We start from the raw sequence: 144,179 nt of genomic DNA, 5'->3' as shown, positions 1-144,179 counted from the left end.
AATGCTGGCACGTAAGGAGGGATAATAAAAATATCAAAAATTTAAGTACATTTATTTTAACCAAAAAAATCGAATTTAATAGTGTGCCTAATCCCATGTGATCTTCATGTTATAAAAAAGAGCAAATTACTCTAAGGCCTCCCATATATGTTATAATTCATAGTTTAACATTTTTTATTTGAAAATCAAACGATTTGATACCTTAGTCTAAATTTTACAAACACTTACAATTTTTTTTAAATATAAATACCAGATTATTAACAAAATTAAATGTGTGATACTAAATCGTTTGAAAATGAGGTATCAAATTGTTAATATAATTAAAAATGAGGTACCAAATTATTAATATAATTGAAAGTGAGGTACCGAATCGTTTGAAAGTGAATATCAAATTATTAATGAAAGTCATAAAAGTCTCTAATTTTTTAGGGAATTAAAATGGAGGTACTAGTGATAAGTGTATAATTTACGTCATTTAGAGGTCATTTATTTACTAGTTTTTAGTATTTTATGATGTAAAATATACGCTTATTTAGTTAATTTCACTTATTTGTTAAATTATTTATAGAATGTAAATATTTAATGTTTCTTGAGTTTTAGGAATAAAACAGAGTTAAAATGCAAAAATAATCAGAGCCAGAAGGATTCGAGTCAAGTTCAAGAAAGCCAACCAAGTTTCGGTCGAACCGAGTCAAAACCGAACCGAACCAGAAATGAGCTAGAAGCAGCAGCTCAGCCGGCCTTCAGCCGGCCCACGATTGGCCGGCTGACTTCTGATCTCGGAGTTCAACTCCGATTCTTAGGAATCGCGTGGGGATTCTTGGCCGATACACTCACACACCTTCCATAAGCAACATATATTGGGTTCACACTCAAAGAGATCTTCCTTGCCTTGCACTCAAAGTATGTATCAAGATGAGATTTAATCAAAATATCTTTGGAAACGAGATAAGTGAACCCTGATTCACTCAAGACGGTTATGGAAGAACTTGCTCCCTACTCCGCTCTACATGGAAAGAAGAGATGCAAAGCTTGATCATCACTCAAATTCCATGAAGAGAATAGAGATTCTTGGCTTGAGCTCCACTCCTAGCAACTCTATAAATAGCTTGTATTTGTGTAGAGAAAAATCATCTTTCTTTTAGAGATCAATAAATCTTTCGGGATCTTAAACATCTTTGAGATCACCTTTGTAGTTTTCATCTTAGATCATAGACAAGACATTAGAGCTAGTCTATTTTAGTATCATTTCTACTCTATAGTTTGGGATTATTACGCAAAACATATTGGAATTCCGGAGTTAAGGTACAACATTATTGAGAGATCAATTACCGTTGTGTTCTTGTTAATCATGAATTCCATATATGTTATTGTTGAATTTCCTTTAAATATGAATAGCTAAACCCATTTTCGGGGATTATTAATTGGACTTATGTATACTTAATCATAGTGGGATATTGGATTGTTATTAAAATAATGTGTTAATTAATGCTCATAATGCTTGAATGTTATTCACTGCCCTATGTTTTAATTATGACTTGAGAGAGCTTAACTGAAATAGATCAGTTAATTAACAACGTATGAATTAATAACACGAGAGTGAGTTAATGAATACGTGTTCTTGAGGTTTGCTTAATAAATATCATTTAATCACTTGATTTGGTATTTTATAACACGAGAGTGAGTAATTTGCCTATTAATTGGTTATTTGTATATTTTTATCTATAGCGGCTCGAGAGAGAGTTATAAATGCATTAGACTAGCCTGAACCATAAAATTGATAACATAATCCAAATATCACATGAGATTAATGACATAAAGAAAATTAATAATCCCTGATCTTCCTTAATATTGTTTAAACCCATTTTTATTCAAAGCTTAATTTTATTCTAAATTAAATCTGCGTAATTCTATTTTATTAATTTTAAATCACTTCAACCAAATTATCTTTTTGGCTATCCAAATTGAGTATCTTAATTGGGTGTATTTAGTTGCTTTCCTTGTGGGTACGATATCTGGACTTCACAGTCTATATTACGAGTTGACACTGTGCACTTGCAGCAATTTTCTCAACACCTAGATCGTTTGATTTAAAAAAAAAACTAGCAAAATGTAAATTATGATAAAAGTTAGAAGTTTTAGAGTAATTTGCTAAAAACAAAATATGCCACCGTCACAAGGCTTAATGGATAAGAAAGAACCAACCTTTTATAATTGTATAAAGGGTCAATTCATCTCCTAAACTTGGCATAAAATATCAAAAAAGTCATTTTATCGGTTTTGGAGTCAAATAGACCTGCAACTATGTCAAAGTGATTGGGGTCCCAAACCGTTTAGGTCGGTTGATGCGTGGTGGGATCATGAAGATTTTGAGAACTTTATTTCAGCATCATAGAGTAAATGTTCTTCATTGAATGTTGTTCATAATTTGAAAGAATTGCGCAGACTTTTAAAGGAATGGAATCGGGATATTTTTGGGGATCAGAACAAGCGTATTAGTGAGATTAGCGCATAGATACATGGAAAAGAAATGGATGCCGATGTTGGGTTATTGTCAGATGGAGAAATTGATGATCTTGTTAACCTCAAGTCTGAACTCTGGAAAGCGGAAAAAAGACTTGAATCTCTTTGGAGACAAAAGTCAAGGCTGAAATGGAATTTAGTGGGTGACAGAAATACTAAATTTTTCCATAGTATTGCTTCTATGCATTATAGAAACAATACAATCTCTTCAGTTCAGGATGGGGAGGCTGTATATTCAGAGCCTAAAGACATCCGCTTTCACGTTCGTTCTTTTTATAATTCTCTTTATTGCAAGTTGTCGTCGACTACCTTTACTCTCGCAGGTCTTCGTTTTTTGCGATTGTCTATAGCTCAGGGATTGCTTCTCACTCGACCTTTTGAGGAAGAATAAATCTTTCAAGCTCTCTGTTCTTGTAATGAAAAGAAAGCTCCGGGACCAGATGGGTTTAATTTCTATTTTTATAGGAGAGCTTGGCCTTTCATGAAACTGTCTATTCTAGGTCTTTTTACATCTTTTTATAATGATGTTACTTTTCCTCCAGGAATTAACTCTTCTTTTATGGTTTTGATGCCTAAAGTTCCAGGATCATCGAACATCAAGGATTATCGACCTATCAGTTTGGTCAATGGGCTCTACAAACTGCTTTCTAAAGTGCTCTCTTTACGATTGGCACCTTTGCTGTCCACTGTTATCTATGATAATCAGCATGCCTTTTTAAAAGGTAGGAGCATTTTGGAGTGTTCGATGATTGCTAATGAGCTGGTTCATAATGCTGTCAGAAGGAAAAATAAGTTACTTGTCTTAAAACTTGATTTTCATAAAGCATTTGACAGTATTGATTGGGGTTATCTTTTATCTGTTATGGATTGTATGGGTTTTCTGCAACAATGGATTGACTGGATGTCTTATTGTCTATCTTCGGCAAGCACGTCGGTTTTGGTGAATGGCAGTCCAGTAGATCCAATCAAGCTGTTATTGCAGTCCAGAGAGGTGTTCGTCAGGGTGATCCAATTTCTCCTTACTTGTTTGTTATTGCAGTTGAAGGACTGAAGTGTATTTTAGATAAGGCGAGTGGCATGGGTTTATTCTCGGGTTATTGTTTTGATGAAAGTTGTGATCCTCTTTCTCTGCTCCAGTTTGCGGATGACACGCTGATTTATTTACCTTTTGATATGGGATACCTGCAAAACTTGACAAGAATTCTTCGGTGAGCTTATTTCAGGGTTGAAAATTAATTTTCACAAAAATTCAATTTTGGGAATTAATGTGAATGGAGCGGATTTGGAGTTAGCTTCGCAGTTGGTTGGGTGTAAAATTGGTTCTTTTCCAATTACATATCTAGGGCTGCCATTAGCTCAAAGGTGTTTGTCTCAGGGTAATTGGGTGCATGTTATGGAGAGATTTAAATCAAAACTGGCTTTGTGGAAGGGTTCGATTTTATCTCCGGCAGACAGGTTAGTCCTCTTGAAATCTGTGCTCTTTAGTGTTCCGGTTTATTACATGTCAGTTTTCAGTATGCCAGTCTCAGTCCAAAAGAACTTGGAAAGTTATATGAAACGTTTTCTTTGGAAAGGAGATGTGTCTTCTAGGGCATTATGTAAAATTTCATGGAAGATTATTTGCAAGGATTTTGAGTTGGGTGGTTTAAATGTTGTCAATTTAAAAACTCGTTATCAAAGTTTGTTGTTCAAGTGGATTTGGAAGTTGAAATTTACAAACTTGAACTCACTTTGGTTTAGAGTAATTTCGAAGTGTTCCTCCATCTCGAATTGGAATGATTTTTCGTTTGATAATGGAAATTGTCTCTCATTCATTTGGAAAGGCATAAGAAAATTGTGCTATAGAGATACTTTTGTGTGGAATGTATTTATCTCAAATGTGAGTTATAAGGTGGGTGATGGTTCTTTAATCGACTTATGGAATGATAATTGGATGGGTTGCAGAACCGCTTTAATTGTCTTTCCGAATCTTTATAAGCTTTCGAATCAAAAGCATGTCATGCTTAGGCAAATTGTGATTGATGGATGGCGTTGGAGGCGAAGATTACGTAGTGCTGAATTGTTGATTTTCAATGATTTAGTAGCTAAATTTAATGAGCTGAATTTTGTGGAAGGAAATAGGGATGGCGTGTTGTGGAATTCGGTAACAAAAATATACTCGTCGGCTTCGTTTTGTCATATGCTCTCGGTGATAAAAGAGGCAATCAGTGTTAATGCCGTGGGTGTTCAGCAGCAGTCCGGTGATATGGCTTCTACGTCTCTGGTTTAGGTTCAGTTCGCTGCTTCTGGTCAAATTCTGCAGCAGTCCGGTGAAGTTATAGCGTCTTCGGTTCAGGTACAGCCTGCTTCTGATCTACAGCAGTTCGGTGAAATTGCTTCTGCATCTCCGAATCAGGTACAGCCCGCCACTGCTTTTAGGCGAAATCTCCAGGTCAGGAACGGCGTCTTCTGGGTTCGGCAGCAGAAGTTTAGAGAAGTAATAGGGACAAGCCAGCTTCAGCAGGTTCGTAATGCTTCTGATCTTGTTTTGATGGTAACTTTGCCTTCTCCGAGAGGTATGTTTGCCGAACTATGGAAGTCATTTGCTCCTCCTCGTATTAAATTTTTCATGTGGACGGCTTTGCATGGTCGAGTACCTTCTAGAGAATTTTTAGCTATTCGGGGAATTATTGCTTTGGATAATGCAGGATGTTGTTTTTGTTCTAGCATAGAAACTCAGGATCATTTATTTATGCATTGTGATTTTGCTCGCTTGGTTTGGGATGGAGTGCTTACTAAGGTCGGGTTCATGTGGGTGATGCCAAATTCATTTGAAGATTTCTACAGGCAATGGCTGAATCTTATTTCAAGAGGTAGCTACAAGAAGCTTTGGGAGTTATTGTGGATTATTCTGATATGGGAAATTTGAAACTGCAGAAATAAGAAGATTTCCCAGAATAAGTTTACTTTAGTGGAAGAAGTTATTTATGGTAGCTTTATTAAGTCGGTTTTCTATTTTACTAGTTGTTTTACTTCTTTTCCATACTCGGGTATTGACTTTTTTAGAAGTCCGGATTGTATTTTGTTAGGATGATCTTGTATTGCTAATCACACTTAATCGTAGCCTTTAGTGTGCAACTAGATTGCCACTTCTTGTGCGAAAGTTTTGTGTGATTTAGCTTTTGCGACTTCTTGTGGCTTTTTTATAATACCATCATTCATCAAAAAAAACTATGTCAAAGTATATCAAAATGTCTCTCCCCACTCTCACCCTAGCAAGTGAGTTACACTTTACATACAAAAATAGAAATGTTTTTTCTTTTTTTTTAAAAAAAACGGTTAATATTTTATTTATCTCTTAAATTAATTATATTTTTTAAATTTTAATTAAGCCAATAAAATTTTAAAAATTTAATAATTAATTTATTTTTTAATAAAAAATAAGAAACCTTTATTCTTTTTACCTTCTTCTTTTTTTCTTTCTCCTTTCTTTTCTTCTTTTTTTTTTCAACCATCGTCCGCCGTCAGCCACCACCCTCCACCTCTATCCACCGCCACCTCCTTGGATTCTCGCCCGAGGAGCATCAGAACTGGTCCTTTGAACATAACTGCTCCTTAGAGCAGATTTGCTACTTTCAGTTTTAGAAGAGGAGAAGAGCTCCTCGTTAGAGGAGCAGCATCTCCTCATTTAAGGAGCGGTTTCTAACGGAATTTATGGCGGCGACAACGATTTCTGGCTGCGGTTTCCGGTTGATTAGTTTGGGTGTTTAATAGAATAATTAGACTTTTAATTATTTTAATTAGTACTAATTATAATTAATTAGTATTAAAATTTGTAATTAGTTAATCCCACTTTCTTTTTTGTGTCAGAGGGGCCTTTTTGATACGAAGATGTAAGTTGCGGATTTTTCTGATACGAAAATGCAAGTTGTGGGTTAGTTTAATCCAAAAGCCTCTAATATGACTCATTTGGTATTTTCTGCCAAATTGAGGGGGCAGATCGATCTTTTGTTTTTTTATAATTCTACCTAAAACTTTAAAATAATTAGAATTTATTCCAATTCTTTTTTGATAATACAATTTATTCCAATTTAAAGTGTAAGGATTAATTATAGACTTAAGTAGCAATTTACCCCTTCAACTTGTAAGCAATGGGCAATTAACATACAAATTAACTTTGTTGGCAAATCAGTACACGAATTTGTTGATTATGGGCAATTAGCCCATTTTGGTAAATTAACTTACAAGTTAAGGGGGCAAATTGCCAATTTAAGAGACAATTAACTTATAAATTGAGGGGGTAAATTGCCAAAATGTGGCGAATTGCCCATAATCATCAAGTTCGTGTACTAATTTACCCATAAAGTTAATATATGTGTTAATTGCCCATTACTTGCAAGTTCAGGGGGTATATTGCCACTTATAAAAGTCACCTGGGATTGGATAAAAATCAATCAATGACGGGAACTGAAGTTAAAACATGTCCAACAAATTAAACTCCACTAAAATGTGAAAATTACTTGTAACCTATAATTAAAAAGGTTAAAATGAGTAATGACTTGAGCCTGCGACATTTGTAAACATATTCTTCTAAAATAGAATGATAAAAATTACAATCACATATATTTCCAAAAATGCGGGTTTTACATTTTTTTATTTGAGGTCAAATGGGTGGTGGATTAAACATCTAGAAATAAATGAAAGTAAAATTGTATAAATATCATTAATGCATGTAACTTCAAAGAACAAAAACCTCATTTCCTCAAAAAAAAAAAAAAGAACTCATCAATAATTGTATATATGTTATTGTGAAGAGTTTATAATGGCCCAAGAAAATCACCATATCAACTCTCAAGAAATTGATCAAGAGGTTCAGCAACTTCTTAATTCTCTCCCTAAAGCAAAGGGATGGGTGACTGCTGGTTTAAGTCTATATCACAATTTTTGGTGCCCATCAGCAATTCTTGGTAACGTAATATCCTTCGAAAGGTATTTTCAGGCTCAAGATCAGGACACTATACTTGCTTCCATGCCGAAAACCGGAACAACTTGGCTCAAATCTTTGATCTTTTCCGTTGTTAATCGTTCGCGATATTCTTTTTCAAATACTCCCTTACTCACTTCAAGTCCCCATGAGCTTGTTCCCTATTTCGAGTTCAATGTATTTGCTAATAAAGATCGTCTTCCTTCCGATCTTTCGACAGTTCCGCCTCCTAGACTTTTTGCTACACATATACCATATCCAGCTTTACCTGAAACAATAAAAAACACAAGTAATTGTCGCGTTGTTTACGTTTGTCGTAACCCTTTTGATACTGTAGTTTCTTCTTGGCATTTTTTCTCTCAATTAATGATTGAAGAAGGTAAGGCTAATACCTCATTGTCCATTGATGAATTATTTGACCTATTTTTCAAGGGTTTATGTGCATTTGGACCCTTTTGGGATCATGTGCTTGCATACTGGAAGGAGAGTTTGGAGAACCCTGAAAAAGTGTTGTTTTTGAAGTACGAAGATTTGAAAGAGGACGCGGTCTCTCATTTGAAGAGGTTGGCTGAGTTTTTAGGGCATCCGTTTTCGCCGGAGGAAGAGAGACAAGGAGTGATTGAGGAGATAGTTAGGGTTTGCAGTTTAAAGAATTTGAAGGATTTAGAGGTGAACAAAAATGGTAAATTTATGCCAAGTTTCCCCAATAAGTGCTTCTTCAGGAAAGGGGAGGTCGGTGAATGGGTAAATTATCTCACAATTGACAAGAAAAAACTTCTTGAAAATGTTATGCTTGAAAAGTTCAGAGGTTCAGGTCTTTCTTTCAAATGTATTTAATTTTTTTTTTCTTTCTCTAATTTAGGTTTCTCAATTAAGATACACAAAAAATAAAAGAACTTCTTTAGCTAATTTTTATAATAAAATTTTCCCGCAATCTAAGTTGTAGGAAATTCATACAATAATATACATTAGATGTTTCTGTATTATAATTAATCTCACTCTCTAAATTGTTCTGAAATTTTAAAACGTATTCTAATCATTATTACACTTTAATTTAAGTACTTGGTTGTCAATTATCAAAAAAAGAAAATACTTGGTTGTCTCAGTCTTCAATTTTTCTTCTTATGAATTTAGTCAATATGACATTGTCTATGAATAATTTAATTTAAATTTTTCTAGCGTGCCAATTATTAAATTGACATGCCATTCATATCTTCTAACCTAAAAAATCCATTCTAACCTAAAAAATCCATTTTAAATTACCACAAGTTTAACCTTAATAATTTCCTCTAATCCATACCTTTGCTTTCCGGTATCCAATTAGTTACCTTGGTCTCCCTCTATCTCTAAAACCGGTTAGAGCTGGTCTTTGGCAGCCGGTTAGAGCTGGTCTTCAACTCTTATTTTTCATTTTGAAAAAGTGTTGGAACTGTTGAAATAAACAACAAATAAACTATTAATTTATTCGAACTGTTTATGAATAATCAGAAATTTAGAATGAATTATCAATAAAAGATCTACTCACGAACTATGTGGCTCTTTTTAAAACATTTCACGGCTTTGTCCAGAAGTGTAAGACAATCTATCAATCACGCCGTCCACAGGATAAAACAGTCATTTTCAATACAACTAACACTAAACTGTGATCAGTTGTTCAAATAACATCCCTAACGTATTGCTCAATAAATCTCAAAAATAATCAGCATAAGTTGTTCCGAAAAGAGCAAAAATGACTTGCAGCAGTTTGTATAATTTTTTATTTTCTATAACCTGGAATGAAAAAGACAATGTAGTCTAATATATAAAATAGATAATCTCAACGGTATAAAATTAGAAATCGGTAATATAATATGCAGTCTTTTGGCAATTTGAATTTTAAATCGGAGAATGTCTATTTAAGCTTTGGAAGTTATATCTGATTTTAGAGATTTGTTGAAAAGTTATTGAATTTAAAAATTAAAAAGGAAAAAGTGCCTTATAACTTGAAATGAGAAGATAGAGAGTTTTGTGGTTTTCCCATATTGCTTAGGAAAACTCAATACATTGGGTTTATAAACTTGGTCTTTCTCATATGGCTTTGGGCCCCAAGGGGTACCCAGTTTTATGAACGGGCTAGGAGTTACATCCTACCCGATTTACCACACGCGCGCCGGCCTGGTCTGGGTTCGGTGGCTGGTTGGTTCGGTTCGGCTAGCACTTTATTTTTTGCATACAAAAGTATTAATAATTTTTTATTTAATTCTTTTGTAACTGTTTTGACTCTCTGAATTTACCTCTCCACGTTTTTGACTGTTGCTGTTTTCCCTCATCAATCAGAAAACGTTTTCTGTATTAATTATTTACACAACAACTACATTTTCTTAGCCTATATATACTGGCTTCACTTTTCATTTGAATATACACAGAAACACAGAGCAATACAAAGAAAGTGTTTTAGAGCTGATTTCACAGTCAGTGCAGTGTAATCAGTATTTCCGGCTGTTTTATCCTAGGGACGCCGCGGTTGATAGTCAGCTTTGCACCACCGAGCTGTGCCGCGAAACGTCTAAAAGAGAGCGACCTAGTCCGCGACTCAGCCTCATCATATTCAGTTTTACAGCAATTGTTCCAACAATTTTTAGACGGGTCCCTTTACAATTGCTGCCATGAATACCGATGAGGTTGCTGCCTACGATTCTACTGTTGATGCCAACAAACCATTCCGGTTTGAAGGCTTGCATTTCAAAAGGTGGAAACAGAAGACTGAATTTTTCCTAACCATCAAGAAGGTGGTTTCTGTTTTGACAATGGCAATACCTGTCGTTGATGAAACTGCCGAGGAAGAAGAAAAGGAAAAACAGAACGGTGAACTTCAACAGTGGATGACTAATGATTACTTGTGCAAGAATTTTATTCTCAATGCACTAAGTGATGATCTCTATGATTACTACAATGATGGAAAGACTACAAAGGAAACTTGGGAGGCGCTGCAAAAGAAATATGATACCGAGGAGGCGGGGACTAAAAAGTATGCAGTCAGCCGCTACCTCAAATATCAAATGAGTGATGAAAAATCTGTCGAGGCGCAATCCCATGAATTGCAGAAAATAGCTCATGAGATCATCTCCGAAGGTATGGTTCTTGATGAACAATTTCAAGTTGCTGTTTTAATTGACAAATTACCTCCTTCGTGGAGGGACTTTAAGAATTCTCTCAGGCACAAAACAAAAGAGTTCTCGCTGGAAAGCTTGATCACTCGTCTTCGGATTGAGGAAGAGGCGAGAAAACAAGATCTAAAAGATGAAGTGCTGGTTGTTTCTAACAACACAAGAAAGTTTAGTTCGATGAGTCTGAAGCCTAATGGCAAGAATTTTAAGAATCAGAATCGCAATTCGAACCAAAACCAAAATGTGAATCGCAACAAAGCGAACCAGAATGGTAATCCTTCAAGGAACCATATTGTGAAACAGGCACCACCTGTTAAGAATGACCTGCCACCATTTCTATGCTTTAACTGTGGAAAACCGGGTCATATGGCACGCAAGTGTCGGAACAAGCCAAGTACTGCTCCACAGGCTAACTTGACTGAAGAGCCTTTTACGGCTATGATAACAGAAATGATAGCTGAGATCAACCTTGTTGGTGGATCAAGTGGTTGGTGGGTAGACACGGGCGCTAATCGCCATGTTTGCCACGATCGTGCTATGTTCAAAACATACACTGCCGTGGACGATAAAAAAGTATTACTGGGTGATACTCACACCACTACTGTCGCTGGAATTGGAAGTGTTGAACTGAAATTTACTTCAGGAAAAACACTAATCTTGAAGGATGTGATGCACACTCCTATGATGAGGAAGAACTTGGTATCTGGCTATCTTCTCAACAAGGCTGGATTCTTTCAGACTATTGGTGGAGATATGTACACCATTACTAGAAATGGTATTTTTGTGGGAAAGGGTTATGCTTGTGAGGGTATGTTTAAGTTGAATGTTGAAATTATTAATAAAGATGTTGCTTCTGTTTACATGGTTTGTGATTTTAATACTTGGCATGCAAGACTCTGTCATGTAAATAAAAGAATAATTAACAACATGAGCACCATAGGATTAATTCCTAAAATGAACCAAACTGAGTTTGAAAAATATGAATTCTGTAGTCAAGCTAAGATAACTAAAAACTCACATAAATCAGTAATTAGAGAATCTGAACCTTTAGATTTAATACATTCTGAAATATGTGAACTTGACGGTACCTTGACCAGAAATGGTAAAAGATATTTTATCACTTTTATTGATAATTGTTCTGATTTTACACATGTGTATTTAATGAAAAATAAAAGTAATGCACTTGACATGTTCAAGTTATTTGTAACAGAAATTGAAAATCAATTCAATAAGAAAATCAAGAGATTTCGCAGTGATAGAGGTACTGAATATGAATCTAGCTTGTTTATAGAATTCTATAACTCACATGGTATTGTGCATGAAAGAACATCACCTTATTCTCCTGAAATGAACGGTAAAGCCGAAAGAAAAAATAGAACACTTACAGAAGCAGTAGTGTCTATTTTATTGAATTCTGGAGCTGCTTCTTATTGGTGGGGTGAAATTCTGTTGACTGTTTGTTATGTACTCAACAGAGTCCCGAAATCAAACAGGAAGATTTCACCTTATGAGATCCTAAAGAAAAGACAACCAAATTTGTCTTATTTGAGAACTTGGGGCTGTTTAGCCTATGTTCGGATTCCTGATCCGAAACGAATAAAATTAGCAAGCAGAGCCTATGAATGTGTTTTCATTGGGTATGCAGTCAATAGCAAGGCTTATAGATTTTATGACTTGACTGCACAAGTTATTATTGAATCAGTAGATGCTGATTTTTATGAACAGAAATTTCCTTTTAAATTAGGAAATAGTCGGGGCGAATCATCTAGTAATGTTCCTGTGGTCAGGAATAATGAGATTACTAATGATAAAGAACCAGAAATCAGAAGAAGTAAAAGAGCTAGAATTTCGAAAGACTTTGGAACTGATTTCCATGTCTATTCTTTAGAGGAGGATCCTACGAACCTCCACGAAGCTTTAACTTCATTAGATTCTGATTTGTGGCAAGAAGCCATAAATGATGAGATGGATTCATTAGAGTCCAATCATACATGGCATTTGACTGATCTGCCTCCCGGTTGCAAAACCATAGGTTGTAAATGGATCTTAAAAAAGAAATTGAAACCTGATGGTACTGTAGACAAATACAAAGCTCGACTTGTAGCCAAGGGTTACAGACAACGTGAAAACGTTGATTTCTTTGATACCTATTCACCTGTTACTAGAATAACATCCATTAGAGTGCTGATTTCGATCGCTGCGCTATATGATTTGGTCGTACACCAAATGGATGTTAAAACTGCTTTTTTAAATGGTGAACTGGAGGAAGAAATTTACATGGATCAACCTGAAGGTTTTGTAATACATGGTCAGGAACAGAAGGTGTGCAAGTTAGACAAATCTTTGTATGGTATAAAACAAGCACCTAAGCAATGGCATGAGAAATTTGATAATCTTGTCATCTCAAATGGCTTTAAAGTGAATGAAAGTGACAAATGCATTTACTACAAATCTGAAAAGGAACTTTGCACTTTCATATGTCTTTATGTAGATGACTTGCTGATTTTTGGATCAAATATTCATGTTGTGAATGCTGTGAAATCAATGTTGAGTGCCAACTTTGATATGAAAGATCTAGGTGAAGCGGATGTCATTCTTGGCATAAAGATAACTAGATCTGAAAAAGGAATTTCTTTAGATCAATCTCACTATGTTGAGAAAATTCTAAAGAAATATAACTACTTCGACTGTAAACCTGCATGTACACCTTATGATCCAAGTGTAAAACTTTTTAAGAACACTGGTGATAGTGTACGACAGTCTGAATATGCGAGCATCATTGGCAGCCTTCGGTATGCCACTGATTGTACTAGACCCGACATTGCATATGTCGTTGGATTACTGTGCAGGTTTACTAGTAGACCTAGTATTGAGCATTGGCATGCTATTGAAAGGGTTATGAGATACCTTAAAAGAACAATGAATCTTGGATTACATTATCTGAAGCATCCTGCTGTACTTGAAGGGTATAGTGATGCAGATTGGAATACATTGTCAGATGATTCCAAAGCCACGAGCGGCTATATTTTCAGTATAGCTGGTGGAGCTGTTTCTTGGAAATCAAAGAAACAGACGATTCTGGCTCAATCTACGATGGAGTCAGAAATGATAGCACTAGCTGCTGCTAGTGAAGAAGCAGGATGGCTAAGAAGCCTGCTAGCTGAGATTCCTTTATGGGAAAGACCGATACCAGTTGTGTTGATCCATTGCGATAGTACCGCGGCTATTGCAAAAATTGAGAACCATTATTATAATGGTAAGAAACGACAGATACGTCGTAAGCACAGCACTGTTAGAGAATTTATCTCAACAGGGGCTGTTGGAGTGGATCATGTACGCACTGATGATAACTTAGCAGATCCTTTGACGAAAGGATTAGCTAGAGAGAAAGTCCATAAAACCTCAAAAGGAATGGGACTATTGCCTATTGAATGAATCATCCATAATGGTAACCCGACCTAGCTGACTGGAGATCCCAAGAAATAGGTTCAATGGGTAATAACAAGTTATGAATGATATGAGCCAGAACATGCAAAATTAATGCATGATTCCTAAAGCGAGAAGAGGATGAGTTAATAGAATCTCTTAATGAAGTCTATACTCCATATGGAGTGGAGTACCTAGCTATAGGAGTACTCTTGATAGCTTCACCTTTGTGAATGTGGAAGTGGGGCCGCTTCCTATGAAATTTGAGGCAAAATTTCTAGAGCGTTCACTAAACTGGGATAGACGTGCAGGGCCATAAATGAACGGGCTTTAGAAAAACACTTATGAAAAGAACGTGCGTGGTTTGATGTCCGAGATAGAGTTCAAGACTACGAGTCACTCTTGTTGAATCAGAATCTTACTCACTACGCAAAGGTTCAAATCGAAAGATACCTTTATTTATGCACAATCTTAACAGAAATTGCTCGAGAAACTATTTTTAAAAATTCAAAGTGGGGGATTGTTGGAAAGTTATTGAATTTAAAAATTAAAAAGGAAAAACTGCCTTGTAACTTGAAATGAGAAGATAGAGAGTTTTGTGGTTTTCCCACATTGCTTAGGAAAACTCAATACATTGGGTTTATAAACTTGGTCTTTCTCATATGGGTTTGGGCCCCAAGGGGTACCCAGTTTTGTGAACGGGCTAGGAGTTACATCCTACCCGATTTACCACACACGCGGGCGCGCCGTCCGTCCGGTCGGCCGGCCTGGTCTGGGTTGGGTGGGTGGTTCGGTTCGGCTAACACTTTATTTTTTGCATACAAAAGTATTAATAATTTTTTATTTAATTCTTTTGTAACTGTTTTGACTCTCTGAATTTACCTCTCCACGTTTTTGACTATTGTTGTTTTCCCTCATCAATCAGAAAACGTTTTCTGTTTTAATTATTTACACAACAGCTACATTTTCTTAGCCTATATATACTGGCTTCACTTTTCATTTGAATATACACAGAAACACAGAGCAATACAAAGAAAGTGTTTTAGAGCTGATTTCACAGTCAGTGCAGTGTAATCAGTATTTCCGGCTGTTTTATCCTAGGGACGCCGCGGTTGATAGTCAGCTTTGCACCACCGAGCTGTGCCGCGAAACGTCTAAAAGAGAGCGACCTAGTCCGCGACTCAGCCTCATCATATTCAGTTTTACAGAAATTGTTCCAACAAGATTTGTCTTCGCAAGAAAGTGAAGAGCTTATTTTTATGCATTCGGAGTACTTTTCATTCTCGAAGAAACTCATGCCTTTATGGCATCAAAAATCAAGTATTAATTGGAATGTTTTTGGTGATAAAAATTCTAAGTTCTTCCATACGGTTGCTACTGTTCATCCTAGATACAACTTGATTTCGGACATTATTGTGGATAAATATTTCATATTCGAAGGCCGAGGAGGTGAAACTCATGTTCACTTGTTTTATAAGCAGTTATACCAGAGGCAATCAGAGGTTATTTTTTGTATTGATACCCTTCCTATTCGGTCTCTAACCGATTTTTAGGCAGGCAGTCCGATTCGTCCTTTCTCAGCAAAGGAGATTTTTTTTTGACTTTATCAGATTGTGTGGATAATAAAGCTCCAGGTCCTGATGGTTTTATTTTTTTTCTTTTACAAGAAAGCTTGACAATTTCTCAAGCAAGACTTTATAGACCTGTTTTCCTCCTTTCACCGTATGAGTGTTTTTCCTGCATGCTGGCTTGAATACGGTTTTCTTGGTGCTTATTCTAAAATAAAAAGGGGCTAGAGATATCAACGATTTTTCTCCGATTAGCCTTATCAATGGGGTCTTTAACCTTTTATCTAAAATTTTGGCTAACAGACTTTCTCCAATTCTTCCTCTACTTATCTCTGAAAATCAGTTAGGTTTTATTAAAGGTAGGAGCATTCACGATTGTCTTATGATTGCTTCTGACTTGATTTATCTAGCTCACGGGCGCAAAAATCTGGTTCTTCTTATCAAACTTGATTTTAAAAAGGCATTTGATTCTATCTCTTGGAATTTTATTATATATTAAAATGCTTGTTATGATGAATTTTGATATGTTTTGGATTGGTTGAATTTCATCTTTTTTCTCCGCTACTCAACTTTTGGTCTTCGTGAATGGTAGTCCTATTTAGGAATTTAACATGGGCAGAAGGGTTAGACATGGAGACCCGCTCTCTCTGATATTGTTTGTTTTAGCTGTGAGGTTTAAAGCAATTTTTGAGAATGCACTGAATTTGAGCTTAATAGATGGTATACACATTAATGGATATGCTAATCAAATTTTAATACTGCAATTTGCGGACGACACTTTGCTTTTCTTGCCAAATGATTTGGAGATGGTTAGAAATTTACTTCAGATTATTTGATGTTTTGAGTTGGTTGCAGGACTCCAGATAAATTACCACAAATCTTCTATAATTGGTATTAATGTGGATGATCAATCCTTATCTGATGCTGCAAGTATCGTTGGCTGAAAAATAGAAGAGTTACTTGTCACTTATCTAGGTCTTTCGTTATCTCTAAAGCCTGTCAAGGCGCATTCTTGGGACCTACTTATTTCTAACTTTTCGCAGCGACTAGCAGGTGGAAAGGTAATCTCTTATCTTCAGTTGGAAGGTTAGTCTTGATTAAGTTAGTTTTTAGCAGTTTTCCTGTCTATCTCTAGTGTTCCTTTTATATTCCTCAGTCTGTGATTTTTTTCTCTTGAGCGCCTAATGCGCTGCTTTCTTTGGAATGATTTTGTGTTAAAGGCGGGTTTTAGCAAAGTTGCTTGGTCGGATGTTTGCCTCCCCCTCACTTTTGGTATTCTGAAAATTGTGCCTCTTAGATTAAAAAATGGAAGTCTTCTTATTAAGTGGATTTGAAAATCAAAAACCTCAAATAAAGATTCTCTTTGGTTTAAGGTTGTCTCTTATAATTCGCGTTTAAATTTTTGGTATAATATTGACTTAGTTAACTTCAAACATCTCTCGCATTTATGAAAATGTTTTTATACGGGCTGTGTTAAAAATGACGTTGCTTAGATTACTTTCAAGTCGCGTCTTCAATTGAGCTTAAGGATGAATCTCAGTCGAGGTTTGGGCATGATAATTGGCATAATTCTGCTCCTCTTCTTTACTGTTTTTCGGGGCTGTTTGTTCCTTCCTTGAATCAAAACTCCACGGTGGTTGATGTCTACGATTTCCAGTAGCTCATTTTCTGTTTTTTATGGCGTCGCCGTCTGAGAATAGGGGAGCAGCAACTTCTTTTTGAGATGATGAACACCATGGAAGCTTGTCCTCCTCAGCTTGGCAAAATTGATGGTGCGACCTGGTCAAGCAGCAGCTGCTACACTCCGACAACCTTCATTTTGCAAAGACAGTCAACAAGTTATTCTTCTATGGTTCAGAATTGTAATCGTTTCTAGAAATTTAAAGCTCCTCCGCATATCTTGTTCTTCTTGTGGTTAGTAGAGAGGGACATGATATCTTCAAACATATCTATTTTTCAGCATGGTGTTATTTCCTTAAACCAGATATTTTGTTCGTTTTGCTTAGAGGAAGAGAACACCATTCATATCATTATTCACTATCGGGTTTCTTGGAAAATATGGAGTTATATTTTGAATTTATGCAACATCATTGGGTGGCTCCTTCTTCCATTCATGATTTATTTGATTTTTGTAGCGCGCTTTCTCGGAGAGATATCATCCTTTATGGCAGAGTATTTGGTTCTTCAGCATTTGGAAAATTTGGAAAGCTATAATAAAAATGGTTTCAAACAAGTTGGTGGCGAAAGATACTTTAATTTATTTGGTTATTTGTAGAGCAGTAATCTTTAACAAAGATTTCCATTCTGGATTTCTTATTCTGGAAATGATGTTTTCAAAAATTTAGACTTTTTTGTAACGCTTTTTTAGCTCCTTATACCTTTTTGCCTTCCACTGCTTTGTGGTAGAGCTTATATACCCATAATTTATCCAAAAACAAAATATCACAAAAAATTTAACATTTTAAAAATGATCAGTAACCAACCAAACAAGACCAGCCTGCCAACTGATGGACAGACGGCGAGCGCGCGTGTGTGGTATACCAGAAAGGATTTAAATCCTAACTCGATCACAAAACTAGGTACGTCTTGGAGCCCAAACCTAAAGAATTGAGTTCACTCTTATAAAACCAATAAAGAGTCTATTCAGTACCAATGTTGATGCAGCGGAAGTCACAACTAAAAACTATATAATTTAAATGTTGTTGATTACAAGTAATACCAGCAAATAACTTCTAAAACATATTGATTCAATAATAATAATTCTAGGATATATACATCAAACATTCGCTGATTCAATAGAATACCGAAATTTAGAAAATAAACAAGCATGTAATATCCCGTATTTTTGGAAAAGTATTTAATTGGATTAAATATATTATTTTAGCCAAAGGGAGCTAAAATGAGGGAATTTCCGTAAATGAGACGGAAAATAGCGTTTTGACGAGGGATTAATTTTATTAAAGTTGGACTATATATTAGATTAAATTAATTGGAATTAAATTTTATCTCGTGTTTGGATATCGAGATAAGCATATTGTGATTTAATGGGAAAATTGGAGAAATTCTCATTAAATAAAATAAATAATTTTAAAATGGATATTTAAATATTATCCGCAAATTTTATTATTTGGATTATTATAAGAGAATCCATAAATAATTGGAATATTATTTAAAAATGGGTTTAAGCGCGACATATAAATTATATGGCTAAATAGTACAAATTTAAGAAAAAGGCAATAATAAATATTTTGGACTTAGAAAAGGGTACCGTATAATTTATAGTCATTTAAAGTTTGGATTAAAACCCGACATGTTAATGACGTGGTTAATTGATAAGATTAATTATTATGAATATTAAATTATAAATAAGTAGAAATAAGAGATTTAGTGATTTGGGTTAAGTTTGAGGATTGGATTAGAAGAGCCCAAGTAAATTATCAAGCCCAAACCCATTCCTTTAACCTCAGATTTGAAATCATTCTAGAGAATTCTTTTTTTTTTTCATACTTCATCTTCTACCTTCTACTTTCAAAGGAAAACAAAATGGAGGAAAGCTTGAGTGTTCAAGTTTGAGTTCCAATTTCATCAATCTCCTTAACTAAAGGCTAGGTGTATCATCTATTATTCAACTTTCAGCTGGAATTCAAGGTTAGAATCTTAATCTTTAATTGGATTCATGGATTAATAGATTAGGGTTTATGGATATTCAATTGGGTTTTTAGTTGCATGTGTTAAAAGTTAACATTAGATGATTAATTACTAAGTTTGAGGTCAATTAAATTGTGAATTGAGGGCTGAAAATTATGAGTTTAAGTGATGATCTTATGGTTAAACAATTATTGGTAGGGATTAAAGAGTTGGGTTAGATTAAGCTAATAAAGATTGAATTGGGATGAGTTTTAATCAATTAGTGTTAGAGAGCTTATGATTTTCAAAAGCTGGAAATTTTTCTAATTGTTACAAAATTATGATTTTGGAAAAACAGAAATGGAGTCGGGTTTTGGCGGAGGAGCGGAGACCAGTCTGCTCAGGTTGAGCAGACTACGGTCTGCTCAGCCATGAGCAGACCAGCTGGTCTGCTCAATGGGCAGACCAGCCGGTCGCTCCGAACCCGCGCTCCCCGGACAATTTTTCGTTAATTTGGGTGTTTTCAGAATTTTAAATGAGTTAGTTTAAGCGTTAATGTAGAACTAAAAATGGATTTAGAAAGTTTAATAAAATGAGTTTTGAAATAGAAGTAAAAAATAAGTTATGGCATAGATTAAATTTAAGTTTAAATGCTCGAATATAAAGTTTAAATTGGGTTTAAGCGGATTTAAAATGATTAAAAAGTCGAGTAACGGGGTTAGTGCGATAATGTATATTTAGAAATAAAAATTATTACAAGTGGGACTAATAATATAAATTAGTTAAAGTGATGATTTAGAAGCTAAGTTAAGCAATTAAAATTTTGGATTATTAGTGTAAGTTATGAGGTAGTAAATCAAAGTGATCTTAAGAGGGCAATAATGAATAAAAGGACCTAGTACTATTCAAGTTCGAATGCTTGAAATTTTATTTAAAAAGGGTATAAGCAATTAGTTTTAAATAGAGTGTTAATTTAGTATTTGCTCATATTATAGATTCTACGCGTAATCGGATTGGAGAAATAGAGGAATTGGAGTTAATCAACGGGCTATTTTATATTTTGCTTTTGGAAAATTTGGATTAAGCGATCGAGGTGAGTTCGCGGTTTACTTTCGTGTATTTATTATTTTTGTATATAAAAATATATATATGTTTGATAGGATATTTTAATATAAACTAATATATCTACTTGTGGAACTATTATTAATAGTGTTAGAACTTTATTAAAATATTTCAAATAGCAAATTTATATTTTCGGTTACTAAGTCATTTTATGTATAAAAGATTTAAGTATGTTATATTTTATTAAAGGTCGCATAAAAATGAATTTGAGATATATCGGAAATATTTAATATTATATTTTGGTTTTACTATGGATAATGTGATTTATAGTTGACGATGGTTAGATCGTAAGACCGCCATTAAAATAGTATCGAATTTTAGAAGAGCGTATGTTAGTTAGTTTGATGCTCTTTACTTATTTATGCCTTAAAGTTTGTATATTGGCATAAAGAATTTAAAAAGTTAGTTAAAGTAATTATTATTTTCTAGCTTCACTACGTATACATTTACTATATGAATTTTATAAATCATTTGTTTTCCGGAATTATTATTTAGACCCAATAAGTGATCCGTGGGAAATGAGCTACCTATTGGGCGTCAATAGGCTGTGTGATCACCAGTACTGATTCGAGTCTAGGCGTCTATGGTCAATGATTTGAAATGATAAATTATGATTATCGATCGATTAATGGATTAAGGAGGATAAAAAGGAATGTGATAGACACAAAGTAACTTGGTCGAACTATCTCGGTACCTGTGTCTAGTGGGTAACTCGGTCGAACTATCTCGGGACCCACACTTGGGATTAAGTAGTGGCATAAGTAACTCGGTTGAATTATCTCAGGACTATGCCACGTGGTAGCGGGTAACTCGGTCAAACTATTGTTGAGTAAAAACCCAACTCGTAATACTCGGTAAATACGAGATCGAACCCACAAGGAGTGTGCTAGGAGCAATTGATGAGAATGAAATTTGGTTATGATTCAATTCGTCTAGCGAAAACACAAATGGTTAAAGTTTCACGTAAAATAACTTGCAAACAACTATTAATTAAACACGCTACTTAACTAAAACAATTAACCAACAATCAACTAATTAACACGCGATTTAAACAATTAGGGTAAAGCGTTTAGAGGTTGCTAGTCATGCTAAAGTCATATCTAAGTAGTTTGGGTTAAGGTGATGGGAACTAAGGTCGGGTCAAGCTATTCTACGAAACCAATTCCGCTCTCTCGAGCCGGAAGTGAAAGAGTCGAAACTTGATTAACAATTCCGAAATCTAATCCACTCTCGTGCTCATAGATTTCGAGAGAGTTAATAAAGCCAACTAATCAAGGAAACTCCACAACCAAGATAGTCCTAGATCATGCTAATGCATCTAGGTCTAAAGCATGTACTCCCCTAGGTATAATCTAATTAATTAACTCTCGTCCTCCTAATTAAACCACATAGCAAAGAATAAGAGGCCAACATATTCTAAGCATTAAGCTCAAGAAACACAACAACCAACATCACCCATAAACCCTCACCCTAATCACCTATCTAATCAATCATGGCAATCATAACAACCCCCAAACAAGGGGTTTAGCTACTAATCATCATCATGACATAACTAATTAAGCAATAGTAAAGACTAGGCATAGAGTAAAGAATAAATACTTTGATTAAATAAGTAGAACAAACAACCATAAAGATAATGAAGATTCACAATAAGTAGCTTGTAATAAAATTGAAGATCTTGTTTTCATAAAGCAAATAAAACTTTCATCAAGCTCCAACAATGGAGGAATCTCCAAGAAGAAGATGATAGCTAATCTAAAAAAGGTAAGAGCTAGAGAATAATTAAAATGTCTACCAACTGTCTTCTAACCTAAAAAAGATAAGGTGCTATTTATATGGGTTACCAATGAGGTAAACAAAGGACACCCTTCTAAGGAGTGTTGGGCCTAAAAAGGAAATTGAGCCCTTGAGTTTTGTCTTGTCTCGAAATTGAAATTCTGAGCTTCTTTTTAAGGGGCTCGATCGAGCCATCCACTTAAGAGTGAGGGCTCGATCGAGCCTTGTGCCTTCAAGAACTTCTGGATGCATTTGTTCATAGGGCTCGATCGAGCCTCCCTTCATAAGTGAAGGGCTCGATCGAGCCCTTCCTTAAAAAGCCCAAATCTCGCTCGTTTCTTTGCTCTTGCAACTCGCTCCTATTCCGACACTTGATGTCTTCCTACTTTAAGCCCAAAACACTTCACATTGCTCCAATTTACCTGAAACGCCAATACACAAACTAAGTACACCAATACGTGGGAAAACGCTTCAAAGTATACTAAAAGCAAGCGAAATCAACTCCTAAACATAGGTGTAAAATGCACCTATCAAACCTCCTCACACTTACCCTTTGCTTGTCCTCAAGCAAGAATTGAATCTTACTATCAAAACATCATTAACAACCTTGGTGAGTAGGAACACATGTCAACAATCGAGCTCCCAATCAATGAAGACACAAATATAATCATCTAGCATTATCAACCACAAGCGATGCAAACAAATGACGAATGCAATTATAATGACATAATCCAATGATATAGAGGATACTAATGTTATGGCGTTATGTCAAGCAATTTCGAAGTTACAATCATCTACGGGACATGCACACATTGGTCCAAAAAGAGATGGCAATTCATGGCATATAGTTCATAGACATTAAGCAAAAGCGATTTAATTCTCTCAAGATGTCACTCCAACACACAAGTGTTTCGGGTAAACAAATAATCTCACTATATGCAAAAATTCACCATAAGCTTGCTCTTAGTCCCGAACTCCGTTTCTTAGTTCGGTAATCAACAACTATCATATGGACTTGAGTAAGGGTTGTAACTTGGCTAAGGGTTAGGGGTAGGTAAATTTGGGTAATTGGCTAAAACTTGACTTGAACAGCTAACTTATAATGTACTTTCGACCTAGCTTGGAATTTTCCACACTTGTGAACTTTTCATCATCATTTTTTTTTATATTGCCTTTATTCACATTTTTTTTTCTTTTTCTTTTTCTTCTCTCTTTTTTTTTTATTCTTTCTTTTGATTTTCTTTTTCTTTAGGCAAATTCTCTTTTAGAGCACTTTCACATTTTCTTCCTAATTATCAAGCTAGTGTCACAATTTTCTCAATATTAAGTTATTCAAGTCAAATTTTTGGGTGTTTTAAGAGGTAAATTGTTGAAGGTTAATGGTGTAAACTTGGTGTGTATCAAGGAAAGGTTTAGGCTCAAGTGGTGTAATCTAGGGGTGAGGGGAGGCTTTTAAAGTTGTCTAATTCAAAATTTGTGTAGTCCTAATGCCATACTCATTTAGCTATTGACACTCAACCATGTAGTCTTGAACGGACACCGAGCTAGTTCTAGGAATTTAGCATGCAAACGACACTCACCAAAAACAATTAGGCTCAACAAACGCTCAAATAAAAGTGGTGTCATGCAAAATACTTAACTCCTATGAACACATGCCAATCATGCCCAAAATTTCTGAAAATGGCACAATTTTTAAAACTTAAAGCACATATCATGCATCCGCATTAAGTAACTACGAAAATATCAAAATCACAACAACCAACTAATTGAATTCACCCTAATCTCATTGATGCATGTCATACAAATTGCATTTCATTAGGCAAGCATCAACATTTGATTGATTAAACTAGAAAACTCACTTGATGATTTCATTGATCGGGAGATACATTAGTTGACAAATTTTAAAAGTACACCAAGGCCACTAATCATGCTTACAACAAACTCAAGCCAAAGATTACGTGCCTAAGGTGACTCAAACAACCCAAAATAACTAGCACAAACACTAAAACAAACTTAAACTAAAACAAAGCATAACATAAGAAAAACATAAAAGCAAGATACAATTTCACAACCAACCCTCCTCACACTATTTCTAGCTTAGTCCCGAAGCATGAAATAGTGAAAAATAAAGCGTGAAATTGAATAAGAAAGAGTTGGAGAAATCAAATCTTGCTAATCGAATGCCGGGGGTTCCGGAGATGGTGTAGGCGATGGGTAGCGCGGCCCTCCTTGGGCGTTGAGATAATCCCTCAATTTCTCCTCTTGCCTTCTTTGCCTAGCCCGAAGGTATTTCATCATATACCTTTGTTCCTTCATGAATTGGCGTTGTTCCGCCTCAAAGTCACTCGGGGCTTGTTGGTGACTAGTTTGGGCCCCTTGGAACTCGGTTTCGGGCCAACTTTCCCATTCGGCACATTGCTCTTCTCCTTGAGCGCTTGTCTCCGCTACACCCTTTCCTCTCCTCCGCACTTGTTCTATTTGAGGCCTTTGCCTCGGCGCCTCAACTTCTTGCTCTTGCTCGACCTCCTCTTCATCATCACTTGGAGTTGGTGGTCTCGCACCATGTCGGCTCACATATGCGGCTCTCTTATAATAAGGCACAATTGCCCCTTTCTTGACGTATGAAGATGCCCGCAAGTGTTCCATATTGAGCATCTTTGGCTTCTCCATCTTGAAGTTATCCATCTCTAATTGCCCCCTCTTGGCAAGCATAGTGACAAACCACCCAAAATCGATTTTCTTGGTACTTAGCTCGGGAATTTCACCGATATTGCGCATGAGCCGATAAGCCGAATTGACTCGGTACGCTTCCACCTCCGGGTGGAGCATTGCGTTGAAAGCCAAAAGATCCTCCTTTGCCAATTTACTATACTCGTTTCGACCATAAAAGGTGTGACCGAACCATTTGAGAACTACCACATGCGCGGTATCCATCACTTCATTGGTTTTGGAGGTATTCGAATTGTAATGATCCAACCCGGAGAGCTCTTTCCATATTGCGTGCTCATCAAAACCGACCTCCGGAATGCATTTCAATCCTTCATTGCTCATTGAGAAATCCCATGTCAACTCATCCAAATCATAATCGGCTTCCTCACCATTCAATCTAAACTCAAAGTTGGTGAGTGATTCCCCGCTAATTTTCAAAGTGGTGAAGAACTCATAAGTTAGCGCTTCACAATAATCATGGGGGAGTTCCGCCAATTCGAGCAAATCCAAATGCCCGAGAAGTTTATTCACCGATGCTTCAATTCCTAATCGCTTCATGGTGTCCCAATCGATTTGAAATGGCTTGGTGATACCTCTTGCCTTTAGCTTCTCATAGCGCAATCCTTCCTCTTCGGAACGGGTTTGAAAAGGCGCCTTGAAACGTCCTGTGAGAGAAGCCGGCGTGTTAACTCCTACTTCTTTTGCTCTGGAGGCGGTAGTTTTCCGACGAGAGCGGATGGTGGTGGTGCGTGGAGCTTGTTCTTGTGGTGGTTGTTCTTGAGCGGCCTTTGATGATTTTCCGGATTTCCCCATTAGAAGAGTAAGGAAAAGGGTGCTCGAAAGTGTGGTTAAATTTAAGTTTCGCCGGAGGATGGTGGGGGTAAGGTGGTGGCCGAATTTTTGGCTAAGAGAAGGAAAGCTATGGAGTTTTCTAAATGGGGTAAAAATAATGAGGAAAAAGATGAATGAATGTGGACATATATGGCAAAAATGAGGGGGAAATACCTTTGAGTTTGAATTTTGAATTTGAAAGCTTGAGATGAAGCCACCTCACCTATTCATGTGAATTGTGCTTTCTTTTAATGGCTAGAGATTATGCCATATCATCAATCCAAGCCTCCACCTTTGAACCAATCAAAATAAAACAATCCAAATACCCCTTGAATGGCTTGGCTCGATCGAGTCGTTGAATTTTAGTGGAGGGCTCGATCGAGCCCTATGTGGGGAAAAATTCCTGCTTCTATTTACAAAGGGGGCTCGATCGAGCCCTTCACTTACGAAGGAGGGCTCGATCGAGCCCTACGTGTAAAAGGGGGCAGAAAATTTTTCCTTTGCGCTTGATTCCTACACATCAAAAACGAAACATACCCGGCATCAAATCAAACATAAATAACAACAAATAACAAAACAAAAACACAAAATCGAAAGCTAAGAACATAAGATAAAAGGTAGAAAATCTAACCTCTCGGGAATGCCTCCCGAGTGCGCTTGTTTAAAGTCGAAAGCTCGACTATCTCGCGGTGAACTCAAGTAGGAGTGGTGAAAGAGACTTCATCTTCCACCCGATAGGTCAATGGCCCAAGATATGGAATGCATCTTTGTCCATTGACCTTAAAGGTCTCACCTTAGAATTCTCCAATTCCACCGCACCGTGATTTGCCACGTTCCGGATTTTAAACGGGCCACTCCAACGGGACTTAAGCTTTCCCGGAAACAACCTCAAACGAGAGTTATAGAGAAGGACGAATGAACCAACCTCTAGTATTTTGGGGGCAATATGGGCGTCATGCCATTGCTTCGTTTTCTCTTTGTAAAGCTTGGCGTTTTCATATGCCATGAATCGGAATTCATCCAACTCATTCAATTAAAGCAATCTCTTTTCCCCTGCCTTCTTGAAGTCAAAGTTCAACTTCTTAATAGCCCAATACGCTCTATGCTCAAGCTCTAGAGGAAGATGACACGCCTTCCCATAAACGATACGGAACGGTGACATGCCGAGTGGAGTCTTGTAGGCCGTCCGATATGCCCACAATGCGTCATCCAACTTCAAGGACCAATCTTTCCGGGATCCATTTACCGTTTTCTCAAGAATTCTTTTCAATTCACGGTTCGAAACCTCAACTTGGCCACTCGTTTGGGGGTGATAAGGTGTGGCGACCCGGTGATGCACATTGTACTTCCTCATAAGAGCTTGAAATTTCCGATTGCAAAAATGCGAACCGCCATCACTAATTACCACTCTAGGGGTCCCAAACCGATTCACTAGCCGTTTAAGAAAACTCAACACCACTTTAGCATCGTTAGTGGGCAAAGCCTCCGATTCCACCCATTTCGAAACATAATCCACACATACCAAAATGTATTGGTTTTTGAATGATACCGGAAAAGGCCCCATGAAATCTATACCCCATACATCAAATATCTCCACTTCTTGAACCGAAGTCAAAGGCATCTCGTCTCTTTTTGAGATATTTCCTACACGTTGACACCGATCACAATGGTCAACAAACTCTTTTGCATCACGGAATAAGGTTGGCCAAAAGAACCCGCTTTCAAGAACTCTAGCGGCGGTTCTTGCCGAACCATAATGTCCGGTCTCATGACATGAACTCAAAATGGGCATCATTTCCCCCAAGGCCACACAACGTCTCAACATTCCATCCCCACATATTTTAAACAAGAAAGGTTCATCCCACAAGTACCTTTTAACATCGGATAAGAACTTCTTCCTTTTGTGGGATGTTAAGTCCGGGGGCATGACTCCCGATGAGAGGTAATTTGCAAAATCGGCATACCATGGTGTTTCCACTTCCCGAATCATCATAAGCGTTTCATCCGGAAACCGCTCATTGATCTCCACACCAATAGGGATTGGTTCCGGAATTTCAAATCTCGAAAGGTGGTCCGCTACCACATTCTCCGTACCTTTCTTGTCTCGGATTTCTATATCGAATTCTTGCATTAGAAGAATCCACCGAATGAGCCTTGGCTTCGCATCTTGCTTTGTGAATAAATACCGTAAAGCGGCATGGTCGGTGTATATGATGCATTTCGACCCAAGCAAATATTGTCTAAACTTGTCGAGGGCAAAGACAACCGCCAACATCTCCTTTTCGGTAGTGGTGTAGTTGAGTTGCGCGCCCGCCATAGTCCGACTAGCATAATAGATCACATGCACCCGCTTATCTTTTCTTTGCCCCAACACGCAACCCAATGCTTGGTCGCTAGCGTCACACATTAGCTCAAAGGGTAAACTCCAATCCGGGGACGAGATAATAGGAGCGGTTACAAGCGCCTCCTTTAGCTTCTCAAAAGCACTTTGGCATTCCCTTGTGAATTCAAACGGTGCATCCTTCACTAGCAAACTCGTCAAGGGTCTTGCAATAGATGAAAAATCCTTAATGAACCGCCGGTAAAAACCCGCATGGCCCAAAAATGCGCGAACTCCTTTGACCGTAGCCGGAGCGACTAATTTCTCAATAACCGACGTCTTTGCCCTATCCACTTCAATTCCCGCTTCCGATATCCGATGCCCGAGTACAATGCCCTCATCCACCATAAAATGGCATTTCTCCCAATTGAGTACTAAATTAGTCTTGACACATCGTGCTAACACCCGCCTTAAATTTGCTAAACAACCATCGAACGAATCGCCAAACACGGAGAAATCATCCTTGAACACCTCCATTATATCCTCAATCATGTCGTTGAAAATTGAGGTCATACATCTTTGAAATGTGGCGGGTGCGTTGCATAGTCCGAAGGGCATTCGCCGGTATGCAAAGGTACCGTAGGGGCATGTGAAGGTCGTCTTCTCTTGATCTTCCGGGAGGATTAATATTTGATTGTAACCCGAGTACCCATCAAGAAAACAATAAAACTTGTGTCCCGCTACCCTTTCTAACATTTGATCGATAAATGGTAGCGGAAAGTGATCTTTTCGGGTTACCTCGTTGAGCTTCCGATAATCGATGCATACTCTCCAACCGGTTACCGTTCTTGTGGAGATTTGCTCTCTTTTTTCATTCTCCACCATTGTCATACCTTCCTTTTTAGGCACACATTGTATGGAACTAACCCATTCACTATCCGAAATCGGATAAATTATTTCGGCGTCGAGGAGCTTGACGATCTCTTTGTGCACTACCTCCTTCATATTCGGATTTAATCTTCGTTGCCTTTGAGTTGACTTCTTTGACTCGTCTTCGAGATTGATCTTATGCATCACAATTTGAGGACTTATTCCTCGAATGTCCGAGATTTGCCACCCCATTGCTAACATGTGCTCTTTCACTACTTGCACAACCTTCCTTTCTTGATCCTTAGAAAGCTTATTGGAGATGATTATCGGTAAAGTCTCATTTTCTCCAATAAAAGTATACCGGAGATGAGTCGGAAGCGGCTTCATCTCAACTTTCGGGGGTAACTCCGAAGATGGGGGAGTCATACCATTGCTCTTGTTCAAAATTTCCGGTTTTGGTTCATCCTCGCTAGTGTATTCATCATCCGCCGACTCGGAATGAAACGAGACTTGAGAAATTTGCTGAGAAAAAATTTCTGCCCCCTTTAACTCATGGGGCTCGATCGAGCCTTTCATTAAAAGGGAGGGCTCGATCGAGCCCTTAGTGTTAAAGGAAGCAGATATTTTTTCCTTTGAGAAGCTTGACAACTCAAAATTTTCAGAAATTTCCCCCTTTGCTTGGTTCAACACTTGCACATTTTCTTGAAGTTGTTCTTGCACAATCTCATCAATGAAGTCTATCCTCATGCAATCCTCCTCCTCGATGGTATTCCGCATCACTCTCTTCATATCAAATTCCACCGTTTCTTCGTCAATTCTCAATGTCAATTTCCCGCCATGTACATCAATTAAGGCTCTCCCGGTATTCATAAAGGGCCGCCCTAAGATAATTGGGCATTCCTTGTCTACCGCGTAATCCAAGATAACGAAGTCTACCGGGAATATAAACTTATCCACCTTCACAAGAACATCTTCTACAATCCCAAACGGCCTCTTCAACGAATGATCCGCGAGTTGGAGTACCATCGAGGCATAAGATTAATACTAGCGCCAAGGTCACATAAACAATTTATTGAATTCATAGTGCCTATAGTACAAGGTATAGAGAAACTCCCTGGGTCTTTTAACTTGGCCGGTAGGCCATTCAAGATGATTGAGCTACACACTTCCGGAATGGGAACCGTTGCGCCATTATCCCAACTCCATTTGTTGGTAATGATGTCCTTTAAGAACTTGGCATATTGTGGCATCTCACGGAGCGCATCCGCCAAGCTTAGATTGATTTGCAATTTCTTGAAGATCTCAAGGAACTTGTGAAATTTTTCGTTCCCTTGAGCTTTCCTTAACCGGCTTGGGAATGGGACCGGTGGTACAAATGGTGGTGGCGGAGGTGGCCTCACATAGGGCTCTTCAACCTCGATAACCAATTCCTCACATTCCGTTGGCAGTTCTTGACTTGAGCTTGCCACATCAACAACCACTTGAGGCTCATCCTCCTCAACAACATGCTTTTTCCCATTGGCTGTCAAGGTTTCTCCCGCTTCGGAGCTCTACCGCCTTCACATGCTCTCTAGGGTTGTTCTCCGTAGTAGATGGCAACCCTCCTTGAGGTCTTCCTTGAATCGAAATGGCCATTTGAGAAATTTGAGTTTCCAAATGATGGATAGTAGAAGCTTGATTCTTCTCCCTTTGCTCCATTTTTTCTAGCTTCTCTAGTACCTTAGAAAGCACATTTCCCTCATCCGTATTCTTTTGTGGTTGAAATCCCGGAGGGTGTTGAGGTCTACCACCATAGTTGTTTCCTTGCCCTTGATTATTATGATAATGGCCTTGATAAGGACCTTGTTGTTGAGGCATATTTCCTCCTTGGAAACTAGGACCTGCTTGTTGATTTGCTTGCACATTGCCTTGGCCCTCTTGATTCCTCCATCTGAAGTTAGGATGGTTTCTCCAACCCGGATTATAAGTATTTGAGTAAGGATCATTCCCTTGGCGTTGACCTCCCACATAATTCACTTGTTCGCTCCATGCTTGAACCGTGGCATAACACTCACTACTTCCATGATTGAAATCCCCACAATGCTCACAACCTACTTGGACATACGCAACCGGAGCATTCCGTGGACCCACTTGCTTCTTCAAGGCATCAACTTGACTTTGTAAAGATGCATTCATGGCTTTCATCGCTTCAAACTCCTTGGATTGGTCAAGTGTCATTAATGCCTTTTGAGCCGGTGGTCTTCTCCTTTCCGAGGACCAAGTACTACTAACCATAGCCAATTTTTCAATCAACTCATTAGCCTCATCAAGCGTCTTTTGCATCAAAGAACCTCCCGCGGCCGAATCAATGGTAGATCTTGTAATCTCACCCAATCCATTATAGAATATTTGAAGCACATGCTCCCTTAAAAGTCGATGATGAGGTACGTGCCTTTGGAGATCCTTGAACCTCTCCCAAGTTTCATAGAGAGATTCCCCCTCATATTGGTAATAATCAATGATGTCCTTTGTCAACTTTGCGGTTTTCCCCATTGGAAAGTATTTGTGAAGGAAAGCTTGAGCAAGATCCCGCCAATTGTGGATTGATGCATTAGGTAATGACCGAAGCCACAAGCTTGCCTTATCTCTTAGTGAGAATGGAAACATCCGAAGCTTGATTTGATCGGCGGTGACATTATGGAGCTTGAATGTGTCCAACACTCCCAAGAACTTGGCTATGTGTTCATTCGGATCCTCACTTGCTAACCCAAAGAATTGGCACCGATTCTCTAGGAGTTGAATCGTGCTAGGCTTGATTTCAAAAGTAGCCGCGGTGACCGGTCTTGCAAAGCACCCATAGGTGGCATTATCCACATTCGGGAGGAAGAAATCCCCCAAAGTTTGTCTTTGTGCTTGATGGCCTTGAACTTGAGGGTGATTGTCCCCTTTTTGCTCTTGCCGATTTCTCTCATCGAGTGGAGGAGGCGGATGTTGCCTCACTCCATCGTCTTGAAGGTGATATTGCTCCTCCTCATAATTATCTTCCCCATGTTCCATGATAACGGGTCTACGATTCTCCCTTCTCACACTTCTTTCAAATCTCCCGAGGTTGTCTTGGAACGGTTCTAGCGGAAGATTGGCCCTTCGTGTATTGTGCATACACTATAGTCGATCTCCTACACAAACAACAACAAACAAACCACGCGTAAATCCGGAAAGAAGCAAAAACAACAAAAGTGATAAAAACAGAAAATGAGCTAACTCGACCGAACAATAACTTATTTCAATCAATCAATAAATACTCGACACTCCCCGGCAACGGCGCCAAAAACTTGTTGAGTAAAAACCCAACTCGTAATACTCGGTAAATACGAGATCGAACCCACAAGGAGTGTGCTAGGAGCAATTGATGAGAATGAAATTTGGTTATGATTCAATTCGTCTAGCGAAAACACAAATGGTTAAAGTTTCACGTAAAATAACTTGCAAACAACTATTAATTAAACACGCTACTTAACTAAAACAATTAACCAACAATCAACTAATTAACACGTGATTTAAACAATTAGGGTAAAGCGTTTAGAGGTTGCTAGTCATGCCAAAGTCATATCTAAGTAGTTTGGATTAAGGTGATGGGAACTAAGGTCGGGTCAAGCTATTCTACGGAACCAATTCCGCTCTCTCGAGCCGGAAGTGAAAGAGTCGAAACTTGATTAACAATTCCGAAATCTAATCCACTCTCGTGCTCATAGATTTCGAGAGAGTTAATAAAGCCAACTAATCAAGCAAACTCCACAACCAAGATAGTCCTAGATCATGCTAATGCATCTAGGTCTAAAGCATGTACTCCCCTAGGTATAATCTAATTAGTTAACTCTCGTCCTCCTAATTAAACCACATAGCAAAGAATAAAAGGCCAACCTATTCTAAGCATTAAGCTCAAGAAGCACAACAACCAACATCACCCATAAACCCTCACCCTAATCACCTATCTAATCAATCATGGCAATCATAACAACCCCCAAACAAGGGGTTTAGCTACTAATCATCATCATGGCATAACTAATTAAGCAATAGTAAAGACTAGGCATAGAGTAAAGAATAAATACATTGATTAAATAAGTAGAACAAACAACCATAAAGATAATGAAGATTCACAATAAGTAGCTTGTAATAAAATTGAAGATCTTGTTTTCATAAAGCAAATAAAACTTTCATCAAGCTCCAACAATGGAGGAATCTCCAAGAAGAAGATGATAGCTAATCTAAAAAAGGTAAGAGCTAGAGAATAATTAAAATGTCTACCACCTGTCTTCTAACCTAAAAAAGATAAGGTGCTATTTATATGGGTTACCAATGAGGTAAACAAAGGACACCCTTCTAAGGAGTGTTGGGCCTAAAAAGGAAATTGAGCCCTTGAGTTTTGTCTTGTCTCGAAATTGAAATTCTGAGCTTCTTTTTAAGGGGCTCGATCGAGCCATCCACTTAAGAGTGAGGGCTCGATCGAGCCTTGTGCCTTCAAGAACTTCTGGATGCATTTGTTCATAGGGCTCGATCGAGCCTCCCTTCATAAGTGAAGGGCTCGATCGAGCCCTTCCTTAAAAAGCCCAAATCTCGCTCGTTTCTTTGCTCTTTCAACTCGCTCCTATTCCGACACTTGATGTCTTCCTACTTTAAGCCCAAAACACTTCACATTGCTCCATTTTACCTGAAACGCCAATACACAAACTAAGTACACCAATACGTGGGAAAACGCTTCAAAGTATACTAAAAGCAAGCGAAATCAACTCCTAAACATAGGTGTAAAATGCACCTATCAACTATCTCGGGACCCGGCCACTCGGACGATATGATTCGAAAAATAGTTATCGTCAATTATGTCTAATAAGTCCGTAGCATTTCGGTTTAGGGTTTCGAACGGATCCGATATTGGAAACTATTAAATTACAATTCATATTTATTTTTATTTAATAATCGTTTATTATCGAAGCATGTTTAACTTATCATTTACTATTGAAGTATGTGTAATTTATCGTTTATTATCGAGTTATGTTTAATTATAAGATATTGATTGATCGTAAAGCAAAGTATATTTGATCGTTAATGCGATCTTGTTTTTAATTATAATACCGTTAGTAAATAGTGAACTCACTCAGCTATGTCTGACCCGTTGATTATTAAACTTTTCAGGTATCCAGTAGATAGCGTTCGGGTCGAGCCTCCACTCCTTGTTTCGGAAGGCTCATCACTTTTTGCATGTACAGCTTCTGACTCTCTAGCGCTGCAGTAGTTTAGGCTGATATTTTGTCGAGGTCCTATTAGCGGTTTAGGTATATTTTGGTCTTGTAACCGCTTATGTTTATAGCTTTTTGTTAGGCCTCGTTTTCTAATTAACAAACAAACATCAGAGGTAGTTATAGTTTAACTACTTAATATGTAAATTTTGTAAATGCTTAGAGTGGTACTTGGCAATATATGTGTGGTTGTATAAAGTTTATCGTGCAGTGTGGTTTGAGATTTAACAGGTGTTGGTTAGTTAAAATTACAGCCGTTATATTGCCAAATTTTCGAAAAAATGAAATACATAAGTTTTATAATGATCTTTAAACGCGAAATTTTTTTAGGTAAACTTTAGGCTTGCTACGGGTTTCGGAACCAAAATTCCCATTCCCTAGCGCCGGTCGCGGCTCGAGAAATCGGGTCGTGACAAAGCATGTCTCAAAATAACATAAACTAATGTCCAACGCCATTTTAGAGTTCTAAACAATGGTATTCGGCCATGATTCTTATTTATTGGCCCGTTTCCACTAAAATTTGGCCTTAGAAACCGTCTGATTCACACACTTTTTATATTCTGGTAGATTTTTGAGAACTCTATAATTTGGATTCTCGATCAAGCTTTTCCATAAATTCCGAATCCACATCATTCCTTTTAGGTTAGAGAAAATTCTTCCTCGAATTTGACTTGCAATTATACTTTTTTCACTTGCAAAAATTATCTAAACACATAATACTTACACACTTTTATGAATGTAGACATCCATTCGCCCCAACCAAAATCTAGAAAATCTTCAATTTAATAAATGTTCTATAATGTAAGAATCAATAACTCCAAAAATTATACATAAAAACGGGCCGTCATAAAAATCATCCACCTTCTGAATTCTTCATGATCATCATCGATTGAAAGCAAATTCTAATTTACAACGATAAAATTTCTTCACCATAAAGATCAAGAATATTCTCCATAATTGTTTTGTCGTTATCTTGCTTGTTCAAGAACGAACGTAGCTCTGATACCAACTGATGTAGCGGAAGTCACAACTAATAACTGGATAATTTAAATGCTATTGATTATACGTAATATATACCAACAAATTTTCTAAAACATGTTGATTCAATAATAAGAATTCTAAGATTTAGTCATCAAAAGTTCGTTGATTAAATAAAATATCGAAATTTGAAAAATAAAAAGGCACGTCTTAAAGCAACATATCATCCAACAACTCATAAGGTTGTTTAAATAGGAAACCAAAAAAAAAAACCCTAAACTAAGCATAATAGGAAATAAAATAACAAGTCTTAAAATGAACCGTAATTTCAAAACGATATTTTGGAGGCCTAGACGATGGAAATCGACCCAAAATTTTCTAGGCTCATAGCAAAGCTAATGAGTCTGATTGGCACAATTTCTGTATTCAAGCAGATTTTCAAGAACTCCATAATTTGGAAGTCAAACTTTTTTATAAATTCCGAATTCAAATCAAATGTCGTATTTCCACTTTTACACACACATTTAAGTGGTGTTCCACTCATAAACATACTCATTCAATTTTATTTTATATTCAACACAATTCTCAACAAAAGGTAACTTACTCTCTCCAGCCGGTAGATTGATTTTGACTAAATCTGTTTTCAGTAGATTGCTTGTGTATTTTTCTTTGGCTATTTGGATCATTCTATGAAACAATTATTTTGTGTGGTTCTGTTGAGATTTGGTTGAATTTAAAAAGGATTTAAGGATTTAAAAAGGTTTTGGGAAGTGTCTTATGTGTGTGGAAAGAAACACCACTTGTTTGTGAGTGTAAGAGTGGAAATCCCACATAAATAAGGAATAAGCCTTTCATTGGGTTTATAAAGGTGAGTTTCACTCTTTGGGTTTGGGCCCCAAGGGGTACCCAGTTTTGTGAACGAGCTGGGAGTTACATTCTACGCGCCGTCCGTCTGGCCCGGCCCGGTCAGATTCGGTTTGGGTTAGGTGGGTGGTTCGAGCACTTTATTTTTGCTTACAAAAATTGTGTTATATTATTAATTATGTAACAGTTTGGTCTTTAGAATTCAGCTCATCTCTTTATCTTCCAAAACGTTTTACTGACTAAATTAAATTATTAAAACGTTCTATGCATAACAGCTCTTTCTTTTTTCTCTATAAATACCAATGCCTATTTCATTTGTAAGAGACAGAAAACTAGAGCTATTCTCTAAGTTAAAGAAGACAGAAAACTAGAGCTATTCTCTAAGTTAAAGAAAACCAGAGCAGTCTGTGAGGTTAAAGAAAACACATATGTGTTTAACGAATTCTTGAGCAATATTGAGGGTGTAATTCGAACGGTGCTACACAGTGCAGTGTTCATTGTATTCAATTTCGAGTGGCTGTTTTATCTTGGGGACGGCGTGGTGGATAGGCTGTCTTGCACCTTTGGGCAGAGCCGCGAAACGTCTTAAAGAAAGCAACCTAGTCCGCGACTCAGCCAGAATATTTACCATTGGTAATTCGTTCCAATTTTAATAAACTGTTTCGAATAAATTAATCTTATAATTTTGATTTTTTGTGTAAACAATTCCAAAAATTTTAAGACGTTGTGTTCTGCGTTTTGGATACCGATGTATATTCTGGTTCTGCGATTATCACCACTATCGTTCCTTTTAAGTGACTGCGGTAATCTCATGAACAACCAATTAATTTTTAATTGATGTCTTTACTGCTCCTTTTATTGTTATGAAAATCCTTCGTGACAGGATTTTAATTGCTATATTTTATTTATATGCTACAATTTATCAGATTTATTTTGCTAGTTTTTTTATCAATTGCGGTTATTGATATATTTCTTCAGGGAAGAAATTTTATTGAGATCTTAATTCTAATTTAAAAAATCTGTTTATTGGATTTATTATTATTAAGATTGTGTTTTGATAAAAATTTTATGGAATATAATTTTGACTATGAAAATTTATTATTTCATATAATGAAGTTAGAAAATTCAAATATAAATTGAATTTATGGAATTATGTTATAGATATAGAAATGACTTTGGTTAAGTTGTGAGTTAAGATTGTGATTAATCATAACACCAAGTAGTAGAACAGGCTTAAAATAACCTGATTGAAAAACTATTCACGTTGTGAAAGTTCATTCTGAGATGAATCTTAATGGTAGAGCAGACAGATAGTGTGCAGACACTGGCACATCACACCATCTGATATGACCATGTTATGTTCAAAACATACACTATTACTAAGGAGGAAGAAGTGTTGATGGGTTATTTCCACACTACTATGGTTGCCGAAATCGGTAATATAGAACTGAAGTTTACTTCAGAAAAGAGTTTGATTTTGAAGGATGTGCAGCACACTCCTATGATGAATTTTTTCTATGTCTAATTTTCTCTTGAATAAAGCCGGAGCTACTCAAATTATCGAAGACGGTGTTTATACCATTATTGAGGATGATACATCTACTGAAAGTTTTGAAACAGACGGTATGTTTAAATTAATTTTTAATTTAAATATTGTTTTCCGTCTGCTGATATGTTATGTGATTTTAAATTAATTGTTAATTTAAATGAGTTCTTTAGGTTTAATACCTAAAATGAGTTCTTTAGGTTTAATACCTAAAATGATTTTAAATTATGGAGCTTATAGTTAAGCGTAGAATATCTGAAATATTTAAATTGGTTTATTCAGATATATATAACTTATTGGAATGTTGACTTAGAACGTTAAAACTTGTGTTTTTATATCATAGATGATTGCTCTGAGTTTACATGTTTATAAAATGATACTTTTAGCATGTTTAAGTTTTTTTTGACTGCAATTGAAAATATTTTTAAGAAAATTAAAAGATTACAAAGAGATAGAAGAATTGAATGAAAGAGCATGTTTATTATATTTTTTTTGTTAATGAAAAGGCTGCACCTTATTTGCTTAGATTGAACAATTATTGTTTTCTTTTAAAAATGAATTTTATTGAATATATGGTATAGAATTCTTAAGTCTATATATAAGATTTTAGTATATGAGATCTTATAGAATAGACAACTAAAAATTTATCTTATTTGAGAACATGGGGCTGTTTAACCTATATTCGGATTCATGTTTCTAAGCGAATAAAATTAGCAAGTAGAGCCTATGAATGTGTTTTCATTGGGTATGCAGTCAATAGCGAAACATATAAGTTTTATGACTTGACTGCAAGAGTGATTATTGTATACGTGGATGCTAATTTTTATGAACAAAAATATCCTGTAAAAATTAGGAAATAGTGGGGGCGAATCATCTTGTAAATATTCCTGTTGTCAGGAATAATAAGAGTACAGATGATATAGAACCAGAGGTCAGATAAAGTAAAAGAGCTAGTATTTCGAAAGACCATGGTTCTGATTTTCATATCTATTTTTTAGAGGAGGATCCCGCGATCCTCTAGGAAGCTCTGACTTATGCTGATCTTCGGAAAGAAGCCATAAATGATGAGATGGAATCTTTAGAGTCCAATAAGACTTGGCATTTGAATGATTTACCCCCCGGTTGCAAGACCACAGGTTGTAAGTGGATTTTGGAAAAAAAATGAAACCTGATGGCACAGTTGATAAATATAAAGCTCGACTCGTGGATAAGGATTATAGACAACGTGAAAATGTTGATTGCTTTGATACCTATTCACCAGTTACTAGAATAACATCCATTAGAGTGCTGATTTCGATCGCTGCACTTTATGATTTGGTAGTACACCAAATGGATGTTAAGACCGCTTTTCTGAATGGTGAATTGGAGGAAGAAATTTACATGGACCAACCTGAAGGTTTTGTGATACATGGACAGGAACAGAAAGTGTGCAAGTTAGACAAATCCTTGTATGGTCTAAAACAGGAACCTAAGCAATGGCATGAGAAAGTTGATAATCTTATCATCTCAAATGGTTTTAAAATGAATGAAAGTGACAAATGTATTTATTATAAATATGAGAATGAGCTTTGTACTTTCATATGTTTATATGTTGAAGACCTGTCGATTTTTTTTTGTTTTGTTTGTGTTGTGAATGCTGTGAAATCAATGTTATGCGACAACTTTGATATGAAAGATCTCTGAGAAGTGAGTGTAATTCTTAGTGTCAAGGTTACTAAGAATGCACATGGAATTTCTTTATATTAATTTCACCATGATGAGAAGATTATAAGGAAATATAACTACTTTGACTATAAACCTGCATGTACACCTTATGATCCAAGTGTAAAACATTTTAAGAACACTAGTGATATTGTACGACAATCTAATTATGCGAGCATCATTGGCAATATTTATTATGCCACTGATTGTACTAGACCCGACATTACATATGTCGTTGCATTACTGTGCAGGTTTACTAGTAGACCAAGTATTGAGCATTGTCATGCTATTGAAAGGGTAATGAGCTACCTTAAAAGAACCATGAAACTTGGATTACATTATCAGAAGCATCCTACTTTTCTTAAAGGATACAACGATACAGATTGGAATACATTTTTAGATGATTCCAAAAACTATGAGTGACTATACTTTTAGTATAGCTTGTGGAACTGTTTTTTTTTATATCAAATAAACAGACTATTTTGACTCAATCCATGATTAAGTCAGAAATGATAGCACTAGCTATGGCTAGTGAAGAAGCAGGATGGCTAAAAAGCCTGTTATATGAGATTCCTTTATGGAAAAAGATACAAGTTGTGTTGATCCATAGCAATAGTACCGCGGCTATTGTAAAAACTGAGAACTGTTTATATAACGGTAAGAAACGACATATATGTCGTAAGAACAGTATGAACTGTTAGAAGTGGATCCTGAACACACTGGTGATAATTTAGCAGATCCTTTGACGAAAGGATTAGCTAAAGAGAAAGTCCATAAAACTTTTAAAGAAATGAGACTCTTGCCTATAGAATGAGTCATTCATAATGGCAACCCGACCTAACTGACTGGAGATCCCAAGAAATAGGTTCAATGGGTAATAACAAGTTGTGAATGATATGAGCCAGAACATGCAATATTGAAGCATGATACCTGAAGCGATTGAGGAAGAGTTAATAGAATCTCTTAATGAAGCCTATGCTCCATATGGAGTGGAGTACTTAGCTACAGGTGTACTCTTGATAGCTTCACCTTTGTGAATGTGGAAGTGGGGGCCGCTTTCTATGAAATTTGGAGGCAAAAATTTCTAGAGCGTTCACTAAACTGGGATAGACGTGCAAGGCCTTTAAATGCACGGGCTTATGAATACACCCTTGAAAAGGTTGTGCGTCGTTTGATGTCCGAGATAGAGTTCAAGACTACGAGTCACTCTTGCTGAATCAGAATTTTACACACTACGCAAAGGTTCAAATCGAAAGATACCTTTGCTTATGCGCAATCTTATGGATACAGGAATTGCTCGAGAAAATATTTTTAAAATTTAAAGTGGGGGATTTTTGAGATTTGGTTGAATTTAAAAAGGATTTAAGGATTTAAAAAGGTTTTGGAAAGTGTCTTATGTGTATGGAAAGAAACACCATTTGTTTGTGAGTGTAACAGTGGAAATCCCACATTGATAAGGAATAAGCCTTTCATTGGGTTTATAAGGGTGAGTTTCACTCTTTGGGTTTGGGCCCCAAGGGGTACCCAGTTTTGTGAACGGGCTGGGAATTACATTCTACCCGATTTACCACACGCGCGCGTCGTCCGTTCGGCACGGTCTGGTCTGGGTTGGGTGGGTGGTTCGGTTCGAGCACTTTATTTTTGCTTACAGAAACTGTTTTATATTATTAATTATGTAACAGTTTGGTCTTTAGAATTCAGCTCATGTCTTTATCTTCCAAAACGTTTTTCTGACTGAATTAAATTATTAAAACGTTTTATGCATAACAGCTCTTTCTTTTTTCTCTATAAATACCAATGCCTATTTCATTTGTAAGAGACAAAAAACTAGAGCTATTCTCTAAGTTAAAGAAGACAGAAAACTAGAGCTATTCTCTAAGTTAAAGAAAACCAGAGCAGTCTGTGAGTTTAAAGAATGTGTTTAACGAATTCTTGAGCAATATTGATGGTGTAATTCGAACGGTACTACACCAGTGCAGTGTTCATTGTATTCAATTTCGAGTGGTTGTTTTATCCTGAGGACGGCTTGGTTGTTGGCAAATAATAGCAAGTGTACGATATCACGCAAGTAATATAATTTGGAAGACCAAGTATCGATCCCACAAGGAACAATGAATTAAACAACTAATTTCTAGTATTCTTTAATTGGCTAGTAGAAAAATAAATGGATTTGTGTAAACTAATTAAAATCTAAAGTAAATTAACTGAAGTAATTAGACTAAAAATCTGAAATCAAACAAATAAATTGAGATTTAAACAATAATGACAAAAAGCTCAAGGATTGATAGTTCCAAATAAACTAGTAAAAGAATGGATTAAAACTTATTTAGTGATTTTATTGTGAATCGAGCTATTCTAATGCACCGAATCCCGCTCTCTCAAGCCTCAAAGATTCAAATAAAATCACAACCTAATTAACAAATCAATTATTAACTTTCTCTCACAATATTAAAACTGAATTAAATAACTAAATTGTAATTATGAAGCAAACTCAACGACTACCTAAATTCCAACCCGCTCTCACGGCGTTTTCCTCTAAGTTTTTAATTACCTATGTCTATTTAATTAACAATCTCTCAATTAGTTAATTAAACACAAAATCATGAACTAAGTGATCAAATTAATTCGAGCATTAATGTTAGGAATTAAAACACAATTTTACTCACTTAATAAATCCTAATCCAATTCGAAAACTAATCTAAGTGTTCATATCAATCTCCGAACAAAGGATTTAGTTATTCATGCTTAAGCTTAAATTAAACAAAGAAGAAGATGAAGAATTAGACATAATTAGAACAATAAATACCGGAGTTTTCAATTTCGGAAGAATCGTCTAGATTAAACTTGAAATTTTCACAATCGTTCTTTGCAGAAACTAATAATAAACTACTTATAAACTGCTGGAAAACAGAAGCTAAAACGCTATTTTAAGAGAATGAAATTATAACTAATGTATTCTAATTATCAAAACTAGTCTATTACAAAGTCTTTATATAGTGGAGGAAGCTCTGGAATCTTCTAAGTCGATGTACAAATCGAATTTGAAATAGGAGTCGCGTTCGAAGTCGGAAAAGGAGATTAAATCCAAGTCAAAAACTGATTAGGACTTTGGACTCATGGTCCCGTTCGAAATTCTGAATTTTCAAACGAGACTATGGCTTTTCTTCACAAGGTTTGTTCGAACCTTGCATTCCCGTTCGGGAATGGGAGTTTCCGAGAACAAAATCTTGTTTGCCCATCCTTGGTTCGAACGAAACCTTCATATTTCCTCTTGAGTCTCGTTCGAGAATGTCTCTCGTTCGGGACTCAACCTTTTTCTTCATGGTTCCCGTTCGAGAATTGTGTTTTTCGAACGGGAACATCCTTTTACTGCACAAGTTTCGTTCGAAAATAATAATGCCCCATTTGAACCTTTCTTTACGATATTAATTTCTTCGTCCGCAAACTACGCTTTTACTCCAACGCTCAATCCATCATTAATTAGCTCCAAATACTCGATTTTTACCTAATTTCCACTGAAACACTAACAAACACTATCAAACATAAAAATGCCAAATAATGTATAAAATTAATACTAATTGTGATAAAAACCGAGTAGAATCGACCCTAATTATATGAGTAAAATACTCCTATCAGTGGTTGATAGGCTGTCTTGCACCTTTGGGCAGAGCCACGAAACGTTTTAAAGAAAGCGATCTAGTCCGCAACTCAGCCAGAATATTTACCATTGGTAATTTGTTCCAATTTTAATAAACTGTTTCGAACAAATTAATCTTATTATTTTGATTGTTTGTGTAAACAGTTTCAACAGGTTCTTTTAATTGAAAAAGATTGGGTAAGGTTTCTTTGACTGTCTTCCTTTTGTTAATTGTGGTTTGAATTTGATGCCCTTCCAAAGAGAATTAGAATCTTCTCTTTAAATGGATTTAGAAATTATTATCAGAAAAGAACTCGCTTTGATTTAATTTTTTTTTTAGAAAAACACTCCTTTTTCTAAAATAATAGTAAATTTTATCTCAAAAATATATATATAAATATCTAACCTTTTTAGCATTTTTTTAACGATAAAGTCTTTTTTTTTATTATAATAATACTTATTTGTTATTATTTTTTACTTTATTTTTACTCTAACATGTATATCTGTTATTTGTTTCTTTTTAAATTTCTCGTTTTCTTCTCTCTCTTTCTCTCTCTCTCTCTCTATTTTTCTCTTTCTTCTTCTTCTTTTCCATTTTTTTTCATCTCCATTTTCTTCTTCTTCTTCTTCTTCTTCTTCAATTATCTTTTTTCTATAACACTCCGCCGCCGTTCCTTAAACGATCCGTCATCGCGCAGCCTTCGTTTTGTTTACGCTCCGCCGTCGATTCGCCATTCTTTCATATTTAATTTTAGCGATTTTTTCTTAACTCGTGGTGATTATTGCGACTTATTTTAACTCTCAGATCTAAAAAAATTGTTCATGAGTTTTTTTATTTTAAGATCTAAAAATCTGCATTAAAAATGATTTTATGATGAAAAACGATTTTCTGCAGAAAACAAACGTTATCATATCAATATCATAACACTGCAGAGAAAAACGATTTTCTGTCAAGAAAAGTGCTTGATTATCATTTCGGTATCAGTAACGTTAGCATGTCTGTATGATAATTATCTAATCAATATCATAACATTATACGATTATGATAATAGTGTGATACAGTTATGATAATAGTGTGATACATTTATGAGGATGAATCGATAACGACATGGTGATCAACGACCAACATGATTGGGGGCAAGGGTTTTTCCATCAGTTCTCAATTTTAGTTAAACTTATCAATGCTAATATTTTTTTTATTTCTAATGATAATCGTTTTAAATAAAGAATATTTTTTGTCAAATGTTAAACTTCATTAAATGAAGAATAAATATACAAATAGAAAAGGACTCCTCAACACTAATGAGTAAGTCATTCCATAATTAAATGATGAGAACTGCGAAGCAGTCATCTGTAAGGACTTTTTTAGCCACCGAATGGGCCACCCAAATAAAATATAATTTCCAAAAATCGATAAATTACATTAAGAATATCAACTAAGACTACTCCAGCATTCAAGTCATCACTTGGAGGAATATATTGTATTTATAAGAAACGGTCAATCTTCTTCAAAAAATTAGACGATGATAGACTGAAATCAACTATTTCTCCCATATGCATCGATTAAAGTTCAAAAATGCATTGATGTTTATAGTCCTAGTGTCTCCATCACCATTGGTTCTGTAACGCCAAGAAACCGTCGTGCCTATATACCGCTATTAAAAAAGCCAAATCGTAGCAAAAAATAAAATAAAATAATCAGCTATCAAAATAGGTATATAGTTACTTTGTTTATAAAAAATAAATATCACTTTATCCACTTATCACTATTATATGAATTGTAATGATATTCATCTAATAGTAAAATACATAAAGTAAATTAAACACAAAATAACTATAAAAATGGTCATAAAAATTTGAATTTTGTATCTTACTGCCATACAAGATAAATGGCTTAATACATCATTTGACCCCTAAACTATACCATTTTATTCTCTGCGACCTCTAAACTAATTTCGTATTCTTTTGGACCTCTTAACTCTTTTTTTTATTCTATTTAACCCCTCATTCGGAATGTGCACACCACGCGCGATGACGTGGATAAAATTGCTGACATGGCTTTGCTGACATGGGGTTAAATAGAATAAAAAAAGTAGTTAAGAGGTCCAATGGAACACTAAAATAGTTTAGAGGTCATAGGAAATAAAAAGGTAAGGTTAGAGGTCAAAAAATATATTAAGTCTAAATATATTTTTTTAATCTAAAATAAAAAATGATGTACTTTACATATTATTTGAAAAAATCATTTAAGGCTTTAAAAGTCATGAAATTTAGCGTGTTTTCCAATTTTAACACAAATTTTAAAAATTCAGAATTGATTTGAAAAGTTTGAAATTGCAAAAAATTAAAAGATGGTGTATTAAAATTTTTATAATTGGAAATTCGTGAAATACACTAAAAATTATAATTTTTTAAAAAAATCAGTCTTTTTTTTAATATTATCACAGTATAGTAAATTTATATATTTTATAATATCGTTAAAAAGACAAAACTTCTTTTATCATTATTGAAATGTAAACAAATATATACATGTACAAGAAGTTATATTATGTAATTATTTGACTAAATTTCAATTTTTTTTTATTTTTCTAGAAGATTAAATGGATAAAAGTTAAATAATTGTATCTTTGAGAAGGTTAATGGGTAAAAATTAAAAGTTTGAAGGTGAAATAGGAAAATAAAATAAGTTCAGGGGTCAAATAGAACAAAATAGTGTAGTTCGGGGGTTCAATAGAACAAGTTATGCATTTTAATTATCCTTCACGCGCTTCAACGCGTTTGAAAACACGCGTTTTTGCCACGTTGGATGAAAAAGGTCAGATCGGCAAAAAAATTACAATTGACGGGTTAAATAGAACAAAAAATAAAGTTAAGAGGTCCAATAGAATATCAAATTAGTTTAAGAGTCTCAGAGAATAAAAGTGTATAGTTTAGAGGTCAAATGATGTATTGAGCCCAAGATAAATTGTACATGGAAATATTACTAAACGATTAAAATTCTCAATATTAATTTACAATACCAAATGTTGATAAAAATATTAATTGGTTTTTAGACATAAGACCCACAAAACATTTGAAATAAACTTACATGAAAAATACCAACAAAATCATCCAATTTTATGCTCAAATCGTCATTTTTATAGATTTAGAACTGAATTTTGCATTTGTATCTTAAATAACGTTTGTGATAAGAAACAATTAATTGAATTAATAAAATTTATAAAATAAAATAAAATCACCAAAATTAATAAACTTTACCTTTTGTTTTTAAAAAAAAAAAAACTGAGGGCCAATATTCTGCAATAAAACCACTCCAATTGGATTTCCTGAACATATTGAGGATGAAAGTTTGTTTCTTCTCACAACATCAACATAAGAACGTTGAAGGGATAATATCTATTTTATGTTTAGATTGAATCTTAATTAATATCTGATATCGTTGTGTATCTTTTTCATGGTAGCTCAACAATATTTTCCCATCTTTTCCTTTTTTGTCAATCTTTTCATTTGATTTTAATCCTCGAATAATTTTTTTTGATTGTAATTGAATCTAATTAATATTTCTTCTTATAAGATTTATTTTCGATTACTTTCAAATTCTGACATATAAATACAACTTTTTTTGTATGAATAAAAAAAACACCCCGCGACAATACGGGTATTAATACTATCACATTTTATGTTCAAAACTTTAAACTCTAGTAATAAGATATAAAATTTACTTTGAGTCCAAACTACCGTTTTATTTTATTTTTATGATCGAATTTTGATTTGTTTTGTTTTGGCAATTGATTTTCTCGTTCGTATTTTTTTGAAAACTTGTCACTGGTGCATAATTTCAATTTAACATAAAGTTTTTCGATTTTCAGTTATGCATACATTTCAAATTTCTAGGCAAAAAATAAGTAAAATCCAGCTGCAACATATGCATTTTTTGTCGGAAAAACTCATGTTGCAAATAAATTAAATTGAAACGACTGGACACCAAAATGCTGGAAATATGATAGTTTGGGTACCTACCAGAACAATTGCCCAAGTTACTTGTAACCTATTATTAAATATAGAAAAATGAGATATAACTGAGCCTGCGACATTTGTAAACACATTCTTCTAAAATGGAATGATAAAAATTACAATCACATATTTTTTCTAAAAATGCGGGTGTCTACATTTTTTATTTGAGGTCAAATGGGTGGTGGATTAAACAACTATAAATAAATATATGTAAAATTGTATAAATATCAATAATGCATGTAACTTTAAAGAAAATAACTTATTAACATTTGCAATCTCATTGTGATGAGCTTATAATGGCCCTAGAGAATCAAAATCTCAACTCTCAAGATGTTGATCAAGAGGTTCAGCAACTTCTTAATTCTCTCCCTAAAGCAAAGGGATGGGTGGATGCTGGTTTATCTCTATATCACCATTTTTGGTGCCCATCAATAATTCTTGGTAACGTAATATCCTTCGAACGACATTTTCAGGCTCAAGAACACGACATTATACTTGCTTCCATGCCGAAAACCGGAACAACTTGGCTCAAATCTTTGATCTTTTCCATTGTTAACCGCTCTCGCTATTCGTTTTCAAACACCCCTTTACTAACCTCAAGTCCTCATCAACTTGTGCCCTTTTTAGAGTTAACTTTATTTGCTAATAAAGATCATCTTCCGGCCGATCTTTCAACAATTCCATCTCCTAGACTTTTCGCTACGCATATTCCATATCCAGCGTTACCTGAAACAATCAAACACTCGAGTGATTGTCGTATTGTTTACATTTGTCGTAACCCTTTTGATAGTGTAGTTTCTGCTTGGCATTTTTTCTCACAATCAATGATTGAAGAAGGTAAGGCTAATAGTTCATTCTCCATTGATGAAATTTTTGACCTTTCTTTCAAGGGTTTATCCGCGTATGGACCGTTTTGGGATCATGTGCTTGCCTACTGGAATGAGAGTTTGGCGAACCCCGAAAAAGTGTTATTTTTGAAGTACGAAGATTTGAAAGAGGACGCGGTCTCTCACTTGAAGAGATTGGCTGAATTTATAGGACACCCGTTTTCGCAAGAGGAAGAGAGTCAAGGAACGATTGAGGAGATAATTAGGGTTTGTAGTTTAAAGAATTTGAAGGAATTGGAGGTGAACAAGAACGGTAAGTTTATGCCAAGTTTTGAAAACAAGTTGTTTTTCAGGAAAGGTGAGGTTGGTGAAGGGATAAATTGTCTCTCAAATGAGAAGAAAAAACTTCTTGAAAATGTAATGCTTGAAAAGTTAAAGGGTTCAGGTCTTTCTTTTAAATGTATATAATTTCTTACTCAAATGGTATAAGTTTCTTTCAAATGTATACAAAAGATTTTGCATTGCTGATTAAAATATCGTAATATGTTGTTTACTTTTCTTATCATGCTCATTTTCATTTTTGTACTTTTATTAAATTGTACAATTGTGTGAAACTAGTAGACTTTTATGAATATTTATGAAATTTGTAGCAAAATTAGTGATACATTGTAAAACTAACTCTAATTTGAATTATTTAACCTCAATAAAGTCTTTTGTGAAGTTTTGTAAAACTAAATGAAATTGTCTGAAATTAAATTAGAATTAACTTTTACGAATCCATTTGAAAACTTTTGAAAAGAATTGAAATATTGAAAAATTTATTAAACTAACTGAATTTAACTTCTATGGATTTTATGAAACATTCTCAAGTCCATGTAAAATCTATAAAATCTTGTGGAACTATTTGAAAATTATTGGAAAGTAGGTCCAGGCCGGTATGCTAGATGGTCTCGTCTTTATGGAGGTAAAAACATCTCCAATGGAGTGCTATTTTTTGTGCTAAATTTAATATGAAAAAATAATATTGGTAAAATGCTATAAATAGCATAGCATTCTAATTTGTTCCCCAATGTACAAAATTAAAAATAAATGTTATAGTTGTTTATCATGATAATTATCTCTTAGTTTTATTAATTTTAATTATTTGAAAATTATTTTAATTAGCTATTTTAAACAAAAATGAATATAATTTTTTTATATAATAATGAGCTTTTCAAAAGAAATAATTAAAAAAAAATTGATGAACTATATACAAATAAATTATTATTTTTTTATTATATTGATGTATGGTCTATTATTAAAGAAATCAAATCGAGATCGTAAAATTAAAAATAAGCACAAAATTTAAAATGAAAAAAGTAAAAGAATATGTTAAGTCTATAAATGCAAAAAAAATAGCCATGGCAAAATTGTAATTAATAATAAACTGCTATTGGTTGTTATAGTTTAGCATATACTAGTCTGTGCTAAATTTATCACGTGATATAGCATGTGATAAATTTAACACAAACTATAACATCACATTGAAGTTGCATTTTAAGATTAATGCTAAATTATAACATTAGCATTCCATTTTAGCATTGCATTGGAGATGCTCTTGGTGGTGCATTGGAGATGCTCTTGGTGGTGATTTGGATGCTACTCTCTCTCGTATTGTTGCTACTGTTGCTAGGCCGGCTGTTTCTGCGGTGGGTGCAGCAACCGGAACTCCTTGAAGGGTGCTGATTGGAGCTGCTGGCTGGTCTCGGTTGTAATAAAATCATAATTGAGTGATTTTTTTTAACAATTTAAGACAAAGTAGCCTTTGTATAATTTCGGATAAAATAAATCACCCAGACAGTTTAATATCCCTTTTGTTGACATCCACCAATTTGTGGTTATGCTAATATATTCATTATTTTTTTTAAAAGTAAACTCAGATCAATGAGAAGACATCACCACTTCTCTCAACTCTATATGTATGGCACATCCAGGATTTATAGTTGTAGGAATATATAAAAAGAAACGGGCAGCGATTTATAAGATTCATATATGGATTCAAACTATATATATAAACTAGTAAAATAACCCTCGCTTCGCTTTGGAATTAATTAAATTTAAATTCAAATGAAATATATAAAAACATTATGAACATTTCAATTAAAAATAGAGTATATGCACGATTTGTAATTTTGTTTTATTAGTAAAATTGACATTATAATTAGGGTTGTATATACAAAAATAATTTAAACCAATCAAGGCAGACCAATTCAGCCAATTCAAGCCAAATATTACGGTTTCAAAGACTATTGGTTAGACATTGTTTTAAAAAATTAAAGTATTTTAATTATTGGTCTGGTTTGCGGTTCAAAATTATAAACCAAACCAAACCAATATATATAAACACATACACATTTTTATTTAAAATATATATATTTATATATTATAACTTATATTTTTAACACTATTTTTTAAAAGTGCACTTGATAAAATAATATATTTAATATTTTAAAAATTGTTATAATATTAAAAATGTGAAAAAATTAATATAAAAACTTTATGAAATACTTTTTCATTTGTTAGTCTATAATGTTACATGAATAAAAGATTTATTTTTATGATGAAAAAATGATTTTAAATTATTTAAATTTTTATTTTACATGATGAATAAAATAATAATTTGCTGATGGTTTGATCTAGTTTTCAAGAAAAAAATACCAAACCAAATCAAACCTTTTTGCCGGTTCGTCATCAATATAATTTGGTTTTAAATTTTCTTGAACCAATATAATTGTTTTGAATTAGAAAATTAATTATAAATCGGTCAAATCAAACTATATACCCTCCTAATTATAATAAAAAATAATTTATTTGTGCAACGTACTAAATGAACAAATATAACGTATTTTAAGTACTCTATCAAACATTGATTTGAAACTAAGTTAATGACTAAGATGAAGAAAAACTTTGTAATAACTAATTGAGCTTTTCAGCTCATGTATATTCTTTTTTTCCTTAATTTTTGATTAGCTCTTTTAGTATAGAAAATTACGAATTTTATATCTACACTTTTGCTATAAAACAATTTTCTATCATACAATTTTTTTACTATAATTTGTTTGCGACATATTAATTATATTTCTTATGTAAATATTCTAATATACTATTTTTTTTATTTTTATATTTTTTAAGAGAATGTCTTTACATTATAACTTTTGAATTTAAATTGATTTGGAAATTATTTTATATGATTTATCAAATTAAATTTTGAAGTGAGCTTTATGACAGTGCATATCCTGATAACCTCATGTGTCGGGACTCCGCAGCAAAATGGAAGAGTCGAACGTAAGCATCAACATATACTTAATGTGGCTCGTGCTTTAATGTTTCAAGGAAATCTCCCTCTTTCTTTTTGGGGAGAATGCATACTGGGTGCGGTTTTCTTGATAAACCGTACTCCGTCAGGTTTATTACAAAATAAAACACCTTTTGAGGTTTTGTTTGGCATAGCTCCAAATTTTGATTTACTACGAGTTTTTGGGTGCTTATGTTATGCTCATAATCAACGAGCAAAGGGCAATAAATTTGCACCACGTAGTAGAAAATGTATTTTTATTGGATACCCACATGGTAAGAAAGGGTGGAAGCTATATGATCTTGACTCTGGAGAAATATTTGTGTCTCGTGATGTTAAATTTCATGAAAATGAATTCCCGTATGTGAACAATGGTGACAGTGAACCTTTTGATGATAATGTGGTGGTTGGCAATAACTTGGATGACCATGAAAGTGGGGGAGTTGCGGGTGCAAGGGCTGGCTGTAACTTAGAAACAGCACCAACAATCCCTCTAGTTGAGGTAGTTGACAACCTAGACACTAGTAATGCAACAACTGATGATCCTGTTGCAGCACCTGAGGTAGTTGGTATGGGGAGAGGTTTACGAGCGAAACGTCCTTCAGTTCGTTTACGTGATTATGTTACTGAATCCACAGAGAAAGAGAGTCCTTCCCAAAGTTCATCGGCATCCATAAACTCCTCAGGTACACCTTATCCTATAGCACATTATGTGAATTGTGATAAATTTTCTGTACAACATCGTATATTTCTTGCGGCAGTCATTGCAGGGCTTGAACCTCGTAATTTTAATGAAGCAATGCAAGATGCAGCTTGGAGAGAAGCCATGCAAAAAGAAATAGGTGCCTTGGAAAATAATGAGACTTGGGTTATGGAAACATTGCCTCCGGGAAAGAAAGCTCTCGGCTGCAAATGGGTTTATAAAATTAAATATCATGCAAACGGGGAGATTGAAAGACTTAAGGCTCGACTCGTGATTCTTGGCAACCATCAGGTTGAAGGCATCGACTATAATGAAACTTTTGCTCCAGTGGCAAAAATGGTTACAGTACGTGTTTTCCTAGCGGTTGCAGCTGCAAAGAATTGGGAACTACATCAGATGGATGTTCACAATGCTTTCCTTCACGGTGATCTCGATGAGGAAGTGTATATGAAACTACCACCTGGATTTACCGTCAACAAGTCGGGCATGGTTTGTCGTCTCAAAAAGTCTTTGTATGGGCTACGTTAAGCTCCGAGATGTTGGTTTGCCAAGTTGGCTGCTTCATTAAAGAGATATGGGTTTATTCAGTCTTACTCAGATTATTCTCTTTTTACATTACATAAGGAGCAAGCACAAATTAATGTCCTGGTTTATGTCGACGACTTGATTATCTCTGGTAATAACTCTTCTGCTATTGCGTTATTTAAAAAATATATGGGTGAATGCTTTCACATGAAGGATTTGGGTACTTTAAAATATTTTCTTGGCATAGAAGTTGCTCGGAATTCAGAGGGTCTTTTTCTTTGTCAACGGAAATATACTCTGGACATTATTTCAGAAATGGGGCTATTGGGAGCAAAGCCAGCTGGGTTTCCAATCAAGCAAAATCATCATCTCGCACTCGCTACAGGCGTGTTGTTGGAAGATCCGGAAAGATATCGACGTCTGGTGGGACGGCTCATTTATTTATCTTTCACACGACCTGATTTGACTTATGTGGTGCACATTTTGGCCCAGTTTATGCAAGCACCACGACAAGAGCATTGGGATGCAGCTGCTCGTATTGTTCGTTATTTAAAAGGCAGTCCGGGTCAAGGTATTCTTCTCTGTTCTGACTGTGATCTCTCTCTATCTGGTTGGTGTGACTCGGATTGGGCGAGTTGTCCTTTGACTCGCCGTTCTCTCACCGGTTGGCTTGTGTTTATTGGTAATTCTCCAATCTCCTGGAAAACCAAAAAGCAACAAACTGTTTCCCGCTCTTCTGCAGAAGCCGAGTATCGCTCTATGGCCTCTATTACATCTGAACTCAAGTGGCTTAAAACGCTTCTTGGGAGTCTTGGGGTGGCTCATCCACGTGCCATGAAATTATTTTGTGACAGTCAGTCGGCATTACACATTGCTAAGAATCCAGTTTTCCACGAACGTACAAAGCATATTGAGGTGGATTGTCATTATGTTCGAGATGCTGTTAATGAGGGAATCATTGATCCAAGCCATGTTCCTACCAACAAACAACTTGCTGATATCTTCACGAAGGCTTTAGGCAAACGACAGTTTCAGTTTCTCCTTTGCAAGTTGGGCATTTATGATCCTCATGCTCCAACTTGAGGGGGGCTGTTAGGAAAATATCTTTGTGATTATTATTCTGTATATATTCTCTTTGATTTGTTTTCCCAAGTTAGCTTATTTGTTTCCTAGATTAGCTTTTCCATTTATGTAATTATTCTTGCTGTACAAGAATCATTAGCTTGAGTTTTGTATAAAAGAAAGGCTTTGGCCAAGATTAATGGCAAGGGAAAATCAATTCCTGACAGTTTTGAATATATCTTTTATTACATTGACGTATAAAAGCAAGATTAAAAAAAAAATCATTAATTTGAAAATATATATAAAAAAGTGTATAGGAGTAAAAAAAAACGAAAACAAATTCACTTATATTTTCTCATAACACATGACATATACGTCATTCCACTACCAATATAGTTGTACTTTTTCCATGGTAAGGCATGCGGTTCGACCATAGGAAGCAAATTTCAATTGGATTCTCTTCACCGAAACACAAAATTTCATATCTAAAAAAAAAGACAAAATTTCAATGTATATTAGTTGTAACATACACTGCCTTCCTCTTACAATACAACTTTACCTCACGTCAATTAACCTCTAATACCAAGTTAATTGAACCACAACTTTAGGTCTCAACTGAGCACTTCAAAATTATATTTTTACAAAAAGATCATTACAGTTATTATTATATGCATAAGGGGTTGATAAAATAAGTTATTCAATAGGAAAGTAAACCATAGTGACAGCAGATTGGTAGATAGACTAAGCAAATATAGATTATTTTACAAAGCAGATTCAAAATCTACTAAAGTAGCCTAAATATCACTAATAACCAGATCAACTTCTGTTTCTGTTATCTCCAAGCATCTTCAGAGATGAATGGCTTGATTGGTTGTTGTCACTGCAAAAACAAAACCATTTATGACATGTAAGAAAATAAAAAATCAAACTTAAAAAGGTATTCAAAATCAAAACCTAAACCTCAAGTCTACATCTGCTTCATTTCTTTTCTTTGGTTAATTTTTTTTAACCCAAAATATTAAGTTATTACCCTAAATATAGCCTTAAGGTTTTCTGTTTTATTTGCTTCTGGACATAATCTGAGTTTTTAGTTCATTTTTATGTTGTTTCAGTTATAAATTTTCATTCTTGTGCTTTCGGGTTATCAATTTTCAATTGCGGATAGCAAAGTTTCTATAACTTTGAGGCATATCCATTGGAATTTTATCTTCACTGCCACTTCTTTTATCATCTAAAGTCATTTTTGAATCAAAGTGAACAAAGAACCCAAAACAGAGAAAAACATGAACAAAGTTGATATCTTTTTCTAGTAATGATTTTGAGTATTTCTAGCAAAACTTAGATTACAAAAAAAAATTCAAACTTTAAAAATTGGTGTGTATTATGGATCAAAAGAAGAATCCGATAGAAGAGAAAAATTAAACGGAAAGAAATAAAGTTGTACAATATTATGTAAAATGAGAAAATGATAGTGATAGGAAGAAGGGAGGAAGGTTTCTTCAAAATCAACAAAACATAAAATCTATTTTTCCCCCAAATATCTCTCTACACTATGCATTTCAAGAACAATGTATCCAACCAGATTAACTGCATACTTAATTATGACACTTAAACAAAAACAAACAACAAAATAATATGAAAATAACATCGAATTAAACTTTTTTAACCCAAAATGACAATTTATTAAACAGATAATTAATCAACAAAGGAACACCTAGCTAGCATACCAATTCCTTGGTCTCATAATAATCATCCAACGCCCCCTGTTGACAGAGACTGCTAATACCTTGGTAATGCCCAATTAATACTACCATTATACTAATATATGTAGCTTACTCACCCACTTAAGCAGCATTAATAATACATGCAGCATACATAAGACTAAACCCAAGTGACAATTGTCCAAACTCTAATAAAACATCAAAGAATTTAAGCAATAACCTTGCTTTAGCTTGCAGCAGCTTGTTCCTCCATCTCTTTTAACCTTCTTCATTTCATCAAGCTCCTGCGACCAAAGAACATTAATTATTTATTCATCGAAACTGATAGTTAAACCGTCGATGAAGGGTTTTTTTCATTATTATTATTTACTAAACAGACATTTTAAAGGGAAAAATAGAGATTGAAAGGAGACTTTAACGACATCGTCATCGGCGGCGTGAGAATCAATATCGCCTTCCATGTCAGAAATCAATCCACCGCACACCTCGTGCTCCTGAACCCAGATATGGAACCATTTGGTAAAGAGTGAGAAGAAAGAGACTTATCGATCTGTTGAGGCCGAGGCAGCACCAGCGGAGGCGAAGAAACCGTCTTTTTAGAGGATTCGAAAAGGGGCGACGGTGGTTTAGGGGTGGAAGGAGGGGTCATGAATACGGTGTAAGGTCCAATTTTTCCGATCATGGGCGGAGGCGTTGACGTGTCTTTGACTCTTTGTTGATTGGAATGTGAAATGGAATGAAATTGAGCGGGTGGAAGAACGAAGGAGAGTGACAGAAAAAATCAAAGGACAGACTTGTAAATTCAATTAAGATCTCAAATCCATGTGTATTAAAGATAGGATGGCATGATTGTAATATAGCAAATAAAAGAGAAATATGTTGGAACCCAAAAACACTGTTCAATGTACAGTGTTTTTGGGTTCTACTTTATACTATACTAGTACGTAACCCTCGCGTTGCTTCGGAATTAACAATCAATAAATTAATAAATATTTAATTAAATTAAGCATAAGTATTTACAACAGAATATTTATAACAAATAAATGATTAAAATATTTGATTAGCTTGCTCTTATATAACATAATGCATTAATAATCCAATATGCATTTGCACCAAAAGTTCCAATGGTTAAATTGTTTGGATTTATAGCACAAAGTAAACTAAAATTCAATAGATATATTGATATACTGAGAAAAAAACACTCAATGATCCAAATTCAAAGTGTTCTTACATCATAAAATTTCATAACAGAATACATTTAAATTCCATTAAAAAAAATCAATAAAATAAAAATCTAAATAAAAGAAGAGTAACTCTTGTGCAGAGAAGACTGGCCACCGCATAAGAGGTTTTTGAGATTATCTGCATCAATGTCTGTGGGTATAAGAAAAAGAAGATAAAAGAAATAATGAAAATATAATATTTAAAAGAAATAAAAATAAATTCTCCAAATAAATGAACCATAGTATTTATGCAAAAGAAGGGTCCTTCAAGAGTAGAAGTTGCTAAAATGATGTTCCACTGCAAGGAAAAAGAAGGTTACAATCGTTAACTCCACATGCATTGCAATATAAATGTGAGCAATGACATATGATTACCATCCTAAGCAAAGTGATTGGTAATAAAAATTAAACAAGAACTGGATAGCAAGTCAACAAAACTATTTGTAACATTAGTATTGTTCTTGAGCAGCAATAACTCTTTAACAAAGTGAGCAACAATAACATATTCTAAGCCCCTAAAACTATCGCTAATTGAAGTAGACAATCATAGTAACTTGCTGATTTCTGCATTTTTTTTCTTGTAAAGAACAAAAAATTGCAAGCATCGGTGTCACCATTTGGTTTTGCAACAAAAGAAGTTAAGTTGATCTCTTGATCAATTCTTAAGTTGTAATTTAAACTTATATAAACAGCTAGATGGCTCCCTAAAATATCATAAAAAATTATTAAATTAGCTTATACCATAATCAATGTCTTACTTTTTTGTTACACAAACTTTTAAAAATTGATATTACCAACCTCTTAAACTTCATCATGTTTTTTTTTGACCGTCATGCCGCAGGGGACGTCATCTTTGTTTCATTTTGATCTCAACTCTGACTAAGATTGTTTAGTTCTCTCTTTGCCCTCCTTCAAGTTACGGCAAGTTTTTTAAGAAAAGCTAGTCAAAGTATATATTATGTTCTTCGACATCTGTAACCTGCATCAAATGATATTACAACAACTTAACTAATAAATTCAAACATAACTTGAATTATAAGGTGATGAATTCCTTATTAAAACAGTGGAAATGAAATTCCACTAAGGATAAAACTCCCAAATAAATAAGAGAAGCCAAGGACAAATAAATGAGAGAAACACCACAAACACACTACACAAATTTGATATGGAAATGGATAGTTCATTGACCGAACTCTCTGTAAGACTACTCTTTCAAGAGATTTTCTGAGCCAATTGCTCCATCAGGAGTTAACATACGTAAAGACACACCTGTCATATAAGAAACTGAAGATAAGCATCTAAAACATAAAATAATCGATTCAACAATCTTAACATATTTCACAGGAACAAACTATAAGAAAAAAAAAAAAAAAAAAAGAGCAAGAAAAGCAAGCAAGGAATAGAAAGCCGTTATTGATAAGAAAAAGTACCTTTCAATTCCGATTCGTGATGTTTCAGTTCCGATCCGTAATTTTTCTGTTCCATAAACTTTATTATTTTTGACCAAAAAAAATAAACTTTATTATTTCTATCTTATGCTATTTAAATTTTTTGTATATACATCGATGAAACGAAGAAGACATTAATTAAAAAAAAGAGATGAAGAAGAAAGATTGCGGTGGTTGCAATGGATGGTGATAGTGAAGCAAGCAGAGATGAAAACAATTTGTTAAAATGTACTCCCTCCGTCCCACTTTAAAAGTCCCATTTTACTTTACAAACAGATTAAGAAAACATTAATTATTCTTGTCTTTTCATGTTTTTTCATGTTTTGCCCCTATTAATGATAGTGGAATTTTCCATGAAACTCTTTTAAGATAACTAAAATAAGGGTAAAATGGGGTATTTAATGGAAAAGTATTCTAAAAATAGTAATGGGACTTTTTAAATGGGACATCCCAAAATAGAATATGGGACTTTTTAAACGGTACGGAGGGAGTACTAATAAAAAGAAACTAAAGCAATCTCATAAATCAGTCATTAACAAATGGCATGTTTTAGATAAACGACGTATCTCTTAACATGCATGTCGCTGGGTACACAACATCTGGCAAGTTTATCTATTAACATGCATATTATCTACTAAACATCTGGCAAAATTCCTTCCAGCACATCTACTAATTTTGTATTGTAGTGATGATTTGAAAATTTGGGGGAAAAATTGAGATAAATGGCAGTTTTGTAATAAGACAAAAACAGAAAAAATAATTTGGAACCCAAAAACACTGTTTCTGCTACAGTGTTTTTGGGTCCAACTTTAATGTAATGTAATAGATAATATTGATATATAGATTATTATTTGAGCACGTTGATGATTTTTATGGGCTTAACATGTTAATTAAAGAATTATCACCTAATTAATTGTAGTTTATCTGACATCTAGAAATCGTAAAATTGTCATGAAAATATACACAGTGGCTATATTAGGCATTAAATATGGTAAAAATAATCAAATTAATTTCACATACCTATCTTTTTTTTTTTATCAAACAGCAGCTGTAGTATATAGAATAAATTATCAGTTTACAACAGGATATGAAGAAAGTATAAAACGTTTAAAAGAAGTAGCTAAATTATGAGCTAACATATTAAACTCTCTACGAACAAAACCAATCGAGCAAGAAAGAAATACATCCTTGAGACGTCGAATATCTTGACAAATTCCTCGAGATCTGTAATCCGTAATGATATCCGAATTTACAGCTTGTGAAACTTGAAGAGCGTCCCCCAACAAACAAACCCGATTCCATCCACATGATTGAGCCCAGTTCAGACTTTCCCGCAGCGCAAGAAATTCTAATATACCCGGATCCCAAATGTGACGATACTGAGCATTAAAACGAGAAATAATAACACCATTGATTTTGGAAGTCACTGTACTTTTTCAAAGTTGCAAAATGGTCACTAAATAATTTTTTATTCCAAAAAATAGTAACTGTACTTTGTGATTAGTAACTTCCGGCGATCACTAAATAAAATCCGGTAACTTTTGTCCTATGTGCCTTGCCGGAGCTGACTCACACCTTCCTCTTCGCCGGAAAATGTTTAAAGAATTAGGGAAGAAGATGATGATGTGGAGAAATAAGAGTGACATGGACAATGACATGGTAAAGAGGAAAGTGTGAGTTAGCTTCCGGCAAGTCACGTAGGACAAAAATCACCGGATTTCATTAAGTGATTGCCGGAAGTTACTAATTATAAAGTACAGTTACCATTTTGGAATAAAAAATTGTTCAGTGACCATTTTGCAACTTTGGGAAAGTACAGTGACTCCCAGAATCAATAACCCATATATTTCAGTATTTTCAATTATTGTATTAGTCTGAATGTGAAAAACATAAAAGTATCGTTTCATATAATGTATTGTATGTCCCATAATAGGTTCCAGTATTTTTCGATTTGGCCAATAACTTAATTTATTTATTTGGGATATATTATTAAATCGATAAGCTTTAGCTAAATCAATAAAAATGTATTGACCAGAGAAATTACGATCAATGCTTTAGCTAAATCAATATACTTAATAGATATGTAAGTTAATGTATACCTGATAGTATATATATGGATACAGATTTAAATCATCACAATATGTATCTGTAAAGTATGTTTTATTTCATTGCTTTAAGAATCAGTACATAATGCCATATATTAACTTCTATAAAGGGGAAAAAACCGAAACCATGATTATTCTCCGACCTCCGTATCATGTTACATAACAAACATAAAAACAAAATAAACTAGTTTCATACATTATACAAAACTTGAATTCCCTGAATATCATCCCTGTGTAAACCCTTAGTAACTCCGGTAGAAATTTCAGGATACATTATAGCACCCTCTACTGAACTATGGTGTAGTCCAAGTAAATGTCCTATTTCATGCAATGCAATCGTCTCGAAATCATAAGCGCCTCGAGTTGCACCAACTGCATATGGCTCATCACCATCATAATGGAACCTTCCATCCTGAGGTGCAAAAGCATGAGCAATAGTTCCTCCGCGCCCATCAAAATCATTCCCGTCCCCGTGATCTCTACTTTTAAACCCGATTTTAATGTCTGCATCCCTAGGATTTTGAACCCTGGAAAATCTAAAATGGGTATTGCCCGCCCATGTTTTAAATGCTCTAGAAACTGGATTCATAGCTTGATTTGCAGTTCCAGGAAGAAAGGCGTAGGTGAGAGCGTATTTTGAGGCTGGCCATTTAGGGTTTCCAGGAAAGAAAGAAAAGTGAGAGACTGTATGGAAAGATGTAGAGTTATCATGGTGGCCGCTCTTCTTGCCGGATTCCATTCGTGTTTTTCCATTGATTATGTCTGCAACTCCACACCTAGGCATGATCATCTTTGATACCGTTTCGGAATCTAAAAAGCCGGTGACATTTAAATGGTAGTTGAGCTGGTATGTTTTGACGGCGGACTCTAAAAGATCGTCAAAATCATCATCGGCCGAATGTGATTGATTTTTGTAGCTCAAATACCCAAAATTATGGAGGTAGTTTTTGAGATTATGTATGCCTTTAACTTTGTCCCCCTTATGGCATCCTTGTAGATGTTTAAGGAAATCAAAACCAGATAATTTTTCTTCTTTTAAGAGTCTGTGTGCTGAAGTAGGGTGAGACACAAGAGAAATAAGCAAAATGAGAGTGAAGAATGAAAAAAAGAGACAAGATTTTGATGCCATTAGCAGATGATATCTATTAAGCTCTTTTTGTATTTGGTACATTAAATTTATTATTCTTGATGCCAATTTATAGACTCATCCCTGCCTAGAAAAATATTTTAATTTGTTTTTTAAGAAAGAAAATTCTTAAATTTTCTACAATGAATGGGTCAGTCTAAGGATCGTATTGATTGGTTCCAATGGAAGTTGAAGTGTTCAATAATAGGAAAGACAAGAAGAGAATATTTGAGAGTCTATTACACTCCAAGTGGTCCTAGACTTCTTTTTTGAATTTGTCCATTAATTTGGTTAATTATCATATTAATACTCATAGTTTTATTTTAATAATTTCTACTACAATGCCATAAACAAAATGGAGTTGTATAAAAGCTTTTGTATACGTTTAATCCCGCTTACAGTCTAGGACAAAGTAACACTTGAGATTTTCCAGCTAAAGCTTATCGATTTAACCTACGCATTGATTTTCTCTTAAAATTCAATTTCTCTTACATCAATTACTCTGTAAATTCAATAGATCTAAATGAAAATTTAATGACCACAAATATTTAATGTTTACAGTTGATGTAAGAGAAATTATGATATCATATAGACTCAATTAGACTTGAAGCAATGTTTTTAAAAAGGGACCGGAAAGCGAACCGGCTTCATCGGGGGTTTACAGTTCGACCGATTCAACCGGGTTGGATCGGATTGAATCGGATTTTTTAATTTTAATAAATAAAGATGATTTAAATTAAAAATATCTAATTTTATATATAAAAAATGATAAAAAAATTATAAAAAATTATTTTTAAAATTTTACTATGCAAAATATAATTATAAGTGATCAGTGTTTAATAATATATAGAATAATTATTTTTTATGAGAAAAAAGAATAATTTTTTTATTATCAATTAAATTAAAATTATACAATTAAAAGTTATAAAGAAAAAAATAATATGATATATTTAATTAAAATTAATTATTAAATTTGTGAAATGTAATTATAATTGATCAATTAAATTAAAATTATACAATTAAAAGTTATAAAGAAAAAAATAATATGATATATTTAATTAAAATTAATTATTAAATTTGTGAAATGTAATTATAATTGATCAATTAAGTGTATATGAAATAATTTTATTGTATAAGAAGTTAATTTTTTTAAAAAATAGAGTGATTATTAATTATAGTAGTCAAATTTAATAAATAAAAAATGTGATAATTTATTTAAATAAAAATATATATTAAATTTAATTGTGTGAAATTTATTAAGAATAATAAATATTTTAAAAAATATATAGAATAACTAAATTTTATAAGAAAAAAAAAGAATATATTATATGCTTAATTGCACCAAAAATCACCAACTTTCGCGTGTTTTGGTATTTAACATAATCTTTTTTTCTTGCTATAAAAAATCAGCAACTTTCATTTTTTTTGCATATTTGTCCACGGGATGTGAAACAACGTCGTTTCGAAGGTAAAACGGCGTCGTTTTGCGCTTAATTTTTCAGAGGAAACGGTTATGTGGACGAATATGCCAAAAAATTAAAGTTGATGATTTTTTATGCAAAGAAAAAAAGATTATGTTAAATACCAAAAACATGCGAAAGTTGGTGATTTTTGGTGCAATTAAGCCTATATTATATATGAGAGAGAGAAAAGGTATATTGTGGATAAGATAGAAAAAAAAAGTTGTGTAAGAGAGAGAAAAAGAAAGTGTTATGTAAGAGAGAGAAAAATAAATGTGTTGTGTGGCTGAAAAATTGACCCATGTATATAGGACTACAAATTGAAAAAAAAAATAACTTTTCCACTTACTTTTTCAGTAAACCGGGTTCATCCGGTTTTGGTCAGAAAGCAGATTTTTCCGGTTTAATCTGGTCTCTGACCGATTTTTTAATTATGAGATTTTTACTCATAACTAGACCAGACACCCGATCGGTTTCCGGTTAATCCGGTCCGACAGGCCGGTCCAGTCCGGTTTTAACAGCATTGCTTGAAAGTTGAAATCATTAAAAACATTTAAATTTTTTTTTCATTCAATGTAGTTTTGCTACGAACATTTGGAATTAATGGAGTATTTCAAAAATTGGATATCGTTTGAATTCATCCTTTTTTTTATTGATTTCATTATTCAGTGGCAATATATTATTTTAAAGAATCCCTATTGGAACCTTGAAGATTTTTTGGTTTTTGGTTGTTTCGAAAATTTAAAAATGTAAAAACTCAAGAGTTTTTCAAAATATCTCTACAGCAAAGAATGCAGTGATCTTTAACTATTTTACTAAGATAATTTTTCTTAATAAAATTTATTATTGGAGTTTTTTTTATTCGGATTTAGATTTTTATAGAAATCCGTAATGTATTCTTTTTTCATATTGTTGACTTTATTCTTGTACCGTTATTTTTAACCTAAACCTTTAGTGTGCCATTTTGTGTGTGCCACTTCTTGTGCGAAAGTTTTGCGTAACGGTTTTTGCCACTACTTGTGGTTTTTTATAAAAAAAATTTAAAAAAAAAAAATACAATCCGGATTCTTATAGAACTCAAAATTAGAATAAAAAAAAATTGGATGATAATTCTTGTAGTACATGTGAGTCATGGTGAAGCTAATTTTCAGAACAGTTTTTTTTTTGTCAATAAACCGAGATTTTATAAAAAGGCTAAAACGCCAAACAACAACAGCCTAAAACCTCTAATACAAGCTGTTACATCCAATAGCTATTTACATCAGTATCTAAACTGAGATTAAGCCTACTACTAACAGCAAATCTAACTTTCTTTATAACTTCACTATCCTTTGGCCTGCAACCTTTGAAAATTGCATTATTCCTCTCCATCCAGATGTAATACACAGCTGCACAGAAAGCCAATATGCACAAACTATTCCTCACATTTCTTCCCTTAAATTTCCTGGCAAACCAACTGATTTCTCTACCCCAACTTAAAGGATCTCTGCAAATGCCACAACCTTTTAGAATTCTCCTTCAGACAACATCAGAGAATTTGCAGTAGAAAAACAAATGCTCAATAGTTTCAGAATCATCATTGCATAAAGCACAACTAGGGCTGTTAACAGAACCCCATCTGAAGAGTTTGCTTATAGTGTTCAGGCCCTTTTGGATAGCAATCCAAGTAATAAAACTATAGCGAGGGATATTAGGACCCTTCCATAATAGAGAAGACCAAGAAACCATTTGAGAGTCAGGGTGTAGGAATTTCCAGGTATCTTTTATAGTAAAAGAATTTTTCTTTAGAAACATCACCTTATCGTTCTCCTGGCTGTTAATTCTGAAATTGTTTCTGAGGAACTCCCAAGCATGAAGAGTCACCTCATCTGCTGCATCCGGAAGGATACAGTTCCCATTTCTGAAGAGGTCAGAAATTATTGCATCTTTGGGAATGTCTGCATCTTCCATATTAAAACCTGGAAATATATCTAGAACAGATTTCCCATGAACCCAGGGATCAAACCAGAAGTAAGTATCCCTTCCATTGCCAACTCTACTCAAAAAGATCCTTACCTATACTTCGCAGCTTAACTAAGTTCCTCCAGCTCCAATAAGCTTTATAAGGCTTTGTAATGCCCCATTAGCTCAGCTTCTTGAGTTTGTTTTGAATAACCCAATGAGGCCACATAGAGCATTTATCAGTGAGCATAATCCAAACCTGTTTCATCACTGCATCAGTATTCCAAATATCTACTTTTTTTATCCCTAGACCACCACTCTTCTTGTTCTGACAAACTGTATCCCAAGCAATACCACCATACTTCCTTCCAGAAGAGCTGCCTTTCCATAAGAAAGATCTGCAAATCTTCTCTATCTCATTAGTTACAGCTTTAGGGATAATAAAAATCCGACTCCAGTAAGAGTGTAAACTCATGAAGACTGAGTTTATGAGTTGCAGTCTGCCTGCATAAGAAAGATATTTCACATTCCAGGAAGATATTTGATAGGAGTATTTTACTCCTATAATTAGGGTCGATTTTACTCGGTTTTTATCACGTTTAGTACTAATTTTATACATTATTTGGCATTTTTATGTTTGATGGTGTTTGTTAATGTTTCAGTGGAAATAAGGTGAAAATCGAGTATTTAAAGCTAATTTATGGTGGATTAAGCGTTGGAGTAAAAGCGTAGCTTGCGGACAAAGGAATTAACGTCGTAAAGGAAATGATTATGAAGTCTCGAACGAAACTTGTGCAGTAAAGAGCTGTTCCCGTTCGAAAAACACTATTCTCGAACGGGAACCATGAAGAAATGGCTTGAGTCTCGAACGAGAAAGCCATTCTCGAACGAGACCCAAGTGAAAAGGTGAAGGTACGTTCGAAACCAAGGATGGGCAAACGAGAATTTTCCCTCGGTCAAGGTTTTTTTCGAACGGGAAAGAGATTCACGAACGAGAACCTTGTGATTTTGGCTTAATTCCCGAACGGGAAAGAGAGGTACGAACGAGAAAGAGTTGAAATTTGCCTAATCAGAATTGGACTTGGACTTAATTTCCTTTTTACGACTCCAACCGAAACTCCTATTTCAAATTCGATTCGTCAATCGACTTAGAAGATTCCAGAGCTTCTTCCTCTATATAAAGACCTTGTAATAGACTAGTTTTAATATATAGAATACATTAGTTTTATTTTCATTCTCTTAAAATAGCGTTTTAACTTCTGTTTCTCAGCAGTTTATAAGTAGTTTATTATTAGTTTCTGCAAAGAACGATTGTGAAGATTTCAAGTTTAATCTAGGCGATTCTTCCGAAACTGACAACTCCGGTATTTATTGTTCTAATTATGTTTAATTCTTCATCTTCTTCTTTGTTTAATTTAAGCTTAAGTATGTGTAACTAAATCTTTTATTCAGGGATTGATATGAACACTTAGATTAGTTTTCGAATTGGATTAGGATTTATTAAGTGAGTAAAATTGTGTTTTAATTACTAAGATTAATGCTTGAATTAATTTGATCACTTAGTTCATGATTTTGTGTTTAATTAACTAATTGAGAGATTGTTAATTAAATAGACATAGGTAATTAAAAACTTAGAGGAAAACGCCGTGAGAGCGGGTTGGAATTTAGGTAGTCGTTGAGTTTGCTTCATAATTACAATTTAGTTATTTAATTCAGTTTTAATATTGTGAAAGCAAGTTAATAATTGATTAGCTAATTAGGTTGTGATTTTATTTGAATCTTTGAGGCTTGAGAGAGCGGGATTCGGTGCATTAGAATAGCTCGATTCATAATAAAATCACTAGATAAATTTTGATCCATTCTTTTACTAGTTTATTTGGAATTATCAATCCTTGAGCTTTTTATCATTATTGTTTAAACCTCAATTTATTCGTTTAAGTTCAGATTTTTAGTTTAAATTACTTGAAGTTTAATTAAATTAGTTTTTTTATTTAGTTTACATAAATCCAACTACTAGCCAATTAAAGAATATTAGAAATTAGTTGTTTGATTCATTGTTCCTTGTGGGATCGATACTTGGTCTTCCAAGTTATATTACTTGCGCGATATCGTACACTTGCGATTATTTGCCAACAAGTTTTTGGCGCCGTTGTCGGGGAGCAATTGCGATTAAATTAATTAAAAGTATCTTATTCTTAGATTGAGTTAGTTCTATTTAATTTTAGTTATTTTTATACTTTGTGATTCTTGGATTTTACGTTGGTTTTCTTGTTTGTGTTTACGCAGGAGTTTTGGTTAGTGTATGCCTAATACACGACGTGCCAGAAAATCGCTAGAACCGTTTCAGTCAGATTTAACATCCTTCGAAAGAAGTATCCGAAAAACAGCGCGGAAATCCAAAACAATGGAGGACGACCGTAACCCTCCGTTGAATCACGAGGGGATTGTACCACCACCACCACCACATGATGGCCTAGCTCTTAATAGGCCAAACGAGAGGGTTGCCCCTCTTCCCGAAAGACGTACGTTGGGTGAATTCTTCTTACCCAGCGTGGACAACGCCAACAATGGATGTTTTGCACCTCCTATCCTCGCTAACAATTTTGAAATCAAGTCGGGAACGATTCAACTACTTGGGAGTCGTTGCCAATTTTATGGGTTGGAACGCGAGGATCCAAACGCCCATCTTTCAAAATTCACGGAGGTATGCAACACATTCAAAATCCATAATGTGACGGAGGATCAAATCAAGCTTCGTCTTTTTCCTTTCTCTTTGAGGGATAAGGCGAGGAATTGGATTCAATCACTTCCAAGCACCTCAATCACAACGTGGAAGCAATTGGCACAAGCTTTTCTCAATAAGTATTTCTCTATGGGTAAGACCGCGAGGATGACCAAGGAAATTATAGATTTTCTCCAATTACATGGTGAATCTCTATACCAAGCTTGGGAACGCTTCAAAGAGCTTCAAAGAAATTGTCCGCATCATCATCTAGGGAGGGAGCATCTTGTCTCTATTTTCTACAATGGTACCAATGAGGGTACACGGGCAACGATTGATGCGGCATCGGTAGGATCACTTATGAAGAAAACTTATGATGAGGCCAATAACTTGCTAGAGGAACTCGCTACAAATAGTTGTTCTTGGTCAACCGAGCGGTTGAGGCAACCACCTCAAAAGGGTATAATGACCCTCGAGCAAACCCAAGAATTTGAAGCAATGAAAGCGAAGAATGCGACACTTCTAGCACAACTCGAGATGTACAAACAACAAGCAAATCAAAGGAATGCTCAACTTGCGGTAGTTCAAATGGGTTGCGAGACTTGTGATGGGCACGATCATTCGGGAATGGATTGCCCCGTCCTGCATCAAAACTCAAATGAGCAAGTCAACTATGTCAATGGGCAAAGGCAAGGCAATGACCCATATTCCAACACCTATAATCCGGGGTGGAGGAATCATCCTAACTTTTCGTGGAGGGAAAATTCGGGTCAAACCAATGCCAATCCAAATATGGGAGGAGCAAATTTTCAAGGAGGAAACCGTGGTACACAAAACCAAGGCAACTTCAACAACTACCGACCACAACCCCCACCCGGTTTTCAAAATCGGAATACGGATGAGGGGAGCAAAATTGACAAGCTTATTGAGGAAGTTAGAACCGGTTTTAAGAACCAAGCTTCCGTCAATCACCATCTCGAGACTCAAATTTCTCAACTTGCCATCTCGCTTCAAAATAGAGCTCAAGGGGGTTTACCGTCTACAACGGAGTCAAATCCAAGGGAGCAAGTCAAAGCCATTGAACTCCGAAGCGGGAAAGAACTTGATGATCCACATGCAAGTAAAGAGAAAGCGATCGATCTAACAACGGGAACAAATGAGGAGGAAGTAACCGAACTTCCATATGTTAAACCGCCACCTCCTCCTCCATTTGTGCCGAAGGTCCCTTTCCCGGGACGATTGAAGAAGACGCCGGATAACCAAAAATTCCATAAATTTCTGGAAATTTTTAAGAAACTCCAAATCAATATAAGCTTTGCGGATGCTTTGCGTGAGATGCCTCAATACGCGAAGTTCCTCAAAGAAATCATAACGAAGAAAAGAAGTTGGGACGACAAAGGCACAATTTCCCTAACGGAAAATTGTAGCTCACTCATCCTTAGTGACTTGCCCACCAAGCTTAAGGACCCAGGGAGTTTTACAATTCCATGCAAAATAGGCGATTTAAATTCAATTAATTGTCTATGTGATTTAGGGGCAAGTATCAATCTAATGCCTTTGTTTCTTTTCAGGGATATTTTTGGTGATCAAACTTTGAAACAAACATCAATGATGCTTCAATTGGCGGACCACTCCCTAAAAAAGCCATACGGAGTGGTAGAAGATGTTCTAGTCAAAGTAGACAAATTTATCTTTTCGGTGGATTTTGTCGTACTTGACTATGCGGCGGATAAAACATGCCCTATGATTCTTGGGCGTCCTTTCATGAACACGGGGATGGCATTGATAGATGTGCACGCCGGACGACTCACTTTGCGAATCAATGATGACAAAGTAGAGTTTGATATGAAAAGGATTATGCGCAACACTTTTGAGGAGGTGGAATGCATGAAATTGGATATGATTGATGGAATCGTGGAAGAACTTTTCCCGGTTTCAAAAGTCATATTCTATTCCGAGGAGACACAAGAAACTTCCGAGGAAGAATATTCCAAAGAAGATGAGCCGAAAGCCGAAAATTTAATTAGAAGAGAGAGCGTGACACCACCTTCTTCTATCTCTCGACCAAAGGTTGAGCTTAAAACGTTACCATCTCACTAACGGTATGCGTTTTTGGGCGACAACATGACACTTCCCATCATCATCTCAAACAACTTGTCGGAAACACAAGAAGCGAGAGTTGTCAAAGTGGTGAAGCAACATATATTGGCGATCGGTTGGCAAATTTCGGACATCCGAGGAATTAGTCCCTCGGTGGTCATGCACAAGATCCACCTAGAAAATGAGTCAAGAGCATCGGCTCAAAGACAACGGCGTTTGAATCCAAATATGAAGGAGGTCGTTACCATCTCACTTACGGTATGCGTTTTTGAGCACGCCGGGTTTTATCGACGATTCATCAAAAATTTCTCTTCCATTATTCCTTATGAATTTACTAATGATTGCCTTGTTGCTTTTTCTAGGTTGAAGGAAGCCCTTATCTCGGCCCCAATTATTTCATCACCCGATTGGACTCTTCCTTTCGAACTCATGTGTGATGCAAGCGATATAGCACTTGGGTGCGTATTGGGGCAACGGAAGGAGAAAAAGCTTCATGTGATATACTATGCGAGCCGAACATTGGCGGGTGCTCAACTCAATTACACCACCACCGAAAAAGAGATGCTTGCGGTGGTGTTCGCATTGGATAAATTTCGGTCGTACTTACTTTGCTCTAAGGTTATCATCTATACGGACCATGCGGCCCTTCGATACCTTTTTGCAAAGCAAGATGCTAAACCGAGACTAATCCGATGGGTGCTTCTGATGCAAGAGTTTGACATCGAAATTCGCGACAAGAAAGGAACGGAGAACGTCGTCGCCGACCACTTGTCAAAGTTAGAAATTCCGGAACCAATTATAAGTGGCGTAGAGATTAATGAAACATTTCCGGATGAGATGTTGATGGTACTTTCGGAAGTAGAAACGCCATGGTATGCGGATATCGCAAACTATCTATCTTCCGAAATAATGCCGCCGGACTTGACTTACCATCAAAGGAAGAAGTTCTTGAGCGATGCTAAACGGTTTCTATGGGAGGAACCGTACCTCTTCAAGGTGTGTGGAGATGGGATTTTGAGGAGATGTGTCCCACTACAAGAGATGATGCCTATACTTAGTCAATGCCATTCGTCGGACTATGCGGGTCACTATGGTACATCAAGGACCGCCCGCTCGTGTGCTAGAGTGCGGATTCTTTTGGCTACGCTATTTCGCGATGCAAAAGACTTTGTTAGTCATTGCGATCGATGCCAAAGAGTGGGGAACATATCTAAGAGAGATGAAATGCCGCTTACCAACATTCAAGAGGTGGAACTTTTCGATGTATGGGGAATAGACTTCATGGGTCCATTTCCTATGTCGTTTGGAAAGCAATACATATTGGTATGCGTAGATTACGTTTCAAAATGGGTAGAGGCGGAAGCATTACCCACTAACGATGCCAAAGTAGTGTTGGATTTTCTCAAACGTTTGATGAATCGATACGGGACTCCTAGAGCAATAATAAGCGACGGCGGATCTCACTTTTGCAATAGGCAATTCGATGCCTTGATGCGGAAGTATAAAGTCTATCATCGGGTCGCTACTCCGTACCATCCTCAAACAAGCGGGCAAGTTGAAGTTTCTAACCGTGAGCTAAAAAGAATTCTAGAGAAAACGGTTAATAACACAAGGAAAGATTGGTCACTAAAACTAGATGATGCATTATGGGCATATCGTACGGCTTTTAAAACGCCCCTCGGAATGTCTCCATATCGTATTGTTTTTGGGAAAGCATGCCATCTTCCGATGGAACTTGAACATAGAGCATATTGGGCCATTAAAAAGCTCAATTTTGACCTTAAAGCGGCAGGGGAGAAACGTATGCTTCAACTCAATGAGTTGGACGAATTTCGGTTAAATGCCTACGAAAACGCCAAGCTTTACAAGGAAAAGACGAAACGATGGCACGACGCTCATATCATTCCTAAAAATTTTTCGGAAGGATCTTTTGTCTTGCTCTACAACTCACGCCTCAAATTATTTCCCGGGAAAATGAAGTCTCGTTGGAGCGGTCTCTTCAAAATTCGAAGTGTGGCAAGTCATGGTTTTTTGGAATTGGAGAATGCTAGTGGTGAAGTCTTCAAGGTAAATGGACAAAGGTGCAAACCGTATCTTGGACCTTTGACGGATCAAGTGGTGGAACAAATCATGTTCACCACTACTCCATAAATTCCGGGCCACGGTCTAGCTTTTGACCAAAAATAAAGCGCACTCGGGAGGCAATCCCGAGAGGTTCGTATTTTTATTTTTTATGGTTTTACTTATTTATTTTTAATTTGTAATGTTGTTTCTTCATAATTTGTTTTCTGTTTAATTCCGGGGTGAGTTTTTGTTTTTGATAGTGCAGGCATTTAAAGGGTTTATCACAAGTCTCGGAAGGGTTTTTAGATGAATTTTGAACAATTTTGCATTGGTCTCATTCGATAATTGACGTTTCAAACGAGACCTTTACAAAATTATTTAATTTCTGGCTCAGGTAAAGGCTTTCCCGTTCGAAAAAATGGATTTTCGAACGGGACATGCAAAATTGTCATTGGTCTCGTTCGAGAATCCCATTCTCGTTCGAGACCATGAGAAATTTTGCAAAGCCTAAATCTCTCGGTTAAGTTGTTTTTCGAACGAGAACGAGTTTCTCATTCGTACCCAGGCAATTTTGCCTATTTCCCGTTCGAGAACCAAGGCAATTTTGCCTGGTTTCGTTTGAATTTCGAACGAGAACACAATGGAAAAACAAACCCTGATTAAAAATTTATGATTCCCGTTCGAAAAACCCTTTTCCCGTTCAAGAAACCATCAAAAATAGTGGGAAATTTGAATTTTTTTTTAAAACTTTTGATTTAAAGTGTGGTAGATTTCTTGGGACTTGTGTTTCTTTTGAGACTTGTGTTTCTTTTGAAACTTGTGTTTCTTTGAGATTTGTGCTTTGAAAAACTTGAATTTTTCACTTGGATTGATGACTTGGCAAATCCAATCCATTCATTAGTACTTCAATTTCACTTGGATTGCTTACATGGTTTCCATCTAAACCGTTAAATCAATTCAAAGTTATTAAATGGAAAGTTTGAATTTAGTAGTGGGAAATCTTGAGATTTGTTATATTTTCCTTATAAATAGCTTGCATTATTCTACATTTTTCACACACATACTTCTTCTAATACTTTTTCTTTTCTTACTCTCTAAATTTTTGCTTAGATAAATTCTCATTCCGCAATCATGGTGCGAAGCAAGAATGCCGAAAATCAACCAATCCGCCGCTCAAGCACAAGAAATCAAGAAGCGGCTATTCCATCTTTACCGGCCGTCGGAAGAAGCCGCTCAAAATCAACCGCTCCCTCCACCTCTAGGGTTAACACCTCGGCGATCTTGACATCTCGATATCAAGCACCTTTCCAAATCCATACGGAAGAGGAAGGTGACTTATATTTGAGTATTAAGGAGCGGGATATCGCGGTGCCATTTGAAATTGATTTTTGATGATATGGAGCGTCTCGGTATTAAAGATGAAATTGAGCGGTACTTAGACATCTTGGGTCTAACGGCATTGGCCAAGGTTAGTCACCATTCTTACGATGAGATGACTTTTGAGTTCTTTTCTACTCTTCAATCGGTTCGTGGTTCTCCTACTTCCATTACTTTCCGCATCAACAACACTAGTCATACTCTTAGTGTTGAAGATTTAGTGGAACTTTTTGGAATGAGGGGAACGGGATTGGTTAATTGGGCTCAAGAGTTCGATCAAGTGGCTATTTGGAGGGAATTGACGGATCGGGACGACTACAAGTCCAAGGTGTCCAAGATGAATGAAGTCAAAGACATCAACATTGTGGTGTTATTGAAATGGTTTGGGCACTCTTTTGGCGGGCGTAATGAGTACTCCAAGGTGGCGAAGAGTGATCTTTTGGCATTAAATGCCATTTTACATCCGGAGATTGACGCCTACCAAGTCAACACGGCTTATCGTCTTTTGAAGCGATTACGGGCGGTTCCACAAGAATTGTCGAAAATTGGCTATGGATGGTTTGTTCGTGCATTGGCCGAGAAGTACAATTGTATGCCCACAGCATCTACCTTGGCAACTTTCGAGTCCACTCCGGCGAGGGTAATAAACATTAACCATTTAGATGTGGCCGGATATGTGAAGAGGGGGAGAATTATTCCCTATAATAGAAGGGTGCGATTGTTGACGAGGGCCGAAAGAGAAGCGGCGGCACAAGAAGAGAGAGCGGAAGAAGAAGGAGGAGACGTGGAAGAAAGAGTAGGAAGACGAGCGGGGAAGGAACCCGCGGGAACTTCTCAAGCCGGAGAGGCGGCTAATATTTTCGGGTTTGATCAACGGTTTTCTGAGTTGGTTGAACAAAACCGGACCGGATGGGAGCAAAACCGGGTTGGTTGGGAAACTAACCAAAAATTACTTGAAGATATCTGACGTGAACAACATGTTGGTCTTGCACAACTTCAATGGAGGCAAGATCGAATGCGGGCACGGCTTAATCGGCAAGAGGATTTTCTTCGGGGTTATTTTAATGCCGCCGGCGGAGAGCGTTATCCATCACCGGAACCATCACCGGATCCACCGGCCTTTGACTAGAGCGAGATTTGTTTTTCTAAACCCAAACTCCTTTAATTTTCTGTTTTTATTTTTCTTATTTCTTAGCTTTGGGGACATAGCTAGAAATAGTGTGAGGAGGGGGGAAGAAAATTTTATCTTTCGTTTGGGTTATTTTCGGTGATTTATCTTTATTTTCAGCTTTATTTTTTTTTTGTTTTTATTAGGGTGTTGAAGTAGTTTATTTTCAGTTTTTCTTTTTATCTTTAGTAGAATGTATTAGGGTATTAATGTAGTTTATTTTCAAAGGCTTGTATCGCTTTAAATCTTTGTCTTTTAAATTATGAAAGTGTTAGTTGATTTGGTGTGTATCATAATTAATTTGTCAATCTTAGATTTCCCCGAATCGATGAATGTATGAACGCGATTTCTTAATTCGACAATTGATAAGCGATGCTTGTTTAATGACTTAATAATTCGTTGACATAATCCGATGAAATAAGGGTGAATTCAAAATTTAGACTTGTTCAAATCGTTGAAACATAATTGAATAACTTGATGCGGATTCATGACATGTCGATTGTTTATTTTTATAGTCGTTTCTAAACTTTTGGCATAAGTAGCATAATTTTTGTAAGAATTGAGTTTATGGCATAACACTACACACTTTTGAGAGTTTTGAGCTTAATTTCCTTGTTGTGAGTGTTGATTTCATGTTTTATTCCTAGAACTTGCTCGGTGTCCGTTTAAAGTTACACGATTGAGTTTTCAACAATTAAATGATTATGGCAATTAGGTATAACCTTTCTTTTAGACCACTTAAATAGACTACCCTTTATCCCTTAGATTACACCAATTTGAGCCTTAAACCTTTTTTATTGTTTTTACCATATTTTACCCTTTACCGTTCTATGTTTTACCTCTTTTGTTTACCTTATCGACTTGATATATTATTTGTTATGACTATGATGAATATAGGTGATTAATAACTCGAGATTAGTGAAAAGAGAAAGTGAACTACATTGTGCTTAAAAGATTAAGATTGCGCCTTGGGAAAAAGATTGAAAAAAAAAAGATAGAAATTTGCAAGCAAAAGCTTCAAAAGAAAAAAATTCTGAGATTGCAAAAAGCAATGAGGAGAGCGTAATTCAAAAAGAAAAGAACGTTATAAGTTCACATAAACGCAAAACCGGAGTTAGATCAACCTAGAAGTTAATAGTAGTAATAAATAGTGTATTAAGTTGATAATTAGCCTTTGTTTAACCTTTTTACCTACCCTTTACCTTAGCCACATTACAACCCAATAAAAGACCATATGATTTTTGTTGATTACCGAATCAAGTAGCGGAGTCCGGGACTATGAGCAAGCTTATGGTGAGTATTCATGTTTTCAATTGTGAGTTTTTTCTTTGTTATATACCCTACTTGTTGAAATATTGATGCCATTAGCTTAGTTTTTACTAACTTGTGCTATGATTTGCCTAAGTGAGAAATTGATTATTTTCCATGTCCCGCAAGTGATAGTAAAACTTGAAGTGTGATTCAATTTGACCTTGTACTAATGAGTTAGTAACTTTTGTTATATTGAATTATGTCATAAATTATTATTGTTATTTGATTGCATCATTATTTAGTTGTCGGGTTTAGAAATTTTGATTGTTCATATTGTTCATAGGTTGGGGGATTTCTTTGATTGATTTATTGTTAAGTTATATGCTAAGGATTTCTAACATATTTTGTAGAGTAAGATTTATTTCTTGCTTGAGGACAAGCAAAGGTTAAGTGTGAGGAGGTTTGATAGGAGTATTTTACTCCTATAATTAGGGTTGATTTTACTCGGTTTTTATCACGTTTAGTACTAATTTTATACATTATTTGGCATTTTTTATGTTTGATGGTTTTTGTTAATGTTTCAGTGGAAATAAGGTGAAAATCGAGTATTTAAAGCTAATTTATGGTGGATTAAGCATTGGAGTAAAAGCGTAGCTTGCGGACGAAGGAATTAACGTCGTAAAGGAAAGGATTATGAAGTCTCGAACGAAACTTGTGCAGTAAAGAGTTGTTCCCGTTCGAAAAACACTATTCTCGAACGGGAACCATGAAGAAATTGCTTGAGTCTCGAACGAGAAAGCCATTCTCGAACGAGACCCAAGTGAAAAGGTGAAGGTACGTTCGAAACCAAGGATGGGCAAACGAGAATTTTCCATCGGTCAAGGTTTTTTCGAACGGGAAAGAGATTCACGAACGAGAACCTTGTGATTTTGGCTTAATTCCCGAACGGGAAAGAGAGGTACGAACGAGAAAGAGTTGAAATTTGCCTAATCAGAATTGGACTTGGACTTAATCTCCTTTTACGACTCCAACCGAAACTCCTATTTCAAATTCGATTCGTCAATCGACTTAGAAGATTCCAGAGCTTCTTCCTCTATATAAAGACCTTGTAATAGACTAGTTTTAATATATAGAATACATTAGTTCTATTTTCATTCTCTTAAAATAGCGTTTTAGCTCCTGTTTCTCAGCAGTTTATAAGTAGTTTATTATTAGTTTCTGCAAAGAACGATTGTGAAGATTTCAAGTTTAATCTAGGCGATTCTTCCGAAACTGACAACTCCGGTATTTATTGTTCTAATTATGTTTAATTCTTCATCTTCTTCTTTGTTTAATTTAAGTTTAAGTATGTGTAACTAAATCTTTTATTCAGGGATTGATATGAACACTTAGATTAGTTTTCGAATTGGATTAGGATTTATTAAGTGAGTAAAATTGTGTTTTAATTACTAAGATTAATGCTTGAATTAATTTGATCACTTAGTTCATGATTTTGTGTTTAATTAACTAATTGAGAGATTGTTAATTAAATAGACATAGGTAATTAAAAACTTAGAGGAAAACGCCGTGAGAGCGGGTTGGAATTTAGGTAGTCGTTGAGTTTGCTTCATAATTACAATTTAGTTATTTAATTCAGTTTTAATATTGTGAGAGCAAGTTAATAATTGATTAGCTAATTAGGTTGTGATTTTATTTGAATCTTTGAGACTTGAGAGAGCGGGATTCGGTGCATTAGAATAGCTCGATTCATAATAAAATCACTAGATAAATTTTGATCCATTCTTTTACTAGTTTATTTGGAATTATCAATCCTTGAGCTTTTTATCATTATTGTTTAAACCTCAATTTATTCGTTTAAGTTCAGATTTTTAGTTTAAATTACTTGAAGTTTAATTAAATTAGTTTTTTTATTTAGTTTACATAAATCCAATTATTTTTCTACTAGCCAATTAAAGAATATTAGAAATTAGTTGTTTGATTCATTGTTCCTTGTGGGATCGATACTTGGTCTTCCAAGTTATATTACTTGCGATTATTTGCCAACAATATTCTGCTATTAATTTTTAGAATTACTTCTTGACAATCATCTTTGATAAGCCTCTTGGATATCAAAGGCATTCCTAAGTATTTTACTGGTAAGTGACCTTCTCCAAACTTCATATAGTCTAGAATACTCCTCTTCTGATCATCAAGGACATTGCAGAAAAATATGGAGCTCTTATCTTTGTTAACACAGAGGCCAGACACCTCAGTGGGTTAAACTTTCCTTCAGGCATTTAGCTGAGACCAGATCTCCATGACAGAATAGGAAAAGATCATCAGCAAAGCTGAGATGGTTTAACTTCAAAACCTTACACCCTCCGTGATGCTTGAAACAATTCCTGCTTTCAATCTCAGATAGATGCCTGGATAGATAGTCCATGGCAATCACAAACAAGGTGGGGGAGAGGGGATCTCCCTGTCTCAAACCCCTACCACCCCTAAAATAGCCATACAAAGAACCATTTATGGAAACAGAGTACTTAGGGGTTCTAACACAAATCATGATCCACTCAATAAACCTTCTAGGGAAATGAAGACCTAGAAGCAATTCCTCTAAGAAATCCCACTCAATAGTGTCATAGGCTTTCCTTAGATCTACTTTTGTGGCACAACTAGCTACACCTTTTTCATTATGGTAATCATGCACAATTTCATGGGCCAAAAGGACATTGTCAATAATCCTTCTTCCTGGGATAAAAGTACACTGGCTTTGATTGATTAAGAAACTAATGCAACTACTAAGTCTCATGGCTATAACTTTAGTTATGCATTTCAGCAGGACATTACAACAAACTATCGGCCTATAATCATTTAAACTAGGGTTAATTCCTAAAAAAATCACGAACTTTACACGAAGTTTCATTTTAATCATGACCTTTAAAAGTTGTCATTTAAAGACACGAACTTTCAGTTTGTTTCAAATCTATCACCAAAGTAAAATTCAGTGTATTTTATCCAACTAAAAATTCCTCATCCTACATAATCCAAATGAAAGATAATAAGATTTAATGTCGATTTATAATTTGCGTCTTTTATTATTGGTTTAATGAAGAAGTTAGTCAACAAAAATACACTTAAATGATAGATTTGAAACAAACTGAAAGTTCGTGCCTTTAAATGACAACTTTTAAAGGTCATGATTAAAATGAAATTTCATGTAAAGTTCGTGATTTTTTATGGAATTAACCCTTTAAACTACTAGGGGAGACAGTTTTAGGGATAATAGACAAAGCAGTAGCATTCACCTGACCTAAAAGCTTCCCTGTAGAGAAAAACTCTAGAATTGCTTTAACAACATCTCCTCCCACTATAGTCCAATTTCTATGAAAGAACAGGCTAGAAAAACCATCTGGCCCAGAGGCCTTCTCCCCATTAATAGAGAACATAGCACTTTTAATCTCTTCTGGACTAACTGCTGAATTTCTGTAAAAAAATTATGTTGTTCATGCTCTTTCATAAATTCCACACAGTTAAATCCAATAAATAGACCCGTAATCTGAAATTTGAACAATATGGAAGCAAAGTCTTCCATTAAGTAAAAGATTGCAATAAAATATGGTCGTTTGATTTATCCTACTGCTGAAGCGTAGCCCAAATAAAAACTTGACTCTCGAATATTAGATAGACTTCTAATTTGTTTTCAAAATAAATTTTTGGCCTAATTATTATTTAAATCTAAACCTTTGCGTACTTTTATCGATTACAATCAAAATTCCATTTTTTATTATTATAATCAATTTGAAAGTTTTTCTTTGCAATTATAACCAAAACTTTACATTTCATTTTTCTAAAATCAAACTTTTGCTTTTTTTTTTGGCTTAATCACCAAAAAATGCCAAATCTTTACGTTTTGTGTCAATTATAGCCAAATCTTTAAAAATCACCAGATTTAGCCAAACCTTGTATGTTCTGTTTCTTTTTTAGCCATTTTTGAATCGAACCGGTTTTTGTGACACCGTGTCGTCCACGTCACCGCCAACTAAGCAATTGGCTGGCATGACATCTGAAATATTTAAATAAGGTTTGGCTATAACTGACACACACAAAATAGGTTTGGTATTTTTTGGGTGAATAAACCTAATTTTAAATTCAAGCCAATTTTTAAATTTAATAATTAGTAAATTAATTATATCATTTATGAAATTTATATATATTTAAAAATAATTAATATTTTCTATTTAATACTAATTAAAATTAATTTTATTTTTTTATTAAACCTAATTAAATCTAACAAATTTATATTATAATATATTTTAATGAATATATAATTTAAAAATGAATTAATGTATTACTTATCAATTAATGTTGAATTAAATTTGATGAAAGAGTTTAATGTTCATGATAATTTTGAACTTGATTTATTATTTTTAAGGCATAATTACTTAAAAAAATCCACCTTGAACTTTTTGTTCGTTTATACCCTGATCTTGTAAAAAAGTTATTTGTACCCAATTTTGGATTTTTAGGTTTCATCTCTACCCAATACAATAATATAATTTACAATTTAATGAATTAAAGGATGAAAAAATTAAAAATAATTAAATAAAAAATTATATCATACGTCTAATTAGTATATAAATATAAATTAAAGGATTATTTAAATTATTTTCCAAGTGAAAAGTGGCAACTTTAGTACTTTTGGGTAGAGATGAAACCTAAAAACCCAAAATTGGGTACAAATGACTTTTTTACAAGATAAAGGTATAAACGAAAAAAAAATTATCCATCAAATATGACATTTTTTGTTTTTATCCATCAAATACGTACAAAAAATTTATTAGAATTATTTAAATTTAGTAAAAGAATAAATTAATTTTAATTAGCGTTAAATAAAAATATTATTTTTTAAATATATATGAATTTTATTATAATATAATTAATTATTTAATTATTTAATTTTAAAATTAGTTTCATTCACCAAAAAATACCAAACCTATTTTTTGTGTGTCAGTTATAGCCAAACTTATTTAAATATTTCAAATGTCATGCCAGCCAATTGCTTAGTTGGCGGTGACGTGGACGACACGATGTCACAAAAACCGGTTCAATTTAAAAATGGCTAAAAAAGAAACAGAACATAAAAGGTTTGGCTAAATCTGGTGATTTTTAAAGGATTGGCTATAATTGACACAAAACGTAAAGGTTTGGCATTTTTTGGTGATTAAGCCTTTTTTTTTTATCAATTTTGGCCAAACTTTCATATTAAAATATTTTTTTATTAAAAATAACCTTTTTAATATGTTTTTCTAAATTTAATTTTTTTAATGTAATTTTTTTTTTAAAAAAAGTTTCCAATAAATTTAAATTTTTAAAATAAAATTTGCCAAATATGTTTTTAAAGAATATTAATAAAAAGAATGTTCTCTTATAATAGTATTTTTTAAAAATACTATATTTTAAAATTAATATATTTTATAATAAGTTTTGTAAAGTAATTGTTTTTCAAAATATATTAATAAAAGAATAGTATGTTTATGAAATATTGTCTTTTCAAAAATGGAATATTTCGAGTAGGTTAATTTTGAAAGCTTAAATTTCCAAGTTGTGAACAACGATAATATTAACATTAAATGATATTCTCTAATAATAGTATATCAGTGACATGAAAAATGTGCTTATCATGGAAACCATTTAATGATTTTAAGTTAATTTGCTTTTAAGAATACTGAATTGTATAAATATTTAACCAGTCAGATAACTAACGTATGCCAAGGTCTACATATGCTCAATTTTCTTCTTGTTTTTGAATACTTTAACGTTGACTGGCACCCGTCAATACGATAATTCCGACCGTGATTATTCAAAAATTTCCTTCTTTTAAGACCAATTATAGTATTTTTGTAGGCATGCATGAGTCTATAAATTGGCGTCAAGAATGATAAATTTAATGTACCAAATACAAAAGAAACTTACTACTAATAGATATCATCTGCTAATGGCATCAAAAGCTTTTCTCTCTTTTACATATTTAACTTTCATTTTTCTTGTTTCTGTTCTTTCTCATCCAACTTCAGCACACAGACACTTGAAAGATGAAAAATTATCTGGTTTTGGTTTTCTTAAGCATCTTCAAGGATGCCATAAGGGAGACAAAATTAAAGGCATTCATGATCTCAAAAACTACCTCCACAATTTTGGCTATTTGAGCAACAAAAATCAATCACATTCCACCAGTGATGATTTTGACGATCTTTTAGAGTCCGCTGTCAAAACATACCAACTCAACTACCATTTAAATATCACCGGTTACTTAGATTCCGAAACGGTATCAAAGATGACTACACCTAGATGTGGAGTTGCAGACATCATCAATGGGGAAACACGAATGGAATCCGGCAAGAAAAACCGCCACCACAACTCCACATCTTTCCACACAGTCTCTCATTTTTCTTTCTTTCCTGGAAACCCTAAATGGCCAGCCTCAAAATACTCTCTCACCTACGCCTTTCTTCCGGGAACTCCAAATCAAGCTATGAATCCCGTTTCAAAAGCGTTTCAAACATGGGCAGGCAATACCCATTTTAGGTTTTCTAGGGTTCAAAATAATGCAGATATTAAAATAGGGTTTGCCAGTAGAAATCACGGAGATGGGTCTGCTTTTGATGGGCGCGGCGGAGTTATTGCTCATGCTTTTGCACCTCGAGATGGAAGGTTCCATTATGATGGTGATGAGCGATGGGCAGTTGGGGCAACTCAAGGTGCTATGGACTTGGAAACTGTCGCATTGCATGAAATTGGCCATCTTCTTGGACTTGGACATAGTTCCGTTGAGGGTGCTATTATGGCTCCTACAATTTCTAGCGGTGTTACTAAGGGTTTACACAGAGATGATATTCAGGGAATTCGAGTTTTGTATAACATATGAAAGCGGTATATTTTCTTAATGTTTACAACCGGGAATAATTGGGATATTCTTGTTATGAAAGTATAGAAGTTAATTGTATGACATTATGTAGAATGTTACTTATATCCCATCTATTAAGTGATGAATAAAACATATTTTTATAGATATATCAAAAGAGTTGAACTAAAATTTCAGATTTGAAACAATGTGTTTATATAATTTTTTTAGTTATTTTAGAAACATTTTGAAAACATATAGGAAAAGAAATCATATGGAAAAACCGTTATTCAATTTTTGCTAAAAATAGTTTCTCTGTCCAGTACAATGAGCTTGTCTTTTTCTGCAAACGTACATACTACAAGCTGATATCAACAGGTTTTACAAAAATGTCATCTAACAGAATATAAATAAGAATGTTCTAAATACATATAAAATATTTTGGACTCCAACTTATAAAATTCTATTAAACCCACATTACCTTTATAATAAGGCCTACGCTATAAACTAATAGCACAACTTTCTTTTTTTTTTAATTAGGTTCTTCAGTTTCAAAGCTCTTTCATTTAAAACATTAAAATTACTTATCAAAGTTGTAGATCATTAAAATTAAGGATAACCTTTAGCCAACAATCTCTCCCTTTAAATGATGGCACAATCTAAACAAGTAGCGCCAGATTGAAGTTAGACAAGCAAAGCTAATTATGAATGCATGATATGTAGAAAATGCAGAATAAAAGAAAATTTTAAATAATTAGTTTGACTGTAAGCCAAATGGGCCCCCTTGAATTTGTATCAATTTAATTTATTTTTTTAATCAATTTTTTAAACAAATTGGTTTCATAATTAGATAACCTTAAACATATATAAATAGTAAAGTGAAGTATAAAATGTTCAAAGTTAGTCAGTAATATTGAATAAAATAGAGAATTTGAAGTAGATCGAATAAGAATTAAACTAAGGCAAAATTTGATTACTGCAAAATATCAAAAATAGCTTTTAACAAACTATAGAATACAGCAGGCATTGTCTACTCCCCTTTTGATTAAACATTAAAAAGAGATAATATAGAGGGTTTCAATTTATACAAATATGGCAGTATGATTATATATCTTTTAATCAATAGAATTTTTTAAAAAATAAAAATAAAAATAAAAAAGTAATATTTATTTTAAATTTTCTTTTTCAAATCAAACATGAAAAATGTCTTGGACTTGTCCTTTACCTTTACCTTTCCAGTAGAAGTTAAGATTGACATATTAATTTTCAGGCAATTAAATCCCATAAATTATTTCCATTTTGAAAATAGAAAAATCCATGTTGATGTCTGGTGGTCATCTTGATTGTTTTGAATGTATTTGACATTATTTAAATTTCTTTCATTTTTAGTTGTTCTTTATGAATGTTGATACACATATTTTAAATAGGATTTTTCAGGTATTTAATAGAATATAATTGTATATTTTATAAGATATTATGTTTGAAAAGGTGTTTATTTTGTAGATTTATACGTATGAAGTGAAGCGGAATAACTCGGAGCGAAATCGTGAAGTTTGGAGTAAAATGAAGAAAACTGAAAAAAGTGGCCAATTGTTTAAGAATGACGGATTCGGGGAACTCGGCAAAATAGAGGAACTGGCCCGGATTACATTCTATCAATCCATTGTGGCCAACTCCTCAAAAGTGACGGGTTCATGGAACTCGGCAAAATGAAAAACTGGTCCGGCCTACATTCAACGAATTTATTGTGTCTAGTTCCTCAAAAGTGACAGATTCCAAACCAGTCACTTTTGGAGAACTGATCCTAATTTACCTACGAACCTAAAACGTGAAAGTTCTTTTTCTACGCGGTTTTGGACCCGTTTTCACTACAAATTTTGTAACACATTAAGGACTCCACTATATGAAGACATCTCAAGATTATGTATTGGATCTAGTTTTTTTCATTATTTTTCTATTCACAAACAATTTGTCTTAGGTTAATTTTTTTTTAGTCCTTAATTTTATTTGAAGACTTAAATCTTCGAAGTTTTGATTCGAAGGCTTGTCTTCCCAATATTCCAGATTTTTATTCAAGTATTCTTATTTTAACCTCTTGTTTTAATTATATTCATTATTATTAATTTCTTAGTTAATTCAAGTATATCTAGCTAAATTAGTTGACTTGGAATATTGTGAGTAGTATGGATGTTAGATTTAAATTCTGAAAACTAATCTTCAGAAGGTATAAAAAAGCCCTCGATTTTTTCTTAAAAGTACGAATCAACCTTTATACTTTTTTTTGGCACAATTAAGCTCTCGTGTTTTTAAAATGGAACAATTAAACCCTCGTTGTTTTAAAATTGAACAAATAAACCCTTTTATTTTACTTATGGGACACTTACCCCCTCAAATTTTTGGTAAATGTTTTAAACATTAAAATTATTTTTGAGCTTTTTTCCTATATGATTATGGGAGACATGCCAGACATTAACGTGTGTTTCTAATGATGTTGGACGAAAGGGGTTAGTTGTTCTATTTGAAAACAAAAAGGCTTAATTATACCCAAAAAGGGCTGATTTGTACTTTTAAGAAAACTACGAGGATTTTTTTGTATCTTTTGCCTTCTGAAAACTAATCTTGTATCTTTCTTTGTTAATAAAAACCTTCGTTATTGAGAGTAATGTTTGTAATTAATTAGCCACTAATTGCATGAACTTAATATAAATTGTGAGGAGGGGATGTAAGCAATTTAATTGGAATATAGAAATCAAGGCATAATTATAAAACATGAGTCCGACCACCATGTTTGCATTATGTGGTCTATGTGGATAACTAATCGATAATGATAAATTATCATTTATCTTCTATCATTCTGTAAGCCGTGACATCAAGGGTGATTCGGGGTAACAAGTTATAATCAATAGGCTAGCAATAACATAGGATTATTGAGCTAGTATCTTCGATCTATCCTCCATTGCATCTAGCAATTAAAATTGATTGATATAAGTTAGATTTGTAAGGTATCGATAATCCATACGAAAGCAATATTATGAGTTATATGTCGTTATTGTTTATTCATTAAATAATTATTTTATATTTTTATTAGTTTTAATTAAAATCACAAAAACCTTATTCTTGTAGTTCAAATAATTCTTAATTACTATTTTGGTTCTAAATTTAATTCCTCGTGGGTTCGACTTTTACCTATCATTATATTACTTGATTTATCGATATCGTACACTTGCGATTTTGAGCATCAAGTTTTTGGCGCCGTTGTCGGGGAATTGATATTTATATCAATACAACTTAATTAATTATTACTTTGAACACTTTTTATTTTCTGTTTTTATTTTCAGTTTTCATGCTTGGTGTTTTAGTGTTTTTGGTTTGTAGATTTTGTGTTGCTCTTTAGTTTATGCGAAGTTCAAAGGATAAGAATTATTGCCTTTTAATCTCGAAATCGAGAAAGCTTGCAAGAAACTAAATAAGCAACAAAAAAAGTGAATCTCCGCATAACAGGCACTTCGACGCATTGAGTATTCTATCGAACAAGAAACGTTTGAGTTGAATTTTGACACATCCGAACTCGAAATAATGGCGGAAGATAGATCTCTCAAACATTACATGTTACCATCTCTTGATGAAGCCGCAACGAAAATTTCAAGACCTCACGTCGACGCAAATAACTTCAAATTCAAGCTGGCGTTCATTCAAATGATCACGCACGACCTCTCATTCAATGGGTTGTCTAATGATGATCCTTATGAGCATATTACAAACATCTTGAAATTATACAACACTTTCAAGATGAATGGGGTACCAATTGTAATACCCCAAAAATAATTAATTAGCTAATTGGACCACGTGTCCAGTTTTGATTCGCTAGAGTAGCGATATCAGAAGAATTTCTGAAAAGATAAAGTAAATAAGTCTTAAGTAAGTCGATTTTGGGAAACTAATTATGAGAAAATTAAGGTTATATTTCAATTCTAAAGTTAGAATTGGAATTAAAAGGAAAAATGTCAAGAAAAACTCAAAATAGGGTACATGGACCAAAGTGGTAATTTAGCCACTTTGTGTCGAAAATGAAAATTTATAAGTTTTGACGAGAAAGTATTGATATCGAGCTTTGTATTATTTATCGGGTATAAATAATATGTATAAGTCGTAATAAAAGAATTTGTCGATTTAGCTATGGACTAAATCGTACGAAAGAAAAGTTTAAAGGATAAATGATAACAAACAAAAACAACAAGGATCAAAGTGAACCTTTAACCATTTAATATAAGAAACCCAAATTCAAAGAAGAAGAGCAGAGAACAATCGAGAGAAATCAAGAAACCATCGCCGATTACGATCGTGCGCCGCCGTTTCGCCGTTCAACGTCCGATTCAAGTGATTCAAGCGGCGATTTCTTCAGAATCGAATCCTCTATCGATCCTAAGCTTTGTTTCAAGGTAAATATCTTGGTATTTGGTGGAAAACTCGAATTTAATAGTGGTTTTGGTATAAAATAGAAATTTATTTATTTAAGCTCGGTTTTAGCATTTTTGGAAAATTGAAGTTAAGGGTTTTGTCGGAAATGAAGTGTTTGGTATGTATGGCGGAAGATAGCACGACGGGAAGCCCGGAAACACTGTTTCCGGGGGCTGCGTGCGAATCGCACGTGGTGTGCGATCGCACACCCGCGGTGTGCGATCGCACAGCCGCGGTGTGCGGACGCACATCAGTGATGGTGTGCGAACGCACACCCAAGGTGTGCGGGCGCGCAGTGGGTCCACGAGGGACTAAAATGGACTTTTTGCCCGAGGGACTAAAATGGACTTTTAGCCTTAGAGAAACGGGATTTCAATATTTTTGAATATTAGACCCTAAAAACAATTAAGGACCTCGATAATTCGAAAAATAAAGTTTTATCTTGACGTTTTATGTGAGCAGCGATAACCAAAAACGTTAAGGATATTATACATTTTTCGAATACGAGAAATAGAGTTCGAGATATTGTGATTATGATAAAGAAATATCGAGATCACAAATAACATTAGGAATAAAACAAAACCTTAGAACTTAAAGTATTATTCGTATAAGAATATGAGGTTCACGTCAAATCATTAAACGTTAATTAATATGTATCAGACGTATGACTGAGCGGTGAGGGCACTAGAGGTGGACTAGTCCGAGCGTACCACCACATCGACTACATTATAGAGTGGATAGTGGTCGCTGTGAGTTGCACTTTACTTTCGTGTATTATATATTAAAGTTATTTTATATATATATATATATATATATATATATATATATATATCGCATTACATATAATTGATTGAAATTTTATACGTTTTATTAATTTCTATATACGAGAACTAGTATGCGATCCGAAGAAACTAGCTACCTATTGGGTGTCAATAGGCTGTGTGATCACCAGTATTGAGTCAGTCTAGTGTGTTTGCATTTGAGAAATGATTGGATATGTATGATATGATATGAATTCGATACGAGAGTGAACTCGGCTACGGTGTAGTCTGGAAGTCCCCGTATCTAGTGGGCTGGGCCCACCAGTGAGTTGGACTCACAACTGGAGATTTATGATTGGGTTGAACGATATATATGATTATTCAAGAAATGTGTCGCATGCTAGGATATTAGTTTCGTACGGATCAAATACCTGTTTATATGTTTTATATTATTGTTTTCTTGAGATGCGATGTTATATTTTTATATTAATACCGTTAGTAACTTGCAAGCTCACTCAGTATTTCCCAAAATACTGACTCCCTCACAGTGTTTTATTTCAGGCGATCGGAGTCGGATCAGACAGACCATCTCCTTTGTGTTGGAAGTCTTCTGACTTGCACAAAGTACGAGTCATTAGAGCTGCAGTAGTCAGTAGGTGTCAAAATAAAGATTTATGATTCGATTTCAAACGGTATTTAAAATGTGAACTCTAATATAAATTTTATAAATAAGTTATTTAGAAAGATGGCGTTTATCCGTTTGAGTTTGATACCAATTGCTGTGAGTGGAATTGGTGATGTTTGTGATCAGAAACAGGGCGGTGCTGGATATGAGATATCGCTCGGTAAGACCCTGGTTTCTAAGAATTGTTTCGCGAATGTTTTCAGAAAAGGAATACGATATTTTAATAGTTGAATTATATTATTTAAAGAAGATTTCTGATAATGTATTATATATAGTAATATGTTTTAATCGCGAAAAATTTACATTGGTTTTAGGCTTGCTACGGGTTCCGGAGCTACCACTCCCGTTCCCTAGCGCCGGTCGCGGCTCATTAATTTGGGTCGTGACACCAATGGAGGCAATTTATATCATTTTATTCCCATTCTCTTTGAAGGAAAAGGCCAAGAATTAGTTACAAAATTTTCCTCGAGGTACTATCACTAAATGGGATCTAGCTAAAAGGTTTTTAGAGAAGTATTATCCTCCTTCAAAAACGGCAAAGCTTTGCATGGCGATTACAAAATTTGCTTAACAAGACTTGGAGAACCTCTATGAAGCTTGGGAACGGTTCAACGAGTATCTAAGGAAGTGTCCTCATCATGGAGTTCCGGGGTGGAAACTTTCTTCAACGGGCTAAACGAGCAACAAGAATGATGCTTGATGCGACATCCGGGGGGAGTTTTAGAGCAAAGGAACCTAAAGAATGCAATGACTTGATTGAAACCATGGCGACCAACAATTATGAGCGATCCTCACTTCGCAAACTGGTTGGAGTCCATGAAGTTGAAGCTATTTTAGCTTTAGGTGCCAAGGTGGAAGTTCTAACCAAGAAGATCGACAAATTGGTGATGACTCTGCAATTTACATGTGGCCTTTGTGGTGAGAATCACGCCATGGAAGATTGTAGCATAAGCAATGCTCACTTAGTGCAAGGGATGGAGCAAGCCAATTATGTGGCTAATCAAGAAATAGGCCAAAATAATCCATACTTTAATACCTATAATCCGGGTAATTGATTTTGGAGGTCACTGTACTTTTAAAAAGTTTCAAAATGGTGACCGAACTTCAAAACGTAACATTTTAGTTACTATACTATTTGGTTATGTTAAGATAGAAGGATTTTTGGTTACCGAAGAAAATTATTTCAAGTCGATTTTTTGTTGATTGTGTGTATATATGAAATATAAGATATTATTTGTTATAAATAATAAAAATTTGATTACTACGTATGTATAATTTGACCGTAAAACACTAAAAAACCTTCCAAAATCACATATTTGAAAGTTTAGTAACCAATTTGTTACGTTTTGAAGTTCGGTCACCATTTTGCAATTTTTGAAAAGTACAGTGACCCCTAGAATCAATTACCCCTATAATCCGGAATGGAAATATCATCCAAATGTTTCATGGAGCAACACTCAAAATGCGGTGAGGCCTCCACCCGGATTTCAACCTCAAGAACCAATGAGACAAATTTTGGAAGACATATTAATGTAACACATGCAAAAGACTGATTCGCTTCTCCAAAACCAACAAGCTTCCATCAAATCGTTGGAGAAGCAAATCGGTCAATTAGCACTTTCCATGTCTAATCGCACCAATGGGTCTTTGCCTAGCAACACCGAGGTCAATCCTAAGGAGCAAGTTATGGCAATTACTCTGAGAAATGGGGTTGATCTAAAGAGGGAACCAAGCAAGCTTAAAGAGGAAGCACAAGAAGAAAAAGTGATGGAACTTAAGCCCTATGTTCCAAAACTTTCATATCCGCAAAGGCCAACTCAAGCGAAAGATGATTCACAATTTCTTGACATATTTAGAAAGGTGAACATCAATACTCCTCTCACCATGGCGATTGTTAAAATGCCTAAATATGATAAGTACTTAAAAGAATTCATCTTAAACAAGTGGAAAATTGATGAGGTGAACATCGGGAGCTTAATAAAGGAGTGTAGTGCGTTCATCCAAAACACTCTACATAGAAAGGCGAAGGATCATGAAAGCTTCACAATACCATGCACAATTAGCATAACAAATTTTGGTAAGGCACTTTGTGATCTTGGTGCTAGTGTTAATTTAATGTCTTTGTCTATGTGTAGAAGTTTTTGTTTGATGCACAACATGAGGAGTACATCGGTTTCTCTACAATTGGCAGACAAATCAATTACCTTCCCAAACGGTTTATTGGAAGACATACTCATCAGGATGGACAAATTCATCTTTTCCATTGATTTCATTGTTCTTGACATGAAAGACGATGAAGAAGTTCCTCTCATTCTTGGGCGACCATTCCTCATCACAAGTAAAGCTCTAATTAACGTAGAGGGAGGTAAATTGACCTTAAGGGTAGGTCAAGATGAGGTAACTTTTGAAATTTATAAATCATGTCAAATTCCTTTGAAAGATGAATCTTGTAAGATGACACTACTAGAAAACAGTCGATTAGCGACAAATTTCAAATACGTCGCTAAAATTACATTTAGCGACATATTTGGCAACGGATTTTAAATCTGTCGCTAAATCCTCAAAAAAATTGGCGGGATTCATCCCGCCAACTTTAGCGACGGAAAATGGCAGGACAAACCGCGCCAATTTTTTTTTTCACTTTTAGCGACTGTTTTGAAATCTGTCGCTAAATGTATTACATAATCCGTCGCAATGCTTACTTTTAGCGACGGATTGCACAATCCGTCGCTAAAAGTATTAATTCTATTAAAAAAATAATTATTTGTAAAAAAAGAATTATTTATATAAAAAAAAAGAATTATGTATAAAAAAATAATTATTTATAAAAAAGATAATTATATATAAAAAAATAATTATTTATTAAAAATATAATTATGTATAAAAAATAATTATTTATTAAAAAAATAATTATTTATTAAAAAAGTATTATTTATAAAAATATTAGAATGCGGTAGTAAAGTGTAAAAGAATAATTTTTTGTTTTTATTTAAAATAATTTTTTAAAAAATAAATTTTAATTATTTATTTAAAAAATAATTAGCATGAAAAAATAATTATTTTATAATGCGGCAGTTAATTGCGAGAGTAAATATTTGTTCATTTTAGTTATATTTAAATATAATATACATAGATATGTATCAAGAATCTGAGTTGGCTAAGATGGAGTTACGCGCGGGGGAACCAGAATGTTAAAGAGGTTTGGTTGAGAGCAATGGAAGGATGATGATAGGTGACCTATCGCGGGTGAGTGCGTGACCGTGGGCTATAAATTAAATAATATTTCATTTTTGGCTTTAATTAAAAATATTAAGTTTTTTTTAAAAAAAAAATAGTGACAGATTAAAATCCTTCGATAATTTTTTCTTTCCGTAGCTAAATGATTTAGCGACCAGAAATTTAGCGACAGATTTAATCCGCCGCTAATCCGTCGCTAAAGTCATTTAGCGACGGATTTATGCCATTTGGCGACGTAAAAATCCGTCGCTAAATGGCAGATTTCTAGTAGTGTGAATCGGGTTGTGAAGGAAGATAAGTCTTTAAATGAATAATGTGTGGATAAAAGTGTTAGTGTTCTACATGATACTTTTGAGGAATTTAATTCTGTTTTATTGTCCCCAAAACTTGAGCTTAAACTCAAAGTGAATGATGCATGCTTAGATAAGAAATTTGATTCTCTCATGAAATTCCTTTCCATTTGATTAAAAAAAAAAGAAATCAATCTTTTGCGCGATTTTAGGAGATATATCGAGGAGAAACGCAAGGAAAACTTTTATTTACCATTTATTGATCATTTGTTGGAGAGAATTGCAAGATTTTATAAGCGATTCATCAAAGAGTCATCGACCATATCCAAACCATTTTGGTGTATTTTGACCCTGGACATCGAGTTGGATCATGATGATGAGACTATAGGATAAATTAATGAAGAATCACAAAATTCCATATTGCGTGTAACTCTTGAGCTTGCTTGGTCTAAAAGAAACCACGGTGGTTTGAACTTGGCAAAATGTTGCCACACATCAGAAACTATTTTTGACCCCAGATAGAGAGACGGGGAAAAAGTCGAGCTAATTGATTATAAACAAGTGCTTTTTAGGAGGCAACCCAAAACTTTATCACACAAACAACAATCTCCAAAAGTTCATTCGAGTTAAGTATTTTTTCTTCCCTTATTTATTTTTCATTGGAATTTTTAGTGTTGGATTTTTCAGTGAAGACAATGATCAATATTGTTTGGGGGTGATGTTGCCTAGTCCGTATGATTTTAGGTTGTTTTGTTTTTGTGTTTTAAGTGCTATATACTGTTTTTTATTTTTATTTACTGTTTTTTTTTATGTTTTCAGTAGAATATTTAGTCTTGAGATTTTTTTTAATATCTAGTTTTTGTTGTCCAAAAAATAGGATAGTTCATTGATTGTTCAAATGAAACTTGAGAAACATGTTTAGATATCTCCGTATCAAGTTGAAATTATGTTATCTTTAAATTTGTTGAGAGTATTTGATTAAGATAATGAGTTTGGTTTTGTTTTAATAATTTGTATTAATGTTTGAACATAACATTTAAACACAAAATTATCTATTATCTGTGATTTTAAAATAGCCAAAAATTTCAATTCTTATTAAAGCTAGGTTTACTTGGGTTTTATTTGAGCATTTTGAGAAATTTTGAAAGACAAGTCACATGATGATTGTTTTTCAAACTACACTTAAGAATGTGAGATTTTGCACCTTGAATATTTTTTTTTGAGTGTGCTACTCAGTATTTATTTGCTAGAACTTGCTATTCTAAATCAATTTGAAACCACTTGATATATATAATGACATGAGTGTGATTTGAGCATTTAGAAAATCCTTTCTTTTCTTACTTAAAAAGACTATCCACTTTTCCATTAAGATTAACCAAACTTGAGCCTAACCTTTTCTTGTTATTTCACACATGTCACATCTTTTATTTCCTTCTTTTTGATAACCCAATGTGTCAAAATTTGAGCAAGAATTTTTAAAGAAAAAGACAAGCTCACTAAGAATATTTGGCAAGGAATCAAAGAAGAAGAAAAAGAGAGAAAAAAAATATCAAAGAGAATGGAAGAATGAAAAAAACTTCTAAAACAAAAAATTGGTTTGAAAAAAAATAATAGTAAATGAATCCTTTTTTTGAGTTTCATGAAAAAAAATAGTGATTGTTATTGTCTTGAAATTGGTAAGGAAAAATTGTTTGAATTTTAACTCATTTAACCTCATTTAACCCTTAATTCCTACCTTGAACTTTATCTCCATTACAATCAAAATTAAAGGCCTATTGATTCATGTTGCCATTTATTTTCGACTGGTGAAATTTTGTTTAAATTGCAAGACTATGGTTCAAATTATATCATGTTAACAAGGAGTGAATTTGTACCCCAAATACATAAAGCGTATTGAGAGAAATCTTGTGAGGAAAAAGTTTGTTTTAAAAGTTTGATTGTGGTTGGAAATTTAAAATTCTTAGGATGATCATTACTTCTTATGTACTACTTGGCAATAATAAAATTGAGTTTTTTGTGTTTGACATTAAATTATGGGTAATGCCGTGTTTTGTGAATAGATGTTTAGCTTGAGTTAATACATTTTATTAATCAAAGACAAGGTCATTTGATTTCATGATATATTTCAACTTGTTATTGATCGCTTAAATTCAATCTTGTTCGAGTAGTTTATTATGCTAGGATTATGAAATTTGATCTACTTGATGTACAAATTTATTTAGGCCAAACCCATACTAAAGCCCCTGTATTATACGACTTTTATTCAGGAGGTCCTTATCTCGAAAAACTTATCTCTCCGGTCCTTTTACTTCTCGTTTCGTGATTTTGACGTCCTTAACTGGCAAGTGTATCCCACTTGCCGTTAACTAACAAAATTTTCCGTTAACTAACCTAGATGACCCGTTAACTGACTGTATAAAAATAATACATAGTGCCATGTCATTATTTTCTTTAAAAAAACAAACAAAATTGTGGGAACAAAGTGGTTATTTTACCATATTCTCCAAAACTTCTAATTTATTCGTGTTCTTCAAATTTCAATTTCGAACAATACCGCAACCGTCATGCCTTAACAGAGATATTACATTACGAGAAGAGCAAACACCGGGAAGAGGAAACGCCGAGGATATGACTTCTTAGTCTTTTGAAGATCTGCGCCGTCACTGCGTCACCCGGACCGCCGCCGCTCCAACTTCCACCGCCATTACCACTTATATTGCCGCCATGACTCAGTGTATATTTTTCTTTATCCGTCTTCCATTCACATCCCTTCCTAATATCTATTTACTATGTTCATATGAATTATCGATCTCTTCTTTCTTTGGATCTCCCTCAAGAGAAGAAACCAAACATCATCGTTAACTCTGCAAATAATCACTTGAGAAGAAGAATATGGTATCTTATAATGGTGACTCTACAAATAATCACTTGGTATTCTGTTGATGTTGCTGCTGATGACGACGACAAAACTCAAAATGTAAAGCGGCAGTCTTTGCTATCATTCTTGTTTGCTCACTCTTGAGTTACCATCTTATCAAATTTGTAGCTATTTATCCGCTGTTTATCCATAAGCTGATTGGTAATCTTTGCTGCATATCTATTATTGGTTAAACACTTTTAATTGACCACCACATGTTTGATAAAATGCCCACACAAGATAAAAATGGGCAAATTACGTTTTATATCACATTTCATGAGCATAATAATTCTTTCTCTTTTTTTTTTTCAATCTAGAACTGAAATTTGGGCAAACCATATCTCTATGATTGGACAATCAGTTGTCATGTGTGTAAAAGTGAAATTACAAATTCGCTAAACGGAATTAATTATTTCATTCTTTGCAAAAACGTGTTCTTCACGAACTCTTCACTATCGGAACAACGCCATTTACAAATCCAATACTTCCATTCACAACGTAGCCGATCGTTCACAACAAATAATAACTGAGATAATGAGCAACACCATGCAACTGAGTTTCACTCCTGTTACTCCTTCTACGACGACCTCGTCATTATTGTAAATGAAAGTGTTGGGGCTCCGGCAGCGAATGAGATGGTAAGGACTCAACCTTAATTACTCTTTATTCTTCCCACCTTGGACAACTTTGAATTAAATAATTAGGGTTAGATTGGATAATTAATTTTCATATAAGTAATGAGACACGTGTTGATATATTAATGGATTGTCGTAAATCTGATGTGGCAAAATGTGAAAAAAGTGGAATTTACACTTTTATGTCAGGAATTTTATTTTTCATTCTCTCATTAACGGCAAGTGAGTTACACTTGCTGTATTCCGTCCAGATAAGGACATCGAAATTGATGAAACGAGAAGTAAAAGGACCGGAGAGATAAGTTTTTCGAGATAAGGGCTTCCTGCACAAAAGTCGTATAGTACAGAGGACTTAGTATGAGTTTGGCTATTTATTTAAGGACAAGGAAATAATTAAGTGTGGGGGAGTTTGATACGCATATTTTATATAAGATTTTCCAAGTACTTGATAGAGTATAATTGTATATTTTAGAGGATATTATGCTTGAAAAGGTGTTTATTTTGTAGGTTTATGCGTATGAAGTGAAGCGAAACAACTCGGAGCGAAATCTTCAAGTTTGGAGTAAAATGAAGAAAGTTAAGAAAAAGTGGCCAATTCCTCAAAAGTGATGCATTCAGGGAACTCGACAAAATGGAGGAACTGGCACGGATTACATTTTGCGAATCCTTTGTGGCCGATTCCTCAAAAGTGACGGATTCATGGAACTCGGCAAAATGGAAGAACTAGCCCGGACTACATTCTAGAAAACTCTTGTGCCCAGTTCCGCAAAAGTGGCAGATTCCAAACCAGCCACTTTTGGAGAACTGGCCCAGATTTACCTACGAACCTAGAACGTGAAAATCCTTTCTCTACGCGGTTTTGGACCCGATTTCAACTACAACTCTTGCAACATATCAAGGACTCCTCCACTATATAAAGACATCCCAAGATTATGTATTGGATCTGTTTTTTTTCATTATTTTTCTATTCACAAACAATTTGTCCTAGGTTCATTTTCTTTAGTCCTTATTTTAATTATTTGAAGACTTAAACTTTTTAAGTTTTGATTCGAAGGCTTGTGTTCCGAATAATTTCAGGTTTATATTCAAGTATTTTATTTCAATCTCTTGTTTTAATTATGTTCATTATTATTAATTGCTTAGTTAATTAAAGTATGTCTAGCTAAATTAGTTGACTTGGAATATTGTGAGTAGTATGGATGCTAGATTTAAATTCTGAAAACTAATCTTCTATTTTTTTTTGTTAATGCAATCCTTCGTTATAGAAAGTAATGCTTGTGACTAATTGGCCACTAATTAAAATAAATTGTAAGGAGTGTACTTCAGCAATTTAATTGGAAAGGGTAAACAAGACATAATTATAAAACATGAGTCTGACCATCAAGTTTGCGTTATGTGGTCTATGTGGATAATTAATCGATAATGCGTTGATTATAAATTGCAGTTTATTTTTTATCTTTATGTAAGCCGTGATAATAAGGGTGATTCGGAGTATCAGGTAATAATCAATAGGCTAGTAATAATATAGGAATATTGAGCTAGTATCTTCAATCTATACTCCATTGCATCTAACAATTAAAATTGATTGATATAAGGTAGATTTATAAGGTATCGTAATTCATACGAAAGCAATATTCTGAGTTATTTGTTGTTATTGTTTATTCATTAAATTAATATATTATGTTTTTATTAGTTTTAATTAAAATCACACACAGGCCTTATTCTTATTAGTTCAAATAATTCTCAATTAACTATTTTGGAACTAAATTCAATATTTCATGGTTTCGACTTTTACTTATCATTATATTACTTGATTTATCGATATCGTACACTTATGATTTTAAGCACTAGATGCATCAAGATCAGATCAAATGTTATAAATAATATTAATGTATAAATTTTCACTTCCTAATATGTTTGTATTTGTGTTTTTAATTCTTTTAGGACATATACTTTTAGGAGAGGGCTCACTCAATCACTCTTTACTGTCCGTCTAATTTGGTTGGACTATTCCACCGCCAATATTTATTTATTTTTTTCCAACGATAGAGAAGATAGAAACCGAAAAAAGTTAATTACAGGAGGACTGCAGCAAAAGGAAATTTGCTTTGGCTTCTTGTGCCAACTTATGAGCCTCTGAATTATCCCTTCTGTTGATGTGCTTGAAATCACAGTACTCGAAGGACGATGAGAAGTGTCAAATATCTTTACAGATACCCCAGCTAGCACTCGAGGATGGAACTCCTGAGTTAATAGACTGAGCTACCAGAATGACATCGCCTTCGAAAGACACAGATTTCCACTTATTGCTAATGCACCAATTCATAGTCTCCCTCAGAGCTAGGAACTCCAAAATGCCTGGGTCCCAAATATGCCGAAAAATAGCCGAGAATCTACCAATAACCTTGTTGGAACAATCTCTGGCTATACCTGCTACAGACCCAAACTTGAATTGAGTGCAGGTACCTGCATCATACTGGAGCTTGATGGTATTATGGGGGATGGACCTAGTGGAATGGCTGGGGGGAGACAGAGTTGGATGAACATTCCTGGAATTACAGATGTCTTCCAATTCCATATCTTTTTCCAAGTTAAATTCCTGCATATAATTAGAAGCATTGGCCACTGAATCTTCAACTGACCAAGGGTTTTCTTTAAAAATCAAGGAGTTCCTTGCCATATTGACCACAACAAGTAGCAGAAATAGTTAGCACTGGAGTTGGATTCATCCAGAGCCATGAGATCATTTAGGATGTTGATCTAGGTTTGATGGAAGGATTCTGGCTGAATCAAACCTGCATGAAAAGATATAGGGGAGTGGAACCAAACTCTTCGAGCAAAGTCACACTGAAAAAAAGGTGGGATCTGTTCTCTTCTGCTCCACATCTTGGGCAAACAAATCTACCATTGAGTCTGATGTTTAAATTTTTTGTTGTAGGGAGACCATTAAGAATGAGCCTCCACTGGAAGACCTTAAGCTTGTTTGGGATTTGAAGGTCCCACAGGGATTTCCACTGACTTTTTGAGAATAAGGAATCCTGGATCAGTTCAGGATCCTGGGACATGCTGAGCGCTATGTAGTACCTTGATTTCACATTAAAGGCTCCTGAGGCATTATGATGCCAGATCAGTTTGTCCTGGACTGGTGAAATAGGCAATGGAATAGATAAAATGACAGCTGCATCCTCATCAATGAATAATTGACGGATTAAGGGTTCATTCCACGTTTTTGATCCCAGATTAAGCAGAACCTGGACCCTTAAAGGGACCTGAGATGCTAGCACTTGTGGATTTAGCCTCGGATGAAAAGGGAAGCTTGTTGGAACCCAGGGATCTGACAATGTATGTACTCTGTTGCCTTGAGTGATTTGCCATCTTCTGCCTTGGTTAAGGAGGGATATGCCACACAAAAGGCTTTGCCATCCCCAAGCGAATAATCAGATGATTTTCTAAATATTTAAGAAGATATGAAGGTAAGTGATTTTCTAACTCTAAATTGAGATAATTATTTTTACTGTTCATTTAACAAAATTACTTTTATTGTTTTAAAATAAAAGTGTAATTAAATGGCTTATAAAATAGCCATCAAGTTCATATTCATATTTATTTTTATGAGAATGACTCATTACCTTTATGGGATGCATATATTCAACTTTATGTATCCCTCTGTCTTTAGAGTTTAGAGTATATTGAATGTACAAAAATGTAACAGGGTTTCTCTTATTTTACATTTTTGTTTCATACATTGTCTTTGGCTAAAAATAAATAAATAGTTATTAAATAAATAGAAAGTTGATAGCCGATTTGACTCTATACATGTTCGGAATCATACATTACTACCCTCTATTACAAACAAAGAGCGCCTCTGATATTTTTGGTAACAATGTCCTTACCCTGAAAACCATTTTCATAGTTCCATATGATTTTGAGTTTCATTTAAAAAATATATTGAATGGTGGTAAAAATTATTAAATTAAGACTATGAGTATCAATATGACAATTAACCAACTTAATGGAAAATTTGAAAATGAGTATTTAGTCAGATTAACGTATGCCAAGGTAATACTCTCAATTTTCCTCTTCCTTTCTTCTCTATTATGCAACGATTTAAGTTTCATTGTCTCCGGTCAATACGATAATGCTAACCGGGATTTTCCCTTAGACTGACTCGTTAATTCATTGGAAACTATCTAAGAATTTCCTTTCTTAAGGACCAATTAACATCTTTTTCCTTTAATTGGCATCAAGAATGATAAACTTTATGTAGAAACAATACGAAAAAGTAACTTTTTAGTAACGATTACTTACGACGAAAATTAAATTCGTTATAAAATACATACCTTTTACGGATAATATTGGCAAAACAAATTCTAAATACCATAATATTTTATCATAACAGTATCATAAAATATTATCATGACGTACTTTATCATAACAATATATTATCATAATATTATCAAAACGTACTTTGTCATAGCTATATCATAACATTTTATCATAACCTTATCATATTATTATCAAACGGTATCATATTATTATCATAAAATTTATCATACTATTATCATACTATTATCATAAACGTTATTTATCTTTTATCATAACTGTATCACACTATTATCATAACTATATCACACTATTATCATAATCGTATAACGTTATGATATTGATATGATAATTATCATACAGACATGCTAACGTTAATGATACCGAAATGATAATCAAACACTTTTCTTGACAGAAATTTGTATTTCTCTGTAGTGTTATGATAATGATATGATAACGTCATAGTGATAACGATATGATAATCAGGCGCTGTTTTATGCAGAAAATCGTTTTTTCTGTAGAAAATCGTTTTTTCATCATAAATCGTGTTTAATGCAGATTTTCAGATCTTAAACTGAAAAAAAATCAAGAACAGTTTTTTTAGATCAGAGAGTTAAAATAAATTGTAATAATCACCACGAGTAAAGAAAAAATCGCTGAAATTAGATATAAAAGAACGGCGAATTGACGGCGTAGCCAAGATGGTGAAGGCGCGGAGCAACGGCGGAGCGATGGCAGATTGTTGAAGGAACGGCGGCGGAGTGATAAAGAAGAAGAAAAATTAAAGAAGAGAAAGAAGAAAATGGAGAAAAAGAAAAAATGGAGAAGAAGAAGAACAGAGAGAGATAGAGAGAAAGAGAGAAGAGAATCTGAAAAAAAAAAGATATAAATGTTAAAGTAAAAATAAAACGCTGAGAGTAGTAAAAAATAATAAAAAATAAGTAATATTATAATAAAAAAAGATCTCAGAGTAAAAAAATAAAAGTGATAAAAAGATGAGGTATTTTCTCTATATTTTCTTTGTTTAAGTATAATTTACTATTATTTTAAAAAATGGAGTGTTTTTCCTAATTTTCTCAAGAATTTCCTTTCTTAAGGACCAATTAACATCTTTTTCCTTTAATTGGCATCAAGAATGATAAACTTTATGTAGAAACAATACGAAAAAGTAACTTTTTAGTAACGATTACTTACGACGAAAATTAAATTCGTTATAAAATACATACCTTTTACGGATAATATTGGCAAAACAAATTCTAACATTTCAACTTTATAGCGATTTAATTCTAATGTTCAGACCGTTATAAAATAAATCCTAACTTTTTCTATTTCGCGTTTTGTAGCTCTAATCAATTTTTCGGCAATTTTATCATCTTATTTAGACTACAAAGTGTAAAAATGTAAAAAGTTAAAATTTTATTTGTAATGTTTTTAAAACATTGAGATTTAGTATGTTAATATATGTATTTAATATAGTTTCCACGTAGCAAAAAATGGCCAGAAATGGTTTGGGAGTACAAAAAAAAGGGTTAAAATTTGCTTGCAACATTTTAAATATTGAAACTAAATCACTATAAAATTGAAATATTAGGATTTATTTTGCCAATATCCCTACTTTTTATAATGACTATATTATTATTGTTTTCAAATATAATTTTTTGATAACGACTAATAAAATCGTTATATAAGTTATCATTTTAATAACGATAATCGTTTTACAACGACTAATCAAGTCAATATAAAATATTTACTTTTTCTAACGAATTATTTTGTGTTGTTTTTAATATGATCATTTCACAGCGACAAACAATTTTGTTGCCAAAAAAAATTAAAAAAATTAAAGAGTCCCACATTAATTAAGAGAAAGTATAACTAAAAATATTGTGATCTCATCATAAAGATACTTACCTGCCGCTATAAATTTTTTATGTTTTTTATTTTTATTGTAACACTTCAATTAAAAGGTAAAAATGTTAAAAAAAATAAATTTTAAATTATTAAAAACTATTAAAAAATATATTTTTATGAAATTTTAATTAATATTATAATTTTTTGACAAAGACATTTTGTGATTACAAATATGTTTTAACAATCAATTTCCAAAGTTTTTGTAAAACAATTTGGAAATATTTAAATAACCGTTATATATTACATTACGTCAACATCGCAACCACTATTATCGTCGTTAAAAACTTATATAATAACCATATTTTGCATTTTCATAATGACATGTCAAATTGATTAAACCATATTCATAGTTAAGATGATTTTGAGTTATGTTTTTCTTTTCAGAATCTTGAATTGTATAAATTTGAAACTAATAAGTCGAGGTCCTGTGGGAGTGTGTAAGACGCCTAGAGGATTTAGTCAGATTAACGTATGCCCAGGTAATACTCTCAATTTTCTTCTTCTTGTCTTTTCAATACGTAAATGCCGATCCATTATGGAACAATTTTCCACTTCTTGTGTTTCCTTAGACGATCGACTCATTAATTCATCGGAAAAAGCCTAAGAATTTCTTTTTTTAAGGACCAATTGACATCTTTTTCTTGGCATGCATGAGTCTATAAATTGATACCAAGAATGTTAAATTTTATGTACCAAATACAACAACTTAAATGGCATCAAAAGCTTGTCTCTTCTTTTCATTCTTCACTCTCATTTTGCTTATTTCTCTTCTATCTCAGCCTACTTTAGCACACAGACTCTTAAAAGAAGAAAAATTATCTGGTTTTGATTTCCTTAAGCATCTACAAGGATGCCATAAGGGAGACAAAGTTGAAGGCATACATAATCTCAAAAACTACCTCCATAAGTTTGGCTATTTGAGCTACAAAAATCAATCACATTCCACAAATGATGATTTCGACGATCTTTTAGAGTCCGCCGTCAAAACATACCAGCTCAACTACCATTTAAATGTCACCGGTTTCTTAGACTCTGAAACCGTGTCGAAGATGATCATGCCTAGATGTGGAGTTGCAGACATCATCAATGGCAAAACACGAATGGAATCCGGCAAGAAAAACCGCCACCATAACTCAACAAGTTTCCACACAGTCTCTCACTATTCTTTTTTTCCTGGAAATCCTAAATGGCCACCCTCAAAGTACTCTCTTACCTACGCCTTTCTTCCTGGAACTCCAAATCAAGCTATGAATCCCGTTTCAAAAGCGTTTCAAACATGGGCAGGCAATACCCATTTTAGATTTTCTATGGTTCAAAATGTTGGGGATGCGGATATTAAAATAGGATTTGGCCGTGGAGATCATGGAGACGGGGCGAACTTTGATGGGCGCGGTGGAGTTATTGCTCATGCTTTTGCACCTCAAGATGGAAGGTTCCATTACGATGGTGATGAGCCATTTGCAGTTGGTGCAACAGAAGGTGCTTATGACTTGGAGACTGTTGCATTGCATGAAATAGGGCATCTGCTTGGACTTGGACATAGTTCAGTGGAGGGTGCCATTATGGCTTCTTCTATTTCTACGGGAGTTACTAGGGGTTTACATAGTGATGACATTCAAGGAATTCGAGCTTTGTATAATTAATATATGAAGGTAGTTCACATGTAACCCAGAATAATTGTCATTTTCTATTATTATTTTGCCTATAGAAGTTAGAATACGACATTATGTACTGGTTCTTACTGAATTTATAAAGAGATGAAATAAAACATACTTTACAGATTTATGTATCATGAAAATTTACAATAATTCAAAGTTAATGTTTTTTTTTGAATTATACCTCTTACAATGAAAGATAGGAACCAAAAAATATAGGAACGCACCCGCCATCTCAACCAGGTTAAGACCTTCTTAACCTAAGCATTATTTTTCTCGCTACGAATAATAAAAGGAAATAGACAATTTGAGTACTATCTGAAAAGGACATTCCAAAGAATACTCTAAAGAAACTAATTAAAAGCCGACTCCTAAAAATTGAAAAAAGACTAAAATTTTAAGAGGAAATTACACCATTTACCAAAAAAATGAAAATAATTACAAAACTATATGTTGACTTTTTTCATTTACAAAAATATTAATAATATTTACAAAGTATAAAAAATAAAAAATAATATCAAACATATGGTGTATACTGTGGGTATAATGTCAGTATACTAATAAACTAACATTATATCAACATTATACCAAAATTATACCGACATTATACATACTGAGATTTTATAAATATTAAATGGAAATTTACCAAAATTACATCAAATCGTATACTAAAAATTAAATTAATAATATACCAAAATTATACCAACAGTAAACTAAAAGTGTACACATCAAAATATACTGAAATTTTATTATTAAATCAATATTACACCACATCGCATACTAAATATTAACCTAACAATATACTAAAATTATACCAACAATATACAAATTCTCTAGTTCATTACCAACTATAGTGAAAAGTACATATAAAAAAAAAATATACATGTTATCAACTAGAAATAATATATAAAAATTTATAATCGATATACCGAAAATATACTGAAATTATACCATAATAAACCAAATATTATTTTTAAATTATCTGATTTTTAGTTTTAGTATTCCAAAATTATACCATAATTATACCGACATTATACAAATCGTACTTTTGTAATTATTTTTCATTTTTGGTAATTTTGTAATTAATTTTAAATCAGTCGTATTTTTGTAAATAAAAAAAGTTTACTGGTACTTTTGTAAATATTTTTAAAATTTTAGGTATTTTTGTCATCGCCCCAAATTTCAAATCTTAAGAGCCCAATTGAAAGCTCAATCTAAAAAAAACTCGACAAACTGAAAAAATAATGGCCTAATGCCAAAAAAATCCAAACCTTTACGACTTGTTGCAATTATATCCAAACCTTTTAATTTTTGCAATAATATCCAATTTATATTTTTTTGTAGCAATAATAGTCAAATTGATGGCTAAACTTGTTGTTTTCAATTAAGATATTAGACTATTATTATATTTTGATGTATAGTAATATAGTAAAAGTCCAAAAAAATTCACATATAAAGTGCAATTTGGATATTATTGCAACAAAATATTGCAATTTGGATATGATTGCAAAAATTAAAAGGTTTGGATATAATTGCAACAAGTCGTAAAGGTTTGGGTTTTTTTTGCCATTAAGCCAAAAATAATAGAAAAATTATTGCACACAACTGTTGCGCCATGTCATTCGTGCAGCAAACCAATTGTGCGTTAGCCATGTGGAAAATTGAACGATAAAAAAAATAAGTAATAATTAAAAGATTCCCTATCGTAAATGTTCATTGGCTTGATGTAAAAATGATGTGGCGCAACGATTGCATGGGATAAACACTCAAAATAATATGCCAATGAACGGCTTGAGGCAAGAGGTCAGATTGTCTAATTGGAAGGAGAAGCTTAGGTGCGTAGCAAAAGGGATTCTGCTCCACGTAAACCAAATTAAGCCTCGTCGAGTTATGAGAAGTTTCTTGACATTATATAGCGATATTAATATATGCAGGTCACTAGACTTTTTTCAAATTATAGAAAAGTCGCTAAACAAATTTTTGCTATAAAATCGTCACCGAATTATATTTACCTTTTGTTATAAAGAGATTCACCCAAATAAAACATATCATTTTCAATTAAAAACACATCATTTCTGCTTATGTGGAGATACATAAAAAATTCATAACTATATTATAAAAGAGATTCACGATCTGACCGTAGAAAAGAATCGACATTAAGCCCAATCGATTTACAAATGGCCTTTCCTAATAGTCCTTTTCTTTGGTAACTTCTTTTTATTAAGGGTTTCTTTTTCTAGAAATAACCAACATTTGATTTTTCTTTACGCTTAATCACCAAAAAAACTCTCACCTTTTAGCCCATTTTCAATTGCACCCTGACGTTGTAATTTTGTCAGTTCCACCCTAATTCGCACTTTTGGATTTCAATTCCACTCTCAAAATCAAATTGGATTTTTTTCACTCGGAAAAAATTCATAAAAACCCTTATAAAGTATTCGTTTGAACTCTTTCCCACATAAAAAGTTAAAAATGAATGACTTATTTTAATTTTTTTTAAATAAAAAAGAGACATATTTAATACTTGAGAGTGGAATTGAAAATCAAAGGTGCAAATTAGGGTGCAACTGAAAAAATTACAACGTTAGAGAGCATTTGAAAAGGGGCTAAAAGGTGGAAGATTTTTTGGTGATTAATTCTTTTCTTTACAAAAACATTACATAGTTTTAAATTCTAAACTACGGTACACGGTGTAATTATAACATTTATACTACCTTTTTTTCTTCTTATTTGTCCTCTTCCTTCTTTGTTTTTTTATTTTTATTGACCACGAGCCTCTCCTTCCACCAAAGTTATGACACCGGCCTTTATCCTTGTCCATCACCGCCGCTTTTCATCTTTCTTCAGCGGCACTAGCCTGCATCCTCGCCCATCACCTCCGCTCTTCGTCTTTCCTCAGCCTCTGCCGTTTGATTTGGATCAGAAGTTTTTTTTCTTCTTTTTTTCAGATCTATAATTTTTTACTGTTTTTATATAAAAGTAATTTTTTTTATCATTAAACATGTATAAAAAATTATCTTTTCATGTTACATATAACAATTCTGTGATTTTATAAACTAAAATTCTATTATTTCTACATTTTTAATGTAATGTAAAAATTTAAAAAGAGTAATATGAAAACAAATATTGTAGAAAAAAATAATATTTCATCTTAAAACCTTTTTTATTAACCTGTTAACAATTTTTTTATCATTTTTTATGGGCTTTTTACAAAAATATTTAAAAAGAGAAAGAAAATAACAAAAATGCTAAATTTGCTGAAATATAACATAAACACCTAAAAAAGGTAAAACTTTTTATTTTATACCTTTTCATTAGGAGCGCGACACATGGCAGACTCAAAACAAACAAAAAAAGTCAAAAACGCGTAAAACTAGATCAAAAACACGTCAGAAACGCGTCTGACATGCGCCTGACACGCGAGTCAGAAACATGTTGCCAGTCACGCGTCAATGCGTCAAAAAACTCAAACATGTATCATATGTTTCATCAATGTATCAAACACATATTTAATTATTATTTTCTCACATTTCTAAAATAAATATAAATATTTATAAATACACTCATAGTATTATTTATATGTATTAGTAATGTGTCTATAATGTGTATATATAACATAGTTTAAGTTAAAATACATGTATCATATACTTTAATTGAAATTTACGCATCAATAACATCTTAATTTGTTACTCGATATAAACATCTTTATATACATGATATATACCTTTGATGTCACGACCCAAATTATTGAGCCGCAACCGGCGCTAGGGAACGGGAGTGGTAGCTCCGGAACCCGTAGCAAGCCTGAAACCACAATTAATTTTTCGCAAATAATAAACAATTTATATCAAACAACGGAAGCAAATTTACATTTATAGCATATAACCAAATATCTACACTAACTGTCCAAAAACCTCTAGGCTCTAGTTACCGTACCCTGTACGAACTGGTCTCGCAGTACTATATACATCAGTTAGTGTATCAAAACATATCACCGGCATCTGGTGTCGTGAACAACATATAAAACACGTAGCCTACAAAAATATAAACAAGACAGCAAGTAATATACACAATCAAAAGTGTACTGCCGTCAAGGCTACGACTCTGTCAACACTGGACCACTACTGCAACACTCACATAAGTCAAAAGACTATACATACACAGCTAACTTCTGGACTTCAAAACTAGCTTCTAGCTAAGTCCACACACTAAGCACCTGAAAGACATCAAAGGTGAGGGGTCAGTATTTGGGAAAATACTGAGTGAGCTTGCAATTTACTAACGACATTAATATAAGAAAACATAGCATCGCATTTCAAGAAAATAATAATATAAAATAATACATATAAACAGGTATTTGATCCGATCGAAACTAATATCCTAGCATATGCGACACAACTTTCGAATGATCAAATCATACTTTATCCAGATAGTCCGACCCGGGAGTGTTCACATTCTACCTCGTCGATCGCGACCTATCTCTTAGTCCCAAAAGTGTGAATCACTAGATACGGGGACTCCAGACTACACCGTAGCCGAGTGCTCACTCTTATCGAATTCATAATCCAACTTCGAAATTCATATTCATATCGTGCACGTATATATCACGTCATTTCTCATATGCAAATACACTAGACTCACTCAGTACTGGTGATCACACAGCCTATTGACACCCAATAGGTTGCTAGTTTCTTCGAATCGCATACTAGTTCCTCGTATATAGAAACTTAATAAAACATGTAACATTTCAATCAATCATATATAATGCGATGCGTGTAAACAATACACGTATATATATATAAATATAATATTAAATAACTTTAATATATAATACATGAAAGTAAAGTGCAACTCACTGTGACCGCTATCCAAGTAATGATGTGGTCGATCTGATAGTATGCTCTCGCTAGTCCACGTCTACTGACCTCTCTGCTCGCTAACACGTCTGATACATATTAATTAACGTTTAATAATTAGATATTAATCTCGTGTTTATACGTATAATACTTTTAAATTCTAGGGTTCTGTTCCATTCTAGGTGTTATTCGTGAACTCGATATTCATTTATCGTATTCACGATATACCGAACTCCGCTTCTCGTATTCGAGAAACGTATTATATCCTTAGCATTTCTCATTATCGGGGTCCTTGATTGAATTTTAGAGTTTAATGTTCAAAATTATCGAAATTTGGGTCAAAATGGGTCAAAAGTCCGCTTCGGTCCCCCAGACCCACCGTGCGGACGCATAGCTTGACTATGCGCCCGCATAGCCCGGGCTATGCTAGCGCACAGTTTGGCTATGCGCGCGCATAGCCTGGGCTATGCGGGCGCATAGCACGGCTATGCGGGCGCATAGCTGCTCGCTATGCCCAGCTCGGAAACGCCGTTTCTGGGCTGTTTCGATGCACCCCATCATGCTCCACGCGCCAAAACTTCATTTCTAATAAAACCCGTAACTTCACTTTTCCAAAAACGCTAAATCCGAGCTAAAAACGTCAAATTCATTTATTCTTCTAAATCAGCCATATAATTCGAATTTAACACCAAATATTCAGATTGTTAACTTGATTTGATGCTTAGGATGGATAGAGCCTTCAATTTCGAAGAGATAGACGCAAAAATCGCTTGAATCGGACGTCGGACGGCGAAACGGCGAACGAACGAAGTTTTTGATTGAATATTTTGAAGCTCATGGATTCTCTCTGATTCATATTTCCTCTTCTTATATAACTTGGTAAAAATGCCATCCTTGTCCTTGTTCTTTTTGTTTCTCACCATTTATCATTTAAACTTTTTTTTCGTACGATTTAGTCCATAGCTAAATCAATTAACACTTAAATTATAACTTGTACGTATTATTTATATCCAATAAATAATACGAAACTCGATATTAATATTTTTCCGTCAAAACCTATAAATTTCCATTTTCGACATATAGTGGCTAAATTACCACTTTAGTCCTTGAACTTTATTTTTGGACCTTTCTTGACATTTCTCCTTTTAGTTCCAATTCCAACTTTAGAATTGAAATTTATCATTAATTTCCGCATCATTAATTTCTCACAACCGACCTACTAAAATTTTATTTCTTTTAATTTCTCTGAAATCTTTCTGATATCGCCACTCTAGTGACTCATAACTGGACACGTGACCCAATTAAATAATTTAAATCTTTTGGGGAATTACAATTGAATTCAGAAAAAATATAAAATACCTAAATCGCAATTGTGAAAAATTTGAATTGTAGATGAATATCTTATTGTCTTGTTATTTAAAATTATGCTAATATTAACTATTAGTCTAGTTGAACTAGATATAACCGATAAGATGTGGTTCAACTAGCGACTGAACCAGTTTAACCGGTAATTTGCAATACATTTTTTTATCTTTTAAAAGTTAATGTTTTTTTCTTTTGTTTCTTAAGCTGAACACTTTTAATATTTTGACTATTAACCGTAACCGGATTGATTGGTGCATATTCATATCTCTTTTAGACTGAGAGTAGAGTGAATGCAAATTTTTAATTCAAATAAAACCAAACTAAAATGTAATTTAAATTGATTAAAATGGATAATAGATACTGGTTTGAATTTAACAATAAAAAATATATATTATTTTATTTTTATTTGTATCAATTGATTAACAAACCAAAAAAAATATTAGAAATTGAACTTTAAACTAGTAATCAAAGAACTTAATCGTATTGGTTATTTCTACTAGATAAAATGATCGGCTGTTTGAACCAAGTAACCTAAAGAATTGAAAGTTTTTGGTTGAACTAGTGGGTGAACCAGTCGAATCAACAATTGGGCCATAAGCAGAGTCCAATATTTAATTTTCTAAAAGTTTTACTCAATTTGTTCAACGAATTAGTTGAATCAAGAGCCGGCGGCAACGACTTTTTAATTTTTAAAAAACATATTTAAACTAATCATTTTTTCAGAAAATGGTTAATCCGGCACTCGTATTTGTGTTTCGGGATTAAATAAGTTATTTAAGTCAATTAAATTCTAAAATTTGTATTTACAAGATCAAATGAGTCACTTTTAACTTTTAGATTCCAAAACTCATGTTTCAGAATCAATTAGCCCTTAGCTTGTATACTCCATACGTGTGACTTATTTGATCCGAGATACAAATATTTGGATTTAATTGACAAAAATAGTTAAAAATAATTTATTTGATCCAAAAACACATATTTGAAATCTGCTTGATTAAAAAAGTAAAAACTGGTTTATTTGACCCCGAGAGAAGAGTTTGAGGGGCTGGTTGACCCTTTCTTCATTTTTATTACCATTTATTTCGGTTATGCTGAATTAATAGGTCATTTTATTATTTTTGACGTCTCATACTATAAACCACCTTTTAATTTTGATAAGCAATTGAATAATTGAAAAATTAATTTAGCTCTACAAAATATATACTTATTTTTAAATGAACTAATTACTTCATATTTTAAATATAAAATAAATGTATGTTTGATAGTAATACATAATAATAAAATTAGACAACTTATTTAACAAAACATGCATCATATACATTATGTAAAAAATTAATTAATTATTAATAAAATTATATTTTTTTAATTTAAAATTAATGTTAAAAAAATTACGAACTTTACATGTTTTTTATTTTAATCATGGAGTTTAAATTTTTTCTTTTTCATGCACGAACTACCACTTTTTCTCAAATTCATGCACGGTGCTGAGTTGGCACTAATGCATTAAATTTTATACCAACATTTACTTTTATACTATTCCTTTTAAATCTTTACATTTTACATCAACTTTATATTCGTACTACTTTTTAAAATACTTTACTTTTTATACAAATTCTCATTTTCCAACATTATTTTTATTATTTTTAATTTCTTTCACCATTATATTTCTGCACTTAATATTTATCATATATATAATTTTTTTTATTTTGACTTTTGACTTTTTTTCTACTGTTGATATTTTTCGACAGTTTTAATATCAACACAATATCAACAATATATAATAAACTGAATAATATTAATTTTAAATTTTTTTGTATATTCATTTTTTTTATATTTTACCCATAATTAATCAGCATTCATTTTTTTACCATATATTTAATTTTATTTTATTTTTCATATATCAACATAAAATCAACACAAAATCAACCAAAAATCGACCTGTAATAAACTAACTTATTTAAATCTTAAATTTTTTTTGCAGTAATTTTATTTTTTCAATTTAATTTTTATTTTTTTACTTTATTTCACGTGCTATATTATCTTTATTGCAAATGTTAAAATTACTCAAATATCAACCAAAGATTAAGACAATATCGACAAAAAGTCAACACAAAATCAACATTGTAGTATTTCAATAATTTAATATTGTTATTGTGCTATTTACCAATGTTAAAATCACAAAATATCAACCGAAAATCAATACAATATCAACACTATAACATTACGTAATGCTGTCTCAGAAAAGCGAGTAATTAATTACAATAATGTTGATTTCAAAAAAAGCACGATAATAGCTCTAACTATTAGATTTCATGATTTTTACATCACACTTCATCATAAGGATCGAATTGCTATTTTCATCAATATTTCTCTTCTCCAACATGTTGTTCGAAGTGGTGTAAGTAATTGCAGTTAACTTGAAACTGGTAGACCTGCTGCAAACATTCTCCAAATTAATGAATTTGGCATTTCATGAAGCAACCAGATCTGCATAAAAAAATGCATAAATACAAAGTGCACAAAACAAAAAAATGCATTTCCACATCTTGAAAATGGAATGAAGAAGCAAAAATGGGCTGAAAATGGATTCTCACATTCAAAAATTCTGTTTTTGGGTAACTAAAATAAAATTCAATAATTTTAAAAACAATAAAATTCAAAAATATTTTCAGAATATATATAGTAGGCCACACATAAATCAGAATTATGTTAAATTACAAATACTATGGTGCACCAAAAGTACCATAAAATAACAAATATTGCAATTCATTTAAATTGATTGTATCAAAATCCTAAAGACAAGGATGCAACTGCTTTTTTAAAAGGTTTAATGCTTGAAAAAACTTAATCTTATAGCCTCTTTTTTATCCTATTCTGACGTTAAAAATTTATCAATTTTACCCTATTTCGTATTTTATCGTTTCAATTATACCCCAATTGTTTAATTTTTATCAATTTTTTATATAAATGATCAAATCATTCGATTAACCATGTTTAACGATAAAATTAGATTTATTTTTATTCAAAAAAGTACAAATTAATCCTTTATTTTAAAAACTAATTAAAAACCATAATCAAATTTAAATTAATTTAAATTCTTAATTAATTTAATTAAATCTAAATAAATATTAAACTTGTACAATTAATATGTGCTATATATGGTGAATGTTTTTAAATTTTTTATAAATAAAAAAAACATTATTTTAATATTTCAGGATACAATTGAAATGATAAAATGAAAAATAGGATAAAATTGATAAATTTTTAACGTCAGGATAGGATTAAAAAAAGGGCTAAAATATCAGGATTTTATAAGGTATTCAGCACAAACTATGCAATTCTTTTTTCAAAATGTCCAACTTATCTTTTTCCTGAATAAGCTAACTAAAGCCACTATGAAAACTAATTAAAATCGCAGTGATGGCCATGTCTGATCCTCATAAAATTAGGCCTCAAATTAGATATGTATTTATAAGTAGAGGTATTATAATTTTTTGGAATCACAAAAAAGAAAACACTTGTGGGCACTTTCTCAAATCATTCCAAATTTATTACATTATATGAAGCAAGTAGGAAATCGTGTCTCAGATCAATAGCATAACACATTTAAAAATCTTGTGGTTTTCCAATCCATAAACAGCCAACTGTCTTATATGAAGATAATGTTGTATGCATACCACCAATCAAAGAAAGGTATGTTAAGAATGATAGAACCAAACATATATTTCCAAGATTTTTTTCACACACTCAAACACTCATAAAGAATCAAGAAATTAGCATACAGTATATTCAATCAAATGATAATTCATCTGATCTCTTCACCGAGACACTTTCTACAATAAGGAAACATTTTTATAATGTTGGAATGCGCCATCTGCAAAATACGTGAAGGATTATCTATGTTACAATGAGGGGGAGAAATTATGCACTGCACTTTTTTTCCCTAACTAAAGTTTTTATCCTTTTGGATTTTATTTAATAAGGTTTTTAATGAGTCAGTACAATATAGTGTAATTTAGAATAGAAATTTTATCATCCAAGGGAGAGTGTTATGAATAGTTGTGTATTTATGTATGATAAATTATTCAAAGTTGTTTATAATTTAGATGAAAAATCTAAACTCTCCATTTTTGACATGCATGTAAATATATTATTTATATTGTGGATGAAATTTCCTACAAATAGGTTTCAATCCATATAAATTTTACAAGTGAAAAATACTCATCAAATAAGTGAAATTCTCTCGGATATTATTTCTATTGTTAGTTTTTTCTAAGTGTTCATCAATTATTTATTAGATTAATTCGTAAGTATCTATATATTTATATAATTGAGAAGACCAACGGAGCTCTCTTATACTGATTCTCAACAAATAGAGCTTTCTTATTAATTTCCATTTTTCTCAAAACACTTATTTTAATTAAATTTGATTTTAAAACCGGTTCAAGCATGGATTTCACGTACAATTGCCTCTCGAAAGCGGCTTTTTTATTTAAATGTAATAATAGGAGTTTTCGTATTCAGGATGTAACATTGTAACCTTCTCTCTTAGTCGTAGCTTTTAATATGCCATCTAGTGTGTGCCACTTCATGTGCAAAAGCTTTGAGTAGGAGGTTTTTTGCCACCTTTTGGTGGTGTTTAATATAATCCGATTCATAAAAAAAAATTAAATTAGATTTTAAAATTTTAGAAAATCACTTTAATTTACATCAACTATTAAATTCCCAAAGTTAAGAGAACGTGATTAACTTAACCTCAACTTCCTAATTTTTCTTAACTTGTAAAAAATAGATAACATGATTGCAATGTTAAACAAAAACCTAGATAATTTTTCAGCAAATAGTTAAACACTGCCAACCATACACATAATATTTATCTGCCGTAATTCTTATTTTTATTCTTTTCATGTTTATGATCTGTATTGGAGTTTATTTATCTTTTCTCTTGTTGTTTTTCAGCTTGTATTAGTGTTAGCAAAAATACTAACTTGTAGTAATCCGGAAATACGGAATCGATCCCACGAAGACAAGAGGTTTAAAGTGAGCGAACACGTAATTGGAAATTCAATTCGGAAAGCAATGATCAATTGGACTTATAGTAATGATTACGGAATTTAAAACTGGCGAAATTAACACTTGAAGCAATTAAAAACTAAAGCAATTAAATAATAAACGGGATAAAACAATAGGTAAAAGGCGTTTAGAGGTTGTTAAATCGATTTGAAACGTTCTAGTTAACCGGGATTGATATGGTAATTAGTTCGGGTCAAGTTTTTCAAAAATGCCTAAACCGCTCTCTCGAGTCCGCAATTAGAACTAATTGCGATTAAATTAATACCCCGAAATCTAAATCGCTCTCGCGTAATTAGATTTCGATTATAACAATTTAATCCAATCACGAAGTTTAACCTAAAACCAATTAAGCCCTCAACCGCACTCGCGTGATTAAGCCCTAATTAAGTGATTTGCTAATTCCGGGTTATTAAGTGACTCTCGCCTAATTAATTACCCTCTTAACCTAGGATTAGGAGATCAATCTATACTAGGCATTAAGCATACAAATCACTACAAACCCTAATACCCATACCAAACCCTAGTCAACTAATCACAACCAAATTTCATCAACAACCCCTAAACTAAGGAGTTTAGCTAGCCATTATCAAAACTAAAACAATAATTAAACAAGAATTAAACATACTATTAAGATGTAGAAAGATTACCTTTAATAAGTAGAAGAAAAACATTCAACAATAACTATAATAATGAAGCTTGAATAATAATAATCTTGCATTAATCACCAAAGTTAAGAACAAAAATCTGGAAATAAAACTAAGAACAATTGTATCTAAAATTCTCAGAATAGTAATAGGAAATGGGGGCTACAAATCTAAATCTAGTGCATAACCCTAAAAAAGGAAAATAAGGTGTCCTTATATAGTACTACCCAAAATAGGGAATAAAAATACAACCCATCTAGAATGTTTGGCCCAATAAGAAAAGAAACCAAGAAAATCTGAGCTCCTTATAATCATTGTCTCGAATCGAGACACACAACTTAAAGGTGTGTCTCGATTCGAGACACATCTTAGCAAAACAATCTGCTTCTCAACTCTTTGTGTCTCGATTCGAGACACATCTTAAGTGGGATGTCTCGATTCGAGACACCTCTTCAGAAGGGGGAGTCGACTTCTTTCGCTTCCGGCTTTAGCTTCTTTCGCACTCGACCTCCGCTTCCGCTCATTTTCCACTATTCCGGCCTTAAAACTCTTCGTAACGCTCTTGATTCCCTGAAACATAAACACCCTTTATAAGCTAATCAATTCCATATAAAGTGGGGTGAAAGCACATAAAAGCATACGAAAAGACATCCTAAAGATAGGAGTATTTTACTCCTATCAAACCTCCTCACACTAAAACCTTGCTTGTCCCCAAGCAAGAAATGAATCTCACTATAAACCACAACAATTAACAACCTTGGTGATTGTAAACACATGACAACACACGAACTCCCAACCAATGAAGGCACAAGACAAACTTCTAGTGTTATCAATTGTAAGCGATGCAACCAACGATGAATGCAATTATAATGACATAGTCCAATGACATTGAGAATACTATTGGTAAGGCATTTGTGTTAAGCAAATTCGGAGTTACAATCATCTACGGGACATGCACACATTGGCCAAAATGAAATGGTAAATCATGGCATTATTCTCATAGAAACCAAGCAAAGCACAATGAAACTCACAAGATATCACTCCAACACACAAGTGTTTAGGGTAAACAATTAAACTCACATCGTGCTTATTCACCATAAGCTTTCCTTTAGTCCCGAACTCCACTATTTGGTTCGGTAATCAACAACTATCATATGGACTTGTGAGGGTTGTAACTAGGCTATGGGTTAGGGGTAGGTAGATTTGGATACTTGGCTAAAACTTGATTTGAACGACTCTTTTCTAATATACTTTCGACCTAGCTCGGATTTTCAACACTTGTGAACTTTTGAATTATTTTTATTTATTGCCTTTGTTTATTCTTTCTTTCTTTTCTTTTCTTCATTTTCCTCTTTTTCTTTTGTTTTGTTTTTTTTTTCTTGATATTGTTTTTATTCTTTCTTTCTTTTGATTTTCTTTTTCTCGAGGCAAATTTCTATTCTTTTAACATTTTCACATTTCTTTCTAGTCATCAAGCTAGTGTCGCATTTTTCTCATCATTAAGTCATTCAAATCAAATTGGGTGTTTTAAGAGGTAAGTTGTTGAAGGGAGTTGTGTGATTTGTGTTTGACAAGGAAAGGCTTAGGCTCAAAATGGTGATTCTAAAGGTAGAGGGTAGGCTTTTAAGTGATTTTGTTCAAAAATTTGGGGTATTCCTAATGCCATACTCATCTAATCATTGACACCCAACCTCTATAGTTTTGAGCGGACACCAAGCAAGTTCTAGGAATTCAGCATGCAATCAATATCACAACAACAAATAGGCTCAATAATCACTCAATAAAAGGGTGTCATGCCAAAAACTTAATTCCTATGAAAACATGCCAATCATACTCAAATTTTCAAAAATGGCACAAATTGTCAATTTAAAAGCACACATCATGCATCCGTATTAAGCACTATGATTTGTCAAAACACAACACCAATTAACCTGAAATTAACTCGAATTTCATTGAACCATGTCATACAACTTGCATCTTATTAAACACATCCACATTTAATTGATTTAAACTAGAAAAATGCACTTGCTACTTTATTGATCGGGAATAAAACTTTCATTTCACAAATACACCAAGGTCACTAATCATGCTTCAACATACACAAGCCAACGATTTAGTGCGAGGTGACTGATAGGAGTATTTTACTCCTATATTTAGGGTCGATTTTAGTCGATTTTCATTATGTGTAGTATTGTTTTTATACATTATTTGGCGTTTTTACGTTTAATAGTGTTTGTTAGTGTTTCAGTGGAAATTAGGTGAAAACCGACTATTTGGGGCAAAATTATGGTGGATTGCGTGTACGAGTAAAAAGCGTAGCTTGCGGACGAAGGAATTGAAGTTCACGAACGAGATTGAGGAAAAAAGGATTGTTCCGTTCGAAAAAGATGAGTCCCGAACGGAAAACATGCAGAGTGAGCATGAGTCCCGAACGGAAAAGCCTTGTCCCGTTCGGGACTCAAGAAGGAATCTGATATCAAAGCTTTCGGTTACAAGTTTTTCGAACGTGAATGGTTTGTTCCGTTCGGGAAAGAAGAAAATTGGGCATGTCACGAACGGAACCAAGGGCTTCCCGAACGGGACAAGAGTAAAATACGCATGCTTCAGGATTTGATTTGGAGTGAAATTCTTCCTCAACTCACAATTACAACTCCTATTACAAATTGATTTGCAATACGAATTAGAAGACTCCGGAACTTCTCCTACTATATAAAGACCTTGTACTAGACTCAATTTAATACTTAGAATAATTTAGACTACTCTAGTTTTATATTCATTCTCTTAAAATAGCGTTTTAGCTTCTATTTCTCAGCAGTTTATAAGTAGTTTATTATTAGTTTCTGCAAAGAACGATTGTGAAGATTTCAAGTTTAATCTAGACGATTCTTCCGAAATTGACAACTCCGTTATTTATTGTTCTAAATATGTTTAATTCTTCATCTTCTTCTTTGTTTAATTTAAGTTTAAGCATGTGTAACTAAATCCTTTGTTCGGGGATTGATATGAACACTTAGACTAGTTTTTGAATTGGATTAGGATTTATTAAGTGAGTAAAATTGTGTTTTAATTACTAAGATTAATGCTTGAATTAATTTGATCACTTAGTTCATGATTTTGTGTTTAATTAACTAATTGAGAGATTGTTAATTAAATAGACATAGGTAATTAAAAACTTAGAGGAAAACACCGTGAGAGCGGGTTGGAATTTAGGTAGTCGTTGAGTTTGCTTCATAATTACAATTTAGTTATTTAATTCAGTTTTAATATTGTGAGAGCAAGTTAATAATTGATTAGTTAATTAGGTTGTGATTTTATTTGAATCTTTGAGGCTTGAGAGAGCGGGATTCGGTGCATTAGAATAGCTCGATTCACAATAAAATCACTAGATAAATTTTGATCCATTCTTCTAGTAGTTTATTTGGAATTATCAATTCTTGAGCTCTTTACCATTATTGTTTATTCTTCAATTTATTTGTTTGATTTCAGATTTTTAGTCTAATTACTTGAGTTAAATTCACTTAGATTATAATTAGTTTACACAAATCCATTTATTTTCCTACTAGCCAATTAAAGAATATTAGAAATTAGTTGTTTAGTTCATTGTTCCTTGTGGGATCGATACTTGGTCTTCCAAGTTATATTACTTGCGCGATATCGTACACTTGCGATTATTTGCCAACAAGTTTTTGGCGCCGTTGCCGGGGAGCAATTGAAATTAAATTAATTAAAAGTATCTTATTCTTAGATTGAGTTAGTTCTATTTAAATTTAGTTATTTTTATACTTTGTGATTCTTGGATTTTACGTTGGTTTTCTTGTTTTTGTTTGCGCAGGAGTTTTGGTTAGTGTATGCCTAATACACGACGTGCCAGAAAACCGCTAGAACCGTTTCAGTCAGATTTAACATCCTTCGAAAGAAGTATCCGAAAAACAGCGCGGAAATCCAAAACAATGGAGGACGACCGTAACCCTCCGTTGAATCACGAGGGGATTGTTCCACCACCACTACATGATGGCCTAGCTCTTAATAGGCCAAACGAGAGGGTCGCCCCTCTTCCCGCAAGACGTACCTTGGGTGAATTCTTCTTACCCAACGTAGACAACGCCAACTATGGATGCTTTGCACCTCCTATACTCGCTAACAATTTTGAAATCAAGCCGGGAACGATTCAACTACTTGAGAGTCGTTGTCAATTTTATGGGTTGGAACGCGAGGATCCAAACGCCCATCTTTCAAAATTCACGGAGGTATGCAACACATTCAAAATCCATAATGTGACGGAGGATCAAATCAAGCTTCGTCTTTTTCCTTTCTCTTTGAGGGATAAGGCGAGGAATTGGATTCAATCACTTCCAAGCACCTCAATCACAACATGGAAGCAATTGGCACAAGCTTTTCTCAATAAGTATTTCTCTATGGGTAAGACCGCAAGGATGACCAAGGAAATTATAGATTTTCTCCAATTACATGGTGAATCTCTATACCAAGCTTGGGAACGCTTCAAAGAGCTTCAAAGAAATTGTCCGCATCATCATCTAGGGAGGGAGCATCTTGTCTCTATTTTCTACAATGGTACCAATGAGGCTACACGGGCAACAATTGATGCGGCATCGGGAGGATCACTTATGAAGAAAACTTATGATGAGGCCAATAACTTGCTAGAGGAACTCGCTACAAATAGTTGTTCTTGGTCAACCGAGCGGTTGAGGCAACCACCTCAAAAGGGTATCATGACCCTCGAGCAAACCCAAGAATTTGAAGCAATGAAAGCGAAGAATGCGACACTTCTAGCACAACTCGAGATGTACAAACAACAAGCAAATCAAAGGAATGCTCAACTTGCGGTAGTTCAAATGGGTTGCGAGACTTGTGATGGGCACGATCATTCGGGAATGGATTGCCCCGTCCTACATCAAAACTCAAATGAGCAAGTCAACTATGTCAATGGACAAAGGCAAGGCAATGACCCATATTCCAACACCTATAATCCGGGGTGGAGGAATCAGCCTAATTTTTCGTGGAGGGAAAATGCGGGTCAAGCCAATGCCAACCCAAATATGGGAGGAGCAACTTTTCAAGGAGGAAACCGTGGTCCACAAAACCAAGGCAACTTCAACAACTACCGACCACAACCCCCACCCGGTTTTCAAAATCGGAATACGGATGAGGGGAGCAAGATTGACAAGCTTATTGAGGAAGTTAGAACCGGTTTTAAGAACCAAGCTTCCGTCAATCACCATCTCGAGACTCAAATTTCTCAACTTGCCATCTCGCTTCAAAATAGAGCTCAAGGGGGTTTACCGTCTACAACGGAGTCAAATCCAAGGGAGCAAGTAAAAGCCATTGAACTCCGAAGCGGGAAAGAACTTGATGATCCACATGCAAGTAAAGAGAAAGCAATCGATCTAACAACGGGAACAAATGAGGAGGAAGTAACCGAACTTCCATATGTAAAACCGCCACCTCCTCCTCCATTTGTGCCAAAGGTCCCCTTCCCGGGACGATTGAAGAAGACGCCGGATAACCAAAAATTCCATAAATTTCTGGAAATTTTCAAGAAACTCCAAATCAATATAAGCTTTGCGGATGCTTTGCGTGAGATGCCTCAATACGCGAAGTTCCTCAAAGAAATCATAACGAAGAAAAGGAGTTGGGACGACAAAGGCACAATTTCCCTAACGGAAAATTGTAGCTCACTCATCCTTAGTGACTTGCCCACCAAGCTTAAGGACCCAGGGAGTTTTACAATTCCATGCAAAATAGGCGATTTAAATTCAATTAATTGTCTATGTGATTTAGGGGCAAGTATCAATCTAATGCCTTTGTTTCTTTTCAGGGATATTTTTGGTGATCAAACCTTGAAGCAAACATCAATGATGCTTCAATTGGCGGACCACTCCCTCAAAAAGCCATACGGAGTGGTAGAAGATGTTCTAGTCAAAGTAGACAAATTCATCTTTCCGGTGGATTTTGTCGTACTAGACTATGCGGCGGATAAAACATGCCCTATGATTCTTGGGCGCCCTTTCATGAACACGGGGAGGGCATTGATAGATGTGCACGCCGGACGACTCACTTTGCGTATCGATGATGACAAAGTAGAGTTTGATATGAAAAGGATTATGCGCAACACTTTTGAGGAGGTGGAATGCATGAAATTGGATATGGTTGATGGAATTGTGGAAGAACTTTTTCCGGTTTCAAAAGTCATATTCCATTCCGAGGAGACACAAGCAACTTCCGAGGAAGAATATTCCAAAGAAGATGAGCCGAAAGCCGAAAATTTGATTAGAAGAGAGAGCGTGACACCGCCTTCTTCTATCTCTCCACCAAAGGTTGAGCTTAAAACGTTACCATCTCACTTACGGTATGCGTTTTTGGGCGACAACATGACTCTTCCCATCATCATCTCAAACAACTTGTCGGAAACACAAGAAGCGAGAGTTGTCAAAGTGGTGAAGCAACATATATTGGCGATCGGTTGGCAAATTTCGGACATCCGAGGAATTAGTCCCTCGGTGGTCATGCACAAGATCCACCTAGAAAACGAGTCAAGAGCATCGGCTCAAAGACAACGGCGTTTGAATCCAAATATGAAGGAGGTCGTGCACAAAGAGATAGTAAAACTTCTCGACGCCGGAATTATATACCCCATATCCGATAGTGCGTGGGTTAGTCCCATTCAATGCGTTCCAAAGAAAGGGGGGATGACGGTGATTGAGAACGAGAAGGGTGAGCAAATTTCCATTAGGACGGTAACGGGATGGCGTGTTTGTATTGACTACCGCAAGTTGAATACGGAGACGAGGAAGGACCATTTTCCGTTACCATTTATCGATCAAATGTTGGAGCGGGTAGCGGGCCACGCTTATTATTGTTTTCTCGATGGATATTCCGGGTACAATCAAATTCTTATCTTCCCGGATGACCAAGAGAAAACAACTTTCACATGTCCTTATGGAACGTTTGCTTATCGGAGAATGCCATTTGGTCTTTGTAATGCACCGGCAACATTTCAACGATGTATGACTTCCATCTTCGCCGATATGATTGAAGATATTATGGAGGTCTTCATGGATGATTTTTCGGTATTCGGGGACTCTTTTGAGATAGGCTTAAATAATCTTGAACGAGTGTTGGCCCGGTGTGAGGAGACCAATCTAGTCTTGAATTGGGAGAAGTGCCATTTCATGGTAGAGGAAGGAATTGTCTTGGGACATAAAATCTCCAAGGACGGCATTGAAGTAGATAGAGCAAAAACGGAAATCATCGAGAAATTACCACCACCAACTACCGTAAAAGGAGTTCGTGCCTTCTTAGGGCACGCCGGGTTTTATCGACGATTCATCAAAAATTTCTCTTCCATTGCTCGTCCTTTAACTAATTTACTTGTTAAAGATATTCCTTATGAATTTACTAATGATTGCCTTGATGCTTTTGGTAGGTTGAAAGAAGCCCTTATCTCGGCCCCAATTATTTCATCACCCGATTGGACTCTTCCTTTCGAACTCATGTGTGATGCAAGTGATATAGCACTCGGGTGCGTATTGGGGCAACGGAGGGAGAAAAAGCTTCACGTGATATACTATGCGAGCCGAACATTGGCGGGTGCTCAACTCAATTACACCACCACCGAAAAAGAGATGCTTGCGGTGGTGTTCGCATTGGATAAATTTCGGTCGTACTTACTTTGCTCTAAGGTTATCATCTACACGGACCATGCGGCCCTTCGATACCTTTTTGCAAAGCAAGATGCTAAACCGAGACTAATCCGATGGGTGCTTCTTATGCAAGAGTTTGACATCGAAATTCGCGACAAGAAAGGAACGGAGAACGTCGTCGCCGATCATTTGTCAAGGTTAGAGATTCCAGAACCAATTATAAGTGGCGTAGAGATTAATGAAACGTTTCCGGATGAGATGTTGATGGTACTTTCGGAAGTGGAAACGCCATGGTATGCGGATATCGCAAACTATCTATCTTCCGAAATAATGCCACCGGATTTGACTTACCACCAAAGGAAGAAGTTCTTGAGCGATGCAAAACGGTTTCTATGGGAGGAACCGTACCTCTTCAAGGTGTGTGGAGATGGGATTTTGAGGAGATGTGTACCACTACAAGAGATGATGCCTATACTTAGTCAATGCCATTCCTCGGACTATGCGGGTCACTATGGTACATCAAGGACCGCCGCTCGTGTGCTAGAGTGCGGATTCTTTTGGCCTACGCTATTTCGTGATGCAAAAGACTTTGTTAGTCATTGCGATCGATGCCAAAGAGTGGGGAACATATCTAAGAGAGATGAAATGCCGCTTACCAACATCCAAGAGGTGGAACTTTTCGATGTGTGGGGAATAGACTTCATGGGTCCTTTTCCTATGTCGTTTGGAAAGCAATACATATTGGTGTGCGTAGATTACGTTTCAAAATGGGTAGAGGCGGAAGCATTACCCACTAACGATGCCAAAGTAGTGTTGGATTTTCTCAAACGTTTGATGAATCGATACGGGACTCCTAGAGCAATAATAAGCGACGGTGGATCTCACTTTTGCAATAGGCAATTCGATGCCTTGATGAGGAAATATAAAGTCTATCATCGGGTCGCTACTCCGTACCATCCTCAAACAAGCGGGCAAGTTGAAGTTTCTAACCGTGAGCTAAAGAGAATTCTAGAGAAAACGGTTAATAACACAAGGAAAGATTGGTCACTAAAATTAGATGATGCATTATGGGCATATCGTACGGCTTTTAAAACGCCCCTCGGAATGTCTCCATATCGTATTGTTTTTGGGAAAGCATGCCATCTTCCGGTGGAACTTGAACATAGAGCGTATTGGGCCATTAAAAAGCTCAATTTTGACCTTAAAGCGGCGGGGGAGAAACGTATGCTTCAACTCAATGAGTTGGACGAATTTCGGTTAAATGCCTATGAAAACGCCAAGCTTTACAAAGAAAAGACGAAACGATGGCATGACGCTCATATCGTGCCTAAAACGTTTGTGGAGGGCTCTTTTGTCTTGCTCTACAACTCGCGCCTCAAATTATTTCCCGGGAAATTAAAATCCCGTTGGAGCGGTCCTTTCAAAATTCGAACGGTGGCAAGTCATGGAGCTTTGGAATTGGAGAACTCTAGTGGTGAAATCTTCAAAGTAAATGGACAACGGTGCAAGCCGTATCTTGGACCTTTGACGGATCAAGTAGTGGAACAAATCACGTTCACCACTCCTACATAAATTCCGGGCCACGGTCTAGCTTTTGACCAAAAATAAAGCGCACTCGAGAGGCAATCTCGAGAGGTTACGTGTTTCGTTTTATTTATTTTATTTTCCTTTTATGCGTATTTAATTTTTTAATTTGTTTATTTATTTCCGTTTAATTCCGGGGTGTGTTTTTGTGTGTTTATGCAGGTATATACAATATTTCAGGAGGTTTTCGTTCGTGAAAAACCTTTCCCGTTCGAAAAAAGGCAAATTTTGCCTTTGTCCCGTTCGGGAAAGGCTATTCCCGTTCGGGAAGCAGCCCTCAGCCCTCAATTTTTTCGAACGTGAAAGACTAATCCCGTTCGGGACTAGGCAAATTTTGCCTTTGTCCCGTACGGGACACACTATTCCCGTTCGAGAAAGAGCCCTCGGCTTCTAACTTTTCCGAACGGGAAAGGGTAATTCCGTTCGGGACTAGGCAAAATTTGCCTTTGTCCCGTTCGGGAAGCCATAGTTCCGTTCGGGAAACAAGGAAATTTTGCCTTGTTTCGAACGGGACAAGAATTAAGCCTAATCCCGTTCGGGATTAAATTATTCCCGTTCGGGAAGCATCAAAAATTTTGAAAAATTTGAATTTTGAATTTTGAATTAAAGTGTAGTAGATTTCTTGGGACTTGTGTTTCTTTTGAGATTTGTGTTTCTTTTGAAACTTGTGTTTCTTTGAGATTTGTGCTTTGTAAAAATTTGAATTTTTCACTTGGATTGATGATTTGGCAAATCCGAACCATTCATTAGTGTTTCAATTTCACTTGGATTGATTACATGGCTTCGATCTAAACCGTTAAATCAATTTCAAGTTATTAAATGGAGAGTTTGAAATTAGTGGAGGGAAATCTTGAGATTTGATTTATTTTTCCTATAAATACCTTGCATTTTTCTACTTTCTATTTCACACATATTCTTCTTCTAATATTCTTCTTTTCTTATTCTCCAAATTTATTAGAAATACTCTCATTCCGCAATCATGGTGCGAAGCAAGAATGCCGAAAATCAACCAATCCGTCGTTCAAGCACGAGAAATCAAGAAGCGGCGAATCCACCCTTACCGGCCGTGGGAAGGGTACGTACTAAATCAACCGCTCCATCCTCATCTCGGGTTAACACCTCGGCGATATTGACTACTCGCTATAACGCACCTTTCCAAATCCATACGGAGGAGGAAGGTGATTTATATTTGAGTATCAAAGAAAGGGAAATGGTAATTCCATTCCAAATCGATTTTGATGATATGGAGAGCCTTGGCATCAAGGATGAGGTGGAGCGTTATTTGGATATTTTGGGGTTATCGGCATTGGCAAAGGTTAGTCATCACTCTTACGATGAACTTACTCGTGAATTCTTCTCTACTCTCAAACCGGTTAGCGGTTCTCCTTCATCTATTTCTTTCCGCATCAACAACACTAGCCACACACTTAGTGTTGAAGATTTGGTGGAAATGTTTGGAATGAGGGGAACGGGGTTGATAGATTGGGATCAAAATTTTGATCAAGTGGAGATATGGAGGGAATTGACGGATCGTGATGATTATCGGACAAGGGGGTCCAAAATTAATGAAATCAAAGACATCGCTATCGTGGTGTTTGTGAAGTGGTTTGGGCACTCGTTTGGCGGGCGTGGTGAATATACGAAGGTGGCCAAGAGTGATCTTTTAGCTTTGAATGCTATTTTGCATCCGGAGATAGAAGCATACCAAGTCAACACGGCGTATCGTCTTTTGAAGCGATTGAGGGAAGTTCCATCCGAATTATCCAAGATTGGCTATGGTTTCATTATTCGGGCTTTGGCGGAGAAATACAATTGTATGCCTACGGCGTCTACTTTGGCAACTTTTGAGACCATTCTAGCACGGTCTCTTAATATGAACCATTTGGATGTTGCCGGGTTTGTGAAGAAGGGAAGAGTTATTCCCTACAATAGAAGGGTACGATTGGTGGCACGAACACGGCGAGAAGAGGTAGCACGGGAAGAAGAAGGTGGAGAAGAAAGAAGAGCGGGGAAGGAACCCGCGGGAACTTCTCAAGCCGGAGAAGCGGCTCATGTTTCCGGGTTTGACCAACGGTTTTCTGAGTTGGTTGAGCAAAACCGGATCGGATGGGAGCAAAACCGGGTTGGTTGGGAAACTAACCAAAAATTACTTGAAGATATCCGACGTGAACAACATGTTGGTCTTGCACAACTACAATGGAGGCAAGATCGAATGCGAGCACGACTTAATCGGCAAGAGGATTTTCTTCGGGGTTACTTTAATGCCGCCGGCGGAGAGCGTTATCCATCACCGGAACCATCACCGGATCCACCGGCCTTTGACTAGAGCGAGATTTGTTTTTCTAAACCCAAACTCTTTCCAATTTTTTCTATTTTTATTTCTTATTTCTTAGCTTTGGGGACATAGCTAGAAATAGTGTGAGGAGGGGGGAAGAAAAATTTATTTTTCGTTTGGGTTATTTTTCGGTGATTTATCTTTATTTTCAGTTTTAGTTTATTTTTATTAAGTTGTTATTTTCTTTTTAGTAAGATTGTATTAGGTGTTAAATTAGTTTATTTCAAGGTCTTGTATCGTTTTAAATCGTTGTCTTTTAAATATGAAAGAGTTAGTTGATTTGGTGTGTATCTTAATTAATTTGTCAATCTTAGATTTCCCCGAATCAATGAATGTATGAACGCGTTTTCTTAATTCGACAATTGATAAGCGATGCTTGCTTAATGACTTAATAATTCGTTGACATAATCCGATGAAATAAGGGTGAATTCAAAATTTAGACTTGTTCAAATCGTTGAAACATAATTGAATAACTTGATGCGGATTCATGACATGTTGATTGTTTATTTTTATAGTCGTTTTTAAACTTTTGGCATGAGTAGCATAATTTAAGTAGGAATTGAGTTTATGGCATAACACTACACACTTTTGAGAGTTTTGAGCTTAATTTCCTTGTTGTGAGTATTGATTTCATGTTTTATTCCTAGAACTTGCTCGGTGTCCGTTTAAAGTTACACGATTGAGTTTTCAACAATTAGATGATTATGGCAATTAGGTATAACCTTTCTTTTAGACCACTTAAATAGACTACCCTTTATCCCTTAGATTACACCAATTTGAGCCTTAAACCTTTTTATTGTTTTTACCATATTTTACACATTTTACCGTTCTATGCTTTACCTCTTTTGTTTACCTTATCGACTTTATATATTATTTGTTATATGATGAATATAGGTGATTAATAACTCGAGATTAGTGAAAAGAGAAAAGTGAACTACATTGTGCTTAAAAGATTAAGATTGCGCCTTGAAAAAAGATTGAAAAAGAAAAAAAAAAGATAGAAATTTGCAAGCAAAAAGCTTCAAAAAGAGAAAAATTCTGAGATTGCAAAAAAAAAGCAATGAGTAGAGCGTAAATTCAAAAATAAAAGAAAGTTATAAGTTCACATAAACGCCAAAACCGGAGTTAGATCAACCTAGAAGTTAATAGTAGTAATAAATAGCATATTAAGTTGATAATTAGCCTTTGTTTAACCTTTTTACCTACCCTTTACCTTAGCCACGTTATAACCCCATAAAAGACCATATGATTTTTGTTGATTACCGAATCAAGTAGCGGAGTCCGGGACTATGAGCAAGCTTATGGTGAGTATTCATGTTTTCAATTGTGAGCTTTCTTTGTTATATACCCTACTTGTTGAAATATTGATGCCATTAGCTTAGTTTTTATTGAATTGTGCTATGATTTGCCTAAGTGAGAAATTGATTATTTTCCATGTCCCGCAAGTGATAGTGAGGCTTGAAGTGTGATTCAATTTGACCTTGTACTAATGAGTTAGTAACCGTTGTTATATTGAATTATGTCATAAAATTATTATTGTTATTTGATTGCATCATTATTTAGTTGTCGGTTTTAGAAGGTTGTTTTTCATATTATTCATAGGGTCGGGGATTTCTTTGATTGATTTATTGTTAAGTTATATGCTAAGGATTTCTAACATATTTTGTATAGTAAGATTTATTTCTTGCTTGAGGACAAGCAAAGGTTAAGTGTGAGGAGGTTTGATAGGAGTATTTTACTCCTATATTTAGGGTCGATTTTAGTCGATTTTCATTATGTGTAGTATTGTTTTTATACATTATTTGGCGTTTTTACGTTTAATAGTGTTTGTTAGTGTTTCAGTGGAAATTAGGTGAAAACCGACTATTTGGGGCAAAATTATGGTGGATTGCGTGTACGAGTAAAAAGCGTAGCTTGCGGACGAAGGAATTGAAGTTCACGAACGAGATTGAGGAAAAAAGGATTGTTCCGTTCGAAAAAGATGAGTCCCGAACGGAAAACATGCAGAGTGAGCATGAGTCCCGAACGGAAAAGCCTTGTCCCGTTCGGGACTCAAGAAGGAATCTGATATCAAAGCTTTCGGTTACAAGTTTTTCGAACGTGAATGGTTTGTTCCGTTCGGGAAAGAAGAAAATTGGGCATGTCACGAACGGAACCAAGGGCTTCCCGAACGGGACAAGAGTAAAATACGCATGCTTCAGGATTTGATTTGGAGTGAAATTCTTCCTCAACTCACAATTACAACTCCTATTACAAATTGATGTGCAATACGAATTAGAAGACTCCGGAACTTCTCCTACTATATAAAGACCTTGTACTAGACTCAATTTAATACGTAGAATAATTTAGACTACTCTAGTTTTATATTCATTCTCTTAAAATAGCGTTTTAGCTTCTATTTCTCAGCAGTTTATAAGTAGTTTATTATTAGTTTCTGCAAAGAACGATTGTGAAGATTTCAAGTTTAATCTAGACGATTCTTCCGAAATTGACAACTCCGGTATTTATTGTTCTAAATATGTTTAATTCTTCATCTTCTTCTTTGTTTAATTTAAGCTTAAGCATGTGTAACTAAATCCTTTGTTCGGGGATTGATATGAACACTTAGACTAGTTTTTGAATTGGATTAGGATTTATTAAGTGAGTAAAATTGTGTTTTAATTACTAAGATTAATGCTTGAATTAATTTGATCACTTAGTTCATGATTTTGTGTTTAATTAACTAATTGAGAGATTGTTAATTAAATAGACATAGGTAATTAAAAACTTAGAGGAAAACACCGTGAGAGCGGGTTGGAATTTAGGTAGTCGTTGAGTTTGCTTCATAATTACAATTTAGTTATTTAATTCAGTTTTAATATTGTGAGAGCAAGTTAATAATTGATTAGCTAATTAGGTTGTGATTTTATTTGAATCTTTGAGGCTTGAGAGAGCGGGATTCGGTGCATTAGAATAGCTCGATTCACAATAAAATCACTAGATAAATTTTGATCCATTCTTCTAGTAGTTTATTTGGAATTATCAATTCTTGAGCTCTTTACCATTATTGTTTATTCTTCAATTTATTTGTTTGATTTCATATTTTTAGTCTAATTACTTGAGTTAAATTCACTTAGATTATAATTAGTTTACACAAATCCATTTATTTTCCTACTAGCCAATTAAAGAATATTAGAAATTAGTTGTTTAGTTCATTGTTCCTTGTGGGATCGATACTTGGTCTTCCAAGTTATATTACTTGCGCGATATCGTACACTTGCGATTATTTGCCAACAGTGACTCAAAATACACAACATAAAACAAACAAACTAGACTCCTACGCGCAAATATCAAAAACAAAACAATAAAACCGAGACTCTCTAACGCATTCATATTTTCAACAACCCCTCCTCACACTATTTCTATGCTATGTCCTCATGGCAATGAAATAAAACGGAAAATTGCATGAGTTAGAGTTGAAGAAAGCAAATCTTCGAGTTCAATCGAACTCGGGTGGCTCCGGCGAAGGTGTAGGAGACGGGAAACGCGGACCGCCTTGGGCATTGTAAAACTCTTGTATCTTTTGTTCATGCCTCCTCATGCGATGTTGCATCCTTTCTTGCCTATACTCCATCTTCTTCCACATCCTTCTTTGTTCCGCCATAAAAGCACGTTGATCCGCTTGGAAATCGTATGGGGGCGGTTGCTCCCATTGGACTCCCTCCGGAACACTAGCAAATTGTTCCCCACCTTCGGCACTAGTGCCGGCCATATGCTTATCTTTTCTTCTAGGTTGCTCCTTTGGCCGCCTCGGTATGGGCTCTTCTCTTGGCTCACTCCAACCCGCTCTAGGGAAAGGTTCGCCGGGATGGGTGTCTTCCCAATGTTCTTGTACGTATTTTCCAACAACCCGTTGTTTCCTTGCATAGCCCCCATGCGAGAGATGATCCACATCGATCATCTTTGGAGGTAACAACTTGTATTTGCTTTCATCAAACTCGGGGTCTTTTCTTGCTAAGTGCATCACAAACCAACCATGGTCGAGTTTCTTCTTTTTCTCCGGAGCTTCTAACAAAATTTTCATGAATCGATAGCCCACATTAACTTGCACATCCGGGTTGGTTTCATCCTTGAGTACCCGGAGAATTAGCAAATCCGATCGTGTTACCTTGTTGGACTCATGGCGCCCGACATAGGAGTGAGCATACCATTTGAGCAAGACTACGGCACCGATATCCCTCACTTCATTGAGCTTCGCATTGTGGCTATCAAAGACCGCTTTACCCGATGCCCCATTCCAAACCAAATTGTCATCAAATTCTTCCGGCATAAACTTCAATCCCATATCCCACAACGAAAAATCTTCAATCAAGTTGGCCAACGTGTATTCCCGCTCTTTCCCTTCTAGCCGGAAAGTGATAGTTGTCTCGCTCGTTGGTGATGGTTTGAGCGTGGTGAAGAACTCATAGGTAAGTTCCTCACAATACTCATGTGGAGAAGCCTCCATTTTTGTGAAATCCAACCAAGCGAAATAGGGCTTTACAATCCCATGGATTCCCAACTTCGTCATGCTCTCCCAACAAATCTTGTATGGAGCGGAAATACCTTTCTTTTTAAGGCTCTTGAACACATTCCCTTCCGCCTCGGTACGGATATCAAAAGGCGTATCAAAACGGTGTCGAAGAGCCCCCGGAGTGTTAACTCCGAAAACGTTGGACCCGGAAGCACTTTTCTTACGATTGGAACGGAAGGTCCCTAGCGTTGGTTCAACCTCCGGTGGTGGTGGGTTCGAAGTTTGCGCGACGGTCTTCTTTGATCGTGTAACTCGTGACATGGCTAGAGGGGCGTAAAGGGTGTTCGGAAATGTGTTTGGAATTGAATTTGGGTAGATTGAATGATGGCTAGGGCTTCTTGAAGATTTGGCTTGATGAAAGAGAAAGAAGCTTTTGGATATGGAGGTTTTCTAATTTAGGTATGGAATGGTGGAGAAGATGAAGTGATGGAGTCCTTTTTATGGCTAAATTCATAGCTATGGATTGAAGGGCCAAGATGTGTTGGAAGTTGGTGATCCATGTCAAAAATTTGAATCTTGAAGGGTTAGGATCGTGCCACATCATCAATCCATGTGAAGCAAATAAGAGCCAATGAGAAAATTTCAAAGTTCCCCCCTTAAGTCAAGTGTCTCGAATCGAGACACCCTTGTTAAATAGGTGTCTCGATTCGAGACACCAAGAAAAGAGAAGCAGAATTATCTGCTTCTTTTGTCTCGAATCGAGACAACTTCCTAAGAAGCTTGTCTCGATTCGAGACAAGGGAAAACAGATTATTCTGTTTTTCCTTTCTTAGGGAACCTTGATTTTTTTTTGAAGAATCGCTCCACCGAACTCCTACACATCCAAAAACCGAACATACCACGCATTATCTCGAACATAACAATCATATGAAATACGCCAAATCATCAACAATTACAAAAGAAAACTAAACTTAAGGTAATTGTAAAACAAAAACAACAACTAAAAGCATTAAAATTCAAACCTCTTGGGATTGCCTCCCAAGTGCGCTTGTTTAAGGTCGAATGCTCGACCGTCAATCCGTGGCACTTAAGTTGAAGGGGGAGCAAGATAGATCTTGTCATCTATTTGACCCGTTAAAGGTCCCAAGTAGGGCTTGCAACGGTTTCCGTTGACCTTGAACGTCTCTCCCGTTTGATTTTCTAATTCCATTGCTCCATGAACCGCCACGTGCCGGATCTTATACGGACCACTCCACCGAGATTTTAATTTTCCCGGAAACAACCGCAACCTTGAATTATAGAGCAACACAAAAGCTCCAACTTCAAATGACTTGGGTGAGATGTGAGCGTCATGCCATTTCTTCGTTCTTTCTTTATAAAGCTTGGCATTCTCGTAAGCATCAAGTCGAAATTCATCTAACTCATTAAGTTGCAACAAACGCTTCTCACCGGCCGCCTTGAAGTCATAATTCAACTTTTTAATTGCCCAATAGGCCTTGTGTTCTAATTCGACCGGCAAGTGACACCCTTTACCATACACAATTCGATAAGGCGACATACCGAGAGGTGTCTTAAATGCCGTGCGGTAGGCCCATAAGGCGTCATCCAACTTGAGGGACCAATCCTTTCTTGTCCCATTTACTGTCTTCTCTAAAATTCTCTTCAATTCACGATTCGAAACCTCCACTTGGCCACTCGTTTGGGGGTGATAGGGGGTAGCAACTCGGTGGTACACATTGTACCTTTTCATCAAAACTTCAAATTGCCGGTTGCAAAAATGCGACCCCCCATCACTAATGATAACCCTTGGAGTCCCAAATCGGTTAATTAGACGCTTGAGAAACTTCACCACTACCTTGGCATCGTTTGTAGGTAAAGCCTCCGCTTCTACCCATTTTGATACGTAATCCACACAAACCAAGATAAAAAGATTTCCATGAGACATCGGAAATGGCCCCATGAAATCTATGCCCCACACATCAAAGATCTCTACTTCTTGGATTGAGGTCAATGGCATCTCATCTCGTTTGGAAATGTTCCCTACTCGTTGACAACGATCACAATGCCCCACAAACTCCTTGGCATCGCGAAATAGGGTAGGCCAAAAGAACCCACTTTCTAGCACTCTAGCCGCGGTCCTTGACGCCCCATAATGCCCGGCGTAATCCGCCTCATGACAATGGCTCAAAATTGGCATCACTTCCTTCAAAGATACACACCTCCGAATCATCCCATCACCACATATCTTGAAAAGATACGGCTCATCCCACAAAAAACGTTTCACATCACTCAGAAATTTCTTCTTTTGATGGTGCGATAGATCCGGTGGCATGACATTTGAAGACAAGTAATTAGCTATATCCGCATACCAAGGTGTCTCCACTTCCGAGATTACCATCAACATTTCATCCGGGAACCGTTCATTAATATCAACACCAATTGGAATAGGTTCCGGAACTTCTAACCGTGATAGGTGATCCGCCACAACGTTCTCCGTTCCTTTTTTGTCTCGGATTTCTACATCAAACTCTTGCATTAAAAGAATCCATCGAATAAGCCTTGGTTTTGCGTCTTGCTTAGCAAAAAGATATCTCAAGGCGGCATGATCGGTATAAATGATGGCCTTTGATCCGAGCAAATATTGCCGAAACTTGTCTAAAGCAAATACCACCGCCAACATCTCTTTTTCGGTGGTGGTATAATTGAGTTGAGCTCCCGCCATAGTCCGGCTCGCGTAGTAAATCACGTGGACCTTCTTATCCTTCCTTTGACCCAAAACACACCCTAAAGCTTGGTCACTCGCATCACACATGAGCTCAAAGGGCAAGCTCCAATCCGGAGACGATATAATTGGTGCGGTCACAAGTGCCTCCTTAAGCTTCTCAAAAGCACCTTGACATTCCTCTGTGAACTCAAACGGCGCATCTTTAACTAGTAATCTCGTCAAGGGCCGTGCAATAGATGAAAAGTCCTTAATGAATCGCCGGTAAAAACCCGCATGGCCTAAAAATGCCCGAACTCCTTTGACCGTAGCCGGAGCGACTAATTTTTCAATAACCTCTGTCTTTGCCCTATCCACTTCAATTCCCGCTTTCGATATCCTATGCCCGAGTACAATGCCTTCATCCACCATAAAGTGGCACTTTTCCCAATTTAGCACCAAGTTTGTCTCAACACATCTTGCTAAAACCCGCCTTAAGTTCGCTAAACAACCATCGAACGAATCGCCAAACACGGAGAAATCGTCCATGAACACCTCCATAATATCCTCAATCATGTCGTTAAAGATTGAGGTCATACATCTTTGAAATGTGGCGGGTGCGTTGCATAGTCCGAAGGGCATTCGCCGATATGCAAAGGTACCGTAGGGGCATGTGAAGGTCGTCTTCTCTTGATCTTCCGGGAGAATTAATATTTGATTGTAACCGGAGTACCCATCAAGGAAGCAATAAAATTTGTGTCCCGCTACCCTTTCTAACATTTGATCGATAAATGGTAGCGGAAAGTGATCCTTTCGGGTTACCTCGTTGAGCTTCTGATAATCGATGCATACTCGCCAACCGGTTACCGTCCTTGTGGATATTTGCTCTCCTTTTTCATTCTCCACCATTGTCATACCGCCCTTCTTAGGGACACATTGAATTGGGCTTACCCACTCACTATCCGAAATAGGGTAGATTATTCCGGCGTCGAGGAGCTTAACAATTTCTTTGTGCACTACCTCCTTCACATTCGGATTCAATCTTCGTTGCCTTTGAGCCGACTTCTTTGACTCGTCTTCGAGATTGATCTTATGCATCACAATTTGAGGACTTATTCCACGAATGTCGGAGATTTTCCACCCTATTGCTAATACATGCTCCTTCACCACTTGCACCACCCTCCTCTCTTGTTCCTTAGAAAGCTTGTTGGAGATGATTATTGGCAAAGTCTCATTCTCCCCAACAAAGGTATACCGAAGATGAGATGGAAGTGGCTTCAACTCAACTTGTGGTGGCACCTCGGAAGATGGTGGAGTCACACCACTACTCTTGTTCAAATTCTCCGGCTCAGGTTCATCCTCCTCGGAATAGTCATCACTCGGATTATCGGAATGGAAGGTGACTTTCGAAATTTCAGAAAAATGTGGTTCCCCTTCTTTTGCTCTTGGCTCGATTCGAGACAGTCTACTTATGGGACTGTCTCGAATCGAGACAAAACCATAGGGAGCTTCTGCTCCCTTTTCATTAGTGTCTCGATTCGAGACACTCTCTTTAGTTGGGTGTCTCGATTCGAGACACTCATGTAGGGAACCCAGAAATTGATTTTTCGTCACTCCATCTTGATTAAACTCTTCCATACTCGCTTCAAGAGTATCCCTCACAAGTTCATCAACCAAATCGATTCTCATGCAATCTTCCTCCTCGATGGCATTCCGCATCACTCTCTTCATATCAAACTCCACACTTTCTTCATCAATTCTCAAGGTGAGCTTGCCGGCATGAACATCGATGAGAGCACGCCCGGTGTTCATAAAAGGGCGACCGAGAATCATAGGACATTCTTTATCCACCGCATAGTCTAAGATCACAAAATCCACCGGAAAGATGAATTTATCCACTTTAACGAGTACGTCTTCCACTATCCCATACGGCTTTTTGAGAGAGTGATCGGCAAGTTGCAATACCATCGAGGTGCGCTTTACCGGTTGATCACCAAATAAAGACCTAAAAAGAAACAATGGCATCAAGTTAATGCTTGCCCCAAGATCACACAAACAGTTTATAGCATTCATATTTCCTATGGTGCAAGGTATAGAAAAACTCCCTGGATCTTTAAGCTTTGTCGGTAAATTGCTTTGGATTATGGAACTACAATGCTCCGTGAGCGGTATTGTCCCACCTTGCTCCCAACTACGCTTGTTCATAATTATGTCTTTCAAGAATTTTGCATATTGGGGCATCTCCCGAAGTGCATCCGCCAAGCTTAGATTGATTTGCAATTTCTTGAAAATCTCAAGGAACTTGTGAAATTTTTCGTTCCCTTGAGCTTTCCTCAACCGGCTTGGGAATGGAACCGGTGGTACAAACGGTGAAGGTGGTGGTGGCCTCACATAGGGCTCTTCAACCTCGACAACCACTTCCTCACATTCCTTTGGCAACTCTTGACTTGAACTTGCTATGTCAATTACCACTTGAGGCTCATCCTCCTCGACAACTTGCCTCTTTCCGTTGGCTTTCTCAAGGTTTCTCCCGCTTTGGAGCTCTACCGCCTTAACATGTTCTCTAGGGTTGTTCTCCGTAGTCGATGGCAATCCCCCTTGTGGTCTACCTTGAAGATTGATAGCAAGTTGAGAGATTTGAGTCTCAAGCATTTGATTAGTGGCGGCTTGATTCTTTTGAAGTTGCTTCATCTCTCTAAGCTCATCCATCAACTTAGCAAGCATATTCCCTTCATCCATGTTTCTTTGAGGTTGAAACCCGGGAGGATGTTGAGGTCTAGCACCCGCATTGTTGCCATGACCTTGATTGTGATGGTAATTTCCTTGTTGTTGGGGAGGTCTATTTCCACCTTGGAAGCTTGGACCCGCTTGATTAGGCCCTTGAGCATTGCCTTGCCCTTCTTGATTTCTCCACCCGAAGTTTGGATGATTCCTCCATCCGGGGTTGTAGGTGTTAGAGTAGGGGTCATTAGCTTGCCTTTGTCCCCCGATGTAGTTGACTTGCTCACTCAAGGCTTGACCCGTAACTAGGCATTCTCCTCCCGAATGGCCAAAATCACCACAAAATTCACAACCTACTTGAACATAAGCCACCGGAGCGTTTCTTTGCATAGGAGCGACTTGTTTCTTGAGAGCATCCACTTGAGCTTGAAGCGAAGCATTTGCGGCTTTTATGGACTCCATCTCCCTCACTTGATCAAGAGTCATGAGTGACTTTTGAGTAGGTGGTGCTCTTCTTTCCATAGGACCCCAAGTACTACTAACCACAGCCAATTTCTCCACCAATTCAAGGGCTTCCTCGTAGGTCTTTTGCATAAGCGAACCCCCCGAAGCCGCATCGATAGTAGCTCGGGTAGTGACATTTGTCCCATCATAGAAGATTTGTATAACATGCTCTCTATTGAGCCGATGATGGGGTACACTTCGTTGTAAATCCTTGAACCGCTCCCATGCTTCATGAAGTGATTCTCCTTCAAATTGGACAAACTCAAGTATGTCTTTAGTCAACTTTGTAGTCTTGCCATGAGGGAAATATTTGTTAAGGAAGGCTTGAGCCAACTCCCTCCAATTGTGAATGGACTCATTAGGTAAAGAATGCAACCAAATGCTAGCCTTGTCCCTCAAGGAAAAAGGGAACATCCGAAGTTTAATTTGGTCCGCCGTTATCCCATGAAGCTTGAATGTGTTTAGAACACCCAAAAACTTGGCGATATGCTCATTAGGATCCTCATGACTCAACCCAAAGAAGGCACAACGATTTTCCAAAAGTTGAATGGTACTCGGCTTGATCTCAAAAGTTGCCGCTTGAACCGGCATTGCGAAGCATCCAAAAGTTGCATTGTCCACATCCGGCAAGAAAAACTCACCCAAAGTTTGTCTTTGTTGGTTTGGCACTTGTGCGTGCGCTTGGGGTCGATCATCCCTTGGGCGGTCTTGTTGCCTTGGTCGGTTCACATTCCCTAATGGAGGAGCGGGTGGATATTGTTGTTCCCCTCCATCCATTAGAGGATTGAACCTCCCCTCTTCATCATAATTGTTTCCCTCGTTATTCATAACTTCGGGTATACGGGCTCTTCTTCTTACACCTCTTTCGTAGTTACCGAGGTTATCTTGGAACGGTTCTAGTGGTAGATTTGCTCGTCGCGTATTGTGCATACACGAAAATCAAATTCCCTACACAAACAAAAACAAGAAAACCGAGTGTAAACCACGAAAGATAATTAATAACAATAAACCAAAAACAGAAAATAACGCTAACTCGACCGAATTTCACAATACTTTCAATCAATTAACCGCAACCTTGTCCCCGGCAACGGCGCCAAAAACTTGTTAGCAAAAATACTAACTTGTAGTAATCCGGAAATACGGAATCGATCCCACGAAGACAAGAGGTTTAAAGTGAGCGAACACGTAATTGGAAATTCAATTCGGAAAGCAATGATCAATTGGACTTATAGTAATGATTACAGAATTTAAAACTGGCGAAATTAACACTTGAAGCAATTAAAAACTAAAGCAATTAAATAATAAACGGGATAAAACAATAGGTAAAAGGCGTTTAGAGGTTGTTAAATCGATTTGAAACGTTCTAGTTAACCGGGATTGATATGGTAATTAGTTCGGGTCAAGTTTTTCAAAAATGCCTAAACCGCTCTCTCGAGTCCGCAATTAGAACTAATTGCGATTAAATTAATACCCCGAAATCTAAATCGCTCTCGCGTAATTAGATTTCGATTATAACAATTTAATCCAATCACGAAGTTTAACCTAAAACCAATTAAGCCCTCAACCGCACTCGCGTGATTAAGCCCTAATTAAGTGATTTGCTAATTCCGGGTTATTAAGTGACTCTCGCCTAATTAATTACCCTCTTAACCTAGGATTAGGAGATCAATCTATCCTAGGCATTAAGCATACAAATCACTACAAACCCTAATACCCATACCAAACCCTAGTCAACTAATCACAACCAAACTTCATCAACAACCCCTAAACTAAGGAGTTTAGCTAGCCATTATCAAAACTAAAACAATAATTAAACAAGAATTAAACATACTATTAAGATGTAGAAAGATTACCTTTAATAAGTAGAAGAAAAACATTCAACAATAACTATAATAATGAAGCTTGAATAATAATAATCTTGCATTAATCACCAAAGTTAAGAACAAAAATCTGGAAATAAAACTAAGAACAATTGTATCTAAAATTCTCAGAATAGTAATAGGAAATGGGGGCTACAAATCTAAATCTAGTGCATAACCCTAAAAAAGGAAAATAAGGTGTCCTTATATAGTACTACCCAAAATAGGGAATAAAAATACAACCCATCTAGAATGTTTGGCCCAATAAGGAAAGAAACCAAGAAAATCTGAGCTCCTTATAATCATTGTCTCGAATCGAGACACACAACTTAAAGGTGTGTCTCGATTCGAGACACATCTTAGCAAAACAATCTGCTTCTCAACTCTTTGTGTCTCGATTCGAGACACATCTTAAGTGGGATGTCTCGATTCGAGACACCTCTTCAGAAGGGGGAGTCGACTTCTTTGGCTTCCGGCTTTAGCTTCTTTCGCACTCGACCTCCGCTTCCGCTCATTTTCCACTATTCCGGCCTTAAAACTCTTCGTAACGCTCTTGATTCCCTGAAACATAAACACCCTTTATAAGCTAATCAATTCCATATAAAAGTGGGGTGAAAGCACATAAAAGCATACGAAAAGACATCCTAAAGATAGGAGTATTTTACTCCTATCAATTAGCTGTTACTAGCCGTTAGATTGATGTTAGATAGTTAGTTTAACTACCGTTAGATTAGCTAGTTGTCGTTAATGCCAGTTGGCATAAAGCGGTTATTTCCTGCACATTGTATATATACTTGCTTTGATCATCAATAAAGTGTGTGGAAAATTATCCCAAAATATTTCAACATGGTATCAAAGCAAGAAACTCAAAATTTTCTCACCATTTTCTCATCACTTTCTTTCTAGCCAAACAGAGCATATTTTCTCTTTCTGATTATCTTTTCTTCAAACAAATCACTTTTTCTGATTCCTCTTCTCATTGCGATTCCAAATCTCTTCTTTGTGATCTTTTCTTTCCATTTTCTTTACAATTTTTCTTGACAGTCAAACAACATTTTCCTAGCAACCAAACAGCTTAGAAATCTCTTTTTCTTCTTCAATCATGACAAATACTCACACAAATCAGTTTTATAAGCCTGAAGAGTTACCTTCTAGTCCGTATTATCTACATCCTAACGAAAATCCCTCGTTGATTCTTGTATCAACTCCATTGAAAGGTTCAAACTATCATACTTGGGCTAGATCAATGAGAATGTCTCTAAGATCCAAGAACAAAGACAAATTTATTGATAGAACTATTAAAGCTCCACCAAAGGATGATGAGCTATATCCTATTTGGGATAGATGTAACATAATGGTTCAGTCTTCGATTTCTCAGACTCTTTCAGTTCCAATTCGTTAAAGTGTTATGTGGCTTGACAAAGCAATCGATGTATGGAATGATCTTAAAGAAAGGTTCTCTCAAGGAGATGCGCACAGAGTTGCAGAACTTCAAGAAGAGGTATTTGCTTTAAAACAGGGAGATTCTTCTGTTTCGGATTATTTTACGCATTTGAAATTTTTATGTTGACCAATCTAAGAACTATACCTACCTGCACATGTGATCCACCACATAACTGTGAAGCAATTTATATTGCTAGAGATTTTCAGAACAGTGATTGTGTCATTAGATTTTTGAGGGGTTTGAATGATAATATTAGCACTGTTAGATCACAACTAATGTTAATGCAACCGTTGCCTGAAATAAACAAAGTGTTTGCAATGGTGATTCAAGAGGAGAGACAACTAGGAGTTAAAATTCCAGAAGCAAAAGAGTCACATATATTCTACAGTCAATCTACCAACAATGCAGAAATAGTGCAGGATCACACAGACAATGATCAATTTTCCCAAGATATCACAATGAACATTTTGATGTACAGAATTATGCTTCCCAAGGAAGTCCAATATACGCAAATGTTGTTGGCTATTCAGGTCCTAGAAGGCCTTTTACACCTAACTCAAACATGCAGAGAAGATTTGTGCCAGGATCTTATAATGCACCTCAAGGGTCTAAGATGACTTGCACTTTTTGTGGTTTTCATAACCACACTGTGGATATTTGTTACAAGAAACATGGCTTCCCCCCGGGATACAGACCAAGATTTAGAGGAAATTACCCTGCGAACAATGAAAGTGCTCACAACACCCAGTCTGTACATCAAGCTAATTCAACAAATACCAACAGTTACCAGTTTCAGGGAGGCTATAACAATGATGCATCAATGTCTACTAGTTTCACACCTGAACAGTATGCAAAATTGCTCAGTCTTATACAACATAACAATTTGAATGGTGAGAATGTTGCTGCTGCTGGAGTCAATTCTTTGACCAGTAACGTCAAACCAGAAGCAATGAATTCAGGTATTGTTTATTCTTTCAGTTTGTGCTCACAAATACAACCTAATGAACAAACTTGGATCATTGACACTGGTGCCTCGGATCATATTGCTTGCTCTCTTGAGTTATTTACTTCATATTCTTCTGTCAATGGCATATTTGTCAAGCTACCTAATGGAGAAAGTATTTCATTCACTCATGTTGGAAGTGTGACCATTCCAAATTTCTTAACATTACAGAACGTTCTATTTGTGCCCAGATTCTCCTTCAATCTGATTTCTGCTAGCAAGCTCACTTCCCAATTTTCTCATATATGTTTGCTTTTGCATTCTAACTGTTGTCTTGTTCAGGACATCAGGGATTGGAAGATGATTGGTTCAGCTGAGAAACTACATGGACTATACTATCTCAAAATACCAAAACTTAATGCTCTCTCTTCTAAGTCTTTTTGCAGAACAATCAGTAATGTTGTTACAGTTGCTAAGGAAGACCTTTGGCATTACAGATTAGGACACTTGTCTAATGGTAGAATAAGATTGCTGCAAACTTTTGATTCAAGTATTAATGTTCTCTCTCACAGTTATTGTGACATTTGCCATTTTACAAAACAGAAAAGGCTTCCATTCCCTGTAAGTCACTCTGTCAGTAATAAAACTTTTGATTTGGTTCATATGGATGTTTGGGGACCAACCAGGAATCCTTCTATGAATGGTTATAAATATTTTTTGACCGTTATAGATGATCATAGTAGATACACCTGGGTTTTTTTTCTTAAATCCAAGGCAGAAACAAGAGGTTTAATTCAGCAATTTTGCGTATATGTTGAAACACAATTTCAAACAGTGGTTAAGTGTATCAGAACTGATAATGCCATAGAATTTGTTATGCCAGTTTTTTATAAGTCCAAAGGGATATTACACCAGACCAGCTGTGTATACACTCCTCAACAATACAGCATTGTTGAACGAAAGCATCAGCACCTGTTGAATGTTGCCAGATCATTCAAATTTCAAGCCTCTTTATCTTCCTGTTTCTGGAGTGATTGTGTAGCTCATGCTACTTATGTTATTAACAGGACACCATCACCTTTGTTGCAAAATAAGAGTCCTTTTGAACTTCTTTACACAGCAGCTCCTAATTACTCTTTGCTCAAAGTTTTTGGGTGTATATGCTATGCTTCTACCATTTCAGAGTTGAGGACTAAGTTTGATCTCCGGACACGAAAATGCATCTTTATTAGCATTCCTGAGATAACAAAGGGGTATAAACTGTTTGATCTGAATTCTAAAAAGGTTTTTGTTTCTAGAGATGTAGTTTTTCATGAAACTATATTTCCCTATACACAATCTACCCTCACTATTGAAACTCCCATCCCAGTTTCTTCTACCTCTTCTGATCTTTCTCTAAATGAACCCTACCTTTTTCCACATACTGAACCATCTCTCCCTACTTCTTCATCTTTACCTTCTTCTCCTACTCCACCTATCCCATCAAACACTCTTCGCAAATCAACAAGAACCATTAATCAACCACAAAGATTACAGGATTATGTTTACACTCCTATTACTTCTTCTACTGTTGCTCAAGTCACTAGTCCTCACACTTTAGACAAAGTTTTTTCTTATGATGCTTTGTCTACTGTTCATAGAGCTTTCTGTCTTCAGATTACTTCTGTCAAAGAACCTCATTCATACAATGAAGCAATTCGCCATTCATGTTGGAGAGATGCAATGAACATAGAAATTGCAGCACCTGAGCATAACCAAACATGGCACCTTACCGATCTTCCTCTTGGAAAACACCCCATAGGCTGCAAATGGGTTTACAAGGTGAAACATAGAGCTGATGGCACCATTGAGCGTTTTAAGGCGAGATTAGTCGCAAAAGGGTACACACAGCAGCATGGTCTGGATTATCTAGATACCTTCTCTCTGGTTGCCAAAATGAGTACCATACACACACTTCTAGCTGTTGCTGCAATTAACAACTGGTACATTCATCAACTGGATGTCAATAACGCTTTTCTCCATGGTGATCTCTTTGAAGAGGTTTACATGATGCCTCCACCTGGTTATCCAACGCATTCTGCTTCTCAAGTGTGCAAGCTCACTAAGTCTCTCTATGGGCTCAAACAAGCAAGCAGAATGTGGAATGCCAAATTAACAACTGCTTTGCTTAGTCAAGGATTCACTCAGTCATCAGCTGACTCCTCTTTATTCGTCAAGTCTCATGATGGATCATTTGTTGCTCTACTAGTTTACGTTGATGATGTGATATTGGCAAGTGACAATATGGCTCTTATTTCAGAGGTAAAACAATCTCTTCATGATGCGTTTCAAATAAAGGATCTTGGTCCTTTAAAATTCTTTTTGGGTCTTGAGGTTGCTCGATCCAAGTCTGGGATAAATCTCTCTCAACGAAAATGCACACTTGATCTATTGTCTGATTCTGGTTTTCTGGATTCTAAGCCTGCTTCTTCTCCACTCTCTTCAACTTCTAATTATTTCAAAGGAGACAGCCCTTTACTTCCAGATAATCAGACATATAGACAACTCATTGGTAAGTTGTTGTATCTTTGTAATACCAGACCTGACCTTCAGTATGTTGTTCATCATTTGTCCCAATTCCTTGATTGTCCCACTGAGAACCATCTCTCTAAAGTTCATAGAATTCTTCGCTATCTTAAGCGAGCACCTGGACAGGGCTTATTCTTTGCTGCTGATAATACTTCCCAGCTTAAGGCCTTTACAGACTCAGATTGGGCAAGCTTTATAGACTCAGGGAAGTCAGTTATTGGAATCTGTATTTTCTTGGGAACATCTTTGATATCTTGGCGTTCTAAAAAGCAACAAACTGTGTCCAGATCTTCTTCTGAGGCAGAGTATAGAGCAATGGCTTCAACATCTTGTGAGCTTCAATGGCAGCTCTTTCTTTTAGCTGATCTTCAAGTCTCCCATTCTATGCCAGCCTTATTGTATTGTGACAATCAATTAGCCATTCACATTGCTCACAATCCGGTTTTTCACGAACGAACAAAGCATATCAAGATTGATTGCCATGTGATAAGAGAAAAGATTCATCAGGGTGTTGTTCATCTTCTCCCTGTTTCCTTAGCTAATCAACTAGCTGACTGCTTCACCAAATCTCTATCTCCCTCTGATTTTCAGATTGCTATATCCAAGCTTGGCATTCACAATGTGTA

The 144,179-nt window shown here is 35.0% G+C and overlaps 7 protein-coding genes, 2 long non-coding RNA genes and 4 other non-coding genes across 13 annotated transcripts; 6 read left to right on the top strand and 7 right to left on the bottom strand.

The window, feature by feature from the left end:
* Positions 1-7,225: 7,225 nt before the first annotated feature.
* Positions 7,226-8,395, top strand: LOC126671458 (cytosolic sulfotransferase 15-like). The gene has a single exon (XM_050365229.2). It carries the CDS (start codon positions 7,325-7,327, stop codon positions 8,321-8,323), a length of 999 nt encoding a protein of 332 aa, XP_050221186.1. The 5' UTR covers positions 7,226-7,324; the 3' UTR covers positions 8,324-8,395.
* Positions 8,396-31,290: 22,895 nt separating this feature from the next.
* Positions 31,291-31,398, top strand: LOC126675982 (small nucleolar RNA R71). The gene has a single exon (XR_007640161.1). It is a non-coding gene; the product is annotated as a small nucleolar RNA R71 (small nucleolar RNA).
* A 15,729-nt stretch (positions 31,399-47,127) lies between these two features.
* On the top strand, positions 47,128-48,279 carry LOC126671457 (cytosolic sulfotransferase 15-like). Its single transcript, XM_050365228.2, has one exon. The coding sequence runs from the start codon at positions 47,191-47,193 to the stop codon at positions 48,187-48,189; it is 999 nt and encodes a 332-aa protein (XP_050221185.1). The 5' UTR covers positions 47,128-47,190; the 3' UTR covers positions 48,190-48,279.
* Positions 48,280-54,025: 5,746 nt separating this feature from the next.
* Positions 54,026-55,964, bottom strand: LOC126674898 (uncharacterized). The gene is made up of 2 exons (XR_007639647.1): positions 55,287-55,964; positions 54,026-54,225 (listed from the first exon to the last, which is right to left on the bottom strand). It is a non-coding gene; the product is annotated as an uncharacterized LOC126674898 (long non-coding RNA).
* A 235-nt stretch (positions 55,965-56,199) lies between these two features.
* On the bottom strand, positions 56,200-57,955 carry LOC130015352 (uncharacterized). The gene is made up of 3 exons (XR_008790477.1): positions 57,720-57,955; positions 57,088-57,558; positions 56,200-56,587 (listed from the first exon to the last, which is right to left on the bottom strand). It is a non-coding gene; the product is annotated as an uncharacterized LOC130015352 (long non-coding RNA).
* Positions 57,956-59,880: 1,925 nt separating this feature from the next.
* Positions 59,881-61,013, bottom strand: LOC126674043 (metalloendoproteinase 3-MMP-like). Its single transcript, XM_050368411.2, has one exon. It carries the CDS (start codon positions 61,011-61,013, stop codon positions 60,033-60,035), a length of 981 nt encoding a protein of 326 aa, XP_050224368.2. The 3' UTR covers positions 59,881-60,032.
* A 6,243-nt stretch (positions 61,014-67,256) lies between these two features.
* Positions 67,257-67,363, bottom strand: LOC126675992 (small nucleolar RNA R71). The gene has a single exon (XR_007640171.1). It is a non-coding gene; the product is annotated as a small nucleolar RNA R71 (small nucleolar RNA).
* Positions 67,364-81,012: 13,649 nt separating this feature from the next.
* Positions 81,013-82,060, top strand: LOC126675168 (metalloendoproteinase 3-MMP-like). Its single transcript, XM_050369773.2, has one exon. It carries the CDS (start codon positions 81,029-81,031, stop codon positions 81,956-81,958), a length of 930 nt encoding a protein of 309 aa, XP_050225730.1. The 5' UTR covers positions 81,013-81,028; the 3' UTR covers positions 81,959-82,060.
* A 6,316-nt stretch (positions 82,061-88,376) lies between these two features.
* Positions 88,377-88,483, bottom strand: LOC126675974 (small nucleolar RNA R71). Its single transcript, XR_007640154.1, has one exon. It is a non-coding gene; the product is annotated as a small nucleolar RNA R71 (small nucleolar RNA).
* Positions 88,484-89,377: 894 nt separating this feature from the next.
* On the top strand, positions 89,378-94,005 carry LOC126672251 (uncharacterized). The gene is made up of 3 exons (XM_050366200.1): positions 89,378-90,235; positions 93,588-93,706; positions 93,798-94,005. Exons 1-3 carry the CDS (start codon positions 89,378-89,380, stop codon positions 94,003-94,005), a joined length of 1,185 nt encoding a protein of 394 aa, XP_050222157.1.
* A 3,109-nt stretch (positions 94,006-97,114) lies between these two features.
* LOC126672250 (uncharacterized) lies at positions 97,115-97,597 on the bottom strand. Its single transcript, XM_050366199.1, has one exon. It carries the CDS (start codon positions 97,595-97,597, stop codon positions 97,115-97,117), a length of 483 nt encoding a protein of 160 aa, XP_050222156.1.
* A 4,248-nt stretch (positions 97,598-101,845) lies between these two features.
* LOC126675167 (metalloendoproteinase 3-MMP-like) lies at positions 101,846-102,933 on the top strand. Its single transcript, XM_050369772.2, has one exon. It carries the CDS (start codon positions 101,859-101,861, stop codon positions 102,789-102,791), a length of 933 nt encoding a protein of 310 aa, XP_050225729.1. The 5' UTR covers positions 101,846-101,858; the 3' UTR covers positions 102,792-102,933.
* Positions 102,934-119,171: 16,238 nt separating this feature from the next.
* LOC126675989 (small nucleolar RNA R71) lies at positions 119,172-119,278 on the bottom strand. The gene has a single exon (XR_007640168.1). It is a non-coding gene; the product is annotated as a small nucleolar RNA R71 (small nucleolar RNA).
* Positions 119,279-144,179: the final 24,901 nt, after the last annotated feature.

This window comes from Mercurialis annua, linkage group LG3 (assembly GCF_937616625.2).
Source record: "Mercurialis annua linkage group LG3, ddMerAnnu1.2, whole genome shotgun sequence".
NCBI classification, from domain to species: Eukaryota; Viridiplantae; Streptophyta; class Magnoliopsida; order Malpighiales; family Euphorbiaceae; genus Mercurialis; species Mercurialis annua.
The sequence above is the reverse complement of the archived record's forward strand: the minus strand, read 5'-3'. Positions and strand labels throughout refer to the sequence as shown.

What these genes read in the sequence shown, in the direction of transcription:
- LOC126672251 (XM_050366200.1), top strand. Translation starts at nt 89,378, where the DNA reads ATGCAAAAGACTGATTCGCTTCTCCAAAACCAACAAGCTTCCATCAAA. An exon ending in TAAGGGTAGGTCAAGATGAG is followed by an intron (nt 90,236 to 93,587) that starts GTAACTTTTGAA and finishes AAATTTATTTAG; the next exon opens with GCCAAACCCATACTAAAGCC. An exon ending in GATTTTGACGTCCTTAACTG is followed by an intron (nt 93,707 to 93,797) that starts GCAAGTGTATCC and finishes AATAATACATAG; the next exon opens with TGCCATGTCATTATTTTCTT.
- LOC126675168 (XM_050369773.2), top strand. Translation starts at nt 81,029, where the DNA reads ATGGCATCAAAAGCTTTTCTCTCTTTTACATATTTAACTTTCATTTTT.
- LOC126674043 (XM_050368411.2), bottom strand. Translation starts at nt 61,013, where the DNA reads ATGTACCAAATACAAAAAGAGCTTAATAGATATCATCTGCTAATGGCA.
- LOC126671458 (XM_050365229.2), top strand. Translation starts at nt 7,325, where the DNA reads ATGGCCCAAGAAAATCACCATATCAACTCTCAAGAAATTGATCAAGAG.
- LOC126672250 (XM_050366199.1), bottom strand. Translation starts at nt 97,597, where the DNA reads ATGGCAAGGAACTCCTTGATTTTTAAAGAAAACCCTTGGTCAGTTGAA.
- LOC126675167 (XM_050369772.2), top strand. Translation starts at nt 101,859, where the DNA reads ATGGCATCAAAAGCTTGTCTCTTCTTTTCATTCTTCACTCTCATTTTG.
- LOC126671457 (XM_050365228.2), top strand. Translation starts at nt 47,191, where the DNA reads ATGGCCCTAGAGAATCAAAATCTCAACTCTCAAGATGTTGATCAAGAG.